A 144179-nucleotide genomic window follows, 5' to 3' on the forward strand; every position below is an offset into this window, starting at 1 on the left:
TAATACATAGTAGTAGAACAACAATGACCCTTCACTTCTTGTGGTTCTACTTTGGTTAGTGGAGGTGGTGTAAGAGTGCTGCAGAGTATTAATAAGTGTGTGAGAGACAAAGACGGAGAGGAGGGCCTATTCCAGCATGCTGCAATACTTCAAAACAGGCTGCAGGGCATTGCTGAATTACTGAGAGCAGAGACCTTTAAAACAAAGCTTCTGACACACACATTCATGTACATGCACACACTCTACACTACACATAAAATCCAGAATGAATAGATGCAAGCTCTCCATAAATCCTCCCCCGCCTGTCTCCTCGTCTCGTGATGACATTGTTTTTTTTCGGGTGGAACTTCTTGACAAACACAGTCGACTGCAACAACTCTGTTTCGAACCCTTCACTCAGAAACAAAGCGTTCAGGCTTTGCCTTTTATTTGTACATCCACCCACTGCCACTATTCAACCTGTCATGGACTTTTCTCAGGATGGGTGTGTGCTCAGTGCGTGTGTGTGTGTGTGTGTGTGTGTGTGTGTGTGTGTGTGTGTGTGTGTGTGTGTGTGTGTGTGTGTGTGTGTGTGTGTGTGTGTGTGTGTGTGTGTGTGTGTGTGTGTGTGTGTTCTGCTAACTAGACATGAAGTAGAGGTTTGGGTGGAGGTCAGGTACTGTCTTCTCTAAGTCTAAATGTCCTTGGCTGCACATCTCAATTTCAGCTGCCAGGTGTGGGGCTCAGCCCCTCTGAATTCCCCAGCAGTATAAATGCTCTCAGATGCTCTGGGCATTCTAGATGTGCAGGGGTTACGTGTGCTGCACAGGATCCTGCATCCATGAGGGAGACAGACAACAAGAGGGAGGCAGATGAAAAACAGAACCAAGCCAGACTGTATGTGAGAGTCACAGTGTGATAAGTCACAGTAAAGGTTGACAAGAATTTTGATTTATCATGGCAGCAAACTGTCACTGCCACTCCAGACACATTGTGAGGTCTATTAGTCAGGGCCGATTCTGGGTTAGGCATTATGACATGAATGCAGAACCTTATAGAAGTGTTCAGCTCTAAAGTTTAAATCAACATTTAACTGGATAAATATGTAATATTTGCATTTTTCAACATGCAGTACTTAAAACAATAAACAGCAAGTGATATGAGTATTAATGCCAAAAAAGCTGCTTTAGATGGAATTAATCTAATTCTATTAAATTTTACCATTAGAATCATCAGTCAGTTCGGTGGTGGATAGTAAATTAAAAAAAAAAAAAAAGTAAAATAATAAATAAATAGATAGATAGATAGATAGATAGATAGATAGATAGATAGATAGATAGATAGATAGATAGATAGATAGATAGATAGATAGATAGATAGATAGATAGATAGATAGATAGATAGATAGATAGATAGATAGATAGATACATACATACATACATACATACATACATACATACATACATACATACATACATACATACATACATAAAATAAACAAATAAGAAATAAATATAAATTTAATGATAAATTTGTGTGAACCAGGAAAGAAGCATCTGTGAAGCAGCAAAAATGTAATGCAATGATTTAGTATTTATTCTACAGGCTTCATATATGCACTATTTCATATGATTGTTACCAGTACCATGAATTAATGATGGACTGATAGCAATTAAGTGATGGAATTTCATATATTCACATCCATCCCTAACTTTAAACGGTCTCACTCCTGCTTTTTAATGAGGTTAAGTCTTTGATTGAGCGTAAATAATGGATGCAGGTATAATGTACTAACGGTACAATAAGTCAATTCCGTATCATCTGTTAAACTCATTAGCCGTCTAATGCTAATCTTATCTAACTACTTTTAAATTCGGTCCAGTGGCTGCTGCAATGTGAAGCTGGAATAACTCAAAATAGAGTGAAGTTAATATCATGAAAGTGAGAAGTGAAAGCACAGAAATAATGCAGCAGAGATACAACTGATTTTACCTGCAGTGTGTGAGTGAAATTGCCCAATAATATTTATATGTTACAATTGCAGGACTGCTGACCGTCTGGACTTTCCCTATGGTGATAATATTAATAAATTATATTATTATTATTATTATTATTATTATTATTATTATTATTATTATTATTATTATTATTATTATTATTATTATTATTGTTATTATTATTATTATTATTATTATTATTATTATTATTGTTATTATTATTATTATTATTATTATTATTATTATCTCTAGTGATGCTGGGATAAAATTAAATGAGTTTCAGTGTCTGAAAAGGTTCTAAAATCACCCAGGCTTTGAACATCAGGTCCTCATTAATCTTGAGCACTGCAGCTTTTCTGTACCTCTCTGCTGGTTCTGGACGTCCCACACAATGTCTTCAGTTCTATTCGATGTGAAAAGACAATTAAGCAACTCTGAAGTACAGAATTTGTGTTCCCAGTGGTTAGAATATTTATTGCATGATTAATGAAAAGTGATGTGACCTCACTCTTCAGGCCTTCTGTCTTTCCTTTTTTAGAAAATCCAAACTGGTTAATTCTAACTCTACCAATGTCACGAGTAGAGCCCAGCACTGCAACACAGAGCAGCTTAGTTCATATACAGTGTGCAGGAAGTGATTAATAGTGAGAGATCAAAGGCTGTGGACAGGATAAACACTCCCTCCCGGGACCCTACTCCTCCGGGGCAAACAGCACCACTTCCTCTTTTTACAGATTGACTGCTGCCTCCACTGCCACAGCACAGCGCACACATTGTCACCACATGAGGCACTGACCCACAATTCAGTCTCTGTGTCTGTGCAACAGACAGAGAGAGATACAGAGATAGAGTGGGAGAGAGGAGGGGGTGATATGTTTATGTGTTGTGGGGGGATGCATGCGTGAGTCTTGGGAGCCGAGGCAACATCTAAGCTGGTATTCAGAGTTAGAAAATGATTATGTTGTCCAGACACACCAATCAGTTGAGAGGCTTGGATCCGACTAATTTTCCACACCATGTTCTCACTGGTGCACAGCTGCTGCAGCAAAGGGCTGCCAGTGGGAGTTGATTATGTGACCTGAGCGGCTGCAGGTGTACCAGAGACCGAGGACAGGAAAGGGAAGGAAACGCTCATTGATGGAATCAATCAGTTGGAATTCAATAATTAATACAAATATTACTAGATGACAGTACTACATGCAATGCATTTTTGTAGCATGAGTGGATTGAGCAATGAGGTGAGATGTGTTTATGTGTTTATGTCCAGGCAAAAGCAAGAAAAGACAAGAAATGATGCATCATATGAACATTGCAGATTATACTTTGGACAGTATTGCATAACAGTGAGTCTAAAGCTGAATAACAACACATAACAAAAATTGTCTGCAATTTTTATTAAGCCACTTTCATTTAAAATCTGTGTTTATGTGAATATGAAGGCATTCCTTGATGAATCTTGCCCCCCACCCAAGCTTAAGGTGAAACATAACCTCCTTTTGGGCTCAATGGATGGCTGATCACAGGCCCTCAAGATTTAAAGGAGACAATTATCCTCAATTGGAAGCTGACAGGAAGAACAAATACTTCATAAGTGGTGCAGGGGTCTTTCTTTTCTTGGGGGGTTGGGGATTGATCCATTGACATGGGGTCCGTTGGAATGACCAGCTCATGCCATAGGAAGATAAAAAAAAGAAACCCTTCAGCCCATTCCTTGAATAACAGACCGATGGGTGAGTGATCATAGGTTGGTGGAGCACGCATAGGTGGAAGATCTTCAAAAAGAGAACCAGTGAGTAAAAAATAAAGGATCTGACCTCTTTGAAGCTCTCGTTTCAGGGATGATGTCCTTGTGTTGTGTTTACTGACGGCTCCGGCATCTTCACCTGCAGAGGGTAGAACTGAACGTCTAACCCAAAGCAAGGCTTTTGTAGTGTTGCTCTTTATATTGGCACGATCAGGTTGGAAGATATTGCCTATAATTAGCATCATATGCAGAGATCCGTTATATGATTCCGTGTTGTTTCAGCCTGCCAGGTTTTCTCATTATCAGTCAAATCTGAAATGTGTTGATGGAGTGATTTTGACATGAAGAAATAAACTGTTACACTGTTTTTCTTGTGTGTGTTGGCCCTGACACAACAAACAAGACTTTTTCCACTACACGTCTGCCAGAGCCCAGCCTCTCATTCACATATCGGTTACAAATGAGCCTCATTTAGAATGATAACCAGAAAAATGCACATATGGCTTCTAGTGAGAGACCCACGTTTGGCCCCTCTGTCTGCCATTAAAAAACATTTAATCTGATAGAATCATTTGTCTTTGTGTCTGAGGCCAGGCAAGTCCAAGGGCAGCTTCTAGCATCTAATTGGTTGAGAGGATCATTGACATCAAAAGAGGTGAAAGGTCAATCTGGGACAACCTTGCAGGTTCTTTGGTGCCAAGTTCTGCTTGAGAGTTGCCAGGTGTGAAAAGCTTTTCTTGTTGTTCTTGGGCTTGAACATCTGTACTGGACTTTAAGCCAGTGCAGAGAAACAGTTTCAGGCTGATGCACGGGACTTTCCCTCAAAAACACACAGTAAATGATAAAAAACACATTCATGGACGAGGAGAGGAAATGGTAATCAACCATTTCCAAGCTTTGTATCACGGGTTTGGCAACATTATTTTTCAAACATCTGTGTGTTTTTCAATCTTCCCACATAGGCAACATCTAATTTTTGTTGTTGTTGTTGTTGTTGTTTTTACTGAGGCACAATGGAAGTTTACTTCTTAACTGGGTAGACCAACTTCATATGAAGCTGCCATTAATAGCTGTATGCAGAGTTCTACATAAATTCTTTGCAAAAAGTAAATGATTTCCACCTAGAGCCCCACTACACGGTGTAAAGTTATGTAAAGCCTTTTGTGGCTCCAGAAGGAGACGTCTGAACTCAGATGAATTTCCTCTAGTAGAGTCACTTGAATGGGTACTTGTTGGTGCTGACAACTACAAGTTTGATGATGAGACTAATCTGCTGTTGTGGATTATGAAAAAAGCAGATTCAAGTCTGTACCATGTAATTACTGCCAAATCTTTTTTGAAAATAAGTCCTTCTTTCACCTGAAAAAAAAAAAGATAAAAAATGTCATAGAAATTAACATTTAAGAGCTTTCATTTTGTAAAAAAAAAAATTGAAAAATGTGACATTTTTGTGTGTGCAAAGTGGAAATGGAAGTGTGTGGCTGTATACATCAGATTTTTCAGGAAAAAATGTACATCAAATTTATGATGTGGCACTGAAAAGCCAAATATGATACACTCGGCTTTAAAGGGTTAATGAATTCCTGCAGACTGGGGTTCAAGTGAGATTTGGCAGGTGTGGGAACCCTAAATTCCTGTACACCAACAAAACCAGACGAGGGCCGGAATAAATGTGTGATGTAATTGAAAGGACTGGAGCTGAAGCAGTTCACTGCCTGCAATACTGATGGTAAATTAATTTAAATAAGTTGGGTTAAGATGACGGATACTACTGAGTATTGCTGCTCATTAAAGAGAAAACAAAATTTAAATAATATGTATATATAAATAGTGTATGAAATAAAGTTTTGTTCCTTTATTTTGTAGGACTACAATTGTGAAACGCAGACATAAGGTGATAAGTAATGACTGTAAATAATAATTATTGTTTAGATTTGTACTTGGATGACAAACAGAGAAAAATGTAAGTCGGGTAGATGTGATCACTAGTTGCTATAATATAAACATTAGAGGAACAATGACTTCTGTAGTGAATCTGGTACATTCAACTTCATAAGTATAAAATTATCAGTTATTTCTTCGCAATAAAAAATCTCTATATAGTTTAGATTCTTATTTTTCTGAAAGCATCGCTATATTCGAATAAACCAATAATATGTCGATTGGTTCTGAGAATGCACTACACAGAGGAAGTTATTCACGTTTCTGTATCATCTGTTTTCCCTTTCGCACTTTGCATACAGTCCCTATCCAAGTGTGCCTGACAAAATGTAATTCCAGTTTATGTTATTGGACTAAAAAAGATATTATGGCTCATTGTTTACTCTTGTCAGGGACCAAGCAGTAAAGCAGAAGGACACAGGAGATTTTTTTGTCCCAAAACGGGCCTTTCTTTCAATTTCCCAAAAAACAAAACATCTAACGAAAGAGTTTGACCAAACGAAGCAGTAAAAGAGGTCAACTGAATAGAACTAAACTCCAACAGAACTCAGAACAGAAGTGAAATAAAGGACACAACAGAACAAAACTGACCTCCAAAACAATCAAACAGATGAACTTAATTACTAGTTAAGCCAAACTAAAAATTAACAGAGTGGGAAATAAAATGGCCTCTACATACTTAACTGGCCAAAAACTCAATGTAAATCCCCAGATCCCCCCATGACACAGTATGTTGTGGTCCAGTCCAATAAGGCAGCCTATCTGAGCCCTCGGCCATGCCTTTGCTGCACCAGGAAATAGAACCACAGGTAACCCAAAAGAAAAGAAACAAATGTTAATACAAACATAATTTGAACTTTCAGTGCCCAGATGTAATACTAAAAAATATGAAAACTGAAATAGTGTATAAAATGATATGTTTAATATTGAGGCTTGTGACTGCAAAAATAAAAAAAAATGTACTAGTGGTGGGGTGTGGATATTACCATGTGTAAAGTCTGAATCTGTGAACACCATTCCAACATAACCAAAAGAATGTAACCTGGTTTTAAAACTGAAAATAAGATTACAGGTAACTACCAGAACGCAACACTAGATATTCCCTTTAAATTTGATCTGCAGCTCATCTTCACCTTGATGCTTGAGGCTAGTGCATTGTTGCCCAAAGATGGCTGCTGATGGATTCACAAGTCGTAAAAGTCATTATTGTTTTATCAGTTTGTGACGTCCTTTACCGATGTGTCTTTTAGAACAGCCACTTGTGCGAAAAAATACTCTTTGGGCTACAGTTTCTTGTTCGAAACTGTAAGCAATGTTGGTACCGTTGTTTTCAGGTGAAGCTACTACATCCACGGTTAAGTCACACAAAGCCGACTTAATCTCTTCGACAGGATTTTGTCCATCCCTTCTGTTCACCATTGTTATGATGTAGTAACGTTAAACCTGTTAAGATAATAGGAACCACATATTAAATATGGCGTGTGTGTGTGTGTGTGTGTGTGTGTGTGTGTGTGTGTGTGTGTGTGTGTGTGTGTGTGTGTGTGTGTGTGTGTGTGTGTGTGTGTGTGTGTGTGTGTGTGTGTGTGTGTGTGTGTGTGTGTGTGTGTGTGTGTGTGTGTGTGTGTGCTCTGTGCAGAGTTTGCATGTTCTGTCCGTGTCTGCGTGGGTTCTCTCTGGGTTCTGCGGCTTCCTCCCACCTCCAAAAATATTCTCTTCAGGTTAATATGCCGGTCCCAAATTGCCCATAGGTATGAGTGTGTGTGTGTGTGTTTTTTTCTGTGTCTCTGTGTGGCTCCGCGGCGCACTGGTGTCGTGCCCAGAGTTTCCCCTGCCTCAAGCCCTCAGTCAGCTGGGATAGGTTCCAGCTCCCTGCGAAAGCGGATAAAGCGGTGAAAAGAAAATGGATGGATGGGTGGATATATGTTTCTGTTTTTTGTTGTTGCTTTTGTTCGTACACATGCAGCTGGTAGAACTCAAACAGCAAGTACTTAGGCTCCTCTTATGATACAAATAGACAGTATTTACTCACACATCTAGTTTACCCTTCAGTGGCCTACCTCTGTGCCTGACCCCTAACATAAACATATCATGGCTGCTTTCCCCACTGGCCCAAAGGGGTGCAGGTGGTCCACGTGGACACCTCTATACGGGCTCTGACCCAGGTTCATAGGTCAGACCCCTCAAATGATGGCCTTCCTTGCTGCCCATAATTGCCCTGTTTATTTTTAGTCCACACTGGGCCGTGTTGAGCTATTAAAAGAAACATGAACATGAGGCCGTTTGCTAATTACTGTTGGGCCAGCAGACCCTCACTTTCCCTGATTGCTGCCATATGCTAACCCACTCAGAGAGGAGAGTCTCATCTGTCACCTTCCCTGTCTCTCTGTGGTTTTACTCTTTATGTAGTGGACTGGATGGCACTTCGCTCAAGGAGTTTGTTAATAGAAGTGCATGTTTAGGTGACTCAAAAATGTAAAAGTTAAATTACAATGGAAAATCCGCTCAACAATTAATAGAGATAATTTGACTTAAAGCAAAATCTGAGCATTTATTTCTATCATTGCTCTGAGTTAATTTAATGAGCCAAAGAATCATTTTCACAGGATACACAAGAAGACAGCAGATAGTTATCAGACACCCATTTCTGGCAAGTACCAGTACATCTGGTTCAAACGGTTAAGGGACGGTTAAGTAATTGGCTCGATTTAAACCTATTTGTGGTCAAAAGAAGGTTAAAGTAAAACAGCAGAGGTAGCCATCTTGTTGAAGTCGTGACATTTACAAAGGTTTGATTGCAGGAGGGAGCTTGTTGCAGAGATTAGCAGATGGGTTTGGATAAAGCGAGTACGCGCTTACATTCGCTCTTTGAGACTGTTGAGGCACTGCTGACATTTGATATAGCCATTAGAGCTCCGTTAGTGAGCTTGTCCAAGTAAAACGTCTATTTGTTACTTAAAATGTAAATTAGCAGTGGACTATTGGCTGCTTAGTTGTTTTAACTCTAACTCTGTGTTTGCTGGTTGTATTGGTTGAAGGTAGAAAAAAATTTTCTACTGGTTTTTCTAAAATTAAACAACTCTTTCATTTGACCTTTTCTTGATTTCTAGCTACGTGTTTCTCACTGCTCTCTTGTCCCTCGATGCCAGCCGTTGCTGTTGGTAACACATGTCAGTGATGAAGCCATGGCTTGTCATGAAGGTGTCTGGATAATGTCAAACACCGTAGGCCCACCCGCCTCGCTCTTCACTGATGGATTGAATTTCCGCCGCACCTAGATGCACACAAACCTGCAACTTCCTGCAGAAATAAATCACTGACTAGGGAAAAATGGGTTTTCACAGGAGAGCAATGCATTATGCTACTTAGGCATTTTAGGTAGCTATGATGTGATGTTGTGTTTCTTGAGCAAATAAATTACTTAAGGAATGTAAAAGTGAACTCAAGGACAGACTTGTTCATGCTCAATATCCGTAGAAAAACCATAACACAATGATGACTTGGCTCCCGCAGGTTTCGAAAATTTTGATTATGACTGGCAATTAATTTGCACGATGGGGCTTGCATTGTGGAAATAAGCCTATTATCTCCCCATCCATCACCAGATCCAATTTATTGTCACCAACATTAGTATTAATGCACTGTAAAAAAAATAAATAAATGTTGCAGCAGTGTCATTAACTGTTACGATAATATTACTGATAGGATTTTGTTTGCAAATTCACATTTATTGTGTCAAGTAACATATTATCACCAAACCTTATCATTCGAAATCAAGTATATTTAATCATCAAATGATTTATGAGATATATTTACCTGGACAGCTGCAGGTTACAGACTTCCACTGTCTAGTCATGTAAAGGCAATAATGTGATGTCATGACTAGAATCTCACCATTCAGAAGCATTGATTCTGTCGACATATACTGTACATTTGGTTATATTGTGTCACCGACTTCTATATTCATAAGTAACAGCTAGAAAACAGAAAATTGCCCATGCTTTTATTTCCTACCATAAGAAAGATGGGCTCTTCCATTTAAAACTACGTGACATAAATCAAAGTAAAAGATACATTTTGATTATTATTTGCATCAGTGACTCTGCTCTTATAAAATATTACACAACACTGATCACAGTTGGCAGTTTTAAATTTTGCCAAACATGCCAGTCAAGTACACGTTCAATTGTATCCTTAGTCATTTAATCCAACGATTGCCTCTTTTAATAGTGTGGATTTACCTTTTTTGGCCTAACAGAAAGATGTTTGCTGGTTAATTTCGTTTGAAGTATCTACCAACCAACTGGGACCGCCACCACCCAGTCCCTGCAAATAAAGCCTTTCTAGGAACAACTTCTACGGAAGTGTCTGTCACTCTTATGTGTTTGCATCAGAATATTATTTGAGAATTTTACGTACTTTTTTTGTTTAACAAATGTATACCTATTTAGACCAAGCTGAGAGCATGTCACATCATAAAGCAATATGATGTGACATGATAAGAGATTTGATTACCTGGGGAGTGATTATCATTTTGTGGTGGCATTTGTGTAATAATGGCTGCTAACCTGCGTTATCAGGACTGCAGGATGTGGATTTCTCTTTCATCTAAGATCAGAAATTTCAAAGTTTCTGCTTTGTGAAAGCTTAAATTGTGGAGAACTCGCAGCTTCTTGTGTTTTGTTTTGGTCTACTGAGGTGACAACCATCTGTTAAAGTGACGTGGATTTCCGGGGCATGTAAAAAGATTCTCTTGTTGCTATTGCTGTTTTTCTTTTCACTCCTGTGGAACATGTTGAGATTTTTGAGGCAACTGTTAAATGTACACCACAGCTGTGCAGCAGAAGTTTCATTACAGCCCTTTGTTTTTGCTGTTTACGTGGGGTGTTTTATATTTGAATGTATCTGCACATATGTGTTAATTCTTTTTTCATTTTTACAATATGTTCATGGTTTGTTAGATCACACGTAGACCATAGAGACTTGTTGTAATATGTTCTAACAAAGAACAAATGTCTTTGCGTACTGAAGTATAGATAGCTGTGTATTGAGGGTTCCCAGCCATGCTAGCCACTCCGTGAGTTTGTACCTTTATGCAGCAATGCTGAAGTGAAAGCTAATGTCCACATGAAAACCAATGACAGTGAAAGCATACTGATGTTTAGCAAGCCTATGTTCTAACATGTTTGCGATCATTAAACCTAAGCACTGACCAAGACTACATTTTGGCCCGATGATGGCGCTGAGACCACCAAGAAGCTCCATGGAATACCACGAGAAGTTTTACTAATGACCACCGAAGGATAAAACTCCTTCTCCCTCTGCAAGAAGGACAATGGAGTAATCGGAGACTCAGAACAGTAAAATGCACAAAGGCCTTCATTATGGGATGTAATATTATTGTATTCCTTTTCCATATCAGTGCCAACACTCTCGATTTCATCCTCAGTGCTACCTTTCTATCTCATTTATTTTTACTTTGCTCTCTTCATTTATTTTATTTTCCATTGTTATTATTTTAGGCACCTTTTTTAAAATTTAATACTACATGTATTTAATAATACATTTTAGGTTTTATTTTCAATTTTATTTTACAGGTGTTTTTTTTTTAATCCAGCATTGCACTGTTGCACAATATTATTAGGAGCAATCCCTTCCTCAAGAATTTCCTTCAAGATTAATGAAGCTATATTTTGTTTCTCTGTGTATTATTTTTGTGCATGCTAAAATTAATAAACAACAACAAAGAGAGGCCAGACTGAGATGGTTTGGACATGTCCAGAGGAGAGATAGTGAATATATTGGTAGAAGGATGCTGAGTTTTGAACTGCCAGGCAGGAGGCCTAGAGGAAGACCAAAGAGGAGGTTTATGGATGTAGTGAAAGAGGACATGAAGGTAGTTGGAGTGAGAGAAGAGGATGCAGAAGACAGGGTTAGATGGAGGCAACTGAATCACTGTGGCGAGCCCTGAAGGGGAAAAGCCGAATGGAAAAGAAGAAGAACAACAAAACCCATGAGGCTGCAGTAAAAATGTCATGCTCCCTTTGTGAAAGGTGGTTGACATGAGATGTCTGCAGTAGCTGATCCACTGTTATCACCTTGACAGCTGTGGCGGAGCATCAGATCACCTGATGAGCTCCTCAGCTACATGAACACACCTGGTGGTGCTCCCTGTGGTTCTGTCCTCCCTCTGGAGCCTGGTAGGCGGCTGGAACGGTGGTTTCAGGAAAGGCTCCAAGAGCAATACGGAAGTTTACGGAAACTGAGTTTGAAGGCAAGGCTCATAAAATCACCAGAATCACACTATATGCTGGCTAACAGTCTGCTACCACTGAGGAGAAGCCTCTTTAATGAGGCTGAGCTCAGTTATTCATAATGGTCGGCTCAGTAATAGAAAACCGCTGTGGTGCAGTTGCATGGGTTTCACATTTTTGAATCATAGCCAAAGCAATGAAGCACAAAAAGCATACAAGGTTGTTGCAGTGCAGCATGTAATTCAAGACCTCAGTTTTCCAAATCCAGTTCCTTCAAAAAAAACAAACTTGGTCTCCCCTCCAACTGGGATATACCGCCTCTTCCAGTGGACACTCCCAGTTTCTCTAGCGCCTCTTAATCTTCCTGAGAATCCAAGATAGGACTCTTGGGTGAAAAGGTCACTATGACCCAGCATTCTCTGCTTGGCAGGGGGCAATGGTGGGGTTGTAATGGAGGCAGGGTGAGCTAAGTCCAGGGGAGGTAACCTAGGCAGGTTTCGCCTTTAGCTTTTGTTGATGCTTTTTGTTGTCATTGTTGGCAAACCTAATACAGCATTCCACGAGGCTCTGCAGCAAGTGTGTACTGGAGAAAGGCAGCAGTGAGGGGCAGAGATGACAAAACAGACAGGTTTTAAATCTAGAGCGAAACAATAGAAGGTGACGCCCCTGAGCCTTATTTTGGCCTCAAGGCCTTCAGGGTTTTCAGCAAAAAAACCTGCATGACAATGACAGTAAACAGACAAAGAACAGGTGAGTGACCCGAGGAGACAGATGTACCAAATACCGAATTTACTTCTGAGTCAACGGCAGGTTGTTTTTGAAGCAAAAACATTGTGGAAGCCTAATTTTCCTTAAGATAAACTTGTCAAAATGAACATGATGATTTTGACAGCTCCACTTAAATCCTCATATTTTAAATCTTTAACTGGTAATCTTAAAGGAATTGTTGACTAGAGTCCTCTGAAATGTATTTCTTTATATGGCCCACATCAAAACAAAAAAAATTATTAGTTTGCCTGAGACGTCTTGTGCAGGGGTAACGGGGTCAAGCTTTGGGCAAATGAGGATTCACTTACCTCCTTGTCGTTTGATTTGTCAGCTCTTGATGCAGGCTCCCAAGGCAGATTTTTCAGACAAAGTGCCCATCAGTACAGGCCTACCTTACTTGTCCTTGACTGCTTTTGAAACAGATTACAGCTAAATGGCTTGTTTTACCCCCAAAGCTTTCTGTCACTAAAATATGGTTGTGTTTGAAGTGTTGGCCCCTCCACCGCCAAAGAAGAAGATACATGATTGGATCTGAGCGGTTATCAGTCTGCTAAAGCTCGGCTGAATTCTTCAGCCCAAGATTACTATCCTCAGGACATTGCTTGGTCTTCTGTTTCTTTTCCTGCCTTTTAGAAAAGGCTTTCTGCGTACTGCGTAGCCACAAAGAAATATGCTAACTGCTAAGGTATGGTTTGTAGAAGCATGGTCTTGCCTGGTTTTATGGTTCTGGTTTAGGTAAACTCTTATAAGTGAAAGAGAAACAGTTACTCAGCTGCCTGGCTGCCATAAAAACCCTAACCCTAACATGAAGAGTTAGGAAGTAGTCTGTTATCGGAAACTGCAGGGGAGGAGACTTTCTGCCTCATTCGAAAAGGAGAATTTAAAGTTTTATCCATCAGATAACTCTTTTAGTTTTTAGGGTCAAACTCATAACAGAAGCATTTGACTCTGAGTGTTTCTAGGCTGGGGTTTTTTCTAGGCTGCCCCAAGGGAGCAGATGTTGAACGAGATCCAAGTCAAAGTGACCGGCGGAGGGGGCGGGCCAGGAAGAGATTCCAGTTTAAAAGTCTATCACGAGATCTCGTCACGGACTAGACTGAAGGACAAACCCACAGGAAGTACATCGCCGCAGATGTCAGTCATGTCGACCACAAATGAGCCAAAGGGACTTATAAGGAAATATTGGAGCAGACGAGACATTTGGGTCAAACTCACTGCCTCATTTTAACATTTGTATGAGAAACTCAATTTAAGGCATAATTTGACAGAAATGTGATTAAGCCTCACATGATGATGTGTGACAAATTTTAATGATTTATTGTTTCACAAAACTAATTTTGAGCACTTCTGTGCTCTTCTGTTGAGCCTGTGTATGCTGAAAGGCAGTTATTTCCACCAGTGTACCTACAAATAACATGAGAGATATAATTATGGCAGATAGAAGTGTGGATTTATTTATGTCAACGCATGAGGTGACATACTGTTTATGCAGGATGCCTGTTGTGGAACAATTTTACGTTATACGTTACTCAAATAGAATTACTAAGAAATTCTGGCATTTTATTAAAAAATATATTTACTCTTATATTTTATGTTGATAGAAAAAGAACATTAATTACATAAAAATCTGCATGAGCTTTGAATTGAAAATCCTTCTCTTATTTCCCCATGTGTAGCATACGAAGAACCTAAATGCTGTTCCAGTTTTTCCAGTGTGATGTCTGGTCCCCCGTGAGGAGTTTTGTTTCACCCCTGTTGCTTTATTGAAACCCCTGCTGTCATAGCTGACAAGCAGAAATAAGTGATCAGTAATTGTTTTGTGGTTCTGGGGCCCATAGAATCAATATTATGCCTCCCCAGCAATAATTTCCTTGGTTGATTTAAACACAAGTTCCCCGCAGGCGAGTCATCAGGGCTAATTGAGACCTGGGGAGGTCCAGTGCAGGAGGATGTTGGTTTTCAAATGAGTTGTGGTGCAGCAAATTCCCCACTGATCGCTTTGTACATAAAAAAAAAAAGACAGTGACTTAGAAATTACTATGGTAACTAATCTAATACAGTCTTATATGAGACATCTTTACTTTTGCACAATGTATATAAAACACACAATCAAAAAACCTTAACCTGTTTCCTTCCTTTTTTCACAGGATAGTCATTAAAGGTGCCAAAGCGAGAGCAGCAGGTGTGAGATTTATCTGAAACCTGTGTGGTTACCCAAGGCCCATGTTCACCCTGCATTCTGATCTGTCATTCAGGGCGTCCCAGCGGCTGAGGAGGAGCGGAGGAGCAGGTCAATTATGACATTATGGTGGGGTGGTTGAACAGCAGTCCCAGTTGGAGGAGGAATGGGCATCCAGAGAGCAATAATTCCCAATGGAAAGCAATCCACCACATCTAGAGACTATATCCTGTCTTGATCAGAGGAGGCGTCTATGATGGTGAACGCTACAGGGAATGGGAGTGTTCAGATCTGATCCAACAGTCATTACAGCTTTGTTTTCTCAGATTCATCATGTTGTAAAATGTTGTTTTTTATCCTGTGATTTGATTCAATTGGATTCTTTTTTCAAAAACATTAAGGTCCCAAAATGCAAATTGACCATTATTCTTCTTTTTTGTCCTTGAAAGACTTCTTCCTGATTGCGGAAGAGCCACATGTTACTTAGGAGTATATGGTGCCAGTTGATCTTGCTAGTGAGTCAGTGGACGCTTGGGAAACCTATTGAAAATGAGGAATTGAGGGTGGATTGGCTTTTCACACTGTTCACACTGTGTGCTGATCATATAATTATGACCATCATGCGCCTTTGACAAGTTATTGTACTCCCACCACTCATTTCTGACATTATATAATGAAATTGAGGCTTTGTGTTGCCTGTCACTGATGACGTATTTAGGAGAATATGACATGTCTGTGCATGTGGGCACGCCACAACTGTGAATTACCACCAATGGCTTGTAGCAACGCAAGAAAACAGCAACAAACAATAGACTAAATATCATGTAATAGCATTGAGAGCAGCTTTGTGAGGCTACATGAAATTTTGAGGTATATAAACAATCAGCACAGTAGTGTAGACACAGGGCAATGCACGCTGTTACTAAGGAGGTAGAATGTTTACCATGAGCATTGGAGTCAAATAACATCACTGGTGTCAGAATTTTGTCGTACACCACGTGCTTATGCAAAATGTGTTTTATGATTCTCTACTAACTGTCATGACTTCCAAAACACAAAAGTCATCACCAAAGTGCTGGGTTATGTTGATAAATTTGAAGGTCGGTTTTTTGCAGGCCTGTGTATTTGATAAGACAACTCATTGTGATGTATTTGCCACAGTTTAAACTATCATTGACTTTTCACTATTTCAGTTACACCAGTGTTGTGTCCAGTTGGGCAGAACCTGAGCATATCATAAAACTGTGATTCTCCTCTTTCCCAACGCCCAAAGATGACTACAGCAATAGCAGTTCAAGTAGAATCCATTTAATGTTCTTGTGTGTCCAGGTGTACATGGTCCAAAGTAACAATTAAACTTAATTTTATCATTAAAAAAACAGAGAAAAAGTACACAACACTTTGCTAAATTCCCAAAGAAAAATGGGAGAAACTGGGAATAATGAAAAGAGCTACAAATCAATGTAGGTATCTTGTCTGCAACATGAAGTGTTTGTTTCTTAGAATTAATGTAATCTTAAAATTATTTGCATGCATTTATGTAACATATTCATATCTTCAAATTTCAAACGTGACTCCTGCTCCTCCTTGAGGTCGACAGAATTCCTGTTTGGTTCCACTCGTCCAGGTGTTTGTGTCTCTTGCGTCGTTGCCTCATCCTCTTAACCTGACATCAAAGCATAGGTGTGTTGTTTCCCTCTCCACGCTGAGGGGAATGTCATGGGAGAGTGACCCCACAAGAGGCTGGTCCAGCCTCAGGACGAAGTGGAGCCACCTGAGAGGGGTGGTCACCGCATTCCTCCATGTCTGCAAAGGCTGAGAGGCCTGATGCACTGCGAGAGACAAGCCAGCAGAAGGTACATGTCACATCAGTAAAATCCAAAGGTTATTTAAACATTGTTAACAAGTAGGAAATCTTGCAAGAAAGAGATAGAAAGAAAGACAGGAAATACACAAATTCACTTTCTCATTTAGAATTGGATGAGAGGATTTCTGTATCTCCAGTAACAGAAAACACAATGTTGACATTGTGCTACCCTTCTGCTCATCTTAATGAAAAAAGGGAGGCCATAGTTTGGAACTTCTGTTTATGTCACATTTGAACTGAGTCAGCTATTTCAGCTCTTACCATGACATTCTTCTTCAAACCCGCTACACACTTGCATGACAACTACATCACCACAGATATGAGCTACTGTCAAGAAACACCATCCAAGCCGAGCTGTGGATGTCATATCGTCATTTGGTAAATGTTATTAGCATGTAGTCTCAATGTGGATAGCAATAACAAACCTGTCTCTGTCAGGTCAAGACAGTCAGTTCGAGTCCTTTTATTTAAGGGTCAGCGTACCTGGCCTCTACTCTGTCCAGTTGCATACCTGCACTGACGCGGTAAGTAATAAAGTAGGACCTCCTTTGATCTGATGTCCCACCCAGAGGCTTCTCCCTCTGAGGAGACAATGCTCTAATTCATTACTGGACCTGCCTCTTCAAAGCTCAGCAACTCTGCACCGGGAAACTCTAAACGTCGGCCCCAGACAGGCTATTTTAAACGCCCACTCACCCCCCTGGGCACTGAGGTGTTGGCTGGATGAGTCCACATAAGTTACGGTAGCCTGCACATACTCCCTCCCTGGCCCTGCAGCGCCACACCTATCCCCCTCAGGTAACAGTTGGATTATTGGCCATTGGTATTTCTGCATTTTTCCCTGCCTGGTCATACACACGTTGATGGTGGGAAATGTCACCCCAGCTCTACAGAGACACTCCAAGTTTTCTCATCAGATGCTTCCTGCATGGAGGCTTTAGTGTTTTCTAAGGTGATGCTATCAAATTCAGAGTGTATACCATATTGAGCTGAGGTGGCATTATCAAAAAGATGACAGCATTTATGGAATAACATAGAGATACAAATCAAACTGCATCTTCTATCCTTTTATCTCATGTATTCAAAGCATCACTTCACACTGGCATGTGTTTGTTGTTGCGGTGTAATCCCTTGTTATGACTTCAAATGGACTGAATGGCTGGTTGGGTACTCAGGAGGCCATTGAACCACTTGACTAAAGAGTATGTAGTCTGACTTATTTGGGAAAGTGGATCTGTTGTCAGCGTTTGTGCTTCTTGCTGATCCCTGACTTAATCTTTGTTGCCAATGTTTTTTTTTGTTCTGGCATTGGCTTTGAGACTGCAACAACTAAACGTGGCTTTGTGTGACTTAATGTGTTTTCATTACTTTAAGTGTTTTGTTTGTTTTCAAAATATACAGGGGAAAAATTGCAGAACACCAAAGATGAAGTACCTTACACATAACCAAGTGCCCTTAATTTAATTTGATATGTTGAGGATCAGCTCAGCCCCCTGGGGTGGGAAGAAGCATATAGTCACCAAAACCTGCACATCTCAACATCTCATTTTTCTTCTTCACTCTTCCAGGCTCTATCTCGCCCCCTCTGACGTTGCTTGCTCACCACTTGCCAAGTCTGATGTCAGCCCACTGCACACAGGGTCCCCGGGTGAGTGTACAGTTTCTGTTTTGACACCCGTTCTTAATTACACATGTAAATGATTGATCACCTGGACTTGGCAGCGGCAGCAGAGATGGAAGGTCCTTGTTACATGATGGCTTTTGTGATTATGTCCAAGTTCAGGACAGTATCTGTGTCCAGGAACAGAGGAAACAGATACCTGCAATGGCCCGAGAGCTGGGGAGATTAAGTTCTGAGCTCCCGCCGTTTGGACTGAAGGCTCTTCCTATTAGCTGTCCTTGAGGAGCAAGTTGCACAGGTGCAGCTGGATATCTGTGGCCCTTTGTTTGGTCTAATCCCACACAATTTAAAGCAAAGCTTGCTGCCCGCACCTTCAAGCTGACTCTGTGACACCCGAGGGCCCTGGTTGCTGAAAATAGAGCTCAGCTACTTTTGTGAAATGTGATTTGGCTAATTGATTTTGGAGTGGCCGTTCTACACTGCCTGGGGGAATGGACGGCGATGGAAGCTGAGGGTGCTTCCTTAATGCATACAGGTGGTGAAATCAACCTGCTGTTGCTTTTGCTCCATCGTTTGAGGTGCAAAATGATGCTGAATACAAAACACAGACATCTCAGTTCAAATTGCTAAGAAAATAAACAGTCACCTGAAGCCAGAAGTCATGTAATGCTTTCACAGATGGAGCGAGAACCTCTTTTTCCCGGGTTCTGCCTGGCGACAGCTGCTAGTTCGTCTGTGCTTTGACTCAGGTATGGAGCCAATCTGAAGGCCAGGAGGGTTTTAACCCCAATCTTCTCTTCACAGCCTGGCACACATGGACTGTGCAGCTGCACTCCTCATTGATCTACAAGGTTTGCCTGGATGGCTGACTGGAGAGAGATAGATTGGAGGGGAAATGGCTTAATTGTTCTCACTCTCGCTGCTGGAATGCAAATAGCCCTCCGCTACTGGCCTCCTCTGTAAGGAGAGTCCCACCATGAGAAACCAGGGTCCTATTTATGGTGTTGAAGCCTAAAATAATAGATGAAACAAACGACCTGCAGAAACATATGGAATCACCTTGGCACTTTTTTAAAAAATTATTATTATTTTCCCATGGTACTCAAACCGGTTGTTTTTATTCTTACAAATTTTGCATTGTTTTGGTCAAATAAAGAAAACCTCGCAGGGTGCCTTATACCATTCATCAGCCACAGGTCTAACAGATAAACAGGTGAAGGGGTCAGGACACATGTAGAAAAGTCGGGAGATGAAAGATTTAAATTCTGAGGCATATGTATCCTGTCTGACTTTGATCAGCGCCTAAGGTCGCTCTTTCATAGCCATCAATCACAGCAGGGATCTGATGGGAGGCTGCTCCCTCCGATGAAGGGCTTGCTCAGACTGAGACTGTCTCATCTTGACAGAGCACTAATATTTCGTGCCTGACATCCAGGTTGCAAGTCCACAATGAATTCTGTTTGGATTTTTGACCAGATTTTGTTCTCGCATGAAAAAATTCTATTACTGCTTTAATTAAGAAAAGTAACTTGTGATGTAGGGCAACTATGCAGAGGGCGTGTTCTGGTGAGGTTCAAAGACAATACAAGCAAATCTCCGAGGCTTTGATGTTTCTTGGCAGGCTTCAGACAGCAACTGACAATCTGATGATCTGGGAGGCCTTTCACAATCCCCGACCCATCCTGGCCCCAGTTGTCTAGCCCTGCAGTGACAAACGCTTTAATATGACAAGGTTAAACACCTGAAGCAGCGCCACAAAATGGTCACGACTAGGGTGGGGTCAAGGGAGCAAACTTAAAACGCTCGCTGGCTTAGTAGTTTACTATGACTGTATACTTATTCATGCTAACACAACAGGTCTGCACTTTATTTGTGACTTAACTCAAGGAAGAAACCATTTAAAAATCCGTATTGATCAAAACAGAAATTAAAGATGCTCTAATCAATATTTTCACGTCAACTGTGCATTTTCTTTTATTCTTCAAACTCAACATGGGCTCAGGACCCAAATATGCTGTTTCCTTCAGCTCTGCAGGAAACAGCTTTTCCCTTCTTTTCAGTAATTAATTTGTTTTTCTGGTGCACGACTTAAATGTTTCGTTTCAGTCTCACTTCTCTCATCGAAATCTTTTTTAGACCACCAACAGGTCTGCAGGATAAAAACTCAAAGCAACCGCAAACAGTCAATGTTAACAACTATCTTGTGAACATAGTGGAGCATTTAGCAGCTAATGATAATGCTATTTATCTCATGAATGGCTTAAGACCAGGGAGATTTTGAAGAAATAAGTTTTAATTCTGGCTAATGTTGTCAGCTCTCTCTTTAGAATCTAATTTATTGTTCCATTATTTTTTAAATGCATTTTTGAATATTTATACATGTTTATATTCACACACACACGCACATGCACGCGTACACACACACACACACACACACACACACACACACACACACACACACACACACACAAAATTGTTTGGAATTATTGTAAATAAATGCTAACTCAAAATAGCTGCCAAGTATTTCAATTAAGCAGCTTCTTTCTCAATGTTAAAGGTCACTGAGTTTTTTGGGCAATGCGATACTGATCTGCAGATGCTGATTACTGATGATACCATGACCGTCATATTATTATTATTTGTTTGTTTTCCAGGTCTGATCTGACTTTGGGCTGTGTCTAAAGAGGAACAATGTCTTGAATTACAGTTTACAGCTAGTCAAAATACGAGAAAACTGGGATATCCATTTCCTTTCCTTGAAGTTTTATATATATTTATGTGTGTGTGTTTGTGTGTGTGTGTGTGTGTGTGTGTGTGTGTGTGTGTGTATGTATATAATATATATATAGTATATAATATATTATATTTTAAATATATAATATAAACATCAAAACTACTCCTTTAAAATCATTATGCCGTTTTTTATAACACATTTTAATTCTCACATGCTTCATGTGGCAACAAACACACACAGTGCACACATCTTAATCTTTGTTTTACAAACATCAGAGACATTGACATCTGATAGACAATACAGCCACAGACCCATTTGTTCAGTCGTAGCTCACAATGGAATTTAACAATTGGTAGAGCCAAGAACTTGTTATCACAAGCTAAACTTGATTGTGTCCATGTAATCCCAATGAGGAGCTGTGAAGACAGCGGTTTGGCATTGTGAGTGCAAAAGCTTTAAATCCAGCCAGATGGCATCTCCTAAATGTATTTTCAGCCTGTCACCTTCAGCTTTGGCCTGCACACCACAAAAGGGTGTTCACGTTACCCAGAGGGACAGGTAACTTCAGATGGATAATCGCTGGACCTGGTATACCGGTCTTTTAACAGGATCTACTATCTTAAACTGGCAACCCTGAGCCGCGTGTCATTGTGTGTTGATCGGGTGTGCGTGTGCAGGTGCAATCCCCATGGGCAAGTCATTGTCCGGTATGTTTGGCATTTCTCCCTCCGCTTTTCATCTTATTTTCTCTCAAGACACAAGGAAAACAACATTTACAGTTTGGATATACAGTACCTTCCTGAAGGGGGAAGTATGTCCAAACCTTTAACCAGGACCTCATAAATAAAGACAATAATGCTGATACCACCATGAATACACTTCACTTCAACAAGCCCATTTGATTTAATGAGTTTTAGTTTGAGTTTGTAACTGGCCACTAAAAAATTGTTTAACAACCATATGACAATGATTGACTCTATCACATGTCATTTTCTCCCCAAATTCCAAGCTTTCTGATGGGGTGGGCAGTCAGTTAAACAATGAACTGGTCAGTTTTGATTAGTTTGTGAAAGACATAACTAATTCTTTAAAATCACACTCTAAACTACCAAAAAAAAATAAGTAAGTAAAAATTCAGTCAGTCACAATACATGTAGAAGAAAAGAAGCATTTAAATACACATTTTCATTCTTGTTAAATCATGTAGGCCCTCACACTGGCTTTACAATTACAAATCATGAATAAATTGTCTTTGCAAACTTAACCCTTCGTTTTAAATGGCCTCATTAAAAGTCTGTTTAAATGCTGTAAATATATAACATAAGCTCCCTCTGATGTCAGTAAATAAACTGTCTGGCAGCGGATGATGCCACTCCCTCTGCCGTTTGAACCTCTGACAAGCTGCTAGACCATCTCAGACAGCCGGCTGGGCAGGATTCTCTAACAGACAACTTGCTCACCTCTCCTGTCATCCACGCCAGCTTGTTGTTTTTCTGCCCACCTCCTCTGATACTGGGCACAACATTAATAGTGGAAAATATACTATATTTTTCTCCCCCACATGTTGAGTTGGTAAGTCTGGAATGTGTGTTTGGGCAAGACTTTGCGAGGAGTGTGAAAAAACAACAGAGCTGTAAACACCATAGACCCAGACTGGTTTCTTTGTTCCAGATGTGGAGCAGGCCCTCTTTTTTGAGGCCGCTCCAGCTAAAGCACTTGACTGTAACCCAATCCACTGCCAACACTGTCCTACTGCATGTCTGTCAGATGGACTCCTGATGCATCTTTATGAACGGGCTGCTGCGGGATTCTCCGTGAGAATAAACTTTTACGCGCGATTGCGCGTTTGGTGCTGAACGCGCATTTGATCCAAAAACCAGAATACGGAAAGACAATGGAGGGGAGGGGAAATCAAGAATATCATTTAGAAATATGAATCCGACTGTAGGAATAACGCCTTTTTTAAGCAGATGCCTTCCTGTGACACCAAGTTCAGGTTACAACAGAATACCTTATGTCTTTTATGAATAAAGGATTCCAGTCAGATGTGTTCCTCCTGCCAAGGCCCAAATATTCAACAATCAATTTAAAGTTTAAGTCTAACAGTCAGCGGCAGTGCGGCTGATGTGCTGTCATCCGCTATATGGTAACGATTATTCCCATGATGAAATGGAAGCTGGAGCCAATAGAGCAGAAACATTTACCACGCATTAACGATCACGGTTATTATTATTTTTTCTTTTCTTTGCTAATTGATTTTTTTATTGATCTTTTTTTGTTGTTGTTGCCGGCCACATCCAATTCTTTTCTTCTGTTTAAAGTTACAAAAATGTCGGAAAATAATTCTCTTTATCACGTGGACTATTTTTGCTTTTAAATCTGCAAATTCTAATTGGCCACGCTTTAAAGATATTACACACACAGACCAGGTAACATGTGGATTATCAAAGGTCATCCAAGAAAAGTAGTCATATTTAACTTTCAAAATAAATATTTAAAACTTGAAAAAAAAAAAGATTTTCCTAAAGGTTTTCCTACACATTGCTGAATGAATATGTAGGAAAAGTTTTTCACTAGGTTACAGAATTCTGATTTTCCTTCATTTCAAATGATTGTAGAATTGTTATAATGGATGATGATGATGATGATGATGATGATGATGATGATGATGATGATGATGACTTCGTTTTCAGTTAATCTTTGATGAATAATCAATTTTCCCTTTTTAATCTGCCATATCTTAGTTTAAAAGAGTTTGATATAGAAAGAGAAGAAAATTTCAAATATTTTCAATGTTTTCACTCAACTTCTAAAATTCTTCAGTATTCTATTTTATAGCCTATACAATTCAGGCCTCATACATTTTAATAGAGAATGAAATTGAAGTTTGACACATTTCTGAAAATGGAAAAATATAATAATAATAATAAATAAAATCTCAACTAAAATTAGCATTAGAAATATAGAAATGTGGTGAAATTCCTATGATTCATCATTACAAATCATGTGAATTTAAATGCATGCATTTGTATTTGTTGTTTAATTATAAATTGTTGGATTAAAAGGACAAACAAATGCAATGAATAAAAGACAATATATAAAATTATCAAAAATAAAGGACTTGATAATGATTAAAGAAATTTTTCCTTTACAATCTGTTGAGCAAACGCATTTCTCTGAATGAGAGATTTCACATACATGAGTGATGTTGATCGTATAACATGGGTGAACTCCCTTGACTCTTAGAGTCTGCCAGAACCAGTAACTCACACATGTCAACAACAACAAGGCTGCACTTGAGGAATGAGATGCCGACCGAGCAGATATTTCTTTGCCTGGCTGATGGCGCCTCAAGGAAAGATTAGTCTGTTCATTCTAAGCATTGCTCAGGCTTTGCATTTGGATCCCCTGTCTTCCCTGAGGCAGAAAAAGTCACAGACAAAATATAAATCCCAACGTTTGCATTAGCTCTGCTGACGCCAAGGAACAGAAAAAACAGACACCTTGCATAGAGGTAACAGACACCGGTTTCAGGTCTGTAAAGATATAGAATTTCCATGTAAACGCAGCTATTCATGAAGCTGCGCTGAATATTAAAACTAATAGTTCAAAAACATACAGCATTGAATATGTGGTTTGCATCTGGTGATAAATTAGAAAAAGATGATTTTTTTCCCCCAACATTTCCCTGTTTGTCATGGCTTGTCCACACTTTGATTCTGTGATGAATTTCCGGTGGGATCACTATATGAAACCACAGCTCAGCCTCAGACCCATCACAGAGTGCTGCAGAAATTGGACATGTGGGCCTTTATTCGTGTCTATTATGTCGTGAGCTGAGCCCGCGATAATAAATCCTGGCATCTTGTCAGAGTCGTGGACTGTCAGTCGAAGTCAGGCCTCAGCTTGGGCCCCAGGAACAGAGGGTTACTTGTATGGTATGTGATCCTGGTGTATACACAAAGAATGCTGCCAGTCTACATGGCAAATTCACCTGATGTGTGTGTGCACCTATGTGTGAAAGACAGAAAGAGAGCACATCTAGAACATGCACCTTTGTCAGACACACCTCTAGCAAACTCATGCTCCAGGTGTAGACGCCAGTAAGTCTGGGCTACATTCAGGACTGCAACTGTTTTTAACATCACCCCATCTTTGCGTGTGTTAAGAACAGCCACAGCCAGGACTCATCCCAGCCTCATGACTGCAGGGCTCGGCTTTGTTCTTTGCCCGTAATACAGACATAATTACATGCCTTAAAGAGCCTCCTTGCACTGCTTTCTCTCACCCTCACCTTTTCCTAACACCTCTTCTGCACAAACTGTGGATTTCCATGACTTTGACAGGACTCAGTCTTCTGTATGCAGCTGTTGAAGTGTCACCAAGAATGCTTCACATTTAGACATGACTTCAAAGTCTTGCATTTTGCATCTATCTTAATCCGGGTCTTCCTGCTCTCTTTCTCCTGCAGAAACGTGTGACATTTGTACACCGTTATCACAAAGGTTGTTTCCCCACTCATAACATGGCCTTTTAAAGCACCACCTGCTCCTATTACAAATAAAGTCTAAATGAGTGACAACTACAATTACCATATTGCTGCTATAACGTTGCAATGAATTCTTAATAGCTACTTTCTGTCATGGCACAATTTCCCAGTGAGGATTTACAGCTGTGAGGCCTCATGTGTGAAGTCAGCCTCTCGTCCAATTATGAAACTACTGTAAACCATGTTGGCTGTTTTTTTTTTTTTGGTTCTAATTGTTACTATGAAATTAAATTTTATGATAACAATTTGTGGCTGTCTTCCGGACTGCTGAGGCCTTTGGCGAATTGGGAAGCCATCCAGTCCCCAGCAGACCAGTAGTGCTGCTGGCTTGCAAGCCGGATATGGGACATGACCAAAATGACAGGGTTGGACAACAACTCAGCACAACTCCCAGCCCATCAAACACTGTTTACAATGTGACTTGAGCTTACATGGGATTCAGCTGAGGTGAAATTTGCATCAACCCATACTCTTACACATGGTGACTTTCTTACACTTCATTTAAAACAGCCTCAAGAAATCCATTCATTTCTCCTGTTCTGTTTTCCACCACCTGTAGATCTACTCCACCTGAGAGAAGCTGAAATATACGGGCAGGACAGCTCTATTTGACCTGCGGTCACCATTTTCTCCCCCACTGCCTCCGTTATCCCACATGCACCTTGTGAGTTATATTGACTCTACAACCCCAACCCCTTCCTCTTGTGGCAGCTTGATGTGTGCTTCATTTTACAACATGTAGTCAGAAATAATATGAGTGACGTGTGTGCTGAGTATTTCTGCTTAAAGTAGTAAAATAAGTAAAAATAAAACATCCTTTTGGACACATAGTTGTTCTTCTGTCTCCTTCAGGTTCGCTGGAAATATTCATTCTGTATGAGAGCACTTATTCATCTATGTGTGTTTAGTATAGTACAGTACAGTACAGAATAATATAATATATAGTCTCTTGAACCAGGAATAGAAAGTGTTCAAAAATCAGATTTTCTTTCCAAATCAAGTTTGAGTTACACAGAATGCTTAACGCTGCATGAAAAAAGCCTCTCGTTTGTACAATTTAAAGCATATTTGATCTGTGTGTGTGTGTGTGTGTGTGTGTGTGTGTGTGTGTGTGTGTGTGTGTGTGTGTGTGTGTGTGTGTGTGTGTGTGTGTGTGTGTGTGTGTGTGTGTGTGTGTGTGTGTGTGTGTGTGTGTGAGTGTTTTGTGTGTTTTGTGTGTTTATGTACGACGTATTAAAGCATCAAAATTCCAAATAGGTATTAAAACATTCCTGTTATCTGTTCGATTCATTTAATAGCCTGCAGGAATGACAACAAACGGATTACTGAACAGTCAAATTATTAAAACCACGGTAACGTAAAAGGTGTTTTTTAGAGCATGAATAATCTTATTTTATTTGCGTTTTGGCTACAGATAAGATTAGGTTGTTGGTTAAATCTCCATTTAGACTGTATTTGAGACTCTAACTCTAACATTTACTAGGCTACATCTGTCAAGTTATTAAGTATTACTATGAATAATAATCGACACGTCTTGCCTTCTATAAAACTTAACTAAATCGTCATAAAAGATTTAATATTCTTCAACAAAAACAAAAGTTAAAAAGTGTTTTAATCCATAAATTATTAATTCTCCTAAGGAATATTGTGAATTCTGTAATAAACGGTTTGAGGCCATTCTAACGCCAACAGCAAATAATCCAACAGGGATTATTTTGAGTGTGCGTGGAAGGAGATCCGCGCTCGCCGCATCCCGGCTCGTATGTAAATGAGGCCCACGGAGGAGCTCCGGTGACAGCCGGCTGCTGAGGACCAATCACAGAGCTCGGAGATGGAAAGCAGTTTGTTTGACGCTCTGCAGGCAGGAGGTGTTAGAGGAAAGAGTGTCAACTCCTCCAGTGATGGAAAGAAGGATCCATTTCGCGTTTATTCGAGGTTTGCCTCCTAAACGATTGTGAACATGTTGTAACTTTGATACTAATTCTTTGCGGGATTTTTTTTTCTTCTTCCTTTACGAGAAATGCATTGGACTTAAGTGTGATTGATCTGTTTTCCTCGCTGCCCGACAGAACTCATGAGCCCCGCTTCAGAGCGACGGGTTTATGGAATCGCGCATTAGCTAATGATGTCTATGGGTTTCATGCCTGACAGTCTGAATGCCTCAGATCCCTCCAAATCGGCCTTTCTAGAGTTCGGCCACGGACATCCGGTGCACCAGCAGCATTCCTCCGGACTCGCTCACATTTACCCCGTTCATGCCTTGCACGGTGCTGGACATTCCCAGCACGAAAGTCCCTTTCCAGGCAGCGCGTCCTATGGCCGCTCCTTGGGCTACGCCTACCCCGGCGCAGTGAACACTCATCCCCCGTCTGCCTACACGTCCTACCAGCACAGCAATCACAGCAACAACAGCAGTCTGGCCCACAGCAGATTAGAACAATCAGGTATGTGAGAAAAGAAAAAAAAAAAAAGTGGAGATGTTGTTTAATTAATAACAATACACGTCTAAGTTTCAACCATATTCAAGCGCAATTTCCCTTCACTGAAAGTGTAATGCACGGACATCATGGGGCGCATTCCGCACTAAAACGTCTGCCTTCTGTCAGGGATGTTCCCTCTGTACCGTTTATGTTCTCTAATGGGGGCAGATTGTGCCATTAGTTTTATTAACCATAATTTTCCATGCCTGAATCAACTCATGGCCCGTGTAGCCTTGGCCCATATGTTAGGAACATGATCCGTTTATATTTTTTTATTTTTTTGTTGTCTAAGTTTTAATGCATAATAACAAAACGGTTCCAGAACAAAGCAGTCCTCTCATGTGTGTGGTTTCAATGGGTGTCGTCTCGTGTTTTAATGATTCATCCAGCGGCCTTTGTTATTTAAAAAAACCTGAAGATAATATCAATTAAAGCTGGTGTTGTCGATGACACATGAAACTCGACTGCACGAGTTATTTTAATGAACCTAATTAGCACGTTAAAGTTTGATCAAGCATTGTATTATTAAAAACGCATAAATTGCTTTCAGGCCCTCCAGCGCGGGGCCTGCACACTATTTTTCTATTTATTAACGGATCTGTTAAACTGCATCATTTATCAGGTCTTGTGTGACAGTTTGAAATGAATAAATTCTGCTCTAACACATGGTTAGAGCAGTGCTCTAACACATGGTTAGAGCAGAACCGCTTTTTGTGTTGACCTTCAATTAAAAAAAAACCCAAAACAAAACACTGTCAATTTATTAATTCTTGTTGTTTGGTCGATCTGCAAGGTCGTGAGAAGTCAATGGTGATTGAGAACAGGGATCCGCGTGTGAATGGCAAAGGGAAGAAAATCAGGAAGCCTCGGACCATCTACTCCAGCCTGCAGCTCCAGGCTCTGCACCAGCGCTTCCAGCAGACCCAGTACCTGGCCTTACCCGAGCGCGCCGACCTGGCGGCCAAACTGGGACTCACCCAGACTCAGGTGGGTCCCCAACTGTCCCAGCAGGTCTGAATAGAACAGAGGAAGCGTGCGGTGCAAGGTCTAAAAGACACATGCGTTATAAGTAATGAAACTGGATAGTGCACAATAGCTGTGAAACTATTCTGCAAAAAATGGCAATTTGATATCATCCATGTCATGGCATTTCAATTATAACTACATACATATTTTTTTTAAATTTCATTTAATCGATCTCAAAGCAGGTTGAATGTAAATCTGACTGAGAGAACAACAGGAAACTCTCTTATCTTTGCGTTATTAAAGATCTCGGCGATTCTGATGATCGTGTAACAGGACGAATTTGTAACTCGATCCTTTAATGAACAGTTTATTTACAGTATTTGGTCGTTTCGTGTTAGTATTTCCTGTGATTACTCGAAAGACTCGACAAATGAAGCATGACTGCGTCCGCAGTCGTCAGTCCGATGGATCATCTCCTCGAGGTTTATTTTGGAATGCATGTTTTGTCAGAGGAATGGGCCTTTTTGGGGGGGGGGGGTATTTTCATGTGTGTGTGTCCAGATATTTCAGAGACAAACAGGTGCATGTGCTGTTTCTTAAATCAGCTGAGAATGAAGTTTAAGATAAAAACAGAGACACCAATAGATCGTATCTGTCATCGTGCAAGGCATTATTACCTTAATCCCCGACACGCACCTCGTGTTTATAGAAGGATTCGTTCGGCTTTATGGTGTATTGTATGAATATTCATGCAAAATGTTCCCGTCTGAAAATATCCAATATTATCTGAACTTGCCAGGAATCAGTGAATCCCAAAGGAACGCGCTTTATTTCAATTTTTCTGATTTTGTCTTTGAATTGTTGCTGTCACGCTCATGCATATTTGGATTAACAATCAGAGACTTCAGTTAATTTATCACTCGTGAGAGGCCGAATGGCAACACGCCATTCAGACTTGGATTTTCAATCCCAACAAAGAAAAGAACAGAGTTATGACTTTTCTCATTTATTGCTCCCAAATGTTTAACCTCGGGCAAACTCTGAAAAGCATTTGATTGGGGGTATATGACACGCATAATGTGGCATAAAACGCCCTTCATAATGTTATTCGTTGCACTTTTGCGTTTAACGCAGTGGCATTTATTTACATTTTCCCTTTTTAGGTAAAAATATGGTTCCAGAACAAGCGTTCCAAGTATAAAAAGATCATGAAACATGGCAGCAGTTCAGAAGGAGAACATCTCCACAGCACCAGCTCCATCTCCCCTTGCTCGCCCGGGTTGCAGCAGCTTTGGGAGGTCTCCATGGCGACCAAAGGAGGCCAAATGCCCCCAAACAGTTACATGAACAGTTTTGGACATTGGTATCCAAACCACCATCCTCATCAGGACGCAATGCCCAGGCCTCAGATGATGTGAGTGGATTGCATTTGGCGTCATGCATGCCTCTATGTGAAGCGCACTTCAGAGAACACTGAATTTGGTCTCAATGCGTCTTGTCAGAACTGATTTGTGTTTAAATGTGTGTTAATGAGACTTTCATATATTTTTGTGTGCGTTTTTAATTCAGCTGTCACTGCAAAGTAACGACTCAAGCATAAAGCATGTTTTTAGATCCTTCATATTGTCTGTGCGACCTTTGGAGCGCGTCTGCACCTCACTGACATGTGGACCTGTTATATGCAGTTTAACAAGAGACTCTGGATAAAGGCATTTTTAAAGAACATTTTGTGTGCGTGGGTCTGTTTTTATTAGAAAACGAGTTTCATCTGTATGGTAGAACACACACAATGGGGACTGAACAAAAACTCAGCTGCAGTTTGATTATTTGACATTTGAAATATTATGAACTGACAAATTTCTTCAGGTTTCTGCTTTATCTGTTAAAAATCAGTGTTGTTGTTAAATATTTTTGAAGACGAATATGTGATTTATTTTTTTGTTGCACTGTGAAAAGGCCACATAGAGATCAATGACAGCTGATCCACGTGAACGTGTCCCATTCAGAGTACAAAACAGATCCCTCAACTACACCTTACAAATTAATTTAACATGTTCTAAAAATATTAGAATTGTACTTTTGAATCTAATGGCCAAAAACACTCATATGTTTCAGGAAAAAAAGAAAAAAAATTCTCAGCATGGTCCACCAACCAAAGGCATGCCCGCATTTACGCACGGCGGTCAAGTTCATTGTTAACTTTTACGCATGATGAACGAGTATATACCACGTACCACGTACGTTCAATTAATTCTTTGAATTTCAAAGGAAAATGTTTCAAATTTAACCAAATAAGAAATACTAATGATAACTACAATTATCTATAGGAAATTTTGACTTGAAAAAACAATAACAGCATTTAAAGAAGCGTGACGCAATATTTCTCTTTCTCTTCCGACACATACTTTAAGGAGAAAAAAATGTGCAAACAATATTTTAAGACTATTTTCCGTCTTGAGCCTTCATGGTTGACACTAGACGATGACAAATGACCGCGTATTTCCTGCAGCAAACTCCGACTGATTTATAGTTGTTTGCGGTGATAAGCACATTTTGGCGCTTAGCTGTTTAAACAACAGAAAAAGTCGTGGCCGAAGCTTGGATAATACTCTTAATTAAATTATTTACTGGTGTCTGATTAACGTCCACTGGCTCCTTTTCCCTTCTTTTCACTCGTCACTCGGCAGACATGGTTGTCTGGCAAACATTAGGATACAATTTGTCAGAATGTCACACAAACGACATGCAGTATTTAATGGATGCAAGCTCTGGTAACATTTCCACTTAGAAATAGACATTTTTAATGAAATACAATATATTTCTTTAACGGGTGGATGTCTTTCAATCTTCACTGCCTTTAGCAGTGTTCACAGCACAAATGCACAATAAGCGACTTAAACAGAAAGCAAATTTATTAGTTGCTTGACGGATCAAGATTTTTTTTTCTGTCTTTGAATATTTGAGCTACTCCTTCCTCAAAGATAAGGAAGTTACGCAAAAGCCGCAGTGGTTACTCCATTCACAGCATATCACAGTCACGTCAAACTACATTCAAACTGCATTGGCTACTGCAAGATCAAAACCCACAGTCATACAAACTACATTCAGTCCCGTCTTACCTCACTCAGCGACGTTTCGCCGTGTTAGGAGGCTCTAAAGCCTGCAGTGGTGTTGCTCTGGAGAACAGACACACTTCAGAGTCCTGGGTTTTCATTCCTCCAAGCTGATTTTCTCACATGGAGACAGGCTTTGTATTGCTTTAACATTTCCCTTTTTAAATATACATATAAATTATATATGCACCCTTGTGCCCGTTTCTTCATTCCTAATGATTATGCGCTTAGTTAAAAATGCAAACCCTGCAAGAGGATGCAAGAATTGCTCAACCAAGTGACGGGGCATCAGGGAAAATTATAGGCAATTTTACATCTCCAGATTAGAATAATGGCTCGGGGTGTTGGACAGACAGAGTAAGATCTTTTAAATAGTGGCTAATTATCATGAAAGCAGATTGAAGGGAAAGTGAAAAGGCTTTCAGTGTAATAGACAAGCAGAGCGGAGTGGACGGAAGGCTGGGAGAAGGGTTGAAGGGTAATGATAAAGGCAAGTCTGACTTGATCAATGCCAAGGTTCGTTGCAGTTATCAGAAATGAGGTGTCTGATGGGTTTTAATTGCAGGATAGCAATAAGAAGGAGAATAACTTGTTATTAAATCCCACTTGGTTTGAATGAGCAAGTGGCAAAGCAGGTCTCTGGGGTGATTATTGTTATTAACTTGAGTGAGCTGACATCTTGGATAATTGTGAGCTGCTTCTCTCTCTTAAAGAGAATGAATGCATGATTTGGTTTCATTTGAAGGAAGGCTTGACTTCGTTTTGAGAATGATGCATGTACACACGTGCGTACACACACACATACACATACACACACACACTTGCTGAATTAAAAGGTGGAATGAACTCATATTAGAAAAAACCAGATTTAAGAAGGTTTGGGGGTTTTTTTTGCTTTGTTTTGGGGTTCTTTAGTAATAGATTTCATTGTCTTTTTCTTTGTTGACGGTCACACCTCCATGCAGATTTGTTAAGTTTATAGGTCAAAACCAACTTCTCCTGCAGCAACAAACCCTAAAAAAGGTTCCAGGATGTGATGATATACATGCGTTGGAGCTCCACAGGCCGGTCCGGCCCTTGCCTGAGGTCACCCAGGGTTCACAAGTCCACAGCTGTCAAGGATGCCGTTTCTCCCTTCAGGTCAACCCAGTTTACAGCAAAATGGAGAGAGTGAGTGATCCCTAATGCAGCTGAAGCTGGACTCGGACCCAGGCAGAGCATTGGACAGCTGCTGGGTCTTTGCATGGGCGCAGTTCTCGACCTTCTTTTCAACTCATACCCTTGCACCCCAGAGACAAGTTCACTGTTGATTGTTGTGGGGGGGTGTGGTGTTAGAGGCTTGGACACCAGCTCTATCTTGGGTGCTGTGATGTTGTGCCATGCAGGATCACATTCAAGTTCAACAGTTCACCTCCATGGCTACTTAAAGCTTGTTGATGTTTCAAGACATATATGGGCACATCTGACAGCCCACACACACAAGAGTTGCCTGTAGCAAACATACGTTTGTCTTCGGCATGAATGTTTCCCCTGACAACCACAACGGAGGGCCACACATGCTGAGGGAGCCTCCGAGGAGCTGACATGCTCTTTTGATGAGATTTCATTGATATTAAAAGACAGTTGTAATCGCGTCGCTTTAGTCAAATCAGCGCAGGGCACTGAAATGATGAGTGATGCTATAGACAACTGGTGTTGAGTTCAAAGAAATAAACTTCAAGGGAATACAATAGAGGCCTGCATTCTAAACTTAACACATTTAGTGTTATGTGGAAAAATGTGAGTAAAATAGCTTTTCAGAATAAATTCAATGTCACAGGTGTCAAAGAAACTATTGAAACAACAACAAAAGAAAAGAAAATGTAACAGCACAAAGGTGTTTAAATATAACTACGTTAAGTAATAAATTCACTTTTCAGTTCATGAACAAGATGTTTTTTAATAGTGTAAACATAATATAATTATAGACGTGATAATGTATTAATTAAGAGATATTAGAGCTAATACTGTACGACAAAAAATCGAACTGGGTTTATTTTAAAATAAATCATATGCTGTATTTAGAAAACATTAACTATTAAAGCCCTTCACATCCCTCAAACATGTCTATCAGGCATGCATGAAATCATATATTAAAAATAGTAAAATGTAAAAATATTGACCCGAAGAAATTCTTAAGAAACACACATTTTAAAAAATATTTTATTTCCATGTTTTAAATATCGACAACCAAAAGCTTTTGGGCCAATTAATATAGTTAATGCATTTAATAGATTGGATGCAAGTCAGTTGGAAGATGAGTAAAAATATCCATTTACGTCAAATGAAATGTAGGTCACACTTGACACATGCCTTAAGACCAACATTTTTATTGACCCAATGGCGCAGTAAAGTTTTATACAGTAACACCTTCAGTCCTTAGCGCATACCATTCTGGTTACTAACAGCACTAGAAAACCCTATAAAACTCTACGAGAGGGACCACGAGTGCATTTTCTCTCAGTGCGTAATAACGCACTGGTGGTCCATGTGGACGAGATCGCCATTCCCAGTCTGTATCAAGTAATTCTGCATCATATACGGTTTATATGACCCATGAGGGTGGCGTCCACTGCAGTGGTAGTTGTGAAAACGAAGACAAGTTGTTTTTTCTATCACGGTCTGATTGTCGCTGTCACAACAGTCATTATCACAGTTGTCATGTTTATTGCATTTCAGTTAATGCAAATTCAAGACGGCGTTTCCAGGTTACACATGAGTCACAGTCGAGTTAATCTGTCTGTTTATTATCTGCAATTTAAAAAAAAAAAGTGTTTTACATCATATATGGTGGAACATGAAATATTGGGTAAACAATTACGAGATCAAATGTAAAAAAAAATAATAGGAGGAACGTTGAATAAAATTAAATAAAATATAAATAAATTAAGAAATACATTTTTAAAAAGAATATTTTCTTATATTTATATTATATTATGTTTTTCCTGTTTACCCTTGATGTCCCCTTCGAGACTCGACTGTTACACACTGCATGGATGTAGTCAACCTCCCCTCTGGGTGTGCTTGTGTTTGTGCTTGAGTTTGAGCGTACGTTTGAGAGTGCGCGCTGAACTGTCTCTCGTTATCAGGCATCTGAATGGTAATAAATCCGAGAGACTCCAGCGCGTCTGCTTGTTTGCCGCCGCTTTCTGCTGCGCTTTGCACGCGGTTGATGGAACCAAACCAAAAGACGTTAGTTCACCAAGCTCTACCAGTAACAACGTGTGTGTGTGTGGGTGTGGGTGTTGTCAGGGATTCAAATAATCATTTGATATTTAAATAATAACCTTAACAAAACAACGTATTACAAGATAAAACTGGCCAAGTTGCGCTGTTGTTCCGTTTAACTTCCAAGTTTCCAGGTTTTTTGGACAACATTTCAAAAACAGGACTGGAATAAACAATGAAAAGGTATAATTATAGTAGTTAATATCGCAGTAGTATTTATTCAAGCAGATGAGTCATTAATTTGAATAAGTAATTATAAAGCTGTAAACATAAAAGCTGTCTGTAGTGAAAGTTCAATTTATCCAAATTCACTGTTTCACGCATTTCAAAGAGGCGGCTGAACAGAGGTCTGTTTAAAAGTATATGATGGACACACAATATGCAAGTAACACCTTTATTCAAATGACAAAAAGGCAACAAGTGGACTATTTACATGAATATGATGAGAATTGATTTGGAAGCACAGAAGTGCGGTCGTGTTGTTTCAAACAGGTATGATCATAGTGGTTCTGTATATAATCACGTATTTACAGCCTTCGACGCTTTGTACAAATCCATATAAATATGACCTGAGTTTTTCTTGACGCGCTCTCTACAAGCCCACATGCATAATTTGAATGTAGCATGGATCAACTGCACAGTTTCAATCTCTGATTCGTGGTTAGGCTACGCTTTTAAAAAAAAACAAAAAAACTTTGCATATTCATTTACAAAAGAAGTTAAGAAAGAACAACAGAAGCGATAAATAATTTAAAAAAAACCACGCCAGATGTCCGTAAAATATACTGCAACAAGTGATCAGAAATCCCTTATGTGCTTTGAGAATGGAAACCCCAGTTCTGAAACATTCTTGATGGTCCAAAATCCAGGATGTTTCACTTCAGGCCTGCTGGTGCGCTCAGCCGGAGCTCGGTAGAGTCATTGCAGAGAGACCTCGTTTGGAACAAGAGAACCGAGACGAATCTGCTCTTGAGTCAATGTTAATAAACAGCTCCCACGCTTTGCTGTGGGACTGGGTGGTGTACGGTGCCCGGATGCTGTAGGTGTGATCCCTGCTGGTACCAGTGGTTGTTATAATCCTCCAGGTATGGCGGCGACGAGCTGTGCGTCGGTTGCGGTACTTGAGGTCTGCTCATCGAGGTGTTCTGAGGGGTGCTGTTCTCCCACACTGCGGGGGAGGGCGGGGAATTGCAGGCCATTGAGTCGCTGGCGTTTGGACTGTGCTCCAGGGGAACCTCACCGTTTTTGTAAAGTTTCTTGAACTTAGATCTCCGGTTTTGGAACCATATTTTGACCTGGGAGAATTAGAAAGTGCCCATTAAACGATCAGCCAAAAATAAAGTGCATTACAGTATACTAATATATAATATCTAAAATATGGTATTGTGACACACACACACACACACACACACACACACACACACACACACACACACACACACACACACACACACACACACACACACACACACACACAATTTAAAAAAAAAAAAATTTGTATATATATATCCTGCATGTCATATTAAAACAGACTCATAGTAGTACATATTGTAACAGAAAATGCGTATTTATAATGTTTATTATATTAATAATGTTTATTATATTAAGATCGTATGTAATTAAAGTAATAAAACGGCGAGACACAGAGTAGTAGAATTTACTGTGCGTCATTACGCACTGGCGACAATTTAATTTAATTTAATTTTATTCATTTTAATGTCCATATTGGACTGGCCTGTAAAAAACACTGCTCTATCACACAACATCAGGCCGGGCAGCTCACCTGTGTCTGCGTGAGGCCAAGCTGGGCCGCCAGCTCCGCTCTCTCGGGAAGCGCCAGGTACTGCGCCTTCTGGAAGCGCCTCTGCAAAGCAGCGAGCTGGTAGCTGGAATAGATCGTCCTCGGTTTGCGAATCTTTTTCGGTTTTCCATTCACCATGCGGACCTCAGGCTCTGGCTCTTCTTTTACTAAAACCACACAGAAAACAAAACACTAAATACACCATTGAAGGAAACTATGGAGCAGCAATGAAGTGCAAAACAAGAGTTTAAGAAAATGAAAATTGAAACTGACAAAATCACAAGATTACATGGGAATTGTGTTTACAAATGTTTTGCCATTGAAGTAAGGAAAGAAGGATTTTTAAAAAAGTGAATATGACGACCTCGAGTTCGTTTAATCCCAAAACTGTCTTGTATGATAATAATTTAAAAAAAAACTGTCCCGTAATAATAATTTAGTCGGATTGCTAGGACCACAAAAAACTTATAACTTAAGGAGGAATTAATATTAGCCACAGTCAAACCATGTTTGTTTGTGTCGAGCTGTTAATGGCTGGCCTGCTCCCAGCCGGCCTGTTAAAACAGCCTCTGTAGCTTAGTCAGAAGAAATACTGCTTTTTATTAATTCATTTATAGTCACAACAAATCAAATATACAGGCGGGTGAAGAATACTCTACTCTTGTAACGGGGACGTTTATGGACACAAGAGATGTAATTTGAAGTCAACATGTCACTTTGCAAATTTTTGTCTCTCATTTGTGCCACAAAATCTCCCCTAAAGCAAATGGAAACACACACACACACACACACACACACACACACACACACACACACACACACACACACACACACACACACACACACACACACACACACACACACACACACACACACACATTAAATAAATCAAACGATAAGGACAATTGATGAGACAGGATGGTGATGTCCGTTATATCCAGTCAAGGATCCTTATCAATCTTTTCCCCCACGCACAGGTCACATTGCCCACGCTGGATGAAAACACGACTACAGTAACATTACTGGTGACGATCTGGTCATTTACCTGAGCTCGGAGGTGAGGCCTGCAGGTGATCTCTGTTGTAATGTCCGAACTGTCTGTAGCTGTTCGTGTAGCCGTATTCAGACTTGGTGACGTACGCTCCAGCGGCTCCCATTCCGTTCAGATTAAACTGATGATGGTAAGAGTTCATGGGCTGTCCGTACGGTTGACTCTGATAATATTCGTGCTGGCCGTGGGCCGTCTGTCCGCTGTAGTAGCCCATGTCTGTCACCGAAGATTCGGGGAGAGTCGGAGAGTCCTTGGAGTTCGGATGGCAACTCATAGATCCTGGAAGATCGGTCAAGATACACGCGATTTTCTTCTCATAAATCTGTCCGGCGCTCATGGTGAAAGCAGCCCTCCAGAGTAAAAAATTTTTTTTTAAAAATCCACCGGTGGATTCTTTGAGGAGTGCACAAAACAATAAAATTCAAAATTCAATAAAATGACTAATGCGTAAGGGCACTCTTTAGACGAACAGTTTTTGGAAGACCTATAATCCCGTGAAACTCTCCCAGCTGCAGAAACTTGGATGTGGCATCGGTCGGGCTCAGTGACACAGAGTTATAGAGAGCTGGGCTGGAAACTGTCTTCTCATTGGCTCCACGGCCAGCCCCACTACACCAGCAACCCCCCCCCTCACTCCAACACCACCCTCCCACCCCCTTGCGCTCAAGGCAAAGTGGTGGTGTAACTCAGTCGTCAGCCAAGAGCGCACGCATACCTGAGCGCGCTGAGTGTTCTGCCTTTATATTTGCATTTACCTGTTCACTGGGTAAACACGAGGCGCTGTAGGCATCCGTGGACTGTCTGTCCAAAACACGACAACCTTCAGGTCCAGTTATTATTAAAAGTCTGCGGTCGCAACGTGGAACTCGGTTCAGCACTGACCACTTCAGGCAGCCAACACCGTCCCACGATGTATTTTACGCAGTGTTTGCTCAAACGGTGCCCTCTCCATTATTCATCCAGTTGAAATGTTGCCAGCCAGTCTCCCACGGACTCCTGTTGTCATTCAAATGTGACAGACGTGGAGAGCTTTACGCGAAAGACATGGAATCGATAGGTGAAAAGACTCGTTCAACTGATATGGCCAGAGGGTGAATTCTTCTGCACCTCCAGTTCATGCGCTTGTGCGTGAATGCAAATTTCGTCGACACAGCAAATACATTTTCGAAACGTACCAACAGAGAAAAAAAAAATCTGTTGGACGTTAAACAGTCAATAGTAGATATTTTATGGGGAATTTTAAATATATTGTCCCGCCTGTAATATTTTTTTTCCTAGTGTAACAAAACACGGTATGCAGCGCCCCCTGCTGTGGAAAGTTTTTTTCCTGAACAATGCGACAATATAGTGTTAAAAGATTTAGATGTCCAACCCATTTTTTTTGTCGGTTACTTTTAAATATTTAAATTTCAAATAATTTTTCTTACATAAATTTTGTAAAATATTTTCCACGACACCACTGACATTTCCCGTTTCCTTAGTTGACGCAATTGTTTGATACACTAGCGCCATCTTTTGGTGGATTTCTGTAAGTACTGTCATGACAGTTCCATCATTTTGAGTAACATTTTTAAAAATAAAATTAGCATGGTTTAGTGTGTTTGAATGTATGTGTATAGTTGATAAAAAAAATAAAACATAACACGTTGAATAATAAAGTTAAATAATAAAACATGAACAAATTTGTGAGTTATGACATGACATTTCACATGACATTTATTTACAAAGTACTCTGACTCTTCAATTTCCAAAAATGTCACTAGAATTCCTGACAATCATTTTTGTTTTAGCCATTGTTTTCACCACTTTTCTTTTGTCTATGTTATCATGTATCTTTGCACTTGTTTTAGTATGTGACTTTCGTGGTTTTTGTTTTGTGTTTAACATCTCAGAGCAAATAGTTTGCAAAATGCTCCCAGACCCTATAAACACATTTAATATGATGACAAAGAAACTGTGCAGGCCTTAAGTTGGTTTTCACAGACTAAATCTGTATCTCTGTGAAGCTTCCGGTCTCACAGTCAATCTATGACAAAAAATGAGTGGAAAATTCTAATCCAGAGTATCTGACTGACTGACATTTTTTTTCCTCTGGTTTTAGAAACTCAAAGCTACTGCTGGTATAACATGATCTGCTGAGAGGGATCATTAGTTTTAATGGTGTAGAACCCTAAATGAACAGCAGATGGTGTGTATGTCCGTCCATCCATCTTCTAGGTGGATATGTGTTTCATCTTTATGTTTATGTTCTCAGAAAAACTGAAATGGCACATATAACATAACCCAGAAAGATATGAGGAAATGAAAATAAAATCAACTGTCCATTGCCAATCTAAATGCAATCTTTGATTATTGTTTCATAGTATGCTTAAACAAGAAATACAAATGCTGTTGAAGATAGAAGACTCCTTCGAGGGTTTAAATTGTGCGAGAGATATATGAGGTTTTTTTTTAAATAATAATTGAGTGGGTTTTCCAACACACATTTTGGATTTCATTTCCTCTAAGAAAGTCATGTTTGTACTCTGTTTCTAAGTGATCTTGACTTGACTCAAACTAATTGTAGGTTAGATTTCATAGTGCCATAAAAATGCAAAAAGGCTTCAGTTCTTGTGTTCTTGCCTACATAAACTTTTAAACAGGAAAAATTTGAGACATCAATATGAATGAAACTACTTCTTCAACATTTCTTTACAATTTCAGTTTTTGTGGATAATTTGCTGTCAGGTTACACCCATGGTAATCCTCCATGTTATTGCAAAGACCAGACCCTTAATCTGCAAACTTGATGTTTGTCTTTCATCCACAAATTTCATTCCAGACACTAGACAGTGATTCTCAAAACTCCTAAACATAGTGATTTATAGTCTGATATAGCTGCTCTTCTCAATCTCTAAAGTGGCTCACATCAGGGGGGTTTTTCCCATCAGAGAATACTGTATGGCATTTATTTCTGAGTGTAAATCTAAGCTGCGCATGTTCAGATGAAGTCTTACAGTCTACACCTATAAAAAATGAAACCCTCACAACATGGGAACACGAGACCGATTTCAGGAAAACGGTTTGTTCTTTTCCCAATGCAGTGTGTAAATGTAGAACAGCTGGCTCAGGTCCAGCTCAGGACAAAAACTGAGACCACTGAAAAGCTTTGGTAATTACTAACAAGGTATCTGTCTGATCGCTGCAAGGGAAAAAACAAGTGCAAGTCTATCTTTTTTCTTTTTTTTTAACAGATGGAAGCATGTTTCCTCAGGGAAACTAATGGTCTTCCCATTTTTAACTTCTAAAGCCCTCCTGAGAGTCATCAGTGTGATTGCACAACCCCTTTGTACCAACATGAGCAATGACTTTACTACTTTGCTGGTATGGCAATGTATGTACTTTTACCTCTAGTATGAGATGCACTTCCTGCCGTATTTCTCCCTGCAGCTTTTCTGTTTATTCAATTTCAAAATACCTGCTTGAACATTCCAGATTGAATTGACTCTACCCAACGTTCTCTTTTCCTGTTATAGAATGAAAATATGTGTAAGTCGTAGCAATAATACAGGATAGGGAATAAAGATTGTGTAGAAAGCTTTTCCGGGCTGTAAAAAAAATGCAGAAAAGTCGTGTCCCTGCAAGGCTTCAGAGGAAAACCTACTACTTACTGATTTATTTGAACTTGCCAGTGAGGACATCTACAGTAGAGCCCTTACATATTTAATCAAGTTACGGGAATCCCCATAACAGTTCTGCGGAGGACGTTTAGCATTTAATTATGAGGCCACTATTCACATCACAAAAGCTAACTGCTTCCTAGACCCCTTAGACATCAGTGCAATTCTATCTCACTTTGAAAACTTCAAGGCAGCAGCGTGGAGATCCTTGAGATAATGAAGCGCCACTGGCTAGTTTGTCCAGATCTGATTGAATGGCTCGATCACTCAGGGGGTTAGGACACTCTCATGAGTGGGAGAACTGGACGTCTATTAGTGGCTAACTTGCTCTTTCTCTCTCTGCTTTCTAACTCTCTCTTTTTCTTTAGTCCTGATTGGAGATAAAAAGAGAAAAAGGCAATGAGACAAGGACTCTGTGTAATGTAGATGTGTGTGTCCAGACAGGGAAAGGTCAGCTGATGCTTCTATCCTTCACCCTCTTCTACGATCGTTCATGAGTAAGTTCTTGCTGGACTTTCTTCATGGGAAAAAAAGAACATGATATTTACAACACATTATCCAAACAATGGATTAAAAGTACAATATCATGGCACAGGCAGAAAGTCCAAATGAGAAAACCACAGAGAAGGACTTCCTCTAAAAATTGGCCAAAAGCTCAGCTCTCCCATCCTTCCTAACTAAAAATACGTGACTTGATCTGGGATATCTCTGGAACAAATTATTCCTCTTGGCTCCCAGCGGTGTTGTAAGTTGGCCCAGCAACATGGAATCGAGACGTCGCTGTTCTCAGGCTGCCTCACATCAGGACAGTGTGCTGTGCAGACATGGTGAGTGCATGTGTGTGTGTGTGTGTGTGTGTGTGTGTGTGTGTGCGTGCGTGCATGTGTGTGTGTGTGTGTGTGTGTGTGTGTGTGTGTGTGTGCTTGTGCCTGTGTGTTGTTCACTTTAGGGGACCAGACGAAAAAGACCAGGTAAGAACTGAGTAATGTGTTCCCAAAGCTCCACAGCTGTCAAAGAATTCAAAAAACTAATAGAAGACACATGTTGCCAGATGTTAAAGGGCATGCCCTCCCACATGCATGCACCCATGCACAGAAACATATTCAAAACACCTTCCAAAGCAAAATGCTCCCCTGCAGGTCTGTGTCCACCCACACCAACTCACATATGACCTGAAAAACACCAAGAGTCCAGTGACTATTGGCCATCTGCTGCTTTTAATGGATCAGTAATGATGCTTCTCTCTCCCTAGTCGTGGTCAATAGTATTCATTTGGATCCTATTAATTGTACAGGATAGGAAATCTTTAATGGGGTTTTCTGTTTTTGTGGTTGCTTGGGTTTGTTTGTTCTGTGACTGAATGTTTTTTTCCCATTTTAGCATCAGCTAAAACTTGTTTGTCCTCTTAACTAAAACCAAGGTAAATCCTCTCTGAAGACAAGAATAATCTCATTTACTGCCTACATTGTATTATTTCCAATCAAATAGTAAAACATGGTGATTCAATTTAGAATAGAACTGAGTCAGTGTTGTGAACAAGATGATAGTTTCACTTTGACCACTTTTACCTACAAATAATAGACAAATCTATGGTGCGGTGGTGTGTTATCACTGTCATCTCACAGCTGAAGGTTCTGGGTTCTGATCCCTTTCCATGTGAAACTTGCATATTCTCATCTTGTCTGCATGGGAACCCTTTGAGAGTTCTCCCGATTCTAATTTAATGGGAATTTAAGTGAATATTCATATGTCGTTTTTTGGAAAATGTGGATGTGAGTAAGCTGCTGGTTTATCTTTCTATTGTTGGCCCCATGAAGAACTGGTGAACTGGTGAACTGTTCAGCGTGAACCCTGCCTCTTTCCCAAAGTCAGCTGGGATAGGATCAAACCACTTGTGACTCTGCAAGGATAAATAGACATCGGATGGATGGGTGGTTTTAATCACTAATGCATGAAGACTTCAAAAAGTTAAGGTAAGTAGCAAATCAATGACAAATGCAAAGCAATGAGTAGTTAAAAAATAGAAGTTGTCTAAATAATTGAAATGATGGATAAATGTAACAAAAAAAAATTAAAAGTATATAACATTAAACTCGTGTTAATGAGGAAAATGGGGGTGACAGTGTGTGTGTGGTTGTTTCAGGGGCTTGTACACACATACAGTATATGCATGTCTGAATATACTAACAAAATGCCACCAGGAGTGAAAAAAATAACAGTTTCCTACAGGATCAATAAAGTACATTTCTTTTTTGTCTTTCTTTCTTAAAATATCAATAAATTGAGTAAGCACAATAGACTCATTTTAAATACATAGAAAAACACAATCTGATGCATCCTGTATCAAAAGTTGCATCCCTTAATTGCTGGTCTGGGTCTGTCTCATCTGTAATCCCTCACTATTCACACCACCCGACAGCATCTGCTGCTGCTGCTGCTGGTCCTCTCCATCTCTTCCACTCAGCTGGCACAAACTGCACAGAGGCATCCCTACAAGTATCTCGTCTTGGCAACCCAAGTGAAATCGGCAAGAATGCTTCTATTCTCCAGCTTCGCTTTGCAAAGAGTGAATGTGAAGAGCGCCTGGTGGAAACAGCTGTTCAGGGAGTGATCAAAAGAAAGAGACTTCTTTCATTACGACGTCTTTGTTGGCCCTCCACTCGAACTTTGGTATTCACTTTGGCCACTCTCTGTGTGGGCCTCAAGCCAACGGTGAGCACTAGGCAATAGCATGCTTATAGGAGAAATAATATGCTAGTATTTGAAATTTCACTCAATTTGCAGCAAAATTAACAACAGATCTTCCCCAATGATTATTATTCACACACGTTTGCAAATTGCTCAGTATTCCAAGACTCTGATGGAGACCCTGCTATCCCACGCTTTATCTTGACCCGTCAACCGTTTGTTACCATATCCATTGGTATTATCACTGAGGTGGGAATATATAGCCTTGGTTACAGCTGGAGTGTCCTTGAATTTGTTGGGCTGAGATGTCGTCTCTCAGGATTCTAGCAGGAAGCTCCACCCTGATCGTGTTTGTTTAGGCTCAGACTAAACTTTACAGAGGACTAGATGAAACTCTCTTATCTAGTGATTACCCCTAAATCTGTAGGCAGGATGACACCAGTTTTCATCCCAATATTATCAAATGGATTTCCTCAAGGTTCAAGCAAAATGATTGCAGTCAGCACCAAAAGGCTTTAACACCAACTGTGTGGTCTTGAGCATTGTCTAGTTTGCTAGACGAGGATGTTTGTTGCACTCTTCATTTAATAAATATGCATAAAAATCTTTATTTCCACTCAACTGATCATAAACACCCTTTGTTTAGGTGAAATTCATATGTAGTCAAATGCCACTGGAAATCTTTAGTCAGCAGGAAAATCATGGAAATCTTGTGTAAGACATCCACCTAGTTATTTGGTGGGCTTGTTAACAAAGGATAGCGAGCTGTCATTTTTCTAGGCATGCCTGAGCACGGCAAACTCTGGGAGTTCCAGTCCTTCCCCCTTTTCCACCTAAGTTTACACAAAATCTCCACCGCGGTCTCTCTTTTCCATCTCATAAACTTGAAGTCATAATCGTAAAATCAAATCTGGAAGAATGAATGAATCAACTTGTGAAATCAGAAAGTCTGACCATGGGTTTCTAACTAAATATTTGGGCCCGGGAGGGGATTGTCCACCCTACCTCCACTCACTGTTCTCTTGCAGTGCTGGTCCTCAGGGAATGTATGGAGTATAGTCCGGGGATATATATATATATATATATATATATATATATATATATATATATATATATATATATATATATATACTGTACCTCCATCAAAAGATTCATAACCAGGAGAAGCCTACTTGTAAAAGGTCCAAATGCCCTGGGGGGTATGTGGACAGAATGTCCAGTATTGTGCTCGACAGAGAGATAACTAGCAGTCAAACAAGCAGACAACATGACATAGTAATGGATATTTATGGATAAATGGCTGAGAACAGTTGTCTCAGGTAGGGTACCTACATTTTTCTTCCACAGACTGTCAGACAGACCACCGTGTACAGGACAGTGCCCCCGGAGAGGCCCCCGCTGGGTTCGTCTTACTAGCCTAGTCCTTACTAGTGTTCCATGCTAATGAATGGGCATTTAATGATCTGAGAGGGCCATTCAATTGAGTGGAAAATGTGCAGTTCTGTAGAGCACAGCTCCATTTATTGTTGGAAACAAAGAGCTTGGCTCAGAATTCACACACAATGTGGAGGGGGATGCACATACTCTGGAATGAGAGCTGGCTGAATACACACATGCAGCATGGATGGCCTCAGTAGTATTCCCATGGTCTAACACCAGTCCCTTAATGAGGGGCTACCTAACCCTAAACTGTACAATGTGTTGTTTTTCTACCACCAATCAGATCTGAACCATCTGCCACACTCACAACAAACATCCACACAGACCACAGCTTTGGCTGTTGAAAACCAACACACATGTCTTTAATATAAACCATCCTTTATGTTCCTGCTCTCATCTCTGGGGGTCATGCAAGCTCAGTAATAAACAAAACGGCACCATGTGGTTTCAGAGGATCCGCTGCAAACAGCCGATCAAATGGAGACAGGAAAAGAAATCCTCCAAGTGTTTATAGGAAGTCTAAGGGACGATTGGTGAAGATGCAGGGGTCGGGAACCAGACAGCCCATAAGTCGTACAGACAGGAAGGAGGCTTTATGCAGAGCGCCGTCAATCATATCAACTCCGTTTAACCACGGGAGGGAGGACGAGTGATGTGGGCGCAAGCTAGCATTGTGTTTGCTGGTTAGATTTACTGCAGTTACCCTTCAGATTGTGTCATCATTCAATGGTCTGTCCACCTGATTGCATTAGACTTGGTGATGCACCAACATGCATCAGATTTACTGCCTTACATGTTCAGCGTGAGGAATGGGGGCTCCTAATAACTACATTAGGTCAATGTAAATTGGAGTAAGATCATTCAGCTTGTCAATGCAGCAATGTGACTCTTAGAGACAATTGTAAACCAATATTCCAGATCCATTCATGGTATTCTATCTCCAGAGACCGGACCGTTCTGTCAGGTACGATAAAGTGCGGTCATGTGTGTTTTCTGCTCCACACCTATTAGAGCCATGCAGCTTTTTGAAAGAGGGAATGGCTTGTGTTCCACAGACGGAGAACCACTGCTTCAGTAAACAGTGCAGACAAGCGATGGTGTAAGCTTCACTAGCTTGTTAAATATCAAGTTCTGAGTTAATGTGTCTTGACTAAGGTGAAATGCACTTGTGACCTTTCGAACACATGTGGCAGCCAATCTCAGACAAGTGTGGTCTGAGAGGAAAACACAAGAGAGAGTCCTGTTGTGATTGAGCTGCATATAAAGGTCAAGCATGTGTCATTCCCCAGAGATACAGCTTTTTCACCCTCACCACTCCCTAGAGACCTGTAGTGGACTTACAAACTACACTGGATGAATAATAATCATTTAACCATTTTTGGTTAGTTGTAGCATCTCTATCTTTCAGACTGAAAGCTCATGCCCAAGGTTATCTGTCTTCCGGGCTCACAGCCAGATCAAATCCAACCTCCCCTCAAACATTTCTTTCTTTACCTTTGACTCCTCTGCCCAGAAGTGTTCATTTTGAACAAAAGCGTCTCTACAGGCAGAGAAAGGAATGCTGCATGGACTGACTCCCCTTCTTAATGATTAAACATAGAGGCTGCGCCATTGTACAGCAAGTGTTTCAATCTTATTTTCACCCTTTATAAATTATTAACTCATTCACATGTCTTTCACACGTCAACATTTCAGGACATGTCTGGAAAGGTTGATTAATCAATCTTTATAACTCTTTGTGAATTTCTTTGCTACTAATGATCCATTCCATATTAAATTGGTTCGTTTTTGCTAGATACCCAACCCATGGACACAGTCTTGAAAATCCATCATGTACTCTGTGTGTATAGATGGAAATGGTGAGAAAATGAGATAGAGGGTAGGGCAGTAGGGGGGAATCCTTGATCGTTTTATGTGGATCACCTTTAAAATAAAATGACTTCTTGATGGATGTAAATGACATTTCTCAATACATTTAAAACACACTTGCTTCAGAAGTAGAAAATCTTTGTTGCTGAACTTCAGCTGAAAGACTGATACGAGCCAAGTAGCACTGTGGGGCAGTTGGTAGCGCTGTTGCCTCACAGAAAGAAGGTTCTGAGTTCGATTCTTTTCTGTGAGGCGTTTCTATGTTCTCCCCAGGTTCTCTCTGGCTTCCTCCAAAAAACATGCATTTAGGTGAATTCATCACTCCAAATTATTCATAGATGTGAGTGTTTGTATGAGCCCTTGTCAGTCCACGTTTGGCCCTGCGATGCACAGGTAAGACGTGCGGGGTGTAGCTTGTGGCCAACTGGGATAGGCTCCAGCAGACCCATGACCTGCAAAGTGGACAAGCTGCTGTAGACAAGATGATTATGGTTCTGTCATCGTCAAGAAGAAGGATGGATGGACATTTATAGCTTAGTGTAAAGACTTGAAACAAGGACAAACAGCTAGCCTGAGGGTATAAGTGCAACAGAATTAGACTAGACCAGTATTCGGGTTTTTTTTTTAACTTAAAATGTGAAATTATTCTTATTGTTATTCTTATTGATTTATTTAATCAGATTATCACACAGAACATTTGTTCATCTGTGAGCTACGGAGCTGCTTCCACGTTGATTTATCAGCTACTGACTGGATTCTCAGCTCCATCTCAAAGCGCTAAACTTTTTCTTTTCTGAAAATAAAAGACCGTCTGTGAAAACGTCATTGTTATCCTTTGATAACACAAGTTCAAATAACAGCTGGTCTGTTTCCATAACATAGTGACTGTGTTCTGCAGTCTACTGCTGCCTTGTCTGTCTGCCTGAAAGCTAAGCCGAAAAACAGGTGCCACTGGACAGCGAGGGAGTGCTGGGAGCCACGCCTTCCTCCTCAGGCTATACATTCCTACAGTCAGCACAGACTGGAGACCTGAAGAGCAGCAGGGCCTTGTTTGGGTCCCAAACTCCTGCTGCACCCCCCCCCACACACACACAGTATATGTATACTGTACACATGCATGCAAACACTCACACACAAGCCATCACACGACTGCCCCATAGAGAAGCAATAAAACACAATTTCCTCCTGCAGAGACATTGTACAAAGACATATCATATAACATCAGGCCAGTTGTTCCATATTAGATGTATGGTATGAACATATGTGCTCAAGTTGAAGCCCTGTTAATGGAAATTCCATCAAGCGTTACAAGTTTAATGTAAAGATTTGTGTAAAAATTGAGTGTATCTAATGAATTTGTGACAAATTTGATATGACATGGCATGTGGGTGATAAAAGTCACATACTGGAATAATGTGTAAATCTTTAAGTGCTTGCCTTCCCCTAATACAAAAACTGAAACCACAGTCAGTTGTTTCACCGCTGTTGTGGACATATGTTTTTAAGTGATATGTCTGGTGTTCCTGAACTCCCCCTCAGTGAAAAGAGAGGCTGAGAATTAAGTGGATCATTTAGGTAAAAGGTCTGGAAAAAAAAAAAAAAGAGAGACCACATATGATTAGATTTTGTTATGTATAATTCATATTTTGTTCTAAAATTAGGTTTCCATTATGAAAGATGCTATATTCAATCCAGGAAAATAGGTTTACAATTTATTTTGTTTGCGCCATTAATGCAAAAGTTCACTTGATTCTCTTCAGCTGAGCCAAGGCCAAGAAATAACCAATGTACCAAGGTGTGTTTGTTTCTGTGCTAAATCTCTTGTTTAGTGGACAGGAACAAAAAATAGATCATGTTTTATTCCTGAGAAAGGTCATCCGAGCCCAAATACAGTCCAGCTGGAGTTTAAACAGGCCACACTGTCTTCCTGTCACCGCTCAGAACACACTGGCTTCATTGCTTCTCCCAGCTCCATGGCAACGACTGGCGTGCAGTGATGACTCGGTGTAAGTGCGTGCTGTGTTTCGTATTCAGCTAATGTCCTGCTCTGTATGGCTGATGTGTATTAATATTCATGCATATTCAGCAGGAAGCTGACGTCTGAGGCCTCTTTTTAATTTAACTTAGACTTTAGTGCGGAGTTCTCACCTCTGTTACACAAAGCCTGCTGAAGGGAGTAGGACCAGAGTACCAAGAATAATAGCATGATTGTGGAGCACATTCATGCAGACAGTGCTTCTATTTGATGTGTAACAGTCAGTACATTCTGTTATCACACGTTTACATCAGGAGCTCCATGTAGCATTCCACTTACCCACCGCATCCCATCATCGCCGCCGTTTCAAGGGATGACTTGAGAAGATTCTGAAAGCCTATCCGGGATGTACGACAAAACACAAAGCAGCAGGAATGTTGAGAGGGAAGATGTCATGTGAATGTACCGGTAGGTTTGACCTCCTCAGTTCAAGGGTAATTATGAGGCAGAAAGAAAAACAAAAATAATGAGATGAGGAGGAAACTGTTCTTTTCTGTAATGTTGTGGTGACAGGGGAGGATGGTGGTCGGCCTGTGGAGGGGAAAAAAACAGGAAACTCTGAGATAAACTGCAAATTATTTTCCATGTGTGTTGTGTGGGTTTGGACTGTAGGACTGTAGGGGCAGCAGCCGCTGTGGGTCTTTGTCCCTCTGGTTCACAGAGGCTGGTGTTCACTTACAGTCGGGTCTGGGGAATACACATTTAAATAGCGGAACTACTTCTATTCTCTGTGCAGGGCCTGTAAGTGAACTCTCTGCACTTGTGCCAGAACCTATCAAATATATTTTTATAAATGCTCATAACCAGACATGGCTATATAAACAGTTATAACAGTGATTAACAGCTAGCTGTCAATGCAATTGCACTCATTTTACAAAGCCATATCATTTTCTGCCAATAAAGAAGGACACAGTTCGTCAGTATCAGCTGTCACTTTTCCCAGAGTGACACTTTTCACTTATTTGGGGTTGGGTGTAAGACCCAGAGGGGTGAGGGATCAGGTGATCCTCAGTCAACAAGCATTGCAATCGATCACATGGAGAAAAATGAAGGGGGGAGGTCAGATTGCTCGTCTATTGTGGTTTGAATTCCTACCTACTAATGTCTCTCTCAAGACGTTTATCTTGTGTCGAGTCGAGGCGGTCAAGCTGGGGTTTATTTGCACGATTGCACGGATCTGCTCTACGTCAGTGCTGTGCCAGATGCATGTCTTGATAAGGTAACAACAGGATGTTGACACTGTACACACTGGCATGTTGTGCACTCACCTTTGCGGTGTGCACTCAGTAGCAACATAATGTAGAAATGGATGAAGCTAAAGGGTAAACTCACATTAACGATGGAAATATGTTAGAATGTCCGATGATTATGAGGGAGGTTTATATCGCATTACAATCGGCAGAATATACCTTAACCTGGAGAAGTGGCTTTTCGATTGTATTTAATTTAATCTTATGTTGACACCTGAAGGCACCAGAAAAACTTCATCTCTAAATACAGGCGGTGTTGTTTGCAGCACACACAGGCCTTCAGGAATGTGCACAGTGAACTACATTCTCCATTGGGCATTATTTCACTGGGGGTGGGTAAGAGATAAACCTCTGGAAACTCCTGAAGCAGAAGGAGATGCAGAGTGGGAGCTTACCTCATCAATTAGAGGAGGTCAGTGAAGCCAGGCTTTTTTTTTTTGGTGGGAGTCAGCAAGTAAAAAATGAAACATGATGAAAGATCGCTAATTTCTCTGGAGCTACAGGCAAATGAAGAGGAGATGGTGCTTTAGTGGGTGTCTCAGCAGACTAAAATGGAAAGGTAGTGGAAGGGGCTTCACGGAAGAGAAAGGATACTTTAAAAAGTCTGACCTGCTCCGTGAACTCTCTGAGTGGATTAAGGGTTTAATGAACTGCCTGTTGGATGTCAGAAGTTTGTTCAGCAGGCAGTGGAGCAAGGCCGAGGATGGCTGGAGAGGGCTGCCTAATACATCTGTTATCTGACAGGAGGCTGGAATCCTTCTACACAGTTCTGCACAAAACATTATACACTAAGCGACCGTTATTACTCGTTTATACATCCATTAATCTCTAAGTAAAATAGCTCATGTACATACACAAGCCGTTATTTCAATTGTTGTATACAGTATGTAGAACAGCACTTATAGTAACTGCTGCAATAACAATTGGATTTGTCAAAAAAGTTAAAAATGTGCTTTACTTAACTGTTTTGGTGAGGTTAGGTGTTCCCTACTAACTTTATTTAACGATGATTGAACAAAAAATACAGACATCCCCATACGATCTGCAGCACCGCACATCAGTGTGCTTTAGATCAAAGTCAATCATGTCCCAGATCTGATGATGCAGAATTGTTACATTTATAGTATTCACAGAAACCACACCCCTTTACATTAATACATTAATACATATATTTATATTCATATAGATTTTCAACTATAGGGTCAAAACACAATTTTAAAAAAAGCCATGAAGTATTTTATGTTTGCGTTAAACCAAATGTCGTTAGGCTGGGGGGTCAGGGACAGATGTCCTTGTTTATGGTTTATTTTTTATTTTTTCCTAATTAGACAAAAACTACTGAACCAAATTCCTAAAACGTGAGGGGCGGGGCTAGGTATAAATATGAATGTGCGCAATACTGAGAAGCACTTCAGTGTCTTTCTGTGTTTCAGATGCACTCATCACTTTTCTGTCTGATAAATGGATCTACTGCTTTATTGCTGAGGCGCAGGTGCGTCAGGCAGAAACAGAAACACAGTCGATGCCCAACAGCCCAGATTTCTACTCAGCTAAACCAAGTGTGTTAACGCAGTGCACTTGTTTGAGAAGGGAAGGAAGGGGGGGAGAGGGCAGGGCGGCAGAGGGAGGCAGACATCGACACCTAAGCAGTCAGTCCGAACGCGAGAGCGAAAGGAGGCTCTCAATGGGGAAGTCTCCGTGACGCGCAGCCTACCTGTTGGAGCTCCGTGCCGGTTCCACGGCTGATCGTGGATCTTGCATTCAGGGGAGGGGACCAAACATGTCTCAAAGACTATTGATCTGCGCTGTTTTGGCTGTATACCAAGGGACGCCGACATGCAGTGGATTTAATATAGATGAACGGTTTCCTGTGATCAAACAGGGCAAAACTAAAGGGAGCTTCTTTGGATTCTCAGTCGCTCTGCATCAACAGTCGGAGGGGTCCAGAAAGTACCTGTAAGTTACCCTGAACCTGCATGTGTGACAAATGATCCAGTTCTTTGTGCTTTAGAAGCAAGTCTGATCTGAAGGAGGAAAAGCACCTGCTTTTGGACCAGGATGCGTAACGAAACCATTTTTATCCAGGACATGTGTGGATACCCCAGTTAATCGCGTTTTACGCAGGTATTGCGCGTTTATGAACTGCGCTGTTTCACACTTCCTCTGTTTTCCCTCGCAACACACTTCCATTTTTTTTTCCTCCTGTCGTCGTTTGGAAAGGTTCCTTTAAAATCATCCACCTGTTAACACACCGGAGAGGTTTAGTCCGTTTAGTCTGTTCGGATTTATCCCCGGCTCCTCTAACAGGATATCAAAAATGTCTCCAACAGGTGTTCGCACCCATGTCCTAAATAAACAGGGACTTAATGAAATTCTTGTGTTATTACATGGGCCATTATTAAAGAAACGCATGTCATTCAATTCGTGGAAAGTACTCACATCAAACTGGAATTATACCAGATTAAAATCCGTGTCATAAACTGACTGCAGGTTTCCATGAATGTCTGTTTAGAAGCGGGAATTCTAAATTACGCTCTTTTATGGGAGATGATCAAAAATGGGGTCTGATCCAATTTGGATCCAATATGATTGGAAAGGTGTGATTGGATATTACTGGAAAATCTGTAAACTGACATGGGAAAATATTTTATTTAATTATCATTATCGTTTAATTATTACACACAAAGTTGGTGTTTGGTAAGAGAGGTGTTCATTGGCCTGTGACGCTTGTAGGTCAGGTGGAGTTAAGAGTGTTTGTCAAGATTTGCAAAGAAGTGAATGCCTTTTCTTGTTCCAGTGGGTCGATGTTCAAGGACAATGTGTGTGTTACATTTCCTGCCTTCTCCTCGGCCCCCTAGCTCCTTCACTGTTAAGTGTAGGATTTCCCTGGGACAATTACAGTGGCCCCCTCATCCTCCCGCATCCATGATCACACAGTGTTTTCATAACCCACTCTTATCTGTGTGTTCATTTTGCTTTGAAGTACAATGTAGGAAGAACATTTGCAAACCAGGGGCCACTTCCTCAGTGTTATCCCTGGTGACATGAGCCTGAGTGTGAGGTTTATCAGCCTGATCCCCGTGAAAATCAGTGGATATCTTCGTGCACAGACGTAGAGATATCCCCCTAGTTTACATAGCTGATAACGCCGCTAACGCTCGATCAGTGTGCCGTATTGGCCCCATCCTCAGAGGTATGGATCACCACACTGCAACATAAGAAGGGGACCACATGGCTGGAGTAATAAGACTCAAGAGTCTATGAAACATCTCATTAGGCTCCTGCTGGCGAGGAGGCACTCAGCTCTTTGTTGCACTGTGTTGGTTAGGACATATCTATAACACTGACAAGAAACAGTGTTATAGACCAGGATGCCCAAATGATGCACTTGCAAGATCTGTCAGTCTTACTGAACTCATCTAGAACAAAAATGGGCTTCTAGCATCAAGCTGCCCAACAACAACAAAATCTACATTTCAGAATCCCCTTTAGTTACCTGTTAATGACGTGTTCTTCAAAAATGAGCAACCAGTATTCAAAATTGAAATAACAAGTTTCACCTTCTTATATGTGGCCTTCTTTCAGTGTTGTGTCTGCTAGGTTGAGATCTACCAAACACCGGAGGGAAAAAAAAAAAGCCAATAATACCAGATGTTACAAAGACGGCTGCTGTGTTTACTTTCCTCATGGTCTGTCTCTGAATTTAAAAGGGAAATTCCAACAGTTATACCTTGAATGTAAACCTGTGATTCAAAAGAGACGTGCGAAATCTACATACCAAGAAAAAAAAAATCCAATTTGTCAGGAATTTCCAAATAAAAACTGATTGATGCTTGGTATCATTTCATGTTTTGTTGTGTAATATGTTAATAAATCTTAGCAGCCTACCAGCCCATTTGTAACGTGTCCCACCAACACTGTAGACTAAAGACTCCAGTTGTCATGCCCAGCTTTGTCCGTACTGTTTGACTAGGGCTGGTTTTACAGTCCTTTCTGTTGCCACTTGTCCCATGAACCCACACTGTAGAGCTGTTTATTACATGGTGCCTCATTATGGAGGGAACGAGAATGTGCCAGAATGAAGTGATGTACACCTGTACCTGTTAAGACATGTGCAGTGTTTAAGTGTAAGTTCTATAAGAATGTATGAGTAAAAGTCCAAACAAAATTAAAGAGAAAGGGTTTCTACTCCCAGAAGTTTCCCTTCTTAAGACGTAGTCTAATTATTCTGAATCTGTCTGGACTCAACTGAAGCGATTTTAAAAATGTAGTTTGAATTCAAGGGGCCGCACGACCAATTAGGAGATCAGCATTGCTTCTTCCTGGGGAAGGGCTGTGCCTGGATAATTTAAAAGCTACCTGAGGCCAATTTGTACAGAGAATTCACCTCCTCCCACTTTCTATTTGAATCACCCATTTTGAGATATTTCCTGAGAGGGCTTTATTTGTTCTCTGTTGTAGTGGGGAGGAGGGATCGGGCAGTCAGCTGGCCACCTATTGGCTCTTCTAGTCCCCTGACCCCATGGTATGCTTGGAATGTATTACCCTTCTCTGCACAGTCACAGCCTGCCAGGTTTCAGGTTGAGACAAGACAGGACTGAGAAGGATGTTTCAGGGAACTATCAGAGAACACACACACACACACGCACACGCACACACACACACACACACACACACACACACACACACACACACACACACACACACACACACACACACACACACACACACACACACACACACACACACACACACACACACACACGCACAAACCCGCCAATATTTGAACTCCATTCATCCTTCAGCAGGAAAAACCTCTTTTTACTGCTGACAAACTTTGTGACCTGAGGAGACACATTTAACTTCTCCTACTGATGAATATATAATCAGTGTTGAAGTGCCTTTGCTCTTCCAGCTCATCTCTGTCTGACTGCTGTGGCCCCAGGCCGTGAAAATCAGCCTTTTAATTTAATAGGACCTTCTGTTGCGACGCAGGGATTATAAGGGTAGAATTGCTGTAACGTTTTTGAACACAAACTATACTGAGCTCAGTTTGAACACATACAGGACTAATGTTACAACATGAATTTTAAAATCCTGTGTTTTATTAGACCCTCATGTATTCATTACATGAGCACCAGCTGGAAAGGTTTCCTCGAAATGTCTTTCTGAAAAGATTTCAAAATTTGTTTATTAGATGTTTTCATGATATCTATGAAATCAAATAGCACCCGAAAGAATTTATAATTAGCTATAACCCACGGATTCAAAGGTTTTATTCTAACTGGATGTGTTATTACTGGTTTAATGTTCCTTTAGTTAAGTTATAAACTGTTTATGAAGAGTACCTAAGAAGAATAGGTTAAATAGGAAGTGAACAGAAAAGCCAGTCTTTGACTCTGTTTTCTTTGGTTATACAAATATATTATAATTTTTTACAGTTTATGTGAAGCCACCACAGTTCTAAAATGTCTCATCGGTTGGCCTTAATCTCATTATTAGTTATTTTATGAGTTGTATGTCGCTGAGCATGAGAATGAGTGACAGCTTCTCATAACATGTTGAAATGAATCCCAGCGGGACTGAAAGCCTCCTGCTAATCTCAACAGAGAAGATTCTATGTGGCGGAGCTTCACCTGCAGTGAAGTGTTTCTGTCTTCACAAAAGTGTAAGAGATCCCCTCCTTTTTTTTTTTGCTTTTAGTTGAACAAATGCCCTCGAACAGCGAGGAGAAGAATCTGGTTCAGATGGCCTCCGGGCTACTGAGAGCTACCTGGAGCCTGGAAAACTATATGCTTCAATACCCGTCCCTCCTCATGCCATTTTTCATCTTTGGAGTGGAAACGATACTGAAGTATTGGTTTACACTTGGTATATGGTCATTATCTTTGTCTGCAGTAACTTGTCATTTGTCCTCAAAACAACATGAGTTGAAGATTCATTACCCAATGCCGATCCTTGGATAGAATATCCATAAAATGAACAAAATCTGCCCCAATGCTCTTTGTTAGGAGTTTTCCAAGCCTCAACAGGAAAATGATGTTTCAGGTGTTTCATGCACACACTTGCACTGCTTTTATTTAAGTTGAGTAAGATCTGAATGAACTTGTGGCGCTACACAGGCATGCTAATGCCTGCGTACTGGCGCTGCTGTCTGCTCCAGTATAGCCTTGAGCTAGTCCACAGGGATCCGTGTTCTAACTGGGGTCAACATGTTAATGGAAAAGCTGTTATTGACACCGCAAGTCGCTCCTGAATGGCTGCATGATGGAAGTTCTCAGGACAGATGTGCACCACTGTGATGTGGGACAGCATATGTGTGTGTGTGTTTTGTGTGTGTGTGTTGTGTGTGTAGCAGTGCTGTGCTGTCTCCTTCTGCAGTCGGGGAACCAACGTCACCAGACACTGACTGGGTGGGCACTGTCAGACACAAGCTTCAATCACATCATTGTCCTTGATAGACGAGGTTTTACTCTTTGCTAATGAAATGTGAGTTAGTTTATTATCAGGGGATGACCTGCCATGTTTAATTTGTCACAGCGGGTCCAAAATGAGTTTGTTCTCCTGTTACTGTTTCACCAGTGGCAGATGGTGGTCTTCATAAAGGATGTTTGTCCAGCTGAGAATACTGTGTGTGTGTGTTTGTGTGTGCGTGTGCGTGTGCGTGTGTGTGTGTGTGTGTATTTAAGACGACAGTGTGTAGTCTTCCATTCTTCTTTCTTCTGATCAACACTAACGTTTGCATCACATTTCAGCTCAGGCGAATCTTTTCATGACTACATTACCATTTATCAGAGTGATGTCAGATTTTCATTTCCTCTGTTTCCCATTTTTATGTGCACTCAGTCTCTGTTCAACATCACCATAACATCACAAGGCTGAAGACAAAGAGGTAAAAAGGTCACCTGTTCCTCACCTTGGAGTTCTCCTCAGTTAGTCATGTATCATCCATCCAGGTAGTCATACTTTATTTAGCATTCGATTGATTTTCTAATTTTCTACTATAACACAAAATTGCTTCAAAAATCATTTGCCAGCCCACGCTTGATTTTTATTCTGACTTTTACGTATTGAACACGTGTCATGTTGTGATATAAAAGCATTGTGAAATGCTCTTATCAATATATAACCATACACCGGAACTAATTGTGAAATATCCATGATGCACCTGTGCTTTTAGGGCAGATCTGTGTGACCAACATTTTCTTACTTGCAGCAGGTTGATGAGTCACTGTTTGTCCAGATAGGACTCAACAGTTAGCCATGTCTTGTTCATGCAGGTTCATAACCGTTGCGTTAACAACTGGGCATGCTTTGTGTGAATAGTTTGATAGCAATGCGTGTGCTCACCCCCACCCACGGCTTTGTGGGAGATTTTCCTGAGAGTACAAAGAACTGCTTTATCAAAGTGTTGTTGTAATATGAGTGAAACCACGGTGTGTGCTAGAGCAGGTTTAGACGCAGATCCGCTAAATCACACGGCTTCATGTCCTCTAATAGTCGGACTGTTAACATCACACGTCCATCAGACGTCCCCTCGCTTCTTGGTGAAGTCGTCTCATTTTTACTGGAGCATGAAACCGTCTCGGCCCGTCTCTGCTCGTGTGCTCATGCTTAATTCAATCTGCAAAAACTGAGTCACTCCATTCAATATTATCTCCATTTATCTGCTTCGTGGGTCTGTGCCGTGATGTTTCTCTGGGATCAATGAGTTGTCTGTTGTGTAACATAGAAATACTGAGGCAGCAGCATGGGCGAGTGTGTGTAGGCTCTATGCGTGTTTTCAGAGTGAGGATTAATATCATCTTGTGCTCCTGTTCACCGGTGAGGTACTGTAGCCGTGGGAACGGTGTAGAACAAGCAGAGCCGATAAAAAGTACACTGCTGCCTTGTGTTTTGCTTTATTCATGGGGTATTTGTCATCAATTTCAGACCTACGTAGACCACCCTAAAATCACTCCACATTCTCTTCTATATTGCTTTTTTCAAATTCCCTATCAGACGTATTTCATTACACCCAAGATTGCCCTTTCAATTGATGAACTCCCACAGCACAAGGAGTTCTCTGACCTCTCAGACGTGTTGTAAAATACCCAACCAAATTTCTGTAGCACTGTAGATGGAGACACGCAAAGCCTTATTTTAAGGTTGTAAGTAGCCACACCTTTGAATAATTTGGTGAATTTTCATTCATAATATTTGTATTTACAGCCACAAAATAATGTGGGAGTGAAACTTAAAGAAGGATGACTTCTGCTCTGCTACTCTATTTATCTCGATCAGTGTGAGGTCAGGGTCGGGGTGTAAGGCAGTGAGCTGGAGAGCAAAGGGAGTCAGAGATGGATTCTAAAATATGTGCTTTATTTACTCCAAACTGAGAATATTTTATCCAAAAAAAAAAAAAAGTAGATCAATGAAAAAGGTCAAATGGGAAAGAAAACAGCAATTTTAATATTGGCGTAACACCAAAGACATACAGTATATCATATGTCTCATCACACTCCTGTTCAGACTCCACATGATGATATTTTTCTCTTTTTGAAGTAACCACATCTTATTGTGCGTGCCCATTCTTGCTACAGTCATTCAAAAGCCATGTGAGGCGGAAATGGCATCTATGAGGGTTTAGTCATTTTTATTTGATTTCTCTGCTTTCAGTGAGTGAGTCAGACGTCAAGTGGGAGGTGAGAGACAGAGCGCTCACTGCCAGAGAGCTACATGTGTTCTTCACTGTCTTATAGACAGAGTTCACCTGTTTTTTTCTTTTCTGGTGTACAGTAGTCATCACCTTTCTCCCAGCCTCCCTCCTTTGCTTTAACTTAACACCACTCATATGAATGTGCAGTAGTTCATCTGACTCCCCCTCACTCCTAAGAAACAAGAATCCACCAATGCTCTCACCTCGGCTGGGTGTGTTCGCAGCAGTGAATGTTTGGTTTAACCAGCCGTTCAGATCACTAGGTTAGGCACAGGGGGGCGAATTTCAACATGTCCTCAGATGAGGAATGCTGCTCTTGGTCGCCCCCCGCCCCCCTTCACCTCTTTGCAACTTTGACAGCCTGTTTATGAGGAGGTGATGAGCTGGGAGGAGATAGGAGAGCACCCAGTGTGGCAGCAGCCGGAGCAGGACAGGATATGAGGCGTGTTGTCGTGGATGAGTCGATGTGTTTTAGATCTTGGGTGATTTTTATCTAAGAGTTAAGAAAAGAGTTAAGAAATCTTGAGATGTCCTATCAAATCTGCTCACATAAAAGGAAGAATTTTTAAAAAGTATGTTGATGTTTTTAGACAGTTAATCCAATAACATCTATATCAAGTCCTAGAAAAAAGCTGCTGTTTCCTATTTAGGGTTTTATTTTAACATTTTGGGAAAGACATTTTTTCCCATTTTAGAATCTGAACTGAAACCACTTTAGGACGTTAACAATAATATTACCAGTAGCCTGACTGAAAAAAGAGCAAACAGCTGCTGTTTAGCATTTATCCTGTATCAGACTATATCCTGGTCGGGCCCAGTAACTTCCTGGAGTCTGATCCTCTCTTTGACGTGGACCAAACAGCCATCGGAGCCAGGATCTCATTTTCGTACACATAATAACATGTTAATTAATGAGCTTTAGAGATGCCTGCTGACAGAACAGACCAAACCCGCACAAAACAGTATCAAATGTCTCATGTGAAGCTTTGCCTTTGCTGTTTGTGCTGAATAGCCACGACAAACACATCTGATGAGACTAGAGGTCTTTTCTTCCTGCTTTCTGTAACCAGCTATCTGGTTAGCCAACATGCTTCAAAGCACGTGTGATTATGACTGGACTCTGTGCCTCAGTCCTTCATCTTGTTTGTGTGAGCTGTGTTCACATTAACCTCTCTCTAAGGTGTTTTGTAACAGTCGTGATTATTGTCTGCTTTGACCTCTTTTCTCTCAGTGCTTTAGATCTGTCAGATTTTCCCACAGGAACGGTTTACCTTGTGATATGGAATGTTTTGAGACACTCAATGCCATTTGCTAAAAAAACCCCCCCATTTCTGCTTCAATTACAATGGATGCAAAAGTCATTTTAAGACATTTTCTGTTATTGTACGTATTCTCATGATGTATTTTATAGAATCAGCTACACAGTGATGCGTTGAAGAAAAACAGTATAAACATGTGCAGAAGAAGCAGTGTAGTCATTTACTTTTAGAGTAGTTCTGGACCAAAAGACTTTACAACCTGTACTGATGAAATTCACACCACAACTCACGTGTGATGAAACACTATTTCTTCTGCAAGATGGACAGGTTTCAAATTTGTAATGGGATAATTAAATCTAAGATCAGCTCCACCAGACACGCATGAATGATTTCAAAGCAAACACACTTCTGGAATCTGTTCACAATCAAGTGACCCAGCAAAGACATTATTTTGACTGGGCTCTAGAGCTGATTAGATTGTAAGTACAGTATGTATGCGGGCATTTTGTCTACGTAAGAGTGTATGCATAAATACAGAGGGCTGCAGCGGGGTGGTAGAGCCTGGTACACAGTCTCACTGTGTTTGAGTAGCATGAAAACCACACAACCTGTCAGTGATGTGTGAGCAGGCATCGGGATTTTAGAAAAACTGTGAAATACTTGTGCTATGTCTCAGACATGAAGTAGTTAACAAGTGTCAGGCCTCAGCTTTCATGTTTGATTTCTGAGGCAATAATATTGTGTCCTTAAGGTGGAACAATGCAGATTTGGTTCGTTTTGCTTTGAGGGCTCAGAAACTTACTGCAAAAGTCCAAGTGTCTGTCTGCCCCCATTATCTGTATTTATTCTGACTTATCAGTGTGTGTAAGGGAAGTAGCTGCACTGGCAGTTATTATGTCCAGAAGCCCATCCAACAGCTTGACTCCCTGTTCTCTGCTTTCTACTGTTCATCCGCGCTGGTGTAACATCAGTGTCCAGAAACACTTAAAAAGAAATCCTGAATGACAAGAAGCTTAAAATCTGTACCTCTAAATGCTTTTGTTTCAGTGGCCCCCGTGTCACACCCAATGTAAACAGGACTGTCGGCACCTTCCGCCTACAAAGTGGAGCTAATAAATCTGGTGCTGACAGTAAACAGTGTGTCCCCTTTGCAGACCATGTCGGGTTAGTGATCCCTCCACTTCAAAGATCTGCGGTGTGGTTAGACGGTGCTGATGCAGGGAGTGTCTGGGCCAGTGGACAAAAAGATCAGGTCCATGACAGAGGAGCTAGTCTGGGTGTGTGTGGCGTTCACTCGTCACGGGTCACGCTCTGACTGCTCCACTCTTTCCACTCTTCATTCATAGGTGTCCTGAATTTGCCTTGCTGTTTGCGTGTGTGTGTGTGTGTCTTTAAGTCTATTGCTAAACAGCAGATGAAAGTGCAAACAAAGTGATATTAAAATGCAGACTTTAACCCCTGTTAATACAGACTCCAGGAGTACCTTAAGATACGAGTGGAATTCATTCTGTGACTGAGCTCGTGAGTCAATCTGCTCGTTTTGTCAAACAAATTTTCAACATCTTAAATAACTAAAATAATTGTAATCCAGGGTATCACGGTGGGGCAGTGGGCAGCACTGTCGTCTTACAGCAAGATGGTTCTGTGTTCCAAATTCTGGAAAAAAAAAAAAAATCAACCAAAGGACATGCATACTTTACCTCTATATAAGTAATTATATATAAGTTACATAAACAATGATAAAGTATGAAAAGAAACACAAAGCTCACGAGCACACACCAGCTATGTCTTTACTGTGTGGACATCACATGGGAAAGAATGAGATGCAGTCTCAGTGGATGTTGTACCTGTCCACAACTAGTAGTTGCATGATTGGTAACGTGAATTTCCGTTCTTATATGGAACAAAAATATGATTCGAGTGACAGCACGTATCTCAAACAACACATATGTTGAGTCGCTCGTATCTGTGTATTGATTAACTTTTCACATTGCTGCCACTCTGTTTTATTCTCCAACAAAAAACTCGAAAAATCTCAGAAAAAGTCTGAAAAAGATCTTTATCTTGTCCCGTGTGTATTCAGGCTTCTTGCTGGAGCACCCAAAGAGAAAGCCTTCTCTCTCCAAAATGTCAATGAAACAGGTGCCGTCTACTCGTGCCCCATCACAACAGACGCCACCGACTGCTCCAGGATGGACCTGATCTCCACAAGTAAGCAGAGATAAGTTGGCTCACTGAGATTACAGTAATTAGTTGGCTTCCTCTTTTTACTCTAAGAACAGTGTGTCAAAAATCAGGAACTGATTCCCAGCATGTTCAGTAGCTCCACGATATGAAAGTGCATTCCTGCTTCATTTAAGGCTATTAACCGATAGACTTACTCACCTCTTAACTGGAGGTGAATCATCCCACCAGAGGCTAAAAGAAAAAATCATAATGTGTGTTTTTAATGCTTAGATTGGATCAATGATGAATATTTTGTGGATAATAAGTGTCAGGATGTGTTCCAGGAACAGAGCTTTACTGTTTGGGTTCTTTTCATATTATTATTATTATTATTATTATTATTATTATTATTATTATTATTATTATTATTATTATTATTATTATTATTATTATTATTATATTATTATTATTATTATTATTATTATTATTATTATTATTATTATTATTATTATTATTATTATATTATTCATGTTATGAACATGCTAAATATTTTGTCATGCCTCTGCCAAAGAGGGCAGTAAAAAAGGACAAAATTCACTCCACAGGATGTAAAGTAGATTCACATTTGCTTTGTTGGGACCTTAAGGTGTGCTTGTCAAAGTACCGTACTACCATCTCAATAATCTGAATGTAAGACTGTAGGTTTTTACTTTATTAACACAATAGTGACTTTAAGTGAACTTTTCTTTTAACACATATTTGCCACACCTGACCCGACTCATGTGACCCATCCACAGCAAACCCCTCTGAGATGGTGGAGGGCATGTGGCTGGGCGTGACTGTGGCCAGTCAGAGGCAACAGACAGCAGGACGCGTGCTGGTGAGATGACATCCCATCCTATTTGTTTCAGTGTTTCATAATGTGAACCTTATCTGAGGAGGTTGGATTATAGAACATTAAAAATTTCAATTTCAATTAAAAAAAAACAACACACTCATGTCTGGTGTCCAGGCATGTGGGCACCGCTATGTGAAGATCATCCATGGCGTGTCTGGGGAGCAGCGGCGGATGATAGGAAAGTGTTTTATCAGGAGTAACGACCTGTCCTACGACCCCAACGACGATTGGCAGAGATACAGCTATGAGATCTGCAACCCCAACTTTGACATGAATCTTGAGGGCATGTGCAACATGGGCATCTCAGGTGGAATGACAGAAAACGACGTCTACGTTGGTGCTACAGGCAGCTATATATGGCAAGGTGAGTACTGAGGAGTTCACGCTAAAACTGTTTTGTTGCTTAGTGTGGAAATAATGAGCTGGTTTCACAGACCGGGATTAAAACCCCATGCAAAGTCTAGGAAATTCTAGTGTTAGTCTGTCAGTGGGATTATTCTTTGTCTGGGAACGCTGTTTGCTGTAAATGGAGCAGATATAACCTTGTTGTCTAATTCTGCTTTGTTATGTAGGAAATGTTCATGTAATATGGAGAGATCCAGATCCAGCAAACGCCTGGGACTCTGTTGGCAAAGACTTTGGACAGCTGTCAAAAAGATATAGTTACATGGGTAAATATGCATTATAAATTTTTGTATCATGATTGCAAAATCATTAGAAGTATTCCTACAGTCATAGAAACATGCAGCTCTTTGTATCAATAGTGAAAGAACCCTTAGAAGCAAGATTTCAGTTCATGCAAACTGTATCACATCCCGTTTCCTCCTGGTGTTTCATTCTGAATGGCCTGTATTGTTTTCACACAGGTCAGATTACAGCTTAACAGTGAGTACCAAATGCTTCCGTCCACAGGTTATTCCGTGCTCGAGGAGAAAAAGCTGCTGAGCCATGATGATTACACGGTGGTGACGGGGTCTCCCAGGGATGAGGCCAAGGGCTCCGTGGTACTTGGGACAAAGACAAACCAAAACATCAAGCCCATGCTCATCATCCCCGGGGAACAAGTGGGCTCGTACTTTGGGAACAGCCTGGCTGTCACCGACCTCAACAATGACAAGTGTGTACCTCAAAACAGAGACCTGATCCTTTTTGCATCCATTGTTTTGGTTTTAGATTAAGGCAATTCAAACTTAAACTGTCAAATTAACAAACAAAAAACTACAAGCTTAGGGCGAACAGGAGAATCCTAACGTTTGCATGTGTTGGACTGTAAACGCATTCTGTGCTTCTGAGCAGCCTCACGCTTGAATGCCCTGCAGATATGATCCCCGTGTTATGCAGAGAATGCGTGAAGCTGATATACTGTATGTGTGTATGTCACGGCTGAGATGAGAGGAGAAAACATGTCCTTCCAGAAACTGATGGCGAGCGTTTGTCATGACATCATGTTGAAATCATGTGATGTTCACCCTCAATGTGGGTGAACATAGGATTTCAGGGCAGAAAAATAAGGTGCTGTCTTCTATCAGCATACGCACTGCTCGTGTCTATATACATTAATGACACCTGATCACGCTGTTCACGCTTCATGTATGGTGTCCTGAGGGATCTCCCCCACGACCTGGATCAGGTCTGGATCAGTCTGTGCTGGTACTTGGTGACATCAGATGCACTGATTCATAACATCCCATAGGTGCTCATTTGGAACTGCCTACACACTCCGGCCATATGAGGCCGGGTATCGTCCGAACAATGTGGTCAGAAACAGACACACCAGTGGCTGCCTGCTCCTCCTGTTCAATCTCACTCTCTGCTCAGTCGATGCCCTTCTATGGTTCTGTCCAGCTCTCCTCTTGCTATCTCCTTCGTGCTCTTTAAGCTGTGCTGGGAGACAGTCAACCTTATAGCTACCTCGTGTGTGTAATGACTTGCACACTAAGCTGTGTTTCTGTATATCCTTGCAGTTGGAATGACTTGATAGTGGGTGCCCCGTTCTACTTTGACCGTATGAAAGATGAGGGGGGAGCTGTGTATATCTACATGAATGAGAACGGATCGTTCCAAAAAACCGCCACCCTGGTGCTAAAGGGTCCGTCTGGCTCTGCATTCGGTTTTGCACTGGGCGCCATTGGTGACATCAACCAAGATGGATTTCAAGGTATGACTGTATGAACAGTAAACATTTCTTTTAGTTTGTCAGATCCAGTGTTTATGACTGCATATGAAATCGATGAGTTCTGTGGTTGATTATTCTTGTTTTAGCTACTCTTGCAAAGTTATTAAATAACCTGAATAATAAAACCAGATAAAAGCTACTGATGGTCGTCTTCTAACCATGAAGTAGTGCTATGCTGCTCCCTAGAGGACTAATATGTCCGGTACATCTTCCTCACTGCTTCTTCTGAACTGTCTGCCTTTGTTTCTGTGTACTATTTGTATGTTTGCAGACTTTGCAGTGGGAGCACCATTCAGCGACACAGGAAAGGTCTACATATGGATGGGGAGTAAAGAGGGAGTCTCACAGGAGCCCAGTCAGGTAACATCTGATCTTACTTTTAGGATCATCTCAAAGGATCATGTGCGTTGTGCTGACTTTCCATGTGTCATTGCTTTCCCTGTAGGTTATTGAGGGTAAGTCGTTTGTAAATGCGGGGTTCCAAACCTTCGGCTACTCCATCAATGGAGGAATGGACATGGACGACAACAGTTACCCTGACATCTTAGTTGGCTCCTTGGATGACCGCATGGCCCTGCTCAGGTAGAGATAACATGAACATGTCACTTATGTTACATTAAGTTCAATAATACAGATTTGATATTTTGTATTATACAATATGATTTTGATAAAAAGAAAAACTGTATTTTCAAGCCTCTTTTTCCCCAAATATATTTATTATAATTTTAGATTTGAATTTTATAAATCATATTCATGCAATAAGAGACAGAACAAAAAAAGATAGATGATTTAAGTTGACCACAGTTTGTCATTATGTTTTGTTTTTTGTTGTTGTATCAGAGCTCGTCCAGTCATCCACTTAACTAAAGACTTCACTGTTGAGCCAAAGATAGTAGACCCTAATCAGTGTCCTGGAAATGCACCATGGTGAGCTGCCTCTGCAGAATATTGTCACCTCAAACTGTTTTTGTCCAACGTGTTAACAGACTCACCTTCCTTTCTGTTCTACAGCATTACAGCGACTCTGTGTATGTCGTTCACGCTCAGCAATGGAAACAAAGACTTCAAGAGAAACATCAGTGAGAACTTTACCATATTTACTCAAAATAAATAATAATTTCGATTAAAGCTACAGTTTTGAGTGTGCTTTATGTAATATACTACACAAACTGTGCAGATACTGGTTTGCTGGCAGCTTCCTGTTCCTTACACATCATAATACTTATGTTTCTGTTTTGTAAAGCGGTGAAGTACACGGTGGAGGCTGACATGGAGAGAAGAAGAAGCCCTCGTGTTCGTTTCCTGGACAACAAAGATGACACTTTTACCGGCCTTCTGAGTCTGCCATCTTCAAAATCCAAGTGTCACACTCTAAAACTGTTTGTAGTGGTAAGGTTTCAATATGAACACATGGTATTATGTTTATGTATACTATGTAGAAGCCTTCACCCACTTACTCACCTCGCTTTAGTAGTTTCATGTAGACACTAAAACATTACAGCTAACAAAAAATCCGGAGGGATAAACAGCACTACAGATTATATAAAAACTATTTTTGATTTTGGTGTGACCTGTCCCTTTCGTTTTGTTGTGTTTGAGAAGGAGCTCTAGCAGAATCACCATATATTTGTACCTGTCAGACTAATATAAGAATCTGGACTGAATCTACAGGCACCTGTGAGGGACAAACTGGAGCCGGTGGTTTTTTCCCTCAACCTCTCCTTACATGAACAAAAACCTAAAGCCAGACGTTCCGTGCAGAACCTGGACTCCTTCCCGATTCTCAGCCATGACCAGAAGCTGTCTCAAAGAACTGAGGTATGGCGTGAAAGCACTACATTCATATTCCATCAGTTCAGTTGCTGCAGTTTGAAGAACATATATGTTTATGTGCACCAGTAAACAGTGAAATATAACATGTTCCGTTTCCTGTAGATTAACTTTCAGAAGGAGTGTGGCTCAGACAATCGGTGCAGCAGCAACCTGCAGGTGAAAGCCCAGTTTGTCGACGATGAGGAAAAGCCTTACCCAAGGTGAAAGAAAATTCTGCAAAAAAAAAAAAGCCGTTTGTCCATGTTTCCAGTCTTCTCTCCTGAACTAAACTATTGTTTTAGCAGAGTTGTTAGCAGACATCAGTAATTCACATCAACTCTGTGCAAGACAGTTTACATCTCAGATGATCTCAGCTATATCTGCCATGCGTTATGAAAGCAGTGGATCGCCTGTTGACGAGCCACAAATGGATTCAATCGTCACAAAGAATTATTGAAACGATCATAGAGTGATTAACATGTGCTGTTTATGCATCTCTGTGCGCAGACTTGGCAAATCACAGGTCCTTCAGTTTAACAGCAATATGAGGATACTAAGGCTGAAGGTGGAGGTGACCAACTCTCCTGAGCGGGGGAAGCTGGCTGAAGACGCCCACCAGGCCATGCTGAACGCCACCATTCCTGATTCACTGAGTTACTCTGGCGTCAGGTCGGCGGTACGTCCACAAGGGGGCAGCAAATGATCAAGAAATGATCTTGATTGGTTATTTCTTTACTACTTGCATTAAATTAAAGTTTGTTTATTTTTATTTACTTATTTACTTATTTATTTACTTACTTACTTACTTACTTACTTATTTATTTGCCGAATTACTCTTTTAATTTTTTGACACTATTGTTGTTGATTTACATCGTTTTGTGTTCAGGACCTTGATGTGGAATGCACTTTTGATGTCACAGTGATTTGTGAGCTGGGGAACCCGCTGAAGAGCAATGAAAAGGTAAGTTTGATTGACAGTGTATAGATTTAGACATTATCCTGTTGACATGGGCCTCACACTCTCTGCTTTAATTATTAGGTGTCGCTTATCCTGAAGTTTGAGACAACAGGGATAAATCTGTACACAAAAGAAGTGAAATCCCAGCTGCTTCTATCCACGTGAGTGTTTATCATTGGATCCTTATATCCAAGGTCTGGATTTGGATTCCACTTTTTTATTTAAAGTTTCATAGTAATTATCAATTGTTACTGAGGTTTGAACATCATCTCATAACAATTGTTTTGTTTTTAGTCTAAGTGAGCAGAGTGACCTGAATCCTGTGCCTGTAACCCTGTTGATAGAAAACACCATCATACCTTCCTTTCAAATGTGAGTGATGCATCGTATTTAGAGTAAAAACCACATATTGTAGTACTAAATGCCACCCAACATGTTCTTTTCTTGCAGTTTTTTACCTGTAGAGCAAACAATAACTTTAATCTGTCACCCTGTTTAGAGCAAACTCTGTGGTGCAAACTAAATTTGGTGGAACAGTGATGGGCGAGTCAGCTATGGTCAACACTAGTGACGTTGGCAGTCTGGTGGAGCTCTCTTTCAAAGTGAGTCACTTCTAAAACTTTTATATTGCATCAACAGTATGTGTGGTACTCACCCACTCTTCCCTCCTGTCCACCCAGAGTGTCTATTCTTCAGTTTAATAATGCATGGAACGTTCTCAGATTGTTCTGTGAGCTATAGTTTGTGGTGCAAGCAGCGCCATGGGTGGATTCTATTTCCAAGTCACAGTTGAATCTTGTCTGTTATTTCATGTCCTATGTCTATTTCATGTCTTTGTTTGCGTGTTGCTGAATTTGTCCCACCAGGTCGACATGAGGAGTCATCCTCTGGGCAACTTGGGGACACTGGCTGTGGAGTTTGAGTGGCCGTTTGAGGTATCCAACGGCAAGTGGCTGCTGTACCTGACGAAGATTGTTGTCAAGGGAGAATCAGAGGTGGAATGTAAACCTCCTGGAGAAATTGTCAACCTGCTCAACCTCACTGTAAGGCTCGTTCTTACAGTTACTCTAGAGTCACAGTAACACTGTTTTCTTGCAAGAGCCGATATTTCATTTCCTAAAGGCTATGTTTAGGACGGTATGTTGATACAGTGGGTAGGGCTGTTACCTCACAGCAAGAAGGTCCTTGGTCTGATTCTACCTGGGGCCTTACTCTGTTGTGTTTGTGTGTTCTCAACTGTGTCTGTGTGGGTTTTGTCCAGGTTTTCTGGTTTCCTCTCACCACCAAAAACATCCAACTTAGGTGAATTTGTCACTCCAAAGGGTCTGTAGGTTTGAGTGTGAAAGGATGTCTGTCTTTCTGTGTGGTACTGCAATGAACTGGCAAATTTTCCAGGGTGTACCCCACGTCTCGCCCTCAGTCAGTTGGGATGGGCTCCAGCATAACCCATGACCCAGATTCAGATAAGCGGCTGACGACAAGTCTTTTTACAATTGTCTTGTCTTGAAGAAGATGAATGAATGAATGAAGCCCATATTTATACCACATTGAGAATGAATCATCCTGTAAATCTGAAACAGGTGCTGAAAAATTGCTTTTGTCAACACAATAATTTGGATTAGAAAAAGCATTTACACAAAAACATTGATGACTTTAGTTTATGTTTAGTGTATGTACAGTATACAAAAAGAATCAAGAAATACATCTAATAAATTAAAAAAACTTGAATAAAATACAATAATAATCATACAGGAAATTAGTAGATCTGTTTGCGGGGAGGCAGAAGTCCTTATGCGTAAACTTATAATCAATTACTCATTTGACTTAAAACATTTTGATGGCTGCTCTCAAGATTCGAGTCCAACTAATCTATAAGGTAGCTTATATGTAATCGATGAATGTGGCAAATTAAAGGGAGTATTTTTTTAAGTCCTGGATCTGCCCATTGATCTACTCCATCAATGCAAGGGTTCTTCTCTGTCACACGCTCAACACTCCCTCTGGGTTTCGGGAAACTCCATCAAGCAGTTTTTCTTTAATCCTTCTAACAGGATTAAACTAAATGACAACATTCTGTTCTTGGCAGTAGTAGCATGTCAACCTGATACTAATAATAAGTAGATCTAGAAATGAAAAACAGACGAAAGCAACAAAACTAAAAAAGCCACACATCAAATGCATCAGTTCAGTAATATTCCATTACTGACAACCTACTTGAGTCCTGACGTTTAACAAGTAAAGTACAGTATGTTAGCGTAGCATGATGGTTTAGTATTGCTGATTTTCCCACTGGGACTCTGTTAGGTAACATGTAAACTGTGCTGCTGTTGAGTTTGTCATTCATAGGCCCTCTTCCACGTGCTGTAATTCTGTAAATGAGTGAAAGCGAGTGGTATAGAAAAATGGTGTGAAAATAGTCTCCAAGCCAAACCACAGCTCTTCAGAAATATAATTTAGTGAAACACGTCTGTGTCGCCGCATGCGACCTCAAAGAGCCACAAATAGAAAGTAACAAGACAAGCAGTCCAGATTTAGATGGTGGAGATGACAATGCTATTCTGAGAACAATTTGGGAAAGTCTTTATCTAAACTAGTAATTACCAGGCCTCTGATGTCACGTCTCTGTCTCCTCTGCTTCTTCCTTTCATTTCCTGTCTCCCCCTCTTGCCTCCCAGTTGTCAGAGAGCCGACAAACACGTGCTAAACGGCAGATTGTGGTGAGCGATGATGCAAACAAGCCACACATCATTGAGCCGCAAGCCGCCATCACGTTGCTCACTCCTCGCAAAGAGACATACCTGCTGGTAAGACAGGGATCTACGCCATCAAACACACACAGGCATGATTTTAAAGCAGTATATAAAAAAAGACCACCTATGTTCAGGACCAGCATGACTTCTGACCCATAATTAACCTGCTTATGGAGCATGAAGGTCAACAAAAACAGCTAAAACTGACTGTCAGACCTGTACATCAAAAAACCTGACACTCTTCTGACGTGAACCACTTCTGCTATTTAAAATACAAATATTAATGAGCATTTCTAAAAGTTAAATAGTAATTGAGATGGTGTGCGTTCTTATTGCTCAGTTAAACTTAAATCATTTAATATTATGTTGAAGGAATGCTCCAAGGGGACAGCGCGCTGCGTGACGTTCACCTGTCCGCTGCTCAACATGACCGACTCCGCCAAGATTTACGTCCGTTCCCGCCTGTGGAACAGCACCATGCTTGAGGTCAGCAGTAGTGAGATAAAGCTTTTACCAGATAACCGTGTGCTTTCTTCTCAGAGTATTGTTACCAATTTCAAAATCCAGAATCAAAACCATCTTTTTTCTTGTTTTCTTCTTACAATCATTTGTCTTTTATGTTATGCTCTTTATTTGTAAGAACAGCATCTGTGAGTTTTGTGCTGAGTATATCTACTATGTAGAGTAAAAGTTTTGAAACGTTTCAATACGTGTGTGTGTGTGTGTGTGTGTGTGTGTGTGTGCCTTCTTCTCTCCAGGACTACGCCAATGCTCTGAGAGTTACAGTCAGAGGTCAAGCCACATTGAAGCTAATTACCGACCTACCAACCATCAAGATGGACAGTCAGACAAACATGGTGTGTGGTGATGATGATAATGATGATGATGATGATGATGATGATGAAAAAATATTAACTTGACTCTTCTTCCTCTTCCCTCCTACAGTTCACGGTAGAAATAGAGCCAGTGGAGGGGGTGGAGGTTCCCTATGAGCTCCCGCTATGGGTCATCATCTCGGCAGCTGTAGCAGGAATTCTGCTGCTGGGAATAATCATACTGATACTCTGGAAGGTGAGACGACCAATCAGCTCTCTGATTACACTCCAGTAGCTATCATTGACATCATCTGCAGTCTGTTCTGAATCACATGATAGCTGGTCTGACTGATCTCTAGCTGCTATTTTGAGCCCTCGGTCTAACCTTTGACTTACCTCCCGTGAACCCTCCTCCACCTCCACCCTCCCCAGTGCGGCTTCTTCCAAAGGGCCAACAGGAGGGAGATGTATGAGGCCAAGGCCCAGAAGGCTGAGATGAAGATCCAGCCCTCTGAGACAGAGAGGCTGACTGAAGACTACTGAGGCCCCCCATGGGCAGCACGCACCAGTGGGGCTTTTGGTAACCACCCCTAAAAAAATGGATGTTCTTTGGTTGCTGTTAATCACGCCTGAGCTTGGGGTGTTATTCTACTTACTTACCACTAAACTTCCACTTTCATGTCTCCTATTTGTCTCTAACTAACACTGCTGCTACTTTTCTTCCAAGCTGAGACTCAGCATAGCGCTGCTGGTGTCTGCGTCATGTCGACTTACTCGCTCTTCTGCATCTTACTCAAGAGTGCAGTTATTTTTCTTACCTAATTTTCCCTCGCAGCATGTCATTAATCCCAGCTCTCCCACTGTGTAAGTGTTCCCTCTTTAAGTTCTCTCTCTTCTCTTCCTCTCTCCCAACTAGCTTGGATTCTTCAAGCGGGCCATCTATTACCGGATAATGCCAAAGCATCAGGGAGTGAAAATCTGTAAGGCTGAGCGCTATCAGTTCAACCTTGGATTTCAGCCGGAGGAGCCACAGAAGAAGTACTGGATCACAAACTGGACAGAGATGCAACGCTACCATTACTGAGGCCTTTACCTTGGACCCTGAACCACTCACTGTCACACTGGTTTGAAATGGGCCAAACAAAGAACATTGGGCCAGGAAACACTTTGAAATGCACGGACCAAAAGTGCATAGTGCATACTTATGCTATGGTGTGTGTTGTTTTTTTACTTTTGTAGATTTCATCTTTTTCAGTGCAATATGCTGAACATATTTGTTTCAGAGATTGTAATTTGTTAAGTATTTTTGTTGAATGCAGTGTTGTACATTGGAATCGGGGTTGCATTCAACAGTGAATTGTAAATGGCATTGATTAGATTGTGAGTTTGTATGTATTGAATTTTGTCTGCTTACATGTTATTTTCCTCTGAATCCTCTGACAAAAATTGCTCCTCATTCATCATGTAATTTTTAACCAGGAGCCGGCAGTATATCTGCATGTGTGTTCATCTGTCTCCAGGCATTATTTGTGGTCCAACAGGTTTAAAATGACTTTTAAACCTTCAGGTATCATGTTGGTCAATTGCGATCTACACTTACAGTAGAATACGCCGACCAAAATCCATGACCACGCATCTTCGGAGAATGTCATTTCAAGCAAATGTAGACATTCATTTCAAATGCAGTTATTGTGTAAAAAAAAAAAGAAAAGTTGAGGCACAAAGATCCAAGGGAAAAAGTGACTATTTTTCAGAGTATGCAGAAAAATGTCGTCACTGGTTTCAGGGAATAAACACAGAGAGGTACTGGTTTTACAGCCCAGCTGTACAATTTGCAGTCATCCAATATATATTACACAGCAATCATTCAATCACTCCTGCAACTGTTCGAAAAGCATTAGGTGTTTTGCTGTATGTTGAAAGAATATGTGTAGATGACATGTTGGGAAGTCAATTGTATATTATTTATTACGCTGCCTTGTGTTGTTGCAGTAAAGATCTGGATCTCTTCAGAAATTTTAGATACAGGAAGTCATGGACACTGGATTAAGTAATACATGATCTTTTGTATGTCTGTAGATTAAACGCTAGCAGTTTAATGAATTATACACTAGGAAAAGTCACTGGATTGACTAAATGAAGGCATACGTCATTGGCTTTCATTACTTCCCAAAGTTTTGCATCTTTGAATACGATAGGAAATTAACATTTGGACTGTTTCTGAACCAACATGATCTGACCTGCAGCTCTGAACAGAGACCGGACCCAAGGAAGACATCACTGAGCGGTCTCTAACAGAACACTATTTCCGCTCTAGCTGCCATTAAGAGTCCACAGGTTGTGACTTTTTGTGGTGCAACAAAGGCTCCGTTGTAAGAGGAAAGGTCTAAAGCAGTTGCACAAACTCTCCTGTGTAAGTGACTGCAGTTAAAATGTAATTAAACTGTTTATTAAACTTTGTGTCATTGCTGGCCTTATCCTTTATTTTCCTTGTGAGCCTGACAGGATAAGAACGATATATGTTAAATATAAAGTTTGCAGGTACAAGTGGATCAGCTCCACAGCATTATTAGATTAGTATTTGTAGCTTCAAGAAAAAATACCCGACTTGAAACTAAATTAAATGCCATAATGGATTATAAAGTCAGAATTTCTTATGAGAGATCTTTCCACATTTCCTAATTTATCCTTTGTTCATTTGAGTGTGTTGTAGCACTGATCTATCTGTCCCAGATTATTGTGCATGAATATACAGAACACTTATTTAATGTTTTTATTTTACAAATGCAAAGAAGCCAACATAAAAAATCAAATGCTTAAAAATTCTTACACATTCATTTTACATTTATTTAAAAACAAATGCTTCCAACACATCACATACAGAATAAATTACAAAATTGAAATCTCCTTTTGCATAGGCAGAAATTAAATGAATCTGTATACAAAAAACAACAACATACAAGACTAATTTAGAGAGGCAGACCAAAAAAAAAAAAAAAAGAGCAAATTTGATGAGATGCACCGGACACAAAAATGTTCACATTGGATTTTGGCACTGCTAGGGTCAGCTGGCCTTACTGGACCCATCGTTGATGTCTAGTCCTGTTACTTGAGCTCCATCATGGATGAGGACTTCTTTATTTGCTTTTTTGACTTCCTGTACTTGTAGGCCAGTAGGATGGTGGCCACCACGAGGACCAAACCGAGCACCAGCAGGATCCACTGGCCGGCTGCAGCTGCTGAGCTGGTCACATCCATACCCAGGAAGTCTACTTTATCAGCCTTAACTTCTGTAACTGCTGCACCGACATGAAATAAAGAGTAAGTCAGAGTTGGCTGGTTGTTTTTCACTCTTTCACAATTTCAACAAAGATTAATTTCCAGATTTTAAAAACACCATTGAGTCACGACTGAAAGAAGAGCCACACAAATGATCAGATGTTTTATATTCTGAGATAGAGATGGAAGAACACACTTTCACTTCTGAACTGCTATGTCTATCCTGTTTTTGCAGATCACCTACATGGTGAACAAATACGAAAGTGCAACCAGTGTAGATTTTATATTAAATGATATTCAGGAAACGTGACTGCGCTCTATTTACGGCACCGTGTTTGACAGCAGAGAAGCTTACCTTTTGTCACGCGGTGCTGCCTGAAGAGAAAAAAAAATCACTTTCCACCCTTTACATTTTTTCCACACTGTTACCCATGTTTGGACTTAAATTCCATATCCCGTGCTTGGTCTGCAGAACAACAGCTGTGTTCTCCTTTCACCCCCACCCTCTCTCCCTCACTATCCTTCACCCTGTTGCTGAGAATCTCATCTATCTAATCTGTACACATCCTTTCAGCAGGATCTCATCAGTAAAACAAGAGGAGTAAGAGATTGATTTCGATGTAAGCCACAGCAGGAGAGAAACAATTAATTACAGCTCTTTTTTTTTGTCTGAAGGAGTTCAAGACACATTTGGGTCAGAGATTTGAAAACTTATTCAAACACAAATTTAATACAAATCTTACTTAGGTTGTATCAAACAATGCACAACTGTACTGACATACCAGGACTTGAAGGTGTCCAGTTGTATTCAGGCCACCCACGAATATCATTGTTCTTGTCGTTCTCTTTTTCCAACCATTGGATGAGAGGTTGGAAATACTCCATGAGTGGCAGGGCGCTCATTTTGGGCTGGCCGGTGATCAAGGCCATAGCCTCTGGCCAAGGCTTACTGAAGCCCAACTTCATCACATCACTGCCGACATTAACACGGGTCAGAAGAGGGTCAAGGAGAGAAAGACCAGAAGCAAGACGGGTTTAGAGACAATTGCACAGATAGAAATCATATTTTCACCAACTGTCATCAGGGATCAATACAAACATATCAGCTACACCACATTAATGAAATTCAAGTAATTTCTCAATGGAACAAAATAAATGTTTTTGATCATTTATACTACACATAGCTCAAACAGTCACGGTATCTAATTAAATTGAGGTTTGTCATGTTAGAAATACAACAGGAGATACAGATGATATATTAATGATATTTGTTGAAACTTATTCAAAAGTTTACACGTCAGATCTGTCGCATCCTGTATGGATGTGTACTAACCCCAGGAGCTTTCCAGCTTCTTTAGATTCGTAGATATCACAGGTATGTAGAGGTCCTTCATGCTTGGCAGCATTGCACAGTGCCTTGTGGAACTGGAACTGGATGATGAAGCTAACAAAGTACCTGATTGAAGATTGATAGAAATACACAATCACATCTTTTGGCTGCAAGTTCAGAAAAACACAGCAAACCACAAAAGCAAGTTGAACTTTGAAATTAACGGCTCATACAGGTGAGTCTTTGAACAACATGATACATTATACAGTATTATCTTATCCATCCATAGAGATTTGAAACGGCTATCACTCCGTCTGTGATCACTTATCAGGTGTTTTGTTGGCTCGGACTGATAATGAATATTTACCTCACATAAGGCACATTGGCAGGGATGTGGAACTTTGCACCTGGGTCAAAGTCATCCTCAGTACGGGCTACAGGTGGGCACAATCCCTGGTACTTCAGTCTGTAATGCAATAATATATAACTAAACTTGAAGTAAATCATTTACAGTACATTATTTCCATGATCAATAAACATATCACTGATTAAATTAGCTTCATCTATTAACAATTCTGCCTAGATGATATGTATCATACTTTACAATCGTAAAACTGATGGAAAACTTCACCTGAGGTTCCACCACTCTTTATTGTACTCAGTTGATGGGATTCGTCCATCAAAGACTTTCCACCTCCACTGGTCCATCAGGTAGCCAAAAGGCAGGAAGGCGATCTTGTCAAGCGCCATGCTCATCAGAAAGTTAATGTCGCTCTCTAGACACGTGAACAGCAAACGCATTGTGGTATTGACGTCATGTCATTATATTTAACTCACAGTAGTGATTGCTCACCAGGGTTGCTCTCAACTTTATCCAGAAGGCCGATACTCAGTAGATGCTTGGGTGTTGCCACAGACAAGGCCATCACGTCACCGATGGCCTCATGGAAGCCGGGGTTGGCACCGTCACGGAAGGATACAGGCTGCTCTTTGTACTGCAGGAAGTACTGCACATGGCCCATCTCGTGGTGAACGGTGATCAGATCATCCATAGTTATGACAGTGCACTGTTTGATCCTGAGAACACGAACAAGGCTTTAATTACAGCAAACTCTCACAAATGCAAATTGATTTTCCTGGACAACATTTTGATAGTTTGCCGCTAAAATGAACTACAAAGAATATCATCTCACCATCTGAATTTCATGTCTGATGGTTTCCTATATGAATGTGTTTTTGTGACTTATAGTGACAAAATGTGTTATTTCCTTTGTTTTGCTCTTAGTCAAAAGTTCAAAACACTAAAGAGTACCTGTCCCATAAAAAATAGATTTACCTGAAGTCTTTCCGATTATAGAAGTCCCAAGCTGAGGCGTGACACACAACCTTCCGCCCATCAGACGGTTTCTCCAGCATGGATTTCTCCCAGAACTCTTGTGGCATCGGCAGCAGACCAAGAGAAGTGAAAAACTTGTCCGATTCCTGGAACATTCTGACGGCATTCCAACCCTGAGAAGGAAAAGGGTAAAAAATTGTAGAAAACATAGATGAGTTTTTGTATATATTAAAATGTTTCCAGAGAATTACATATTTCGACATTTTGAAAAAAGACAACATCCATTTTAGAGAGAAAGATGACTTCACACATTGTAAACAGATTACAGATCTGAAAAGGACAGCAGGTCACATTATTGTAACACACATAATCCTCAAAAATATGTAGTACCGTATAACGAAGTACACTTCATAGCAGTACTGGATAACTTCTGCTTTCATGCAGTGCCATTAGCATCCTCTACATACTCTCATTCTGCTTGATCCCCTCTTTATTGAAAGAAACTGATACCTGACCTCTAAACGTACATTGCAAATGGTGGATGATTGCCTTAGTATGTGTTCTTTGAGAGTATTCATGTGTGAGCTGGGCCTAGTGCTTATTCACCTGTGCTACCATTTGTGGAGTGGCATCGACCTGCGTGGCGTCTGGGTAGGGTATGACCAAATCCATTATTCCAGACCATGTCTGCGCCCACATGTTGCCTGTAAGGACAGAAGGTGGCACTCATATTTTATTTTTATGCTTAAAAAGTTATGAGTTCAAGACGTCCTCTGCTCTGCCAGTGTGAAATCAAGAGATTTGCGACTGGAAGTCAGGCCGGTCCCTAGCCGTGTGGGACTGTCACAACCAATATCACGCTGGATGCCTCTGAAAGCAAATTAAATCCCACCTAAATCCCAGTGCATCTACAGCCAACAACAGAATATCAATGGGGTATGCATGGCGCATAAAAAGAGTTTGGGCCCGAGTGCTAGAATCTTTCAAATTCCATACCGATTAAAGTTTTGGCTTGCAGCCTGAGCCTCAACTCCTCAAACCCTGGAACTTTCTTCTTGTTACTTACCCAATAAGTGAGCAGGAATGGGTCCTCTCAGGTTGATGCGCTCAGCGCCATACTTCTTGTACAGAGCCCTACGGACGTAGGTGTGCACATTCAGATAGAGGGGCTCCAGCTCCTTCCACAGAGTCTCCAAGTCTTCCTCAAAGGTGGGGGTTTCATAAAGGGAGCGCCAGAAAGCACCATTGTCAGCATGACCTACAGAGGACACCAGGGACAAAAGCATTAATCAGCAACTTGGAAGTTTATTTCATAACAGTGCATGCGTGACTCCCAATATAAATCAGCCACTTTCCATTACTATGAAATTTAATATTCAGACTTCAAATCATCCCTTGGTCTAAACAATGAAGCTCTCCTACTGCTCTCTTCTGCCCACCTTTTTATATTCAGATAAGTCTGCTCAGAGAATCTTAATGTGGATGTAAAAATTATTCTCTAAAGGTCGTACCGTTGAGTCTGGCTGCTTTGTTGGCTAGTTCAACATATCGTTTGTAATCCTGGCGAATCACTTTGCCAGCAGAATCTCTCCATCCTTTCCAGGCAAACAGCAATTCGTCATAATCCCTGGACACTGCCATGATTTTCTGGAGATCTGAAACACAGCCACTATTTAATCACGACATTTGCAGCTGCAATCCATTTTTCATTGCCACAGAGCATTCATTTTGACAGCTGCTTGGTTTCTTCTTGAGAAACACAAGAGACAAAGTAATCCATTATAATTATTTAAGTCTTTACTGATACGGTTAATTACCACACAATTTATTCCATGTATTCATTAGTCTTACCTGGATCCAGTGGGTGGCATGTCCCATTTTCTCTGCAGACCTCAGCAACACTGTAGTTGGTCTCCATGTTGGACAAGAGAGTGTTGTACTGAAAAAGAAAAGGCATTCATCGAACATCTGATACGAGTGAAAGTATGAGCAGCCATCTGGTTCCGATATGTAAATATTTAGCTTGTGTATCCCATAAAAATATGACATACTGATGTTTAAAACTATCCAAGTCTATACTAACGTTAAAATCAACAAGCAGCTCTAAGGGAACTTTTTTCCTCCCATTGTCAGAGCACAGCAGTAAAAACTCACAGCACACTGGAGAACCATTGACTTAGTGAGGTACTGTAAAACAAAGGTTTTCCATCAGCAGATTATGTCTGAAAGACTTTCTAAAGAACGTTATCATCACTGTATTATGAAGGGAATCCCTCCCTCTCAGTAAATACTTTGTAATCAGCTGCCTGCCTTGTCACAGTCTGGCCAGATAACCTGGGGGGTCCTAAAGCCTAAAATCCATGACGGTGGCCCAGAACTTGATGTCTAGAACTTCCGTTTGCTCTCAGCTGAACAGTTGGCAGAATCAGGCCTTTGACATACTGAAGGCTTCCAAGTGAAAACATGGCAGACCAAGACGATAAAGCCAGATGACATTCAGTAATGAGATCTTGTTTATTCTGGATGCATTGGAAAACTGCTAACCTTAAGGCTACAACTGTGGGATCTAACTGCGTCTGCATGATTAGTGTTACCAGCAGCGACTTATCTTGTCAGCCACATACTGATGGTGAAAGCTGTAAGACTAGACAGGCAAGTTTGACTCTTTCAGCCTGTTGACTTTTTCTTCCAGCTATATTCTTCCACACCTCTTTCAGATCTCCGGAGGTCAGGGCAGCTCTCTCAATATCGCTGAGCTTGTTGATGATGCGTTTGACCGAACCGTCCTGGAAGTCTGTGGTGTCGTAGTCCCGAGCCTTCCGTCCATACTCCAGGGTGTGGTTTGACATATCCAGGTTCTTCTCAAGCTAAAAAAGGAAAAGAGTGGTTATTCTTGTTTGTTTTTTTATAATTCCCGACACCAATTTTTTGGACAAGTGATGAAATAGGCAGACAGGTACTTTAGCAAACACACTCAGAGATTAGTCACTAAGTGAAACAGTAGATTCAGTGGCACGTTTCTATTTACTGTACTTGCATGAAAACTAATTGAAACAGTTAGTTCCATTTCCCTGTTGAGAAATAATGATGAGGTGATATTGGTGCAGTCAGACACTCGGAGCTCACCATAGCCTGCTTATTGTCTTCATTGATGTCGGTGTTGTACTTCCAGGAGGCCTCTGTGTAGGCGTTCCACACCACCTCTGCTGTGCTGTTGTACTCATCCAGTAACTTCTTTGCATCAATCTCATTTGTGTTCTTGTCTGGGTGGATGAGGACAATATGGAATTAAAGGACATTCTGCAATAAAATTTTGAGTGGATAGTCACTCTAGTGTCAGGAAGTCTTCACTCCATGACATGCTAATAGTTTTAGATTACAGCCATAATTCTTAAAACTACACTTCCTCCTTCAGTGCTGGCATGTTTCATCTTTTGTTATATCATCCACTTTCACTCAATGTCCACACTTACTAATATCCTCAGGGTAGCCCTCAGGTACAGGGGGGACCCAGTCAAAGTCAGGCCATCCCAAGGTCTCCTTCTGAATCTCATTTTGTTTCTTCAGCCACTCAGTTATGGGGCGGAAATATTCCATCAGCGAGCTGGCATTCAACCTGTTGGTGCCAATGGCCTCCTGGAGAACTTCAGTCCAAGGTCTGGAAGAACCAGCTTGAAGAATTTTCCTGGAAGGGGTAGAATGAGATCATTTGTGAATGATGCTGGTTTAGTCATGCATTGTGAAATATGCAATAAAGGTCAAATCACAGTACTGACTTCATAATAAGACCTGCGTCTGCAGATTTATAGATGTCACATCTGTGTAAGAGCCCGGAGTGATTGGCTGCTTGACACAGTTTCTCATGAAGCTGGAACTGCAGGATGAAGCTGACAAAATACCTGCAGGGGGGACAGAATTATCATGCCTTCAGGGAATTCCTTTAAAAAAAAAATCAGCTAAAAATAAATAGACATAAATCAGAAAAAAAGAAGAAGTTACACTAAATTTTTAAAAGCAATGGCATTTATGAGAGGTAAGAGGAGAATGAATGCTACTGGAATTTGTGTCTAATAATTACATGTTTCACTACACTGACTAGAGTACTACCAAGTAAAACTGACCCAACAGTATAGAAGCACGTTTTAACAACCACTGCACAGAATGTGTTTGCTTATTTAACAAAAAAACAACAACCATCAATTCCCCTCTCCATTAGAGAAAGCAGTGGGGGTCAGAATTTTCTTATATAGGCTCTTGTGACAAAACTTCCTACAATTGTGGAGCTAGTGGATTGTTAATAGAACTCTCAAGTGCCAGTAATTACACTGTGGAATAGAGCTGACAATAACTTAGTTCCTAGCTCAATAGGCATTACTGCATTTCCTTGTTATAATAACCCTGGCACACAGTCATTTATCACAACAGCACCCTCTCCACATGTTTTAAATCTTTATATTTCCAATACATTAGCTGACCTGATGTATGGGGTGTTTCCAGGGATGTGGTACTTTGCTCCAGGATCAAAATGCTCCTCTGTACGCCTGGTGGGTGGGCAGATGCCTTGATATTTTTTCCTACATAATTAAACAGAAGGGAGAAAAAGATTGTGTCATGCATCCAAAAAAAAAAAGTCAGCTGGATGTGTGTGCCGTGTCACTCCAACACACGCAACAAAGATTATTCCAGCTGTCTGTAACTGCAGAGGAGCTCAATTAAAGTCATTGGGGCTCAGCTTCGACAGAAGTAAGGATAACTCCTGCAATATACAGCATATTATAGCAACAGCTTAAAAAGGCTTCTTTCCATAACAACAAAAATATGATATCATCACTTAGGGAAATTAAACCACATAAAAACACTCCAGATTTGCTTATAATGGCTTCCAGCTTACTCTTGTCGCACTTATATCCAAAAATTTTGAAATGGCCATGTCCTACCATAATTTCTTTGCATAATCAAACAGCAGACAGGTAAGCTATATAAGATGTTGAACACAGTAAAGTATTAAGCAGGAGACTGATATCAGGAGCTGGGGCAGACCAAAAAGTTTAAAAAAACAAAAAAAAGGATATTGGGGTGACAAAATGTCACAATAACAAGGGGGTTCAGTCCAAAGATCAAGTCTCAAGTCCTTCGCTCAGCATGTCCTGATCTTCAGCAGATTAAGTGCTGCTAGTTGATTAGTTTAGCATGGCACGGAAAAATAAGACCGCTAGTTTAATACTGCAAACACACCTGGCACTTAACTACAACTTGTTTGTACAATTAATTTTTTTATCAATTAAAAATATATCAAGTTACATATTGAATTTTAATGTGCTGGCAGGTTACTGCATTGACATGAAAGTAAATAAACACATTTGTCAATCTAATTAGAATATCTTGGACATTTTTCTGAAAGTCTACCTGAGGTACCACCAGTCGGCGTTGTAACGGTCTGGAGGTGTGCGTCCACTGAACACGCCCCATCTCCACTGGTCAATGAGGTAGCCAAAGGGAAGGAAGGCTATCTTCTCCAGAGCCATCTTCAACAGGTAGTTGATATCAGTTTCTGGAAGATCAAACATACTGATGCTGAAAAACTTTTGACACCAACCATTCACATCAGGCATGAAACTTGGCGAGGCTTTGACTGATCTTTACCAATGTCATCTGTCACTTTGTCCAGCAGACCGATTGAATGCAAATGCTTGGGTGTGGACACCGAAAGAGACAAAACATCCCCGATGGCCTCGTGAAAGCCCGGGTTGGCTCCACGACGGAATCCCACAGGCTGGTCCTTGTACTGCAGGTAATACTGGATGTGCCCCATTTCATGGTGGACGGTGAAGAGCTGCTCCATTGTCACTGTGGTGCACTGCTTGATTCTGCAGAGCACAACACACCAATGTAATCAATTCAAGAATCTGACAATAAGATTACCAGTCAGTGAATTAAGTCCAAGTGTTAACTATTTTCATACTTAAGAGGTTTTTCATCCCAAATTCTCAACCAAATACAAGAGCATGTATAAAGTCCTTGCGATCCAGATCGTTCTATACACTGGATTCTCAAGTACCGTATACGGTCAATTCATTTGTATTCATCCTCTCACTTATAAATAACCTTCTTAAAAAGACTACATAAGGCTATTTGTGTTACCTGAAGTCTTTGCGGTTGTAAAAGTCCCAGGCGGATGCATGGCACACCACTTCGCGACCTTCAGGCTTCTCCAGCATGGATCCATTCCAGAATTCCTCAGGCATCATGTCTAAATTCAGAGAAGTAAAGAACTCCTCGGATACACGGAACATGTATGGAGCATTATATCCCTGCAAAAAGGAAACAATCACACAACCGGTTGAATGATACATGGTAGAACTAGAATAATGTAAAAACACATAGTTGAATTTTCCAGACAGAATATTTCTCCAACACTTACTTGTCTGACCATTTCGTCAGTCACATCCATGTTGGGTTTGTTAGGAAATGGGATCATCGTATTATAAATATTGTTCCATGTCTGGGCCCACATGTTTCCTGTGTGTGAGGAAGAAAACACACTTAGGCAAAACTTGCTATGAGATACTTTGTTCTGAGGCAGCAGGAAAACGTTAAATTTCCAGTAATGAGATAAGGACGCTAACTGACTTGCACTGGTGTGTTAATTTTAATGTCTGCGACTGAATTATTTCTGGCATATGTAAATGGCACAAGTGGAAGAACGACCACAGAGGGCGACATATAGGTCACTAGTCAACCCTTCTAGACCTGTGCAGGACACATTGTTGCATAGGCCTGTTGGCAAATTTGAGCTTGTTAAAGAATTCTAGCCGTGTAAAAATGGTTGGTCTTACCTAGCAGGTGAGCAGGGATGGGTCCTTTAAGGTTGATGTATTTGGGGCCATACTGGTTATAAAGTTGACGACGTACGAAGGCATGCAGGTTCTGGTAGAGCGGCTCAATGGTCCTGTAAAGTTCCTCAAGATCCTTCTCAAAATTGAGAGAGTCGTACCAAGAGCGCCATTCCTCTCCCGTGTCCTGAAATCCTAAACAGGACAAAATGTTGATGTCCTCTCTCTTTTATAAGTTTCCCTCCTTCCTTTGTCAGCCATTTCTGTTCCTTTACTGTTCTCTTTTCATTGCGGCATGCCAGTAAATATGACTTTTCGTTTGCACTTCCAGTACAAAGAGAAGTTCTCACCATCAGCTTTAGAGGCCTTGTTGCTGAGCTCCACAAACGTGGGGTAGTGGTCCCTGAGAGGTACACCTGATGCGTTGTGCCAGCCCTCCCAGGCATAAAGCAGCTTCTTGTAGCTCCTGGAGGTGGCCATGATGTCAGTGAGCTCTGATAATGAGAAAGAATGGGAAACTGATCTAATCTGCATCAAAAATAAGTCAAGATGTATTGATGTTTGGATGACTTGATGGCCTCTCAGCAGGAAAAAGGCAGAACAGACATTATCCAAGACATAATGTATGAGTTTGACCCTTCTGTGATATTCTGAGAGTCCTGTAAGCATTTATCTTCACAATTGCAGGGGGGTGAACAAAAGGGGAAGGAAACTGAAAACCATGAGAGACTTTATGGAAAAGGTAGAAGTTTGTTGATGATGACCTGAGAAATATACAAGTAAATGTTTCATCCCTGTTCCACCTTTTATTTTAAGAAACCAATAATCATTAAGGTGCTTTCAGCATAATTAAAGTAAATGAACTTTGTGTTTACAAGGTGGCTCTATTCATCTATAAACCATTGTTTTTCTCTTGTGTAGCTGTTGGCAAGAAGTTCTAACAATTACCTCTCGCAGCAAAACACAGAGCTATTGTTCACAAAGGCCACTGCCAGCCTCTAAAGCTACGGACATGCTGTTTCTATAGCTTTCAGCTTTCGACTCAACACTCTCGGGCACATCCATAACACTTCCTTTGGAGACCTCTCTGAAGTAATTTGCCCATCCTGTTACTTTTCCAAGAGGAGATAAGATCTTAAACACAACTGTTTTTCTTCCTCGACTTCCCACCCATGTTGTTCTTGTGTCGCTTATTCTTGGACATTGCTGTGTAGCTGCTATTTTTCTAATAACTCAAAAATCCATGTTGCATATCTCTTGCAAATAAAGTGTCTGCTCTATATTTACTCACCAGGTTCCAGACTCCAGCTTACGTTTGGCTCTGGATGCACCTTCGCGGTTGAATAGATACTATCCATAGTGCTGAGAATCGTGTTATACTGGGGATTAAAAAAAAAAAAAATTCAGTTTCTGGCAGTGGTGGAAAAAATTAGCCCTGATGCAGTGATGGAATTTCCCAGTTACAAAATATGAAACAAAATCAAACCTTTTGTCTTTCCACTAGAGGCAGGTTGGCAACTCCCAGCAACTTGATCTTGTCCATCAGTTTCTTGTCTTGAGGGTCAGTGAGTGGGTCTGGACTGAAGAGTTTTTTGGCTTTTAAGCCCCATGCTTCTGAAAAGGCCTGCTCCTCCAGAGAAGCATTTACCTAAAGATGAGGAGGAGGATGTGAGTGGAAGCGATGCAGTGAATCCTTTCCTTCTGTTACGATACACAAAAGTCCAAGATGGACTAATAAGTGTGAAACAAAGGATGCTATTTCCCGGTCGTTCTGTCACTATATCATAATGTAGTGACCGAACGACCTGGTGTGACTGGGTGTGCCAGGGGCAGAGACATGTCTTCATCTTTATTTGCAGAGTTTAAATTTTCCATAGCTTTGCCAACACACATAAGCACTCCTATTTATAGGGATCAAGGACAAAAGTGGAAAAAAAACAACCATTAAAAACAAAAAATGCCATGTGTTGCTGAAGTATGATTTTTCCTGACCTTGCTTTATGTCACCTGGAAGGTCACGTACTGTATACACTATAGAAGTTGTCAGTATGTATTATGGAGATGGCTTGGAGTCAAGGCAATAGTGGAGCATTACACAGAGTAGTTATTTTAATCAAATGCTTAATTATTACAAATTGAAGCACCTTTGATATTTCATCTGCTTTATTATTTCACAACATTTTTAAACTGAGAAACACCACAGTAATGCAAGCGTTGTCAAACCTAGTGAAATATTTGCATTATTTCTGATGTATATTATTCCTCACAGCTCAACACACTTCCCGACTGAAGCGACAGGACAAGAGGCTCGCTCCAGTCATGTTTTCACAGTGAACTTTCTTATCAGTCTTTCCAACAGCTCCCTCCAAAACAACAGACAGCAGGAAGAAAAGTGGTGACGATGAGTCAAAGCATTCACAGGCACTCCATTTCCATTATTTTCTAATTTATTTATTTTTTAGTATGCCTCCACCCATCCAGGAATGCAATCACATTTTAAACCAAAAGAACAGTAAAGATAAGGCTAACATGTGTCCATTCCCTCAAGGTCTAAGCTGCAAGCAATGTTAATTTGTAACGACGCAAACTTGTTAACTTCTCTATAAACAAACGCCAATAAGCTTTAATTCTTTAAACACACATTTTAAATGCAACACAATTATTTTCAGTATGAGATAAAGATAATTTGCATCTAAGGTAAATAATATTGGTATCGGATGTTTTCTGAAATAATGTGATTGGATGAGTGTTTTTCCAAAAAAATAAAAACCCCCAAAAAACTTCAGTACAGGTGAAGTGAACTAGAAAGTGTAGAAAGTGCTGGCAGCATGCAGTGAGATGAATGAGGTCAGGTCTCATTGTGACACCTGAGGGCAGCGGTTATTTCATCCTGGGGTTGAAAGGACATCGGTCATTGATATCCACTCTCATCACTTTTTATTCAGTGAGTCTTCAGATACTCGTGAGCCAATCCACATTCTGTTTGATCCTTGACACATCTCACCTAACCCTCATTTGCACAGAAGCTGAATTGTCCTTACCTCTAAAGCTGCGTGGGGCAAAGGGGAAGTGTGTGTTTAAATACACGTGCTTTAAATGCAAGACGGTTCCGTAGTCGTTGGAGTCTAATCTGTTCGTTTATTGTAATGATTCCAACGATTTACAGTGCAGAGTAAGTGGAATGCTAATACTCTGTCAGGCTGAGTTTCCCTGCTCCCCCCTGAGTGCCAGATCAGATGGAGCTCAGCGCACTGATCCACTTTGATCCCATCTTTCATCTGCCCAGAAAAAAAAAAAAATCCACGCTTGTACATAGCAACTAACAAGCTGGCTCATTTTCACCTCAAATCCCAAACACATCTTGGAAAGCCGAGCACATTCTGCAGCCTGACCCCACTGACACTAGTGAGGTGGGGGCCACATCTACACCTGTTCAGTGTGTGCGGAGACCACTGCTCAAAGCCTGAATAGTGCACTGAAATCCTGCTGTGACAGCTGTCCAAGCACAAAAAACAAGAGGCTTTGTCTCGAGTGTGTCGTTTGGATAATTTGCTTTCACTAGTTTATATCTGTATGAGCTTATGTTGTCTGCATGCATCCATGAAGAGTGTGTGGACTGCCTGAAGGCAAGTCAGCACTCTGTCAGAACCCTGAGTCTCAGTCTCATTGGCTCCTGCAAGCCTTAAGTCTGGTTTTACATATTTCCTGCTTTATTGCTGGTCTCTCGTGACTTCACTGTTTATGCAAATATTTGTCAGGCATATGGTTGGATGAATCTGTAAAACCATTGCAACCTGCTACTGATATAATGTCTCATACTTTGCATCTAAACAGCCCCATTTTGAAATTCCCACAAAGGTTTTATTGGCTACAAGTATTACCACATTAAACCATAAACATTATTCATGTGTGTAATATTATCCTGCAGCAGGTGCATCCATCTGGGGAAAATTTATTGAGCAAAAAAAAATATCAGAGTGTTAAACTAATGAATCCCTGAAATAATAGTATGGAGACAACCCCCCCCCCCCTTAGAATTTTATTCTAAACTTGAAGTCGTTCTCACCACATTCTCTCAGCTTGTGTGTTTTCTGTCTCCAGTAACACACAAGCTGAGAGAAGGGAGGAAACCGAGCATGTAATTCTGGAGAGAGATGAATAGGGGATGATCTCCAAGCCAAGCAGGGCACAGATCCACAGAAATCCTTGACCATCCATGCATTTACAGTGACAAGGCACGAGCCCTGGCATGAACTAATGTAACTGGGCTTACTTCATTCTAGCAGTTGGAAGAAGATTCGACTAACACCTCATTCTCTGAGCTCACGACCCACTTAGTCGTCTTACCTGGAGCGCAGAGTTGTGGTCTGTTAAGTTGGTGTTGTAGTTCCAGCTGGCAGAGACGCTGTAGAACAACACCTCTTCAGCAGTGCTGTTGTAGTCACTGAGGAACCTTAATGCTTCGGTTGTGGCATTTCCATACTCCCCTGGCAGCCAGCCTTCTCGCAGAGCCCCAGAGAGTCCCACGACTGGCAGCAGCAGCAGCAGCGTCCACAGAAACCTGTCCACACTGTCGACCATGGCTCGCCTCTTACCGGGAAAGAGTGGAAGAGAAAAGCAGCAAAATAAAGAGTTGGGAGGCTAAAAATATTCTTGCTCCAATCAAGTCAGAGCACACCTTCCCCTTGGTGCTGTCGTCTTTATCCACTCCTTCACTGATTCCCCTCTCCTAGCCCACCAGCCTGGTTGCTGGTTAAGTGCACAAAAGCCAAGGCGAGCTGCTGTCTTAAATACCAGTTTAACCCAGCCCACACGTCTCTGCAGCCTTCCCTCTTACCACATTACAGCTCTGGAATTATTACCCCCAGTTTCCTTATTACTATTTCTTCACCCGTCCCTCTATTTCTGGATTCAAACAGCTGACTGCGTTTTTAATGACTCTTAAGTTTGAATTAACTGCAGGAGATGAGAGATAAGCTCTGACACACCGTTACGGCGCTTCTGTCTGCTTTTCTGCCTGCAGAGCAACTGATACTCAATAACCAGCACTGGTGAGTCTGGAAGAGACTCCACATACTTTCCTCTCAGTTCTCCCCTTCAGCTTAGTGATGAAGGGAGGGGGGGGGGAGTGTAAGGACGAGGGAAATGAAAGGCAAAGGTTTGGGGGAATGAAACAGGAGGCTGTGATTGAATTGAAGGCTGACAGTTGACAGGGTTAGAAGAGATGAGTGGGAAAAGTGGCAGAACAGCGAAAGAGGCTCACCTTGAGTCGTGTCTTTTATAGAACTTGTTTTTTGATGTTACGCAGCTTTCTCTCCTGTAATCAGATGAAATCAAGCAGATCATCACAAATGGAACCAGTGACTTCCCTCACAAGGTCAGAATCAAAACGTAGAAATGAGCCCATTAGTGATCAAAAATCTTACTGAGAGGTTTTTCAGAACAGAATGAGGAGCTTCATAACTGTCACATGGCAGAGAGGTTGTTTTTTTCCCCACAGCATCTACATTCATGTCATCTGTCAGGACAGCTGGGTCGATTAAAACCTCACCACAGACGTATTTTTAAATGTCCCTTGTGTGCTTCTTTTGCCTCTTTCAGCGGCTGCTGGGCCCGTGTCACGGTGTCAGTGTGTGATGAGCTGCAGGTGAGCTTAGTTGATTGAGTGTGGGTGGGGGGGGTACAGTTGTTCCAGGAGCTGATTGGCCAAAGTTTTTTTTATGTGTCACTCATTCACACATTTTACTTTGCTCGAACAAAATGCAAATTAGGGTATTTCCTGTCCTCTCTTTAACCATCAAATGCTGCATTTGAACAACCCACCTATGTCTGATGGCTTCATGGAAAAACAAGGAATGTTCTTAATCCAATGCAATTTTGTCTAATTGATTCTAATTCCTCTTCACTCTCTGATGGAAAAAGAACATTTTCCAAGCTGCTGCACATTAAAAGTTTACAAATAACAAAACAGAAGTTAACCTTACAATATATTAAACTGAGCTTGCTGTTACACCAGTGTTTCCTCATCACCTTTTCAGGCCTATGAATTAATATAACTGTAAATGCCCAGTTTTATTTTCACTCTATTTTGACTTCAATAAATTCCTGAGGGAAGTTTCTTGGTCTTTCAGGGCAAAAACATTCATTTTTCTCAACATCTGGTTCTGTTACTGCGTCTTCTCTGCCAGTTTTGTGTTGGGTTACAATAGTTTTTTTATGTGACAACAGCTGCAGCTGGAAAACAATGCCGATTACGCCACTATGAGGGTAAACCAAAACATATAATGAAACTAATGATTGATGAATGTGTGAATAATTTAACACAAGTGATTATTCTCCATGGATGTATGACTGCAAGCATTTGATCTGCTGTTCATGTTAAAGATCATGTCCAAAAGCGTTGTTTCAAAGGCGTCAAAATGATCGATGTCTCCAGCCCTGCAGATGTACGGAGCCAATGTGGAAGTGTGCCAACAGTTGTTATTCATCATATCGAATCCTGCATTTAATCAGAGACGGAGAGCGTTTACCCACATCTCACCTGTCAGGCTTAAACATAATGGTGGTCTTAATTTGAAAGGACATAGACACTTTTAAAGTTTAATCTGTTTTTTGTTTTTGAAACAGAATGCTCACTGCTAAAATCCATCAATTAAATTACTATAAATAATGAATCAATAACAATGGATTGATTGATTATTATAAATCACTGTCCACATAAAAAAACCAAATAATTAAAAAAACGTGGACATTTGTTTCTTGCAGTCCAGGAAAAAATTTTCTCATAAAATGACACGTTTTTTTGTTTCAGAGTTAAATATGAAACACATGGTTAAGTTATTCAAAAATATTCTCAACAACATCAAATAAAAATTCTGACAAAAAAACTCAGACCTTGTTAAGAGTGTGGTTTTTTTTGTGAACAAAGGTAATCCATGTTATTTTGGAAGATCACTCATACTGAACAGCACACCATCTCATTTTGTTACATCCAAACATAAATCTAAATCCATCACTGTGGATATTTAAACCTCAAATATGAACTTGCAATGTGCAAAACATGGAAGAGTGACTTCCCCTTCTAAATGAGTTCACTCAGAACAAATCGGTGCCGGCCATAAAAGATGATGATGTTCACATGACTTTTTCACAAGACAAGGATTGTAAATTTTAATGACGGAAAAAACAGAAAATTAACGTACTTTCTCAATGAGAGTCTAAAGTGTATATAGATAATTCTGAGGTGTGGAGCATTTCATGTTATTTTATTTTATTTCGTTTGATTTCATTTCATTTTTCGTTTTTCCTGTCATCCATCTAACATGTTGTTCTTGTCATGACTGTCATGAATACAAAAAGATTTTGACATCCAATCCTTATCATTCCAAATCAGTCTTTCAATCAGAAATAAAACTAATACCACCAATGACGTAAAAATCCTGTTTCTGCTGATAAGATACGTCCTTCTGAGAGAGATAAAAGTTCTATTTAATAATGCTGACATTTTACTCTGGAGATAAATAGACTCTAACGAACAAAGTGTTACTCAAATAAAGTTGAGCAACAACAGAGACAATAATTTTGAATTGAATAATGAATTAACACCTAATTAAAGCTGGACTATCAACTTAAGCTCAGGGTGTTTGTCAGGTCAAGGTGAACGAAGTCATCATCACCTCAAATGGAGACTGGGATGCCGTGACAAATCAGAGTTACTATGAATCCACCTTTGGATCATTTGTTTCTGGCGTAATCAAACCTACACAAACTAATAGGAGAAAATAATGCAACATATTTATGTTATGGTTTGATTTAGCTCGTAATAAAATTGAAATAAAATTTGGATGCTGCATATGACCAACATTTATTTCACACTGAAATGCTTATAGATTTTCTATCAGTAATTAGCAAAGTGATCTGTGATAACTTCTATTATTTTTGATCCTTTGATGGATTTAGATTAGTCATCATTATTCAAAAAAAATTGTAAATAAATGAATACATTTTTCAAATTACAGCCACATTTTCACTGCACATTCTATAGGACTGTATGTAGAGTTGTCCAGATGCGGATGTATCTGAAGTTTTTCAACTCAGCTTATTTATTTCAAAGCCATAAGCAGATATCTCCAAAAAGTTAATGGATGTAAAACATATCTCCAAGGTTCTATAAATGGTGATATCTTTCGGACCACAAGGCCACATGTTATACACGTGAACCGCTGACAGTGGGCTGGTTACTTATTGACTAATTGCATCCTGGTTGTGTTCATAGAGAAGATGGATTGCTGTGATCAGGCGGCGGTGCGTGGAAAAAAGGGTTATTCGCTTTTCACACTATACAGCTGTGAATGATAAAGATCCAATGGTGTTAAAAAATACCATAATCTATATTAAGTTAAAAAAATATATATAATTTGTACCAACGATGACAATTAAAAATTGCTAAATTTTCCACTGATTTTTAAAGCCAGTGGCTTGAAAACTAATCACAAGGTGTGTTAAGACTAACTGGAACCGAGTTCATAGGTGTGTGTGTGTGTGTGTGTGTGTGTGTGTGTGTGTGTGTGTGTGTGTGTGTGTGTGTGTGTGTGTGCCTAGACAATAAAACCGTCCTCCAAGAGTGTTAACCTCTTCCTGACTTACTGAGTGTGTCTCTGACAATGTTGTTTTTGTGCAGTCTCAAGGCCAATAATTGAATCTGGCTTCTTTTTTAATGGAAGTCAGTCAAGTGTGGAGAGGTGGTGATGGCGCCAAACATCCAATCTTCACAAACAGGTGTGTGTTGTATGCCACTATACAGGGATGCTGTGTGTGTATGTGTGTGTGTGTGTGTGTGTGTGTGTGTGTGTGTGTGTGTGTGTGTGTACGCGTGCGTGCGTGTGTCATGTAGTGATGACATTTGAACTCTGTTTCACAGTGGAGAGTCTTTACATGCTTTTTGAACGACTTGAGCCACATGATCGTTAATCTGGTTTAGATTGGCTAATTCATGTTGATTGAAAAGATTTTTTGTATTTAAAATGGATCTGTATCACAGCATTACTGTACAAGAAAATGTTACTACTAAGTGACAGTATGCAAAGTAATCAAGTGATAACAGAAGCTTTTGTTGTGACAATGCAATGGCATCACTAGGAATGTTGAAGTGAAGTATTAAATAAGAATCATCCATGGTTATTTTTATTTCCAGTGCTTTCTTCATTCCTACAGCCCCTGAACTCTTTACTCCTGTCAAAGGTTCCAATTCACCCTCAGAAAAACCTGCAGATCTGAGTGAACATAACTTCAGCTTGACCAGATGTCATTTAAACAAAATTAAGATGAAGCTGACCTCAAATCTCTATTTTACGACAAATGGCAGAACTGTGAATCTGTTTTGACTCCTCCAGGTATTGCTTGTGTTGAAAAAAAGCTGAAGCAATCATGTTTGTTTTATTTACTTTAATTTTTTATAAGCATTTTCACCAAATATAACCTTTGCAGTGTTAAGAGTCCTGTGGATAAGAGCATCACAGAGGAAACAGCTCAGGATGTTTGGAATAATGAGCAGGTAATTGAAGGTTACTAAAGCTCAGTTGTGTAATTGAGGCTCAGGAAAAAAATGACTTCACGTTTTAACTCCGTGGAGGCAGGAAGGTAAGTATGGAGTTGTCCCTGTCTTCAGCTGCAGTGTCTCCACAGTACATTATGTTATTAGGCCGTGTCTGCTGTCTGGGTGCAGGGTGCTAAACCCTGTCAGTCCGTGTGACCATACATTATCAACTGCATTAAATCACGCAAGACAACACAACAGTCAACAAATTACAGCAATTTGTCACTGTCAGATACTGAAAGGCTGCACAATACAGAAATAAATATGAGTCTATCCACTGAATGTAGGATTCCTCCGGATAAATCAAACTGCACAATAAAAAGATTTTTTATCTCGATTTGCCAACACCTGATTTGTTCCATGCCTATAAAATACGTGTTAGCTTAATCATTTTTGTATTAGAAACTATGATCCCAGATTGCACCAAAGCACAAGTGCGAGAGAATGATCAATAAAGAAATAAAGTCATCCATAACCACGTGTCAGCAGATAAGGATCCTGATGATTAGGTTGTATGAAGACGGAGGACTGAGGCTCAAGGGAACGATTATCAGATCAAAAGGACATTAGCCAATAATTCATTGGGGTTAATGTAACATCATTCATCTCGAAGGTCGGTGGGATTTAATGTCCACGTTTAATGGAGTAGCAGAAAATGTGAGAAAGGAAGAAAAAAAAAAAAAGGAAAGTTTTTTCCTTTATTGCTTCACAGTTTGATTACAACATTACTGTAACTCATCAGGAAAACATCCAAAGAATTAGACTAACTGGGAGAATATACTGTATATATCAGCTATAGCAGCACCTGTTTAAAATCTACTGTCTTTTTCTTTTCTTTTTTTTGTGATACATCTTGTAATGTTGTTACAAAAAAGTGCAAAAAAACGTATTATTATACATCCATCTTCTTGTAGTTGACATGATTGCAATCATTTGAACATGGAGCCTCTTGCTGTGAAGCAACAGCACTACCTATTATTATTATTTTTTATTTTATTTTATTATTATTATTGTCATTATTATTATTATAAGTGCTGTTGTTGTTAATATTTTATAATATTATATTGATAGCACTATAATATTAATAATAATATTTCTATACTTATAAAAATTACTATAAGATATGTCCATCTATAGTAGTTGACCCTCTCTGAGCTGTTATTTTTAATTACTATTCCATTACTCCATTATTGGAGAAATAATAGCATGAATAAGCAAAGTCTTTCAAGCCTCAACCATGACTGTGTTTCTCCTCTTTTCCCCGTGTCTGTGCCTCCTCCTGGCAGTCATGCAAGAAATCTGGATCTCCTTCTACCTGTCGCCACATTATTATTACCACAGCACGCTCAGTGGCGGCTACACTCTGAGCATTAAGCATACTTGAAGCTGTTTTCTCATTGTGCACTCTGCTAATCTTTTGCTGTCTTTGCCAGCTCCCTATGACACCCATGTCACCCTTGTTTTACTCACCTCAGCCTTCAACCTCCTATGTAATCCTTTGATTCCAATAGCTTCATGACTTCAGAAGCTTCTCACCTGCCTTCACTGGCACCGCCCATTTCTTCATTAAGAACCCTTTGACCATAAACAAATCGGCTTTGGTTATTTTTTTTTGCTTTTGACACACGGAAAGCCGTAGTTGACGTCAGACTTCTATGACACATAGTGCCATAGCATCTAGCTGAACCAGTCCATCCAGTTAGAATTGTGCTGTGTGGGTGTTGTACAATGATATTTCCTGAAACTTTTAATATGATTTGAAAATATATAAATTACAATTTCACTGCATGGATTGCAGGCCTAGAATCATTATCCACATTGTAGAGCATCGAACCCTGATTTCAAAAAAATGTATGGATGCCCTGTGAATCAATGCTAAAAGAAAAAGTTATAAAAGAAGGTGTGGGTCATCAACTTCATTGAGTTCTTTAACATGGTTATTCTGATTGTAATTCATCAGCATGTGCAGTATCTAAGAAGTTGAAAAAAAGCTGTAATGCTCATCAACACCTGACACAGGTAAAGCAGTTAACTTGATCTGTCAAGTTGAAACACTGAAAACGTCTGAAACGTTATGACACATCAACTACAAGCACAGAGGCCTTGGGTTTTACTACAACCAAAGCCATACGTCAATCAGGATATGGACAGAATCTTACATTCAAACATTCAACAGTTGGGGTCGCCTCTTTCAAAACGCTTGTTTCTCCATCAAACCTTGCAGTTTTGGATCTCCCTCTTTGCAAGTGCATGCTGTGCTGCCGCACACATGCACTTCAGGTGGATTGAGCTTTCAGTAGATGCGAGTGTGCATGTCTGTGTGTCAATATGTGGCTCTGTGGTGCACTGGCGTTGTGCCCAGAGTGTACCCTGCCCCACGCCCGCAGATGGCTGGGATAAACTCCAGCCCCTCGTGACCCTCTTTAGTCTTCTGTGTTTTTACTTTAGTTTTTTATTTTTACTCGTTTTTTTCTTTGCTTTACTGTTTCCAGTGTAAATTATATCTGAAGTATTTTTTGTATACGGATTGATTTTAGTCTGCAAAGCACTTCGTAACTGTGTTTTGAAAAGTGCTACTATACAAATATATATTTGTTTGTTTATTAAAGCGGTGATATAAAAAAAATGACAAACATCAGCCTGCCCCTACTTTTTTAATGTATTGCGTACATCAAATTCAGAATGAGCTTTTTTCTTTTACTCTGTTTTCACTGATATTCAACTTGTTTTCATTGATAGTCGACTTGACGTCCCAATTCACTTTGATTAGACGCCTAGAAGTCTCATAATGCATCCAACACTGACCCCTAGTGGATCTTTCAAGTAATACAAGCACCCCATTAAATTCAAAGCACCTTGTGTCATATACTGTATTACACTATATATATATATATATATATATTACGTAATTGTGATCTTATCTGAAAACTTTTGATTATGTAATTTTTACATCATATCGCCCCTGTCAGCCCACCTGTAGGTCGTCTACCTACAGCAGTAGTCCTGCCCGGAGGCCAGCCGCTTCCAGACGGTGAAAATCTCTACCCTCCGGTAATTCCGCGTTCTCTTTACCGCCTCCCTGCTTCGACGACCTCACCCGATCTCTGTCCACACCCACCAGGCCGATGAGGAAATCTCCACGGGGGTCTACGAGCCGTGCCGCGAAATGGGAGAAATGACGGGACAAAAAAACTTTTCTGAAGTTATTTCTCAGATATTAAATGAGGCGCCAGTCGCCAGGAAGGGTCTGCTTGATAACTACAACAACCTCCTCCGAGTGGCAGAGTACTGCGAAAAGAGTTATTCCCAGGTGAGTAATGCTCAGTTGAAGAAGGCAACGTCATTGTCTACTAGTGGTGAAACGTCAGTAGATTAATAGGAAATACAATTTTTGAGATAGTGATTATTTTCTCCCACTGTGACACTGCTTCTTCTCAAAAAGTTTCTATACTGTAGGTCTAAACTACAATTACAGAATCCTCTCAGGTCAAGATTCTACATGTAGGTCTTAAACATACTCATAGCAGCCCTTAAAATGTGCATCACTATTGTTTTTTAGAGTAGTCTATCAGTACCTTCACTTGTGTGAGATTCTAAATAGTTTTATAGTGATGTTAGTGCGTTATACAGGGTTGCGTTTTTCAATCCTGCAGGCATCAGATCCAACCCAGGCCATTGAAGAGGCCAAGGCTTTGGCTGCCCAGTCTCTGGCCAGTGTCACCTACCAGATCAACAGCCTGGCCAGCACCGTGCTGAGGCTGCTGGACTCACAGGCCGTACAGATTAAAGACATGGAGTCTTCAGTCAATTTACTGTCTCTGGTGAGAAAGAACTCTTACTTAAAGTACACATCAGTGTTCCAGAATAGTTATGTTACCCTTGCATAACTGGCAATACATCTCATTTATAGATGATATAGGAATTATGATGTCGATCGAATAGTTTTTAGACCAGGAAGTATGGAGGTTCTGCAGTTGTTTCACTTGTAGTTCATCTGTTCAATCTGGTTATTACTATATTTATTCTCACACTGTGTTCTGTCCCAGGCTGCTGCCATCCACTTTGACAAGGTGAGCAGGAGAGAGATCGGTGCTTTTACCACTCCCAAAATCAAGAGTCGCTCCAAGCTTCTGGCTTCTCCAGCATCGGGCAAGGAGCAGGAGAGAAAATACTCCAGAGTGCCAATATCCTACTCCAGTTTGGACTCCATTGGCCACTGTTTTCATCAGGTAAATTAAATATAAATTGTAAATTGGGGTCCACATGCGGCCTCCAGTGCATTCACATGTTGCTGACTATGAGGTACATGAATGTTATGTAATTTTTTTTAACTTTCATTTTCTCCCAGCAGGTCACTGAGCAGCAGCCCAGAAAGAGAGCAGAGACAGCAGAGAGCATCCACAGCAACAAAGACTTTTCTGTGTACGTAGGCAAAGTCTCCTATTTTCGAGCAATGCAGTTATTGTACATGGATAAACACTCACAACAACGCAGTATGTTAAAGTATGCATAGACAAAATACTGCTTGAATTTTTAGGAATTCTAGAAATGTGATCGTTTTATTAATCATGGGTAGACAGATGAGATCGATACCACACTAATGGCTGAAAAATATAGTATAAACCTAAGCCAGTGGCATCAATAGCTAGCTGGAATTTATCCAGATGACAAAAAAAATGCGCCTCCCAGCATGAATAAATCCTAAATAATTTGCATGTTTTCTTTCTTTAGTCCAAAACAAAGGGTTCAAACTTCTATTGTGGTCTGACTGGAAATAATGTTCTGTACTGCTATTAGAAAAGATATAACCTGTAAACTAGAAGAGCATTTGGAGATCTGAACAGTCCACTCTTCTACAGTATGAGAATCATTTTATTCAATACAATCAGTGTCAAAATGATGTTTCATTTGTAGCTGCTGAAAATTCAGCAGTCACTCTGATGACTCAGTAGGACTGTGTAGGAATATTATTATTGTTAATTATAATTATTATTTATTATTGTTGTTGTTGTTGTTGTTGTTTTTCTGTGCTGTTCCTTTTCTTCATTCACCGTCTGATTCGTTCATCCGCTGCTCTGTGGAACCCAGAAAGAGAACGCGGTGTAAATTTGAATTCCGCTCATTATGTTAAAGTGATAATGATAATAATTTGCTCTTCTGCCCTCACTGAACGGTCCCCTTCGTCACCCATGTAACACCCTCCTGCCATGTTTCCAACAAATAGGGGTTGTAGGTTGTTTTTTTTTGTACTCCTGCTGACAAACAAAGGATATGTGAACGTCTGACTTCTCTTTGTCTTGAATGCAGATCCAGTCTGGGCATCGCTGTGCCCCCGCCTTCTGTCCCCACCTTACCAACCGTCTCCAACAGTGACAACCTGCCTCCCCCGCCCCCTCCATTTGACAACTTCAACTCCAACATGACCCCTCCTCCTCCACCACCACCTCTCTCTTCCTCCATGGATGCTGGCCTCCCCCCACCTCCCCCTCCACCACCAATCTCCGTACTGAATGACATGTACCCGCCTCCGCCAGCGGGAGATGCCACTCTTCCTCCACCTCCTCCTCCTCCTCCTCTGGTATCAGGAGCTGGCTCTTTTCCTCCACCTCCTCCTCCTGCAGTGTCTGCAGCTGTGCCTCCTCCTCCACCACCTCCTCCCATGTCAGGAGCCGTGCCTCCTCCTCCACCACCTCCTCCACCCCCCCTACACTAACATACATTATAGCTCCTATAGATGGATTGTTTCATTCTTTCCAGTAAACTCAGCTTTCCTGTGTAACTGGTGATTAAAGCTATGAATGAAGGTGCTGGTTTAAGATTCACAAGATGTAAGCAGCATGGGAAATATTCTGGGGCCTATTGTGGAACAATGTTTTTATAAATAAAAGCGTCTGTGTTGTATTTTATGCTTCATTTGTTTTGTCCGTGTTGAACATGGAGTGAAAATCCCCTTTTAGCTGCTGCAGAGATTCACCCAGCATGTTTCAACAACACCTCAGCCGCATTCCTGAGAAACAAGCTGCAACAAGGACTCTTCTGTCATCCTCTTTTTTGTTGTTTTTATGTTATTTTATCACATTTTGATATTTTTTTGAATTTTTATTTATCATTAGAGTCAGAAAAACATCCAGTGGCCTTTAGCTCCTTCTGCTGTCTACAGCACCAATAAATATTTCACGTCACTGCCTGTAACGTCAAGGAGTTGTGCTCTTTTGATCAGGTCACTCAGGCTGTAAAATGTCTTGTACGTTTATACTTTACACTTTACTTAACCTGCAATACAAGACTTGTGCTTGAAGGTAAGTTTTATGTTCAAGAAAGTAAAGTATCAAAATAGATCCAGCGTATCAGAAGATTTGTCAGCCGATTTGTTTATTTTGGTTTGGCGTAAAGTTGGTAAATGAGTCGTATTGCATATAACAAAAAAAAGAAAAGAAAAGAAATGTAGAACTGTCTTCTTTATTTGAATCCATCCAAATCCACGTCTTTTATCTGTTGGTAACATCACAAGACTTCAAGACACAGTTGAGGACAAAATTAAGAATTTTCTTTTACTTTCTCACAGTAATCATATCTTTGTAAATTCTGTTTACTCCGATGTCATTCAATGATTTATAGAGATTAAGAGCTACCTTTGAACTGTCATTATATACTGCAAATGTCTTGTAAAACAAAACATGAAATTGCATTACCATCAATAAAAGAAATATATACTGCATTTCCCTTCCAATGACGAGGCCTCTTCATTTTCTTCCATTTTCCTCCAGAGTGAACTTGAACTCAGAAAATAAAACTGAAATGAACTTTTTTTATCCCTCCGTTCAGTGAGTATGTTCTGTTTTCAGCATGTTAAGACGTTAAAATGATTTTAACGTGTCATTGTATGTTGTACGGATATTGTGTATCTTATTTCAGGATTCTCTTGTTCCTGATTGGCATCACTCTGTGGATTTTTTGTTACTATTTTGCAAAGACATACACAGAAACAGAAAATGATCCAATGTCCACTGGTGCTTCGTCTGTGTATGTCATCCCAGTGCCTGAGGAGCAGCAAAGAAACGCGGAACTAATGGACATACATGAAGTATCGTTTCACCCTCCTTTTTACACCTCAAGAAGTGTCAGCCCACCTCCTCCATACATGGTCTGTGAAATTCAAATTTATCTGTGAAATCTGTGATCTGTGAAATTCAACTTTATAAATTTATCATAAATTGTGATGGTGTATTGATTGAGTGTGCTGTTTGGCTATAATTTATATTAATCAAAATAGAAATTTCATCACCACTAAGAAATGTCCACTCTTTTCCAGTATGAACCGCCGTCCTACCCCGGCCCACCACCATCATACACAGATCCTCCCGCTTACTCAGAGAGACACTGACCTTCTTCAAACATCCTCCCGGTACAAACATAGAGCTCTCTCTTTTTTTAAAATCACACAACAATTACATGGAATCAAGTCAAGAATCGTGAAATTTAATATAAATAAATAAACATACTCATGTTCAATCTTCAACTGTGTCTGTACATCTGAAATAAAGAACACTGCTTTGATAACGTTGATATTTCTCAGAGGTCTTTTCCAGGGGAGTTTTGCTACTGGACATATGATTGATTTAAACTGTTTAATCTGAAAACATGAAAACGTGTTCTGTGTTCTGCGTTCCCTGGGTTCTCAAATAAAACTTTGTTAAAAAACTGATTTCATTGTCATATGAAGATGGTAAAATACAAACAACCTTCTAATTCTGCATTATGTATTTTAAAATTATGTGACTGAAATAGATTTTTTTTAAAATTATGATTGTAACAAATGGATTTCTGGTGTGAAGATATAATGTCACCCAGTAAATTCATTGGTGTCAAAGATAATAAATGGTTTCATGATCGTTTTACCCGTTGATCTAAACTGCTAAGTGTAAAAGTGTATTATTGTTAGTGAAACACAAGAGTAATAGTTGTTGTAATAGTCGTTTTTTCCACAAGAGGGGGATGTTCAGTCCATCTTGATATCCCACAGGTGAGTGTCGGATTTACCAAGATGAGATTTAAATTGTACTTCAACCTTTCATTGAAGAAATGTCCATTACAAACTACAGAACATCTTGAAAAACTCTCCTCACTTCTATCAAAGATAAAAAATTAAGACTGGTGAGATGTTATGCATGTAAAACCTTTTTCTTTAAATCTGTTCTCAATAACAGCCGGCTGTTAGCGGATCACTCCACACAAAACATTCAAACAGCTATTATTGTAAATATTTATTAGATATATCTAATGGAGCATGTGACAATAACTTCCCGTAGTACCATGGTACCGTAGTACCATGCCACCAAGTGTTCATTCATCCATTTTCTTATATACAGCTGTATACAAGAAAGCTGTTTATCCTCCTTGCAGATCATGGTGGGGGCCAAAAAGTGGGGTACACCCCGGAAAAGATGCCAGCTCATCGAAGGGGCCATTTGAAACATAAACACTCATCACACTCACACCTAAGGACAAGTTGGTGAAACAAATTCACCTTCGCTGCATGTTTTTGCGGGCGGGATGAAGCTGGAGAACCCGGAGAACCCACACAGACACAGGGAGAACATAAAAACGCCACACAGAAAGGAATCAAATCTTTCACCTTCTTGCTGTGAGGCGACAGATCTACCCACCGCGCCACCGAGTGTATTTTCCAAAATGAATGAGTGTTGCCTGGAAAATGAGTTGCATTATTGAATAATAGAGATTATCAGAATTAATCTAGAGTTTCATGGACTTTTGTAGTCTATCTGGTTTGACATGTACGAAACACAACTTTAATATAGACAGCAAGGCTTGTTCTTAACATTTTAAACTTTAATTACATTTTTTATGAACATAAAAACTACAGTGTAGTTGTTCAACTGCATCTACACACCAGCAGAATCATCAAAGTAGCATGTTTCTCTATATACATACTCTTTATTACAATACAGTACTTACAGGTTTGAGTGAAAATAAAATACACAATAAATAACTGCCAGTTTTATTTTTTTCTATTTGCTAAGAGGGAACAGTGATAGTGTGTTTCCTTGGCTTTTAAGGCAAAAAAGTAAGTATGAATTTGAAGCCACTGATAAATATTTTACTGTTTGTACATCAGAAATAACAAAAACTGTCACGACTTCCATCCATTGTCCAACCTGTGGTGTTCATTTATCCGTTAGGGTTTACGTGCTCTCTTTGCTACAAACACACTCCAGCAGAGCTGTGCAGATAAAAGTTGGATTCTTTTAGAATTTCAATGGATCTTCTGTCGAACAAACCAGGACACTTGACCAGCATACAATAACAAATATAAGATGTCACCAACATTAAGAATGAAGCAAAATGAACTGAAACAAGTTTCATGTAAAATGTCTCAAGAAAAGTTTTCCTCTGCTGTCACTGTGAGTATAGTTCAGTTTATGATCTATTGCTATTCATTTTTTAAATCAGTGGAGACATAAGATAAAGCACATTTCTGAACACATACAATCATACTGTATGATCAAACGGTGAAATATAGAGTATTGTCATATGACATTTGGTATCTACCTTTCTTTAATCAATCTGTCCTACCAGACCAATGTAAACATTACACGACGAGTGGGAAAGGCTAAAACGTTTATAATCCTTCAACAATAACCTTCATGACAGCTTATTAAGTCTATCTTCATCTTTATGATACACACACGCACTCACACTATTGCACTAAATCTCAAAATCCTTCTCCTTCTAAATATCAATAAGGTTTTTCAGCTCGGACAAATAAAATACAACATGACGTTAGGCTCACCAGAGGAACACGTTTATACGAAAATCTTCTATGTGAGGCTGTTCATTTCAAACTGAATGAATACACTTTGGAGCTATTGATGTAAATTTTCCTCAGCCTCGTAACCCCAAACCCCGGCACCTTTCTGGTGAGCTCACGGTGACTTTCAGAAGACCCAGCTGACGGGCACCCACTGCTGCTCCGTCGACAGCTTGTCCAGGGCCAACCGTAGACTCCGGAACGCCGCTTCCAGGCCGTCGTTTACAATGCAGAGGTCAAAGTAGTGTCCATAGGCCCGTTTGATGCGCTCGCTCTCGTCCACCGTCCTCTTTAGTTCAGTGTCCTGCAAGAAGCAGTGCAGGACAGTTAAAACAAGGAGGTAAAAATAATAGAGTGAAGAATTAGGGAAGTCTAAAACTAAATATATTTGCATCATTTAAATGGGAAAAATGCCAACTTTCAGTCCTGAGACGTGTCTTAATTGTAAATGAAGCATTGCAGTCAGCAGTCCAGTAAAGATATGTCATTATTTGGTTTATTCCGGATTTATTCGTCTCACTGGAAGATGGCGGAAAGACTTTTTCAGATAACACACTCACCGTTAATTGTTTTGTAATTACTCCTGACTCGATGGCGGACCTGTTCATAGCTTTGAGAACCTCAAAGTCCGGGGCTTCAATGAACACGACGTACGGCAGGAACTCTGACGTCCGCAAGACTTTGAGTGCCTTTGAAGAAAAAGAAGTGTCTTACAGTCAAAGGGCCAATGCTCAGGAAGCAATTGCAAAAGTTGGAATGATAAAACAACTCGAGTATCTCACACATTAATCAGGTTAATGAATGTAAAAATTATTAGCTGAGTGTTTTTAGTCAGAACACTCAGCAAGAGATCATTTCTGATAAATACTGATGAGGTGCTTGGCTTGAGAAATGCTTCTGCACCAACAAGCTGAACAAAACGGGTTTGAATTTAGAACTTCAAACTTAATTTACAAAGGAAAATAAAATAACAGATCATGATGTAATTCAGTAATCATGATGGATATCTGTTTTGATGGGATAGGAAGGTGTAGAGAAAGTTGAAGTGCTGAGGAGATGTACATGAGGGTCCTCTACCTGTGGGTTGACATCCAGAATGCAGATCTTTCCTGTTTCTATCACCTCATGTATGGAATTGATCTTCGTGCCGTAAAGGTTCCCATCGTACTCGCCATGCTCCAAGAAACGACCATTTTTGATGTCGCATTCCATTTCGTTACGAGTCATGAAGGAGTACATCTGGCCATCCCTCTCATCCACCTTTGGTTTTCTGGAGGTGACTGAAGGATATAGATAAGAAAAAAGTATAACCAAGTGATAAAATCATTTAAAAAATGTTAAAAATGTATAAAAAATATTCAAAATTTAAAAGTAAACCATACAAACCCAAAATCACGAAACTAGTGATGACATTAACACAGCACACAAGAATATGGTATGGTTTTAACATGGTAATGAACATCTGTACTCACAGGGGATGGTGGTGCCGTAACGCTGGGGATCAGACACCAACAGCTTATTTTTAAGACTGCGACGGCCGACCCCCTGCGCACCGATCAGAACTAGTGTCTTCCTCCTGAAAGGTGGGACTTTGGCAACTTCTTCATATATTCGTAGCTCGTGTCGATCAAATTCTAGACAGGCATTGGTAATTATGGGTGTGAATACAAATAAACACAATGAATAAACATTGAATAAATGAATAAACATTCCAAACAAAGCCTCTGATGTTGTGTTGGATACCTGCATTCTTGGTAGTCAAATACATCATCTTTTTCTTCTTCTTGCCACCCATTCCAGCACACAGAGGACCTGAGACAGATACCAGCACACAGTACCATAAAATATCCAACCGTCCTGCTGGTTTGTGGCAGTCGCTTCAATGAAGCCACTGTTAAAATGATGTATTATCAATGAAGAAATGTCGCCCAGTGCACTGCAGGGTCTTAAATCTCTTGTCTAATGGCGTTACAGGCTGGCGTCACCACTAGGTGGCGCTGTGCACCAGTACTCGGTCTCTGCGGTCTGGCTGCTGCCAGAGAACACCTGCTACTCGGGGATCTGGTGAGCGTCTGGTCAACATGGCAGAATATTTAGCCAAAGCACAATTGTCTTCACCGCAGAAACAACACACAACGGCAAACAGTCTTCTTCACGTTCATCCTAGAACTCATCAAACAATTACTGAATGAGGGCTATTTATGGCATCTCATTCCAAATTTATGAATTGGATGAACAAAATTAACCACCTTTGTTCAAATATAATCTATATTCATGTTTGTTTTTTTTATTCAGCTCATGCTTTCAGTTGGGCTGATATGTTTGAAAGGATGCACCCAGATGGATGTGTCCTTCCCAGGCTCCAAGGGCAGTACAGCTGGGCTGTCATCTTCCTCTCCTCCACAAGTGAAGGACGTGCTGCTTCCTCACTCACCACCTGTTTTGTGGCTGTTTACGGCTCTGCGTGGAGCAGATGAATCCAAAGATCCAGCTTCCATACTTCCGTCGTCACATAAGGCATGTTTACTGACCAGGATTGTGTTTGTAAGGTGTCTTATCACCACCACTGCTTCATCAACGTACCTTGGTGAGGAGGACTATTTGTGAATGTCAGTCCCCGCAGCTTATTAAGCAGCAGATTTAATCAGGCCGCCTGAGTCATACCAATGCTCATTACCAGTTCTGCACTGCTCGCTGACAGGGTAACAGGCTGGAGAGGTGAGAGGAGGATGAGTGGCCTGGCACCACATGAAGTACTTGCACGATATGGAGAGGAACAGATGTTGTCTTTGTTGCCAGTGTGTTCGTGCGGCCGGGAGTCCGTGTCCCATCTACATAATGAGAAACGTTTCACTGCTTTGCCGCTCGCTGCTCAAGAGACATACCTGTGGTAGCGAGCTCCAGATCTCTCTTCACAAACGCTTTCCTCTTCTCCTCGAGTAGCTGGCTTGGAATTAAACCCGCACTGCCTCCCTCTATGTGGCAGGCCTGTGAGGGACACACACGAACACAGAAAGCTCCCTGGATGTAATAAATAAATAAAGAATGCTCTTCAATCTTTGCTGAAGCAATTTATGTTAAAATATTCTGGGGACGGTACATACCTGCCACCAGTTGAGGTCCTCCTGGTTGAAAATCTGCAGTATGTCTCCACTGCTGAAGCTGAGTCCTGCTTCTTTACAGGGAATCAGGTTATCATGGGATGGATCGTAGTCAAAGTGACACTTCACAAAGGCCTGAAATGACAAAAAGCTTGAAACGTAAAACTTCGGTAATGGATTTGACTGAAAGAAATATGGGGGGGGGGGGGGGGCTACCAGATCATTAGTCCTCACACACTTTAATTCTACTGCAGCTCCCATCTCATATAAACCAAACCTACATCCCAGCCCCTGCTGACAGGACAAGGAGACCAGAGACAAGAAGTGGTGTCAGACAGACGTTCAAAGAGAGGGAGAGCCAGGGAGACACGGGAGAAGAGCGAGAGAAAGAGAGAGGCAAAATCTGTTGCTAAGGCAACCACCACCCCTCTCTGCACTTAACGCCTTTTCTCATACTGAACTGGTGCATGAAAGTAAAAAAAAAAAAAAAAATGGCTGCCAGCTCCTACTGTACTATGTGTGTCATTCTCCTGGAAAGACACAGTGAACACACACATTTGAACACACACCCTCCTGGACACCGCTGGCCAAAGGGAACTGTCATTTGAGTTTTGTCACCATGTGATGACAACGCTTGAGGCATGAAACACAGACAGCTGGATTACGTTTAGAGGAAAAACAACTCTGATCATCGCAACTTCTCCACCAGCCTCCACCTCCACAGCTTTTTATAGCGGGGAGCTAAGAGAGCTCATCCAAACCACTATCTGTGACAGACAGCTGCAACGACGCTCATACGCAGGCAACGGCATCAGGAGCCGATACCACAGAGAAGGAAAACTAAACACTCTGCTTTTCACAAAGATGAGAGATGACACGATGAGAGAAAAGTGTGCAGATTTTGTAAAAAGTCAAGACTCAGGACGTGAATGTTCTGTTAATAAATAGGAAGGTTTTCTGCCTTTCAAACAGACTGAAAACAACTGGAAATGCGTTACTACTGGATTACTGCTGTCATCCTGTTATTAACTCAGCATTTATCAGACCTGTATTATATCATAAACAATAATGTCTAAAAATGGTTGAAGCTTTGTTATATATTGTGTTATATATAACTGTTAAACCCCAGAGAAATCGGTAATTCCATTCAAATTAGCAGTGCATTCATTTTGAGACCACTTATTCTTTAGTAACTTCTGGGAAAAAACAAGAAACACCATCTATCAAAGAGATGGAACGTGATTCAACGCATCATCAGGAACATCTATCCAATAGAATGAATTCTGCTGAGGCAAAACGTCATGTAAAAACTAGCATGAGGCTCACCATCTGAGCTAAACATTAATAATTAGGTTAATTCATTGATTATTAATACGACACAGTTGAAACTGGTGTCATCGACTTTGAAGGTGATTAGTCAGACGCCAAAGACAACGGCAAATTGCGGTGATTTAAAAAAACTCAAAAACTCATCTTAAATTAATCCAACCTATGGGTAACATGAATGTATCTATCAAAAACCCCTTGAGAACCAGGCCAATAGTTCTTGAGACCGTTTCACTCAAAATAAAGATAGTGCTAGAGGGAAAAGTCAAGGGATCACCGAGGTCAGGAGGAGACGTCCTCAGGCGACGTTGGACATCAGTTGAAAATATCATGGCAAGCTCTTCTGAAATAAAATGATGTTTGAGTGTTGAGTGGTTTATCGTACTGACTGAGACTGCTAGCACACAAAGGCATTCATACCCGTTGAACTGTTCCACATTATGTCACGATGCGCCCACAAACATGAGTATAATTTCCTGGAATTTTATTTGAAAGACGGTGACAAAGTGGTGCACAACTGTGAAATAGAAAGAAAATTATAATTGATTTTCAATATTTTTTTTTTACAAATAAAAAACTGAAAAGTGTAGTGTGCAAAATTATTCAGCCCCCTTTTCCCTGAGTGCAGTCCATTGCCTTCAGAAGTTACCTGTTGACTGCTGAATGATCAAATGTTGACCTAATGATTAAATAGAGTCCATCAGAACCCACACATGATGTCAGTCCACATACAGTTGTTTGTTAAGAGAATGTTGGGTGAAAACAGCATCATAAATTATAAGAAACACATCAGACAGGTCAAGGACAAAGTTGTGGAGAAGTGTAAAGTTGGGTTAGGCTATAAAAAGATTTACCAACCTGTAAGCATCTCAATCCATCATTTGGAAATGAAAACTGCAGACCTATAAGACACGGCCGTCCATCTAAACTTACAGGCCTTTCACATAAAATTCCAGTAAAATATGTTTGCTTGTGTGACAAAATGTGGATAAGTTTAGGACGTATGAATACTTTGGCGAGTCACTGTATGCTTAAACTCATTCTCATCCAGTGGACAGTTAATTTTTCAGGTCCTGGAAATATCCGGAAAGCAAATTTATCACCAAACATGAAGAATATGCTCCAAATACATGTACAGCTATGCTAATAATCCGATCACGGAATCCTCTCCACATCATTTTCTTGTACATTATTTTCTAGTACATTTCCATCTAGTGTAAGAAATTAATTTGGCACGGCATCCTCAATCTTTAATGTTCCTCTTCTTCGCTGCTGAGACAATCAGTCACAGAGGCTTGTGGCGAAGCTCTGGCTGTGTACCGCATCCTCCGATGTCCTATCCTCACATCCCACTGGCGAGACGTCATCAGAGAAGATACCCAGCTCACTCTAAAATGGGTCACATTTCAGCGCAACAAGCTTCCCCTAGTTCTTTGAATGCTAGTGTTCATTAGGAGGAATGTCCCTTTGAAAACACTGACATGATCGATTTCCAAATATTTGACATCCAACTAAAGTTTTAAATATATAACCATGGATGAAAAAAGAACAAAATCCCAAAGGAGAAGGACTCCAGCGTCACGAGCTGTCTGTGAGAGGAACCTTTATCTGTCATGCTCCTGAACACTTCAATTATTGATCCATTATGTATGAGAAGAAAATTGCTTTGAATTTGGAAAAGTGTCAAAACTATTATGCCTGTATTTCAAGCCAAACAGTAAATGTCATCTAAAAGTCGTGCTTACATTTAGATATGATTCTTGGCACAAGAGACAAGGTTATGGAAAATAGAGAGGATGTAGAGGAGGACAGTGAGTGGTGCTCACTTGATTAATGGAAATTACAGAATCCTTTCAAAGTAATCAGAACTTTTGGTAGCAAAGTATTTTCACTCTTTCCCCTTTGAAAGAGTGTGATTCAGTGAGGACATCTCAAACACAAAGCGATGTGTTAAAGCTTCCTGTGTGAGCAGAGCATTCATGGTTTGAAGCATTTATACTGTGTGTCCTGGGCTCTAACTCCAAAGTGAGCACCGAGGTGACATCAGCTGTTGATCGTATATAAAATAAAGCACTTTAATTTTATCCAACTTTGGATTTCTACATCACATCATCCATCTGACAGCTTTAGTTACTAGAAACTTTTTAAAGCTGAAAATTCTATGTGCAATTTTGTACCCATATTTCCAAATTTACTGATTATGACTTTGAATGTAAACTGAAGGATCCAGAATACCTGTATTCTGTAAATATCATCTAAAGCAGTATAATTCAAATCACACATTAATTCAGAACTTTTATTTATCGAAAAAATATCACTGGCGGTTACAACTTTCTAAAGGATAATTACTTCTACTTGAATTGACATCTTGAATTAAGGCTTTTACTTGTTTAAAGGTAATTTTAAAAAATCCATCAGTGCTTTCTCTGAAGAAAAGTCAATGAAAACTTCTTCCCCAGCCAGACTCAACTCACTTAAATTTGTATTTCTATTTGATCTTCATATCTATTTGACATTTATCCACGCCTCAGCTGACCTGTCTCGCCGTGTGTGGCTCCTGGTAGCTGGGCAGGATTTTCAGCACCACGCTGCCGCTTGCCTCTTTCAGCATCTCCTGGAGGACTTTGGGGTCGTTGCCCACCTCCTTGCCATTCACCTCCTTGATAATATCACCCACGTGGAGCAAACCTTGCTGGTCTATCATGCCACCATGGAGGATCCTGGCAATCACCAGCTCGCCGCTCTCCACGCGAAACGTCACTCCCTACAAACACAGACAGTCAAATCGCACTAAGGGAAATGGAAACAAGACAATAGTTTTCTTCCATTTCAAGTGTAGAAAAAGCTGCTACAAGATACATGTGTTCCACGCTAAAACGGCTTTTATTGCAAAACAAAAGGATTGTAAATGTATACGTAAAAAAAATCTGTTTCCTGTGCAGCAAATTTGTTGCATTATTAGACTCTTTACATTCCACACCTATCAGATGGAATGGATTTTCTTGGTAAAGGAAGGGGATTATGAACAGTATACGTATAAATAAGCTTGAAATCTGACAGAAGTCTTTGGTGAAGTTATTAAATCTTTAACTTGTGAAAAATGAAAGCAAAAAAACCAAACAAACAAAAGGGTTGTGTGTGTTGGGTGTGTTATGATCATTTGTGGAGTGAGACCTTAGTGCAATTTCAGTTTAACTTTAATTCACAGTTTCACTCATGTTCTCTGTTACTAAGTGGCTCAAGAGGCAAATAGGTGGGAGGAGAGGTGGTGTGTTCAGAATAGGCATTAATACAGGAAACATTAATACTATAAGCTGCAATGACTGTATTTGCCACAAGTGATTGCTAATGTTTCATTTAGAAGCTGTTAGTCAGAGCCCCACCAGACGTATTAGTACATAGTATTAATAACGAGCCAACGTTGTGAAGATGAATCTAAACCCGACTTGATTTTTTTTAAATGATTGTGCTGCTCTTGAAACACATTTATTTAGGAGCTCCTTAGGGCATACAGGAGGGATCCAGCCTCTGTGGTTACACAGGCACAGACTTACCAGATGCTCTCCGGACACCTTCCGGATGCCCACCATCCTGACTGCATCTGGGGGAACTGGCTGATTGTTGAGGGCTGCATCCATGAAGGAGCAAGGGCTGGGGGGAGGCGTCTCGTAGTTCTTGGATGCCACTGAGTCATGAGTCTCCAGGAGGGACTGTGAGCAGAGCAGCAGATGATGAAAACACTCCTGAGGATAAATAGGCTTTTTCTACATGAGTAATTTGTAAAACGGTGCTTATGGATTATGCTACCGCAGTACAAATTGGGTGTTACTGCTCCGGTCGGTGTGGAGCTGTACGTATGCTAATGTGGCTCCAAATCAATTTAATCCATGTTAGTACATCAGGGATCAGTAAGCATGAACATCACTAAAAGTAATCAGTCTTAGCCTGTGCGCCTGTTAATGAAAACCCTGTTCTGACCTGGAAATGAGGCTCCTTCAGGATGCGGACCAGCTCGTCAGCCGCCTGGCTCCTGTGTGTGATGGGGCTGAGCTCTTTGAGGATGTCCTGGACCAGCTCCATGTTGTTCTCTCTGACAGCCTCCAGCTTGGGCTCTTCAAAGTGCTCATGAGACTGAGATTTAATGAATACAAAACCATTAGTCTCCAAAAAACAAACTCAGAATTTTCAGTTCCCATAGAGATCTTTCTCTGTGAACAGCTAATGTACCTTTCTGACGATTTATACAGAAACAGGCATTATGACTAAAACAGGAAACTAAAGGCTATCCCTGCTGGGAGCAACACACAGACCGGCCTCATAAATCTCCACTGAATGATAAAACAAATAAGGAAACCAAGAACTAAATCTTCTCCTGTGGGTTTTTCAGTGAAACGTCATTATTTCAGAGAGCCTTCCTTCTTTACCTTCACCTCCACTGAGAGGGAGACAGAGTTCAGTGGTTATTGGACACGACTTCCACACGACTTCAACTAAAGTATTCTGGGTCTTTCGGTGTCATCAACAAGAATTTGGGGAATGTATTTATGGAAAAGCTGAGGTTAAAACATCATTCTTTCCTTTTCAAATAAGATGAGATTTTTATTCTGATGTATTATGACAAAAAAAATAAACACAGATACTGTATTTACCCAAATATATGAATTAAAGAATTAACACACTACATGTAGTTAATAAACATTTTGTTTTTTAAGAGTCAGACTGTGAAGAAATCCCAGAGGAATTCTCTGGTGGGACCGCCGACTAGACTGTCAGTGATTTTGCTGTTTGCTGAAGTAGAGTCCCTGCAGAGAGACAGGATATTGTTCACATAAAGACACAAACAGACAGACAGAGACATCCACAGATGTCTGCGTGTGTGGAAATCATCACATGTACGACAGTCTACAGCACAGTGTATGCGACAAACACACAGTCTCTCCCTCTCTGGTGAACCAGTTTTTACAGACCAAGAGTTTTATAGATTGAAAAAAACTAAGGAAAAAAGTAAAAGACATGATTGTAGAAGAGGTGATTGTATGGAATGGATAATTGTTGTTGTTTTTTTCTTTAATTTTGTCTGGTTTTCTTAGTTTCATAAATGTTAAAAGGTTAGATTCAGAAACGCACAGTACTATTGAAAATCCTCTTTACATGAATCTCTTTTGGATTTTGTGTCAACGTGATTATTTTGTAATTTGACTTTTATGAACCCTTCCTTGAGTGGTCACCTTATCGTGGTGGAGGGGTTTGTGTGTCCCAGTGATCCTAGGAGCTAAGTTGTCTGGGGATTTCTGCCCCTGGTAAGGTCACCCATGGCAAACAGGTCCTAGGTGAGGGACCAGACAAAGTACTGCTCAAAGACCCCATATGATGACAAAAAACATTGACACACGTTTTCCCTTGCCCGGATGCGGGTCACCGGGGCCCCCCTCTGGAGCCAGGCCTGGAGGTGGGGCTCGAAGGCGAGCGCCTGGTGGCCGGGCCTGCACCCATGGGGCCCGGTCGGGCGCAGCCCAAAGGGACAACGTGGGTCCCTCTTCCCATGGGCTCACCACCTGTGGGAGGGGCCATAGGGGTCGGGTGCATTGTGAACTGGGCGGTGGCCGAAGGCAGGGACCTTGGCGATCCGATCCCCGGCTACAGAAGCTGGCTCTTGGGACGTGGAATGTCACCTCTCTGGCAGGGAAGGAGCCTGAGCTGGTGTGTGAGGTTGAGAAGTTCCGACTAGATATAGTCGGGCTCACCTCCACACACAGCTTGGGCTCTGGTACCAGTCCTCTCCAGAGGGGTTGGACTCTCTTCCACTCTGGAGTTGCCCATGGTGAGAGACGCCGAGCAGGTGTGGGTATACTTATAGCCCCCCGGCTTGGCGCCTATACATTGGGGTTCACCCCGGTGGACGAGAGGGTAGCCTCCCTCCGCCTTCGGGTGGGGGGCCGGGTCCTGACTGTCGTTTGTGCGTATGCACCAAACAGCAGTTCAGAGTATCCACCCTTTTTGGAGTCCTTGGAGGGGGTGCTGGAGAGCGCTCCCACTGGGGACTCCATCGTTCTGCTAGGGGACTTCAATGCTCACGTGGGCAATGACTGAGACCTGGAAGGGTGTGATTGGGAGGAACGGCCCCCCCGATCAGAACCCGAGCGGTGTTCAGTTATTGGACTTCTGTGCTTGTCACGGACTGTCCATAACGAACACCATGTTCAGACATAAGGGTGTCCATATGTGCACTTGGCACCAGGACACCCTAGGCCGCAGTTCGATGATCGACTTTGTGGTCGTGTCATCGGACTTGCGGCCGCATGTCTTGGACACTCAGGTGAAGAGAGGGGCGGAGCTGTCAACCGATCACCACCTGGTGGTGTGTTGGCTCCGATGGTGGGGGAAGATGCCGGTCCGACCTGGCAGACCCAAACGTATTGTGAGGGTCTGCTGGGAACGCCTGGCGGAATCCCCTGTCAGAAGGAGTTTCAACTCCCACCTCCGGCAGAACTTCACTCACGTTCCGGGGGAGGCGGGGGACATTGAGTCTGAATGGACCATGTTCCGCGCCTCCATTGTCGAGGCGGCCGACCGCAGCTGCGGCCGTAAGGTGGTCGGTGCCTGTCGTGGCGGCAACCCCAGAACCCGTTGGTGGACATCAGCGGTAAGGGATGCCGTCAAGCTGAAGAAGGAGTCCTATCGGGCCTTTTTGGCCTGTGGGACTCCTGAAGCAGCTGATAGGTACCGGCAGGCCAAGCGGAATGCGGCTTTGGTGGTTGCTGAGGCAAAAACCCGGGCGTGGGAGGAGTTCGGTGAGGCCTTGGAGGACGACTTCAAGACGGCTTCGAAGAGATTTTGGTCCACCATCAGGCGTCTCGGGAGGGGGAAGCAGTGCAGCATCCACACTGTATATAGTGGGGATGGGGAGTTGATGACCTCAACTCGGGACGTTGTGACTCGGTGGGGAGAATACTTCGAAGACCTCCTCAATCCCGCAGACACGCCTTCCCATGAGGAAGCAGAGTCTGGGTTCTCTGAGGCGGGCTCTCCTATCTCTGGGGTTGAGGTCACCGAGGTAGTTAAAAAGCTCCTCGGTGGCAGGGCCCCGGGGGTGGATGAGATCCGCCCGGAGTTCCTAAAGGCTCTGGATGTTGTGGGGCTGTCCTGGTTGACACGCCTCTGCAACATCGCGTGGACTTCGGGGACAGTGCCTCTGGATTGGCAGACTGGGGTGGTGGTCCCCCTTTTTAAGAAGGGGGACAGGAGGGTGTGCTCCAACTACAGGGGCATCACACTCCTCAGCCTCCCTGGTAAGGTCTATTCAGGGGTTCTGGAGAGGAGGGTCCGTCGGGAAGTCGAATCTCGGATTCAGGAGGAGCAGTGTGGTTTTCGTCCTGGCCGTGGAACAGTGGACCAGCTCTACACCCTCCGCAGGGTCCTTGAGGGGGCATGGGAGTTCGCCCAACCAGTCTACATGTGTTTTGTGGACTTGGAGAAGGCGTTCAACCGTGTTCCTCGGGGGGTTCTGTGGGGGGTGCTTCGGGAGTATGGGGTACCGGACCCCTTGATAAGGGCTGTTCGGTCCCTGTACGACCAATGTCAGAGTTTGGTCCGCGTTGCCGGCAGTAAGTCGGATTCGTTTCCAGTGAGGGTTGGACTCCGCCAAGGCTGCCCTTTGTCACCGATTCTGTTCATAACTTTTATGGACAGAATTTCTAGGCGCAGCCAAGGCGTTGAGGGTGTCCAGTTTGGTGGCCTCAGTATCGCGTCTCTGCTTTTTGCAGACAACGTGGTGCTGTTGGCTTCATCAAGCCGTGATCTCCAACTCTCACTGGAACGGTTCGCAGCCGAGTGTGAAGCGGTTGGGATGAGAATCAGCACCTCCAAATCTGAGACCATGGTCCTCAGTCGGAAAAGGGTGGAGTGCTTCCCTTCCCTTAAGCTTCCCTGCTTAAGCTGCTGCCCCCGCGACCCGACCCCGGATAAGCGGAAGAGAATGGATGGATGGATGGATGGACTTTTATGAATAAACGCGATGTTAAAAGTCAAATGTCTCTGTCTCTCTCGTCTAATTCACAAAAAAATTTGAATTACCACCAAACTTGGTCTTAAAGATAGAATGAAACACTTGCATTAATGCTGCTTTAGACGATCTCTATCTGATGACCACTCCAACATGTGACGACAAGCTTTATGCACAATTTTAAATTCCTCAATTCAGCTAAATACCAATAACTAGTAGGGAAAAGAGGAATTAGTAATTGTATTATTACAAATTACCTCATAAAAGTCATAAATGCTTATAAAGCCATGATTACTAAGTTTGATGTAGAACCAAGCGTTACATTGGTGCTGAAGTCATAACTGAATAATAACTGAATACTGCATGGCGACAGCTCTTGTTGTCAATACCTGTTTAGTATGGACCTGATCAGTATTCAGATTCATTATAGGCCAAGCTGTCTGCATTATTCTGCAGTGTGTTTGATGCACAAAGACAAAAGCCTCAGACGCAGGACCAGCGACCCTCACATACACCCCGATTCCTCCATTAACATGCTCTCCTCCTTCTTTCAGCATGTTTAGAGTTAGTTCATCAGGAGTCCATCAAAAGAAACCATTCAGTGGAAAACCAAATCATTCAGCGAGGAGTCTTTATTGATAGCTTCCATCATCAGATTGACATTTTATGAGAGTGCTAATCAATACACCACTGTCATTAAGCTCAGGGAGGTAAATGGGGATGAATGAAACAAAGAGGCCTGGTTTTCATAAATATGGAAGGTCTCTAATGCATCATCCCTGCTGTTCCCTGTGGATACTCCAACTCTATATTTTCTGAACACAGCCTCAGAATAACTGGGGAAAAAAAGAAAGAAAATTTCACAGTTTCAGCTCACGGCTCAAAATTGTTTCCTCTTGGACAGGGTATCCTGACAAGAAGTAGAAGAGCACGGTTTTGACACTACAGACAGAACATGCATACCACTATAAGATCTTTCTTCCCATCAAAATTTGCAGTCCATAATAACAGTGCCACTCTCCTATATGTATAAATAGAGAAAAAGCAATTGTTAAACTACAACCTCGAGGATGAAATCACTGTTGAGCAACTTATACTAAAGGTTAAGTTAAACTGGAAAGTCAATCTGATATCCAAGCAATTTCAAATAGGCTTGTCTGGAGAAGTGTAAAGGACTTAGGCTGTTAAAGTCCACAAGTTGTGAAGGGATCTGAGACAAACAGAAATTTACATGATAAAAACAATGGACTGAAACATTTATTTTGATAATTCTTGCAGATATTGAGAAAACAAAGGTCTAGAACAACAGCATCCAGGTAGCTTGGGAACCCTTTCAATCCTTCCTGCTACAGTTGTGTGCATCTGAGTACTGTACTACTGTCTGCAGCCTGTTCTACAATATATAATCCCCTCTGCTGCTACACAGGATTAAGTACAGGAGACTGTTGCCACACTTGCACTGACTAAAATATTAAGCCTTTCCATTGACTGCCTTCCCTGCAGTAAAAGGAAGAGTGCAACAGAAATTTTGCTAATAAATGAGTCAACTTGCAATTGTGTGATTCTTTTCCATCCTGAATCTATATAAAATACACCTGACTGTCAACAAGGTTTGGGGAATAAATGAGCCGGAAGCGTAATTGTTCCCCTTTTTATTCCTGGATCCTCCATTGATCAAAGCAGCTGCTGCTCTCCCTGCACTTGTCAGACATGTCAAACGAACCGACGCTGCTCCCCGACTGCTATTTCAATCTTTTGCTCTGATTGGCAATAGAAAGGTTGCATTGCCTTGTTAAAATGATTGACAGGTGGTAACACAGAGGAAATGTTAACAGTACCTTCAAAACAAAGCTGTCTTTTCTGTCTTGTTCAGCTAAATATAGTCACATTTCAAGTATTGTGGATAGACATGAAAATCATTACAGTGTTTGCAATAAGGCCACCTTCAAGGTCACATATTCAACTTATGTCAACAACTCTCTCAACTGTGTCTGTTATTTAAAAAAATGTTCATGCATCCTCTGCATAACTGGGAGAGATTAAAGGAAATTCTATTCAATGCTAAACATTTTGCTTTCACACTAAGTTTGAGTCGAACAGCCAAGATCATCCTGTTATTCTGTGTTAACATCTCACTTTAAAAACATCACAACACTTAGAAAAGTTAGGAAACTCCTCAAAGAAATCAGTACTGCCATGTAAACAAGAGTCATTCATAAATGGGGAATTGTTATTTTATTCTTTAGATTTTTGGTGTTATCTGAATTATGTATCCTGTGCAGAGTGATTAGACATTCAATTGTGGATCAAATGAGGAAACTGTGACACTAAATTTTAAGATTAGATCTGAATAGTTTCACATGATTTGTTATAATGTTATAATGCACTAAATTAAACAGAAAAACGATCTTCTTTGATACATATTCTGATACTTCACGTAAATATCTATGAAAACAGTCATTTGTTAGGCATTTCAGTGTTACAGGAAATGGTACATGCATTTTAAAATGTGTAAACAGAATGGAAAGACAACATCCACAGAATGCACTTAAGATGTGAATCTGAATTTCAAAATATACTAAATCTTGCAGCTCATTCATTTGAACCTATGCCTAACCCTGGATTCCGCTAAATTTAAAAGCTCTGAATGTTCTTTAATCCACATCACAAATAAACCTCTCACATTTACTAAGGTTCACTGTAAAGTTCTTCTCACCACTGGGCTTTCCATGATGCCTTTGAGGAAAATGAGGTCCAAGTCATTGGCAGTGGTGGAGCTTGTGCTGTCGCTCAGCGTATCCAGCGCCTGATGCATGGCTGCAAACACACAGAGTAAAGAGAAGGTTAATTTCAGTCCGCTTCCCTCTGTGGGTACGGTGACCCATGGAGCTTCAGGGGGGTCGGAGGAACCATACAGACAGCAGCTCTCTCCATTTACTAACAGGAGGAGGCTGAAGGAAAAGTAAGCAGAAGGAAGGAGGGAGATGCTGATTTCACCTCTGCCATGCTCATCTTCAGGATATTAGAAGAGACGGGGTCTTTATCAAACAATTCCCAGAATCCTTCCTCTTCCTCACATTTGCAGGAAGAGGATTTACACACACACACATACACACACATGAATCATCATCATCATCATCATCATCATCATCATCATCATCATCATTTAATCAAGTGTGGGTAATTTTGTTCCAGCTTTAAAGCTTCTCCACTGTTAGCGAGTGTGTGGCACATTAATTACCAAGTACTGTAATCAAACAGTAAATAAAGTTTGAAATGAGCCACGTAAAATCACTTCATTACGGATTCCTATTCTCTTGTGAAAAAGACATTATTCTAGTCACTGGTTTAATTGCAATGAAGCCTGACTGCATTATTGAGAATGAACCACAAAAGAGGCCTGAAAACTGATCAAATCCAGCAGAGGATGTTCTTCAGTTCTTTTGTAAACCTCGGGTTTACCACAAATCTCACTGCTTCAAGTTGATATTTTTTTGGAGAACAGTAAAAACACAGGTCAGGGAGGAGAGACTGATTAAAAAAAAGACATCCAAATAATACGGGCAGTGAGTTTCAGCAGCAGTTAACATCCATTGTGTTTCTGAGTTGGAGTTTATGTGTCTAATGCTTAGCAGTGTGCACCGAGAAATGTTTTAAGGTGCACAAAGAGGAGTGATGAGGTAACAGATATTTTGAGAATAAACACAAAGCTATTTTTGGTATTCTTCTGTGGCGTTTGGGAAAGAAGTTCTGTAACGTCTGTATTATTCTGTATAAGAGCTGCAAAAACAAACTCTCATCGCTCAGGAGACAACAGTAAAATAGAGACAATGCAAGGAAAAAAAAGGCAAGAGGAAGGCCACCTTGAAGATGACACCATCCACTCCTTCTCTGAAAAAATGTGTGTAAGTACATTAAATAAAAAAACCATGAGTCTCTGCACTGAAATCATCTTTTTTCTTCTATTTTACCACAGCATATCAATGCAGCAAGCATGACTTCAAGGTCCTGCACCAGAGCTTTAATTATCACTAAGCCTGTCAGAGCAATTACACAATCACTTGTTTGTGATTATTTGAGCTGTAACCACAATAATTTATTGATTTATTGCTTTGCCAAATTGTGATCCTAACAATTATTTGTATGATCATTATAATCACATCCACTCATCTGCATTGAAACAGCTGGTTAAGCAGAAATGTCCAAATACCCATCTCGGCGTTGACATTGTGTTCCATCATGTGACACGTGAATGGTGCTCATAAATGACGCATGCGACTGAAGAATCAACGTAGCGTTTGGTTCCGCCGACTGTTTATTTCACACGACACTTTTTTATGGACCTTTGTTGACACGAAAGTGATGGATCATTAAGCGGTAAAGTCAAACAAAACATCACTGCTGCGGGAGCATGGTCACGTCAAATGAAATCAGTGAGCCCAATAACCTGATTATGGACTGTAGAAATCACAGCAATAAGGAAGTGGTTAAAACTGCTTCTAAAACTGTTCAACTGAAGCCTTCAGAAGACAATTTAAACATTAACACCCACCAGTAACATTCACTTCCACTAAGACGCCCATCACAATAACTGCTACCCCCCCCTCCCCCACCATGTGTCAGGAATGCCCTTAACGTGCATTTAGATACACAGTGATGTTCATTTCATGGATGTCTCCAAGGAAATACAAGAAGGTGAAAGAGGATGAAGAATAAGAGTTATTTTCCCAACACTGAGTATGCCTGAGGCCATTCTATTATTCATGGGCATTATTAGAGATCAAACTTGTCCTCTGTCTTGGGTCTAGCTGCCCTTCTCCTTTCAGCAAACATAAATAAATAAGAGGGCTGCTTCCCTGGTAAACAACAGCTCAAAGACAACTGAGGCCAGCATTCAGGTCAAGGGTTCACACAGACGGAATCCTCAATATGAGACCAGGATATTGTGGTTATTTCTTGTTTCTAACTAACTTTTATTTGAAAAATAAGTTTCTTTTGAACATTTGATTTAAGTTTTTAATCTTGTATGCTCTTCCAACAAAGCCCCCCCCCCCCCCCCCCAACAACATAATCCAGAATGAACTCCATATAAAGCTGCACAGCCAGGACCAAACTGCATTTTCATTTTTAGCAGTAGCAATCATACTCCAGCTCACGTCTCACAACAAACATTTGTCTATTAATATAATTTGTTCATCATCTGAACCTTAATAGATGGAAACCCGGCGCTTCAGTGAATCTTAAATCTGTACTCTGCTTACTGTAACTTGATACCACAAGAGAACTCCATTTAGCAAGTGACAGATTAAGAGCACAAACAGGAGTTGAGTTGTGCACAGACTGAAACAGCTACATGTCTGTGAGATAGAAGCACATGTTTAAAACTAGAGAAGTAAATTGGAATTTAACACATTTATTACATATGGCACTGTGTGGCATGCTCCCCTGCCAAGGTGGCAGACAGCACAGAGAACATGTAATCACAAGGATTCAGAATTCACGTTAAAGGCTTCCGTCTTCACCTCCAAGAAGATTAGCAATTAAACTCAAAGTCGTGGAGGCAGAGAAACAATCTGAGCTGTTATTGTTTGTGGTTAAAGCGCAGCGGGGGAACATGAACCTCTTAGCCGGCACTTAGCGAAGGTGGTTCTGTTGCTATGGAGCGGCAGTTACGGAAACAAAGAGGATGGAGGAGGGAGATGAGGGACTGTGGGGGTGGGTGTGGGGGTGGGGGCATGTAGAAGGATATACAGTACGTGGGACACAAAGTAGTGTTGAAGTTTCTTCACACTGAAAACTCACTCTACTGTCACTGTCTGGGACTAAAAAATGTTTCGTGCGATAAGTTTGCAGTGATTTTGAAATATTTTGATGACAGATGTGCACTACAGAAAATGTTTATATTTTAAATCGTGAAAAAGGACTAAAATAATGAAAAACGACTATTGAGTAGTACTTTTACTTAAAATGCTCATTCCTGGCCAGTTTTTCTACAATCATCTTATTGCGATAAATGGACACAGGTAAAAGCATGAGTGGGCCGAGGAAATAACTGAATGAGTAGCGCATGAAAAAAGCAAAAATCTAAAGCAACAAGACAGCAGCAAACGACCACACCATTATTTTGTCATTGAAACATCACAACAAAATAGAATTATGCATGGGCGCACATCTTAGCGCGTCTACAGGTTTAAGATCCAGAAGATCATGAACCGACATAAACACATCCTAAAAATAAATGAATAAATAAATATATATATATATATATTTATTTATTTATATCAGACTAAATGAAAAAGGTTTGTGTTAAACTTTTCAGCATGTAGAGTCTGCAGTAATGACACCTGCATTAGGAAAAGCTCATTCGTATTCTCACTGTTTCCCAAACACTGCTGGAAGTCACTGCAATCTTATTACTCTGCTACTCTGTGAGGATGACAATAAAGTCTTAGAGATGACAACACAATTATGTAACACTGGCAAAGTCACCCCCCATATATAAAATAAATAATAAAGTACTTTGGGACCCAGACAGAAGTTAATACCTTAAAGTTACCATTAGATTTGATTCTGCTCCCTCTTCTCCATCCTGGGATGATTACTGTCAGTCCCTCAGGTGGAGAGAGATGAGATGGTGGCGGAGCTTTATATTATATCGGAATACATTCAATTGTCTGTACGAGAAACAAACTAGATTATGACTGATTTACATGATATTTTTATGATATATACTTGATCCTTACCAATCTTTATGTCTTTGTTTAGTGCATTCACTCTGAAGTACCCAGAACAGCTGAGTAATGGTGTTAACTCAGGATAATTAATTCAACATCCACCTCATCCAGTGTCTGCAGCAATCTGGCTCATTATGAGTCAAGCTTACAGAATGTTGTGCTAATTGTATGTGCACATCCATACTCAAATGTACTTTGCATAACTTGAAAGCGCTTAGCTTTTGGTTCACACAATTCTAATAAAAGTAGCAGAAAACTGCTAAACTTTAAGTGTAAAGGACATAGCTACTAAAGACAGGAAATGTCCTCCTCACACCCATGGGGTGTTTTAAATGGTGGCTGATTAGTCCTCTGTCCATGCAGAGGTAGGATGAAGCCATGCTATTAATCACAAGCATCACAAGAGTGGGGTATCTACCATAGCAGGGTAATCACCATTGCAGTTCAGATGCTGGTGGTGGTGGCTGATGACTATGCTGAGACTGGTGAGGATGAACAGGCTAATAAATGATGAAACTAGGGAATCTGTGAAGATTAGGGGTGATTGGGAGTTTATGCAAAGCAGGAGCATGAATGAACTTCCCACAGGAAGAGCATCATATTTAAAAAGTAGCAATAAGATGATAGGTTTAAGATAAAGAAGCCATGAATAGCTCCTACACCTTTCACTAAGTAGGAGATATTCACACTGACAAGAACTTTGCTACGACCTGGTTTTCATCCATGATGTGAACGCAGCTCAACCTTTAGCAGGTTCAATAAAGTTAACAGGCCGTGTCACAGTCAATCAGTAACAGTGTGCAACCAGCCAGAGACAAGGACATGATGCAGTTAGACAAACTGTGAAGGTTTATCATTTTATATTAATTTTACTGACTCTGATAAATTTCAGGTTCATCTGGTTATTGGATTATTTTTTTTGTTTATTAGTTGGATTACACAGAAACTACTGAAACAATTCCCAACAAACTTTGTGGAGGGCTGCTAGATGAGGCAAGAAACATTAGAATCATTTGGTGGAACCATTCTTTAATGAAGTTTTCTCACGCTGCAAAATAAGAATAAGCATAAAATAAAACAATTTCCAAAAATGTCCCCTTATTCCAAAAAAATATTAATAGTTACTGATGCCATTTTAATTATCTGGTTCAGTTCACAGGAGTTTTAATTCATTCAAACACATGATCGACAAAAGACAAATAAATCTGTAAGATGCACCAAAAGCATAGCAACACAACAGAAGCAACTATAGCATAAAGAAAAACGTATCACGCAAACGCCTGTGTGCGAAAATAAAATTGTTTATCTCTCTAACTACCGTGGAAGTCTTTTCTGATTCATTTATTTATCACATTTGTAATGCAATGGTGATGAAAATCTGATTTGCAGCTACCTGTAGTGAGAAGAACAAACAGGTCCGTCCTCTTATCACACTGATGATTACACGTGTAACCATCAAAGCCAGTGGATGACCGACAACATTTCAGAAGAAACACTGCAACCCTTTTCCCTTTGGCCAATCAGCAGCAACAAGGGTCTTTATAGCTGCCATTTATGCCCCCCCCCCATCACCATGGAGATGCTTGTTAGCAGCTGGCATGATATGGGTGCGGGTTGCATCGCCTTATTAGCGGGCTGAAGGTCACCACTGTGGACAACACTGATATTTTCTGACATTCTGCAGATGTACACCAACTCTAAGTTCAGCTCACCCAGATGGTCAGAGAGTTTGAGATAAGTTTGAAAGACTTTTTGGAGGAAACTAACACAAATAATTCTGTGGCAGGAGGCAAACATTTTAACTTTGACGGCAATCGTTATTCCCTGCGTCAGTCAGTGAGCGGCTATACAGTGTAATATGGATGAAATAATTCCCAGAGTCACTACATCATCAAACACCATGAGCCAGAGCAGAATTAAATTGTCCCATTCACTTGAAACCTTGTGATTATCTTTGACAGCCTAATCCTACCAACGCACTGTAGTCAATGATGTATGATCTGTGTTTGAACAGAGCTTCATTAGTCCAGCAGACACACAAGTATTCTTCTAATAGTTTGATGGTTCAGTGGGAAGAGAGGACATTAAACAGTGTGAGTGTGTGTGTGTGTGTGTGTGTGTGTGTGTGTGTGTGTGTGTGTGTGTGTGTGTGTGTGTGTGTGTGTGTGTGTGTGTGTGTGTGTGTGTGTGTGTGTGTGTGTGTGTGAGTGTGTGTGTAGAGGAGGGTGAAAGTGACAGGGCCGCTGAGTTATTTGAAGGTTGTGAGTCTGACACTCTCAGGCGTGCTGCCTCTGATCAGAACAACGTTGCATATGAATGACCCTACCGACTCACAATGAATGTACAATGTACTAGAAGTCTCTCGCCCGCTCTCGCTCTCTTTCATACACACACACACACACACACACACACACACACACACACACACACACACACACACACACATACGCACACAGACACACGCACACACACTCCGAGCTGATAGACAGGATGTGAATGCTTTGACAGAAAACGTGATTTATTATGGCTGTCACTGCTATCTTGTCAGACTACGTTGCATAGCGGAGGATATCTTGCAGCACAGCATATGATGTGACAATAAAGTCAGCGGTGATGTAATGACAGTTCCAACCCTGACTTATTCAAAAAGAAGCATGCATTTTGCACACTACAACATATGACTGTGTAGTACGTGTGATAATGCAATATTCATGAACCCCATTAATAATAAACAAATGCTATTTCCCATTCCGTGATGTTTTTACATCGTCCTCTAAAAAACAAATCCACACTTTAACACAAGTTGTGTGTCTAGAATGACTTTCTTTACTTAAATCGAAGTTTTTTTGGCTCTCAAGTTAAATCATATCAAATTTATTTATATGGCACCAAATCATCACAGTCAGTGGCAAGTCTACATTCATTTTAAAACAACTACTGACCTGCAACCCCCATATTTGTATGAGCAAACTATCCACTTTAATATTGTTTTGCTCTCAGATCCTGAAACCTCTTGTTTTAGTCCGTCCCGCATCACTTTCACACCCAGCAGGAAGTGACTTACCTTCTCCCCCCAGCTTCATTTCCAGGCCCTCCAGGGAGTTGGCTGAGTCCCCCTCCTCCAAAGTGAGCCTTGCAAACACGGTGCTAGCCATGGACGTGAACACCTTTCACAGTGACACACCAAATAATGTATCTGAGGTAAACTCAGAGGTCCCCCTCCCTCTCTCCCTTCCTGTCTGCTCCTGATTCTCTCCTCTTCCTGCACAAACGGCGCCGTCTCTCTCTTCCCTCCCTCTTCACCTGCTCTTGACGTGAACGTGTCTAAGCTGCGCCTGGCTGAGCGACTTCTCCTCCGCGTCAATGAATGGAAATGAGAGAGGGTTGTGTGCATGGGCAAAGGAAGGCGGGGAGAGGAGGAAGAAGAAAATAGTATGCTTTCTCCAGGACGACAGAGAGAAAGGAGGAAGGAGCTTTTCCCTCAAGGCTTTCCTCTGAGGGGGTTGACCGGGGGGAAGGAGCAGCAGAAGGTTGGCTTGTAAGGAGGAGGATGGGTTCAAAAGGTAGTGCGTAGTAGACCTGACATATATGTGAGAGATAACCGTCTTTTACTACCATCAAAAACACAACCGGAGCAGCGGATTCACTGTAAGTGATGAGAACTCACTGAAAAGAAATGTAAATGTGCTTTCTATTCCATGAAATACAAAAAGCTAAAGTTCCTTCGCTCTAATATCCTTAAAGCCAATTCTTCTCTAACCCTGCAGTGAAGCATGTGTAAAAATAACCTTCTTGAAAATATTGCTATGTAAAAAAAGAATAAGGATGCATGAATAGTTTTAAAGAAACAATTTACTGAACATCAGTAAAAATGTCAGTCACGCAAACCAGCGCTAACCCTGAACCAAAAAAAAAAGAAACTCTACACAAATAAAAACTCAGCATCTGACATTTATACCCACACAATTAAACAGGACAAAGCTGTGAGCTCTAGATTTGCTCCTCTGTTAACCAGAACACTGTGACTATTAATTTCCCAGACATCTGCCAGCGGCTTTTCAATCTTTCATGTGTCGGGTCAAGTGCCCACAGCGCTGCAGGAGGAGGGAATCATGGCAGTGTGACTCTGTGCCAACTGAGGGTTTAAAAAGGGCAGATTTTTCATGTTTGACTGCTACCAAAGCATCACATTTTTAACTTTCACATCAGTGTCAAGGCACGTATCTAAAAATTCACTGTGACACGAAGCCAAACAAACACAGCTCAATCTGTTTCCACGGATTCTGTGCAAAACTTGTACTTCTAGAGTGAACATTTTTATTATTTTAGGTATCAAAAGTTACATATTTTGATACCGAAACCACTTTCATCTGCCATCAAACAGCCTGTCAATTAAAAAAAAAAAAAATCAACCATGAATTAGTTTAATAAAAAACAAGCAGTTTTAATAAACTTCTATTTATTACAAATCAGTTTAATTGGATAGAAGAAGAAGCAACTATCAACCATGTCAAAGGGTGAGGGAAACACCATACATCAGTCATTTATCCATAATTAAAGCTCCATGCCTCTAATAAAAGACTGGAGGGTAAATCTGCGTGCAAGCATACGCATCTCCGTACATGCTCTCATGCACGTGTGCCATGAAGGATATAAATCCTTCCAGGCATGACTGATCTAAGGCTGGAGATTTAGCGCTCCATTAGCCAGCTCATTAAGTCACATTAGAACTTGGGAGATGAGATACATGTGATGAGTGCTGGAACAACCTAGAACCATTCAGCATCTCCTCTATTGTCGCTCTCTCACTTACACACACACACACACACACACACACACACACACACACACACACACACACACACACACATCCACGAGATGACCTCACCGTAACAAGACCAAGACACTTACTGGAGTCAGAGGTGGATGTCGCCACGGGCATTTTGAGAATAGTTTCCTCTTCGTATTTTCCACTTGTTAAACCAACTGCAATGAAAGGAAGCACAAACAAGAGAAAAGAAGAGACACTTTAAAACACTAATGTAGTATTGATTGTGAAGAACAATGTGATATCACTGGGTTGTCAAACCAGAAAGGCAAGGAGTAAAGAATGAAACAAGGGAAGGCAGGAACTAATATTCCTAACAGGGAATTCCACACAGGCCTTAGATTATGATGTGGCTTTTTATAGCTGTAATATGTTATGTTAGATTGAGGCTCTTCAACTTAAATACACAGGGATCAATGGAAGTCTAAATTCAGCCACGACAACGAAAACAAATCCTTATGTCAGCTGACTCACATAGGCATGGATCTCGTTCCTAATTTGTCTTTAAAAGCTCCCACACATGACAACTGGTGTCTCACGTTGTTTAACATCCATTATTAGAAACCGTTCCGACCGTCACGTCCGTGGAGAATGCTGTTAGCAACAGTTGGGAAGATCGAAGGAGTGGGTGAGGTAGGGGGCAGGCCAGTTTACATAAGCTTAGTGGGGATCTCTACTGAGTGGAATTGATCCGTTTAAGATGCAGCAGGAGGAAAACGCAAAAGGTGACGTGGAATCTAACAGAGACGAGAGGAGAACAGTCAGGCAGGTGAGAGTAAAAATAAAACACATTCCAGCTCTGGAGGAATCTGAATGACATTCTTTATTAAGACGATTTTTTTTTTGGCCTTTCATTTGTCATTGAACACAAACATGGAGACATTTCAAATCCAGGTTATTATCGTGGTTATTAGAGCGCAGAGATCAATTATTCTCAAAAGCCTGTTCGTTCATATATTCGCATATTTTTCATTGTTTTATCAACACTTCACAGGGTGCAAATTAAAGGATTTATCTGATCAACTACACTGCTAAATGTCAACCCAGTAGGGAACGGACTATTTCCACAATTTAAATACAGGATCCACCAGAATGAGGCGACAGTGTTGATGCATGGAGCTGACATGATTCCTGTATTATTGCTTTTCACATCTCTGCCTGCCCCGACAGGACTGGGATAATTGATTAGTGTATGTGTGTGTATATCTCTTTTCTGTTTTTTTTTAATGTGTGTGTGTGTGTGTGTGTGTCTGAACAAGGGGAAATCCATACAGAAAAATATGCAAGCCCAGCAATAACATCATCTTTTTCATTTATGGGAGGACGTTAGCTTGATCAACAGCTGCAATCTCTTCTCCTGCTGACGCTAGAACACATGCTTAGATACCGCAAGACCAAATGAAGCTATGATCCAGGAGGATCAGGTCCGTGACGCTGCCTACCGGTCCCACACACTGATCCACTGGGATCCAGGGTTTGCACTGTGAAATGACAGAGCTTGTTAAAAGTATGCAGAGACCACACAGCCACTAAGAAGCCAAAGCCGATTGCAGCAGAGCCTGGCTGTGCTGGCGCTGAGCTCACACAGTGGGGGGTGTTTGGGGAGGTGGGCGTGATGTTTTCTGCACTCTGTCAGTCTCCCTGGTTCCTACGTTACGTTACTGGTGACTGATGAAAATCTAATGACGGTGCAGTTGTACAACCATCATTTGCTGCAACCACTAATCAATCCCCACGGGCAGAAACTGAAAGGTGTCTTTAATAATGGCGTTAACACGAAGCTGAGGTTGGACAGGATCCTTCAGTCCACAGCAAGTTGTGATCTAGTCTATCTCCACAGCAATATTTATTATACCTTTCTGCTGCCTGAGAGACTGTCCTTCCCTATCAGTCTGGTCACACACACACACACACACACACAGATCTCCATCTCCCTAGTTGTGCTGGATGCAGACAGCAGCTCAATAACACAGCTGCAATGCCGTTTGTAAACCTGTTATCATCTGTGTATGTGTGTGTGTGTGTGTGTGTGTGTGTGTGTGTGTGTGTGTGTGTGTGTGCTTGCATTCTTGTGCATGTGTGTCCATGTGAGCACACATGCACACTAATGTGCATGTATGTGTGCGCTTGTGTATGCATGTGTGTATGTGGGTGTGTATGGGTGTGTGAGATTATATTTGCACAAGTTTTTGTTCTTTTTTTGATGTTCCGCCGTCAGTTAGAACCAGACTAAGTTTAAATCCTTACATAACAAGTAATGAGGGCAAAAGTCAGTGTGGCTTAGACGTCTGAAAATATCCCTCAAATTCAACGACGTACGATCCACAGCTTTGTTTTTGCTCTTCAAATGAGACTGGAAGCCTTTTTCTAAAACACTTCAGGTGACAGTGAATACATCCCTTTCTAAAACACTTCAGATGACAGTGAATACATCCCTTTCTAAAACACTTCAGATGATAGTGAATACATCCCTTATCTGATTCAAATAGTTTCTCTGTGTTTCTGACAGATTTGTCTGTGAGACCTTAGTTCACACAGGTTGTAAAATTATTTGATCACACGTATCTGTTTCCCTGAAGGCTGTTCAAGGTATTACACACAGATACATGAGCCATAATATAATATAATCTCACAACAGGAACGCATCAAAGACAGAGCGGATGGAGATTGATTCTTCCAATGACAGTAGCCCAGTGGTAGCCCAGGTGTTTGTATGCCAAGTTTAAAACCCCTTGAGCTGTTTCCACAGTGAGCTCCATTATAGCCATCAACATGTTCAAACACACACATACACACACACACACACACACACACACACACACACACACGCACACGCACACGCACACGGACCAGTGGCCAAACAAGTCTTAATCCACACATGCAGGCTGGCGTCAGGCCTAAAAATAACCCTGTGCTCCCACAGGTTCAGCTCCTCTCATTATTTTACAAGGGAAAATCATCGTATCCAAGACAACCATGAGCAGCGCTTTTCTTTTCCCCCCGGCCCTTTGCCATGGTAACAAGGGAAAATGCGTAAAATAATAATAAGTTGGATTTGGAATTGGGTCTATTAAATGGTTTGAGCAACACTTCAATCCAGAGTTCCTCCAGCGGAGTGAAAAAGGAAAGGGAGCAGCGTTCACTCAGCAGACAGAAGATCGATGTTCACAGCTTTCACTGACACAAACTAAAGCTTGAACAGTACTTCCAGATTGAAGGTCTATCATGAAGTCATGCATTTGTTTTTACTTATATTGCAGTATTAAGAGGTCAGTGGAGCAGATGAACTTAACGTGACCTTACAAAGCTACAAAATGTAATGCTGGGCACACAGTGGCTGGTTGAAGACATCAGATTCTCTCGAAGGTTAAAAAATAATAATTTTTTTTAAATTATAGAGATTTTATTGAATTTCACCCTAATCCCAAAACTATATATCTCTCAAAACACACCTTGCAGTATGTAGTTACATAGATAGTTTTGAATTTATATTCCGAGATCTGGAAATGATCTGCTTCTCGGGGTAAAGATGGTGCAGGGATAACTGTCGCCCTTGGACACGTCTTCTCCCACACATCCTGTCAAGATCTTCGACTGTCCTGTCGATAAGGCAAAAAAAAATGCCTTATGGCCTATGGTCAAAATGCATTGAGGCAGGATCTGTCCTTGGTCACTTGCTTGGTTGGTTATTTCGTCAATAATCCAGCAAACCCTGCCAACCTCCATGAACCCAGAGGACGCCTCACAGAATGCTCATATGTAAGAAATTAAATGTGCTGCTTTTTTTATTAACTTGCAAACCAGTAAAGCATCAGATCTGAAATATTGTTAATTGTAGATAATAATCTTCCAAAATACACTATGTTAACCAAATATCAAAAGCAACCACATCGGAACGAGTGACAGAGTTCTCGATAGCTCAGCAATAATCAAGTTAATCTAACCTGATTATTGCTTCTCTGCTGATGTTAATCGGTCTTCCCCAAAGTGTTTCGGTTTGACAATGATGAATTTTTCAGTTCTGTTTTCACCAAATATATTCAAGTTGTGGGGGAGGGCAAATGCAGAAATTGCTGAGTCATGGTAACATTGGCGTATGTTTGAAATGGAATGTGCCACTATGTTGAGTTCACGACTCAGCGAAACAGCTCAGAGTTCTGACTGGCCTGCAGTCTTGTCATAATCAGCTTGTTTTGAAAGCGTAAACTGTTTGGAATGTGTGAGTTTGTACATGAGAGTATTTACGAAACAATCTACCAGCGTTATACTTCAAAATGTCGTAGGATTTGGCGACAGCAACATCACCATCAGCGGGTATCACTTGATGTCAGACATCTAATAAAACCTTATGAACTTAGTGATGTGGGGGTCTTCTTTTTCCCTCATCTGATACAAAGTCAAATTAGCATAATTAGGATTGAATGTCACGCACATACCACAGAGGCTAAAGGAAAGGAAAAGTACTGAGAGGCGACCAGGGGGAGCGATTACGATCACCACCCTACCAGGATTTTAATTAAAGATGTCCACTTTTCAGAGAAAAGACCCATGATGGAATAAAGTAGAGGACTATTTCAATGTCACTCAGATCTCTCTTGAAAGAAACTTGAAATGTTGAAGACCGGATATTACACTGCAAATCCCCACTTCTCACTTTGACATCGGTGAGAAGTGGGGATTTGGTTTTCCAGGCACAGAAATGGATTCTGGATCACTTTTTCTCTGTCTTCAACAATGAGAATTGAGCGCTTTCAATGACATTTGGCTATTATTATAAAAAAAAATAATAGTCAAACATATATTTATTATATTTCAGTCAAATAATAATCTCCAAGTTTGCTTTGTAGTTTGGAATTAGGAACTGCTAAATAGTTGATTCTACAGCCTCACAATTTACAAACTGAACAGGCTCCAGCTCTGTGGCTAATGAACGCTGCTCTAGTTCCACTCCTCCATCAGCGACAACAAAGAGTCTAAAAATAAATATAAATTAGAACAGATGATGTGCTGTATGACATCAGATGCCTGTCTATCATAATCAACGTAATCACATGATGGCAAACCACATGGCCAGGCCTGCTTCCTGCAGACAGATATTCTAAAGACAACAGCGCCTGTAACCAATCAGAGCGCAGGAATCAGTGACACCTAACGATGTGTTTAAGGATTGCAGCGAGCTGAACACACCCCATCTTATACTCTCTGACTGTGGCTGCTAAAAACACCGGAGTGAATTTCCATACCTGGCGTAAGCCTTCTGTTTGTCCATTCTCGGCTGCTGTAGGAAAATAAACTGAGGCATCACTCCCTCTGTAGAAAAAACTGATTCAGTGGTACAAAAAAACATATTTAATTTTCTAAAAGTACTTAAACAAACTAAAACAAGGAAATACAAGGCAGTCAGAGACTGAAACATCCCGCGACTTACCCTAACCTACTTTCAGGGTACCCTGACCTACTTTCAGGGTAGGTCAGGGTATCCTGAAAGCATACCTTTGACCTTTCAGGGTAGGTCAAAGCTATGCACTAGCTTTGACCATAGATCAAATCCAGTGCATAGGTAGATCAAAGCACTAGCTTTGATCTATGGTCTTACTCACACTGGCCCTTATCTTTCTATCTTATCCAGTTTTTGAGTGTGCAAAAATTGAAATTTGACCTTGACCTACTTTTCTCAAGGTCAAGGTCATCATCTCATTTTCCTCCCCTTTGCTGCCCGAGTAATGTGCTTCTTGTTTCATCTTTCTATCTGCAACGGATGTGGAGGTACTTGGTGGACGAACGAACTAACGAACTAACGAACTAACGAATGAACAAACAAATGAACGAACGGATGAACGAACGCTGACAATTACAAGACATCACCACTTTGAAGCAGGATGTACTGTAATTACAAATTTGCGGTGACACAACTTGAAAATCTGAACCGTAAAGTGATTCTAAGTCATCTTGTGGGAACCATGACATTTCTGCAAAATTGCGTGCTGACACATCCAGGAGGTATTAGGGTATTTAACTTGTTTAATTAGTAATAAGAGCATCAAGCAGCATCAGTGGGCTTCACCCTCTTGGGACCTTGATGGTCTGTACTAACATTCTCAGCAATCCATCCAACACTCGGTGGTAAATTAAACAGACTGGTTTTGCCATCTGCACATCACTCGCCTAGCAAAGAATATCACGTTTGCCTATAAAAAATTAATCTACATAATCCCAGTGCAGTTGTCACTTTACTGCCACAGCCTATGAGGGGAGGTCTGTGCCGTCTCATCCCCTGTGGATGAGACGGCACAGACATTTGAGGTTGAACGAGAAGATCATGTTTACGAATGACGCCAATATGGATGGGAAAAAAGATGCTGACTGTATGTGAAATGCTGCAGATTAGTCTCCCTGTGGAATCCAGCGTGAACAGGTCCTACATCCAAAGCAGATTATTCTGTCTCCTTTCAGGGTATCAGTATGTGACATCAAGTGCGGGGAATGCCCTTTGGGATCTGGTTGAGGGTTGACACGTTTTTTGTGTGTGAAGTTTTAAGAGTCTGGCTTTAAGCAGAGTTCTTAAATACTTAGACAATGTTTCTGTTAAAGTAAAACCAGACCTGCTGATCTTCTTACCAATCCCTAAAGCCATCAAAAGCAGAAACATTTATGGTAAACCTCCCACATTCAAAACACAAACTGATGACAGGCTGAAGCTTCCTTAATCCCTGCCAGAATCTCAACGGAACATGACCTAACTGACTAGTTTGGTAGCATGAATGAAGCAATGTTATATTTGCCCAGTGTGATGTAATTACTGATGATGGTGATGTTCACCATTGTTGAATTCTGTCTCCTATTCTGGTCAATGTGTGTATTAGTGACAAATCTACTAAATAAGCGTAACGGGGGCTCTGATGTCTAACATGTTGATCTGATGTCTTATTTTATGTCAGAACCCCAATGACACGTTAATATTTAGTTGTTATTGTTCTCAGCAAGGAGATCGAATATTAAAAAAAGGTCATTTTTCAACATGTTTGTTTAAATATGTTTTATAGACAATTGAAAAAATACTGAAAAAAATCTACTGAATGTTTTTTTGTCGCACAAATTTGGCAGAAATTCTCACTCTAAGTGATGTTTGGACCGTTTAAGGTAATGTGTAAAATGTGACTGACAACAAGTCGCTTGTTTATTCCAGAAGAAACTGTGTGCTCTGAATTCTGAAGGAACAGGGAGGAAATCTCTCCTGTCTTGTCTCTCATTGTTTATTTATACCACGACAGCGCCTGCCTTTCTATTGGTCCACACGCACTCAGAGGACCGTGCGCGTCTCCAAGTGTGAGCATGCGCAATGGAAATGAACAGGTGCGTGACGTGCTTTCAGTTATTATAATTCATTTCCAAAAGCTTGAGGCATCTATTATCTCTGTATTAGACGAAAAAAATATATTTGCTTCTCATTTTTATTGTTTTTTTTAATCTGTACATATGTCTGTGAGAGTTAAACTGGTTGTAGAAGCCCCAGATTATTTAGGTTTTCATAGAATTTCCCTCAGACATCAGACGCACGACGCGTGGGGCCATGGAGACGTTTGTGCCTCATGCTGACTGCGCGTTTCTTCGTAGTAAGAGGAATCAAATATGAAGGAAACAACACGCACTTGATGAGAATTATTAAATTAAATCTTTTCTTTATTCCTCGGTACACATGAAATAAAACGAGTGTGCATCATCCGGTAATATAACGGCTTTGGAACGACGTTATTCTCCACCAACATCAAACCACATCCCGTCAGTGAACGCAGCCACTCACCTGCCGGGTCACCTTTATCCGGACGCCTCCTCGGTGTGAGATTCCGCTGGAGCTTTTCGGTGTCTGCACTCGTTTCCTTGCAGTTGTTGCAGGTCTGATTTAACGTATGCAGTCACTTTGACAACACAACCCACACAAACTGCTGTGGTTCACGACACCTTGCCTAAAATGTATTGTGCGCTCTCAGAAAAAGCCCCATGGATCGGAAGCCAATCGGCCTCAGTGTCGGCGGTTCTTCTTGGTCCACCGGATGTTCACAAATGTTTCAGTGATGATAAATGCCTGTTTCGGTGTCGTAGCCCGGTGTGAAGTTGAACGGTGTCCGTTTCCGTCGATGGGAACCAGTACAGGAGAAGCAGTTTGGGCAGATTAATTTTTACAAGTAGTTTATCGGTGGTGCAGCGACATCTAGTGGCTGGAAAATCAACTGCAGTTTGTTCAAATTTAATCAACACCAACCCGTGTCTTCTTAATACTTTTATTCCACTGAGTAATTTTAAAGGAATTGATTTTTGCTACAAATTATTTACATTTACATAGTTGGCAAAAGAACAGAAACATTTACACAGAGAGAGATTTTAATTCACATTGAGTAATTAAATATAGAGAGTCACGAAGTCCAGTGCTTTTTTTCGCTCGAGAATCTGTTTCATCATTGATGAGTCACAGGATCAGAGAGAACATCTGTGAAGTTTAACATTGGTTACCACTGGTTATCATAGTCCAAGCTGTAAGAAAAGAAAAGAAAAACAGTTTAGACAGAGTTTTGTAATATGTGGTGGATGACAGCACTGATAGATCACAAGATCAAATCTTGGATCGTTACCCTGTGATTATATCATTAGGACCATGATGTGGCCAATAAAATAAGGATAAAAGAAATTGATAATCAATATTCACTTGGAGAGTAAAATGGTATTAACATGGAGCTCGAGAACAGCAGTATAAACAGTAATGTCGACTAATCCTACTGCAAAAAATCTATAAACAATTTAACAACACACTTGAGCAATATTGGCAGAGCATACAAGTATGGTACACATTTTCCTTGAGGCACAAACTCACTTATTACCCACTATCATTGAACAAAATCTTTTCACAATCTTAGCACTTTGTGCAAATGGCAGCCAGAAAAACAACTTATGTGTTAACAGGAAGCTGCAATTGGAAAATAAAAATGTGTTTTTATTTTAGGTGCTCTCACATTCAACAACACATTCTTCCATTATTTATAATAATTAATCCATTGCATTTAATGTGTTAAATGATAACAAGGAGTCTAAACAGTCTGACCTCCTCTTCACATTAACATAATGGGGTTTTTATTAAATATTGTTCAGTGACGTCAACCTGTGTACACTTATTTCTAGGTTTTTTTCCCAGCATCTTACATTTAATAACTGGCTATAATTAGCACAAAAATCCACAAATTTAAAATCTGTGGCATCAGTACGAGACTCAACAAACCTAAGGGGATTAAACCAGACATGGATTCTCTGCATCTGCATTCTCTCACCGTGGTTCGGTATCACGGTTGGAATCAGCTCCAAACAGCAGCCACGCCACGGCCTGCTCAGGGGTCGACCTCTTCCCATACCTGGAGAAAAACACCAGCCGTCACTCAGTCAGCACCTAACTGGGTGTTTTGCTGGTGTGATCACCACTATGAATTTAATCAATGGGACATCTAGTAATCAAGCTGTGGAAAAATACATCTACCACATGCCTTGTCAACTTCCTGTCAGCAACTCTTCTCTGTTACATCTCTACAATCCAATCAAAGGTCAGCCCAAGCAAAAGGGGTATTTTTCAGACTTACAGTCATGATTCCAGCAAGAAAACACAACAATCTCTCCAGATGTCTCTAAAATCTCCATCCTGGCCAGAGTAAAGATGAGGGGGCTGTGCTGCAATCCCTCTGAGTGTAATAATGGATCCATCCTCTTTAATTACAGACTGCCAGGATCCACAATGAAATGACTCTCAGCTTCCATGGCAGGAAAACTCCACACTACGTTCTCTGACCAGAAGGCCAGAAGTCATTCCTTGTTATTCCACATGCTTTTATCAAGACATGTACCACATGGCAGGGATGGTGTGTCCCTGCTAAACATATCAAAACTATAACTAGTAGTAGAATCTTAAATCATGTTTTAATATGACACAGAGATTTATAAATCTCATTACCATTGTATAACAGAAACGCACAATCCCAGAATTTAATAAAAATCAATTATTAAATGATCTGTCGGGATGCAGTCTGGATTCCAATCTACGAAGATACTAAAGGAGTGAGTGGGATGTCTGGTGTTGCAGTCCATTACAAGATTTGGAGTCACAACGGAACCATTATAGGTTTACTCAGTTGAGGAAAACCAGGCTCTAGTCGTCCACCTCATTATCTCTCATAGAAAGCTCAGCAATGCATTGTAATGTAGGTGTAATGAGGCGAGAGTCCTCCCTGGCTTTCCAGGGAAGAGCTGAACTCCTGACCAACATCTGAAAAGTCTTGAATTAAGTTATGAGACAGGGTTTAAATGAGTGGAGTCCTACCAAAAAAGGTGAAGGTTAGATCCCCCTGGGGGGGCTATCCTTACTATGTTGTCCTTGAGCCAGAGCTAATCCTTCATATCAAGGGGGGTGGACCACCTTTCTGACCCAATAAGAGGATGAAGATCCCCAGTCTCTGCAGGTTTCAGCATCTATTAGTTTGTTTTTTCAAGGTGATGCATGTGCAGAATGACACACACACACACACACACACACACACACACACACACACACACACACACACACACACACGCACACACACACACACACACACACACACACATACACACACACACACACGATGCTCATCCTTCAGCTGTTAGAAAACCTCTCTCTCTCTCTCTCTCAAAAAATAAAATAGAGTATGTATATTTAAGTTAGAGTCTAAAGGGTGACCCCGCCTCACCTCTGCCTGGTGATCAGGTTGACGTAGTGTCTGACCGCTGCGTGGTACTTGGCCCAGTCTTCCGGGGAGGCGTTGGTCCCGGGGCTCTCCGGTTTGGGGGGGTAGGCATCGGTGAAGCTGCTGAGACACACCAGCAGACAGACGACGAGCGCTGCAAACATCATCCACGATCTGAGCGTGTGGACCATCTGGGGAGGAACAAAAAAAACCCAAACTTTAATCAACTTTTGATGAGGTCAAAGTTATGACTGGATGTTTCAGTTTGTTCAGTCTTTCATATTTTAGTTCCAAATGCTAAATGAAATCAGATCATAAGGATAAATTACTAAAGGTATTAAATTTTTACTTACACTTTTTATTTTCCTTTGTTTTGTTTTGGGTGTTTTTAGTTGTCCGCTTGTGTCCTCTCTCTCCCCGGCGGTGCGCCTGTCTGATGCTGCCCTCCCTCCTCACATGCTTTTATAGCCGGGGACCAATACCTGCTCCACGCTGAGGAACTCTTAACCACACCCCTCTCCACTGCCGTGGACGTGTGGATTTAGGCAAAATACTCACGCTACTTTGATGATCGGATTATGTTTCTTCCAGGTGACTTGAAACGTTTAGTGAAGATGGATGGATGGAAATTTATTCATCTCCGCAGGGGAAGTTTATTTTTCCACAGCACCTCACAAAAAGTGACCCAAAGACTCAGTGTTATTTCATAACTAGAATATAAGAAGAAAAGTATTTCAGCACTGAATATGAGTAGATGAAAATGTTGTATTAACAGTAAAAAAAAAAAAAAAAAGAGAACTTGAATGCTTAAGAGTTATTGATTCATCTCTGCTGTGCATCACTTTGACAATGAAACACATAGATAAAGAGAAACCTGACATTTCTGTAAATTTTTCAGCATCAGACCAAAACTTTACTCCCCATGAGCACAAATCCTTCACCGCATGGGTTAAAGCTTCATCTTCAACGCAAAGCGCACCATGTCTGCACTACTTGCTCATTCATCATGAAGCTTGTCCTACTCAATGTGTTTTGTACCGTTATATGACGCAACACTCGGGTTGGTGAAACCTTGTGGGACGCTGAAACGAGATGGTTGTTGAGAGAAATTTGTCTTTCAAAATGCTGCACTGAGCAGACAGTAAATCCAAAATAATCAGCACCAAACTGAACTGACTCACAGTCAAATGTGAAATGTATCCTGTGCATGAAAGACAATCATCAGTGTGCAGCAACAGTAATGATAAATTAATAAGCTAGGGTTTATTCAAAGCTTTCATATCTTGTTTTTATTAAGAATTAAAAGAAACCACCAACTGAACAATTTAATTTGTATTTGTATCCTTAATTTGCATCTAATCCCAGTTGCTCTATCCTGTCCAATCATTGGTCCCTTAACCTTTGGCCTCGGATCATTCCTACATTCATTACTGAATGGTTTGGAGGAATAGAAGCCACAGGCTGCAGCATCCTCAGATCAATAACACCATTGTGGGGGCACAGTCACATATTCACAACGGGTAATTCTCCTATGATCGAATCAAAAGATTTATTGAGACATCTCCTTTATTAGGCTGCCTTTTTAAAAATCATGTCATCACAGTGACTCTAAAGACAGGAAGGCTTACGCACACATTCACAAACACATCGTGCACACAAATACCTCCTGAGTCCCGAATGCTCACAGTCAAATATCTCCGGTCACATTAAGCCTCTGCTGTTTATCATGGATCGTTCACGGTCTGCTGTTCAGTTCATGACGCCTGAAGTCGACAGTGCAGGTGTATCGATCAGTTTTTAATGGGTGTTCATGTCAGGGGCCATGTATGCATTTTGAACATTTCTTTGTCCAGTCTAGTGTTAGTTATGGATAAATGTAAGAACACGTCACAGCATCACACTAAATGTGAAACACACTTTCCCTGACAAGTCATTTGCTGTTTATTGTGTTTTCTCCCTATCTGTCCCCAAGCCCGTGTCAAAAACACAACCTGATTCAACCATAAGTCCCGACTGACATCCTCTGACGAACACTCCCATTGTGGCTGACAGCCAACCAGCAGTTATAGTGTGTTTGGCCGCGCCATAAAGGCTGTAAGTGGATTGTTGTATTAAGACATTGATTGCACTGACCATTTATGAGCCATTATTGGGCCATATTTCAAACTGCTTTTGAAGGACGATGAGTGTTCTACTGGTTCAGCACCAAATTTATGAAGGATCGCAAACTGGGAGCAGAACTGGGAGTTCTTGGCTTTGGAGGTGATGAGACAGAAGAATGGGGAAGAGCTAAAAGTAATTACATGTCTCCTTTGCCATCACCCATTTCCCTCACAGTTAACAGCGGCCATCCTGAGCATTCGGTTAGTTCTCCTCCAGCAGTCCACCTCTGTGCCTTCACTTCACAAGCCATAAAACGCAATGGCAAGAAAAAAACCCAATATGGATGACGAAAACTCATTAGCTATCTCCAGTGTTTGTAGGCAAACACTGGAAGTAATGGCCCCTGATAAGAGACGGGGCTGACAGTTCAACTTTTCACAGTTCAATAGACTCCGGTTAATGCACTCCTGAAGAGTTTGGACTACAGAGGAGCAAAGTGTTTGAGTAGCCATCAAGGCCTTGATAATTGGGCCTGTAGGAGGCTGGTGATTTTCAGAACTTTTCCTCTCATCTTATTTCGTTTTTTCCAACTTTCCCCCGCCCCAGTGGCTTTGCTAATGATGGTCACGACTTTGTAAGTCGTTTGTGAGTCCGTAAGACGATAAAATAACTTAAATAAATCACAATATTGAAAATATATTCGCTGTAGGCATCTATCTGTACTCCTCAGATGGAGCTTTAAAAGCTTTTCTCCCAAATCCGACTCCACCATTTCCATTTGCATGATACATGCCGCAGAGTTGCGCGCGCGCGCACACACACACACGCACCCACGCACGCACACACACACGCACGCACGCACGCACACACACACACACACACACACACACACAGAAAAGTCAATTCTGGGGTAAGGGCAATCTCCCAGGAGAACATCTGACTCCTTCCTGCCGTCACAGACGGAATGATCATGGGTTGTTATTCGGCCTTATCTCCAGAGCAGGGAGCCTCTAATATGAACAGAGTGCTTTTCAGGAAGCCAGGTCTGTTTGCACAGCTCAGGATACAAAATGAGAAGTTGATAGCTGCCCACTGCCACAGTGCAATACTTCAGGACAATATAAATGTCTCCAACAGGGGCCTTTGAGTACTGACACCGAATCTGCCTCCTGAAAAAACAACCCACTGCCTTGTTAAAGACTTTTTCTACATGTTTTTTGACTTCTTCTTTCTCCTAGCGGCCTGAAGCTGCTTCACCAATTTCTCTTAGATCATTATTTTCTTCTGCAAGGTTGACAGGTTTGGGTATCTTTGACAGAAGGAGACAGAGGTTTGAGTATAAAAGTCAAACTACATACAAATTAGAATGACTGCGTTCTATTTATACATCCTAATAATCCATTTAAAATGGGGAACGGCAAATCAATGTCCTACAGGCCCTTCATTCTATGTGAGTCATCAGAGGAGTTGATGACCAGATATGGTGTAAATTTACAGAATCACACTACAATACAGGATGACATCATGTGAGACGTTACTCGATTTGCTCATACGTCACTACTGACAGCGCAGAGGCTCTAATAGCACCTGTTGCCCCCAGGCCGTGGAGATTTCAGGTCTCAGGGGGGGGGGTTGAGTCAGGATCTCTTCCAAATGGACACTAATTACATGAAATTGGGTTTTTTAACTCTCATTTCTGGGGAATTCAAAATGAAGAACAGTCTCCACGCTCCGACAGACAAGCGCACATACAAATGCGCACCAGAATCAATTCGTACAGTAATTACAGGAAATGAGATACATGCAACCAAAGTGCTTGGTCATCAATACCTGACAAAAACACTTCCAGGATGCGTATGTGTTGTTGTCCACCTTTAAATAGATTACACAATAGATTTCTCTTTTTAATGAACAGAAACGTGAGGAATCAGTGACCGGTCACGTTTGGTTTCTTGGTTTGGGCCAAAAGCAAATGTGTCCCAGTGGTGAGATCAATCACTGTGATCCTATGGTGCGGAGGTGTGTGAGTGTGTGTGTGTATGTGTGTGTGTGAGAGAGAGAGAGGTTATATATCAACAGCCCCTTTGGAAAACAAGTGATATTGGAGCAGCCTGGAGTCTTGATGACAGCAAATGATGGTGCCGAGCGATATGCCATTAAAACCTTGGAAAAATCAACACAAACGAGAACGATCAGTGATTCAGGCCCAAAAACGTCCATTCCCACTGCTGAGTGAAGCTGAATGCGTCACAGTGGATATAAAGGTGGAAAAGAAGTCATGGATTGAATATGTAGTTTTTTTCTGGGTCCCATTCATCCATATCCAGGTAAAAAATAAAGTTATGCAA

At 40.9% G+C, this 144179-nt stretch overlaps 7 protein-coding genes across 14 annotated transcripts; 3 read left to right on the plus strand and 4 right to left on the minus strand.

Annotated features, from left to right (window-relative positions):
• Positions 1 to 27493: 27493 nt before the first annotated feature.
• Positions 27494 to 30794, plus strand: dlx4b (distal-less homeobox 4b). Its single transcript, XM_068305723.1, has 3 exons — positions 27494 to 28074; positions 28904 to 29097; positions 30240 to 30794. The coding sequence occupies exons 1-3, from the start codon at positions 27753 to 27755 to the stop codon at positions 30492 to 30494; spliced, it is 771 nt and encodes a 256-aa protein (XP_068161824.1). The 5' UTR covers positions 27494 to 27752; the 3' UTR covers positions 30495 to 30794.
• A 5042-nt stretch (positions 30795 to 35836) lies between these two features.
• dlx3b (distal-less homeobox 3b) lies at positions 35837 to 38845 on the minus strand. The gene is made up of 3 exons (XM_068305535.1): positions 38303 to 38845; positions 37240 to 37424; positions 35837 to 36751 (listed from the first exon to the last, which is right to left on the minus strand). The coding sequence occupies exons 1-3, from the start codon at positions 38643 to 38645 to the stop codon at positions 36437 to 36439; spliced, it is 843 nt and encodes a 280-aa protein (XP_068161636.1). The 5' UTR covers positions 38646 to 38845; the 3' UTR covers positions 35837 to 36436.
• A 13832-nt stretch (positions 38846 to 52677) lies between these two features.
• On the plus strand, positions 52678 to 73837 carry itga3b (integrin, alpha 3b). Its single transcript, XM_068305095.1, has 26 exons — positions 52678 to 53205; positions 63290 to 63417; positions 64170 to 64252; positions 64385 to 64634; positions 64843 to 64941; positions 65183 to 65387; positions 66235 to 66428; positions 66718 to 66806; positions 66892 to 67028; positions 67287 to 67373; positions 67458 to 67525; positions 67690 to 67835; positions 68118 to 68264; positions 68382 to 68479; positions 68766 to 68934; positions 69145 to 69219; positions 69298 to 69377; positions 69511 to 69588; positions 69716 to 69818; positions 70083 to 70259; positions 71892 to 72020; positions 72339 to 72452; positions 72725 to 72823; positions 72912 to 73037; positions 73214 to 73361; positions 73698 to 73837. Exons 1-25 carry the CDS (start codon positions 53030 to 53032, stop codon positions 73322 to 73324), a joined length of 3168 nt encoding a protein of 1055 aa, XP_068161196.1. The 5' UTR covers positions 52678 to 53029; the 3' UTR covers positions 73325 to 73361; positions 73698 to 73837.
• A 161-nt stretch (positions 73838 to 73998) lies between these two features.
• Positions 73999 to 90536, minus strand: ace (angiotensin I converting enzyme (peptidyl-dipeptidase A) 1). The gene is made up of 25 exons (XM_068305093.1): positions 89907 to 90536; positions 87046 to 87207; positions 86851 to 86938; positions 85910 to 86053; positions 85563 to 85754; positions 85148 to 85245; positions 84868 to 85037; positions 84370 to 84593; positions 84133 to 84277; positions 83202 to 83300; positions 82503 to 82625; positions 82200 to 82411; positions 81853 to 81989; positions 81435 to 81593; positions 80578 to 80665; positions 80238 to 80381; positions 79793 to 79984; positions 79333 to 79430; positions 78727 to 78899; positions 78244 to 78467; positions 78022 to 78166; positions 77758 to 77856; positions 77394 to 77516; positions 76843 to 77033; positions 73999 to 76080 (listed from the first exon to the last, which is right to left on the minus strand). The coding sequence occupies exons 1-25, from the start codon at positions 90138 to 90140 to the stop codon at positions 75887 to 75889; spliced, it is 3858 nt and encodes a 1285-aa protein (XP_068161194.1). The 5' UTR covers positions 90141 to 90536; the 3' UTR covers positions 73999 to 75886.
• Positions 90537 to 98267: 7731 nt separating this feature from the next.
• abi3b (ABI family, member 3b) lies at positions 98268 to 101151 on the plus strand. Of its 2 annotated transcripts, none has more exons than XM_068305980.1 (5): positions 98268 to 98464; positions 98808 to 98975; positions 99201 to 99383; positions 99506 to 99576; positions 100462 to 101151. In XM_068305980.1, exons 1-5 carry the CDS (start codon positions 98321 to 98323, stop codon positions 100865 to 100867), a joined length of 972 nt encoding a protein of 323 aa, XP_068162081.1. In that variant the 5' UTR covers positions 98268 to 98320; the 3' UTR covers positions 100868 to 101151. The 2 variants fall into 2 exon arrangements, with proteins under 2 accessions (XP_068162081.1, XP_068162080.1); XM_068305979.1 differs by having other exon boundaries at positions 99503 to 99576; positions 100462 to 101150.
• Positions 101152 to 104030: 2879 nt separating this feature from the next.
• On the minus strand, positions 104031 to 137249 carry mpp2b (MAGUK p55 scaffold protein 2b). 6 transcript variants are annotated; one of them, XM_068305674.1, is made up of 13 exons: positions 136776 to 137249; positions 129058 to 129132; positions 120129 to 120229; positions 113389 to 113541; positions 112965 to 113120; positions 111947 to 112174; positions 108088 to 108219; positions 107869 to 107971; positions 106727 to 106795; positions 106456 to 106617; positions 106061 to 106263; positions 105544 to 105672; positions 104031 to 105287 (listed from the first exon to the last, which is right to left on the minus strand). In XM_068305674.1, exons 2-13 carry the CDS (start codon positions 129086 to 129088, stop codon positions 105111 to 105113), a joined length of 1644 nt encoding a protein of 547 aa, XP_068161775.1. In that variant the 5' UTR covers positions 129089 to 129132; positions 136776 to 137249; the 3' UTR covers positions 104031 to 105110. The 6 variants fall into 6 exon arrangements, with proteins under 6 accessions (XP_068161775.1, XP_068161772.1, XP_068161773.1 ...); XM_068305671.1 differs by having other exon boundaries at positions 107869 to 108004; XM_068305672.1 differs by lacking the exon at positions 136776 to 137249 and adding an exon at positions 129449 to 129559 and having other exon boundaries at positions 107869 to 108004.
• Positions 137246 to 140176, minus strand: LOC137588540 (peptide Y). 2 transcript variants are annotated; one of them, XM_068305676.1, is made up of 4 exons: positions 140082 to 140176; positions 139732 to 139919; positions 138292 to 138372; positions 137246 to 137503 (listed from the first exon to the last, which is right to left on the minus strand). In XM_068305676.1, exons 2-4 carry the CDS (start codon positions 139917 to 139919, stop codon positions 137479 to 137481), a joined length of 294 nt encoding a protein of 97 aa, XP_068161777.1. In that variant the 5' UTR covers positions 140082 to 140176; the 3' UTR covers positions 137246 to 137478. The 2 variants fall into 2 exon arrangements, with proteins under 2 accessions (XP_068161777.1, XP_068161778.1); XM_068305677.1 differs by having other exon boundaries at positions 138243 to 138372.
• Between the last annotated feature and the right edge of the window lie 4003 nt (positions 140177 to 144179).

The sequence above is a fragment of the Antennarius striatus genome, chromosome 21 (assembly GCF_040054535.1).
Source record: "Antennarius striatus isolate MH-2024 chromosome 21, ASM4005453v1, whole genome shotgun sequence".
NCBI classification, from domain to species: Eukaryota; Metazoa; Chordata; class Actinopteri; order Lophiiformes; family Antennariidae; genus Antennarius; species Antennarius striatus.

Bases quoted from the DNA above. Each gene is read 5' to 3' on its own strand.
- dlx4b (XM_068305723.1), top strand. From the start codon at position 27,753: ATGATGTCTATGGGTTTCATGCCTGACAGTCTGAATGCCTCAGATCCC. The intron at 28,075-28,903 runs GTATGTGAGAAA...TCGATCTGCAAG, and splicing joins CAGCAGATTAGAACAATCAG to GTCGTGAGAAGTCAATGGTG. The intron at 29,098-30,239 runs GTGGGTCCCCAA...TTCCCTTTTTAG, and splicing joins TGGGACTCACCCAGACTCAG to GTAAAAATATGGTTCCAGAA.
- dlx3b (XM_068305535.1), bottom strand. From the start codon at position 38,645: ATGAGCGCCGGACAGATTTATGAGAAGAAAATCGCGTGTATCTTGACC. The intron at 37,425-38,302 runs GTAAATGACCAG...GTGTGGTTTTAG, and splicing joins GGCCTCACCTCCGAGCTCAG to TAAAAGAAGAGCCAGAGCCT. The intron at 36,752-37,239 runs GTGAGCTGCCCG...TAATTCTCCCAG, and splicing joins TTGGCCTCACGCAGACACAG to GTCAAAATATGGTTCCAAAA.
- itga3b (XM_068305095.1), top strand. From the start codon at position 53,030: ATGTCTCAAAGACTATTGATCTGCGCTGTTTTGGCTGTATACCAAGGG. The intron at 53,206-63,289 runs GTAAGTTACCCT...GTGTGTATTCAG, and splicing joins GAGGGGTCCAGAAAGTACCT to GCTTCTTGCTGGAGCACCCA. The intron at 67,374-67,457 runs GTGAGCTGCCTC...TCTGTTCTACAG, and splicing joins TGTCCTGGAAATGCACCATG to CATTACAGCGACTCTGTGTA.
- ace (XM_068305093.1), bottom strand. From the start codon at position 90,140: ATGGTCGACAGTGTGGACAGGTTTCTGTGGACGCTGCTGCTGCTGCTG. The intron at 85,246-85,562 runs GTAAGACCAACC...CCTCACACACAG, and splicing joins CATCCCTGCTCACCTGCTAG to GAAACATGTGGGCCCAGACA. The intron at 76,081-76,842 runs GTATGTCAGTAC...ATGTCGGTGCAG, and splicing joins CTGGACACCTTCAAGTCCTG to CAGTTACAGAAGTTAAGGCT.
- abi3b (XM_068305979.1), top strand. From the start codon at position 98,321: ATGGGAGAAATGACGGGACAAAAAAACTTTTCTGAAGTTATTTCTCAG. The intron at 98,465-98,807 runs GTGAGTAATGCT...TCAATCCTGCAG, and splicing joins GCGAAAAGAGTTATTCCCAG to GCATCAGATCCAACCCAGGC. The intron at 99,577-100,461 runs GTACGTAGGCAA...TCTTGAATGCAG, and splicing joins AGCAACAAAGACTTTTCTGT to ATCCAGTCTGGGCATCGCTG.
- mpp2b (XM_068305669.1), bottom strand. From the start codon at position 127,301: ATGGCTAGCACCGTGTTTGCAAGGCTCACTTTGGAGGAGGGGGACTCA. The intron at 113,121-113,388 runs GTCAGAACAGGG...CTCTGCTCACAG, and splicing joins TGAAGGAGCCTCATTTCCAG to TCCCTCCTGGAGACTCATGA. The intron at 112,175-112,964 runs GTAAGTCTGTGC...CTGTGTTTGTAG, and splicing joins AGGTGTCCGGAGAGCATCTG to GGAGTGACGTTTCGCGTGGA.
- LOC137588540 (XM_068305676.1), bottom strand. From the start codon at position 139,919: ATGGTCCACACGCTCAGATCGTGGATGATGTTTGCAGCGCTCGTCGTC. The intron at 138,373-139,731 runs GTGAGGCGGGGT...GTTTTTCTCCAG, and splicing joins AACCTGATCACCAGGCAGAG to GTATGGGAAGAGGTCGACCC. The intron at 137,504-138,291 runs GTGAGAGAATGC...CTTTTCTTACAG, and splicing joins AACCGTGATACCGAACCACG to CTTGGACTATGATAACCAGT.